At 48.4% G+C, this 144,179-nt stretch overlaps 4 protein-coding genes, 1 long non-coding RNA gene and 3 pseudogenes across 5 annotated transcripts; all 8 read left to right on the top strand.

Moving 5' to 3' along the window:
- The first annotated feature begins 932 nt into the window (after nt 1-932).
- LOC129385662 (uncharacterized) lies at nt 933-14,014 on the top strand. The gene is made up of 4 exons (XM_055072544.2): nt 933-1,434; nt 12,710-12,797; nt 12,890-12,958; nt 13,064-14,014. The coding sequence occupies exons 1-4, from the start codon at nt 1,345-1,347 to the stop codon at nt 13,165-13,167; spliced, it is 351 nt and encodes a 116-aa protein (XP_054928519.1). The 5' UTR covers nt 933-1,344; the 3' UTR covers nt 13,168-14,014.
- A 44,012-nt stretch (nt 14,015-58,026) lies between these two features.
- On the top strand, nt 58,027-67,907 carry LOC140219485 (uncharacterized). The gene is made up of 3 exons (XR_011895788.1): nt 58,027-58,186; nt 59,262-64,000; nt 64,385-67,907. It is a non-coding gene; the product is annotated as an uncharacterized lncRNA (long non-coding RNA).
- Nucleotides 67,908-84,925: 17,018 nt separating this feature from the next.
- Nucleotides 84,926-86,062, top strand: LOC126534717 (tigger transposable element-derived protein 6-like). Its single transcript, XM_050181966.1, has one exon. The coding sequence runs from the start codon at nt 84,926-84,928 to the stop codon at nt 86,060-86,062; it is 1,137 nt and encodes a 378-aa protein (XP_050037923.1).
- A 148-nt stretch (nt 86,063-86,210) lies between these two features.
- Nucleotides 86,211-86,978, top strand: LOC126534719 (tigger transposable element-derived protein 6-like). The gene has a single exon (XM_050181967.1). The coding sequence runs from the start codon at nt 86,211-86,213 to the stop codon at nt 86,976-86,978; it is 768 nt and encodes a 255-aa protein (XP_050037924.1).
- Nucleotides 86,979-89,888: 2,910 nt separating this feature from the next.
- On the top strand, nt 89,889-91,438 carry LOC126534655 (uncharacterized; annotated as a pseudogene).
- Nucleotides 91,439-92,886: 1,448 nt separating this feature from the next.
- LOC140219484 (piggyBac transposable element-derived protein 2-like) lies at nt 92,887-100,005 on the top strand (annotated as a pseudogene).
- LOC126534656 (tigger transposable element-derived protein 6-like) lies at nt 97,488-99,128 on the top strand. Its single transcript, XM_072289261.1, has 2 exons — nt 97,488-97,739; nt 98,047-99,128. Exons 1-2 carry the CDS (start codon nt 97,488-97,490, stop codon nt 99,001-99,003), a joined length of 1,209 nt encoding a protein of 402 aa, XP_072145362.1. The 3' UTR covers nt 99,004-99,128.
- Nucleotides 100,006-118,121: 18,116 nt separating the features above from the next.
- Nucleotides 118,122-121,929, top strand: LOC140219312 (piggyBac transposable element-derived protein 4-like; annotated as a pseudogene).
- Nucleotides 121,930-144,179: the final 22,250 nt, after the last annotated feature.

Genomic DNA, 144,179 nt, shown 5'->3' with positions numbered 1-144,179 from the left:
TGGGGGGTTGGGCATCATTCAGTTGCAGAGGGTTGCTCAGGCGGTTCAGTACAAGAGTCTCACATGGTTACTTAGACTAGGGGACACATTCATAGATAATCTTTTTGATAGTATCTTGGATAAGAATTTTCGATGAATCGCTGAATTATTCCAAATCCCTTCTGGAATCACTTCCTCGAAGGCTACTGAGTCGGCATTAAATAGAAGATCCCAGAAGTGGTGGTCCGATTTAAAGTCTAAATATACAACTGACAGCGTATTTGTAAAAGTGGCTTGTAAAAGGTACAAGCACTGTGGAAACGAAACTAATATAAACTCTGATTGCGACAACTTTGCAGATGCCGAAATGCAGTATGACGACTCCTGGCAGTGGGATTTAACTCTAAGCCACGACGAAGCAGCGACTATGCAGTGTCCAGCACCACCAAATGGTGAAACTGTATGGCTAGTTGGGCATGGTCTACCAAGGCAGTCCTGCCAGCTGCTGTGCCACCGGTGCCAACAGCCCACCATGAAAGGCGAAAGAATGCAAGCTGGCCATTTTGCCCAAGGGATGATGCCGTGAGAAGCGAAATGGACGCTTGGCTTGCTGCAATTACAAAAGATGCTCAACAAAAGAGGAAGGAGCACTTGCTTTGCATGAAGCTCACTCGTGAGGACCGTGAACTTTGCATGGAACTCGCTCGTGACGATCAGAATGATAGATCGCAGAAAAGGCAGGCAGAGTATGCACAACCAATGGAAAACTTGAAGGCAAAAAAGGTCCGTATTGAACTCAAAATGAAGATTCTCCACAAACAAAACAAATGAGGGCAGTAACAAAAACATGTTTTCATATATGATCGTATATGTCTGGTAATGAAATGTAATATGTATCGTTTGTATGTGTGTGTGTGTGTATGTATATATATATATATATATATATAATATACTGCTGATTTCATCCAGGTGGGTCAGTCCAGAGGTGCCATCTACATGAAGCTGAGGCCAAAGGAGTGTGTTGCCTTCGTCGAGGGGCCTTAAAAGTTCAAACACTCAGAATCAGCTCAAACCCCAGGAACCCCTTTTCTCTGAACACTGCTAAGTTGCGCACTGTTAGACACGGCAGGGTCTAACTCTTGTGTTCTTGCAAACTAATGACAATAAATATGAGACATGAACAAAGCTAGCATAGCATGCTCTTTGTTAAATAGTGAGCTACCAAATTTTCACTGTTTCCCAGCCAGGGCAGCTTAAGGCTGTTCGCAACCAATGTGCTATTATTTTACTATTCTCATTTAAGTAGTCATTTGTCCTACCTGCATTAGCTGAGCAGTGTTGTATGAATTTCAGAGGCTGCTATGAATGACCCAACGTGAGCTAATATGCTGTCACACTCAAAACAGTGGCAGACCGGCTGACAAAACTGCTTTCAGCGTCATCTGCAACTCAAAGGTAAATGTGATGCATTTTATAACCTAAATTACATAGAATCCTTACTGTGTTTTCTTGACATATATGAAAGTGAGCTACACTTGTACTTATTGGTGGAGAACCTTGTAGCTTTTTCATTTAGTAATAAATAATAGTCTGGACTATAGCTTGTCAAATTGCAATCTATAGATGCTGTCATTACGGAAAATGGCCTTTTCCTTTTGAATTTTACCATATCCAACGTGGATTGGACATCAAAAGAATAACGATGAGGTTGTTTGTCATTGTGCTAACAAGAGAGTACCTAGGTTCTTCTTTCTTTCTTTTTCTTTTAGGAGTCCACAAGACTACTCTACTGCTACCTCCCTCATGACTCCTTAAATCAACCCATCGCTCTCAGTCCCCAGTAGCTGTGGAGCATCTGACCAAAGTGGTTGTCAGACCTGCGAGAGAGCAGAGGGTGCTAAGAATCTCTGGACCCAGACAGGCCGCCACTGGAAACTGAACCTGGCAACCTTCAACACATGAACCCTCTCGAGTGACGTTAGCTTAGCAGGACTCTTTGAGGAACTATCAGGCGTTGTGTGGGATATTATTTGCCTTAGTGAGTTTATAAGAACTGGTAAGGCTTACACAGTGCTGACTCTAACAGCCACATCCACTGCTATAACCCTGCTATAACCTTGCAGTCATAGCTAAGCACAACGGTTAGATGACACACGAGATAATTCAAGTGGCACAATTCATCGCCTTGGGAAAAGTGCGTCAGTGTGGCTTCATCGGGACTGTGACAAAAAGAAATTAGTCATTCAACTGGGCCAGATTTTGCAGAAGCGGGGCGATAGATGTGTAGGCCAGCTACATGTCTGCCTTGGGTATCACAAGGAAAACACGGGGAGTGTGGTAGATGGAAATTCAAGACGATGAGCAAAACGAGAACAAGGTGAAAGCAGGAGCCAACGTTTCGACAAGTGGACTTGTCTTCTTCAAGGCGACGTATGCTTTTCTTGCCACAGGGAAAGGCATTTGTCCTGCAGTGGACATAAAATAGACTGATGATTATTATGATACAAGAAAATTTTTGAATTGCTTTTATACAATTAATGGAGCGCCGTCAACTCACTACAATTATGCTATGGAGCCCCAATACCTTGTTTAATAATACGCATTAATAATCAATACATTACTTTATACTGTGACAGCTCAAAACATGTGCCAAGTGTAGTGTGGCTTCCGAAAAAGTCTGTTGATGTCCCCAAAACTCGGTGTGGCAGTCTCATGGTACCAGACACAAATGATGCATACACACACTCCTACACTATGACCATGCTGCAAAAGCCAACAACATTCAACACTTGACAGGACAACAGGGGAGATAGGTAGTCACCTTGCAGTTAAAAAAAAAAGTGTGCAGTTGGAAGGGTCAGTTAGCCGGCTTTTAGTGACAAGGTCATTATGTCACCGTGAACTACTGGACTGAGCCAACTGTCTCATGCTTGAGTTGTTTCTAACACAACATGAGTGCCAACTAGGGTTTCGGTAATGTGAATAGTGTCCTGCTTCACGTCTAAAATATAGCTGCACTCGTAGCACATTTTGAGCTAGCTGCATAAAATGTGAGGCAACAATTACTTGTGGTGAAATAGGAATTGAGGTTCCAAGTCATCATGATTGTGGGGTCAGCAACTCCCCCCCCCCCCCCCCCCCCAAAAAAAAAGCGCAAAAGCGGGACAAAAAATTTTTGGGTTAGCATTCCCTTAGTGACCTTCTCCTAGGCACATTGCTTAATTTTAACACAGAGTAATAATTTTGATGCACAGTCTGTTTTAGACTGTCCATGTCTTAACTCCTGCAGAATATTAGAAACCATTGCGCCCGCCAATCCCCGACTAAGCAGCTGCATTTCCCCCTTAGGTGGCACGATGAACGATGCTCCATACTCGTGATCTTATCAACCAACTTTCTGCATAGCAGTCTCTGTTAACAGTAAAAGATTGCAACAAAGTATTCTAGGGTGAAAATAAAGCCTTTCAGGTTAGCAGGTATGGTGAGCAACCTAACCAAAACATGGCTCCAGGACCCACAGGAAGCTCTTTGTGGTAGGCCAACCACAGTTCAGTTGAAATTCCTAATGGAAACTTTGGAAGCACCACAAATAAGTTTTTTGTGTTTGTGTGTTGTGAAAATGGTATAGTTTTTGCAGCCATGATTTAGGCAAAATAATTCCTAAAATGCTGGTTACTGAAAATATTTAAGAGAGCATTGTGATTGCATGTTTGTGGCCTTTTGAGCTTAAAATTCCATCCAAGTCATAGCCTGTTCCTTCTTTACACTGTTTACTTCAAAAGCAGGTGTACAAGATTTAGTGATGCTGTCAAAAAAGTCACAGTTTCGCCCAAAAGGCAAAGCATAGATTGTGATAGCAATTTAGTAGACCACCATATGAGGTAAGGATGGTACTTTTATTGACTGTATCAGCTTGCAAACACTCGCTTGTTAAAATCTAGTACAACTTGAGTCTGCAGTGAAGCCTCGCTCACCCCCCCTCATAATCGCCAGCCACTGTTACTCTGCGAGGCTACAAATAGTTCATACTTCAAACTTTCCCTGTTACATAAATAAGGTGGTAACCACAAAATAAAATTATAAACTCGTAAATTTATGTTTTCACTCGTCTATTATAGTGAAATGGTGAAAGCCTAATTCTTTACTGAACTGAAATAAAACGCTTACAACGTAAAAACCCGGTGTGTGCCACACATTTTCAAAATAAACAAAAGCAAAAATTTCACAGTTTTCTAGAAGATTGCAAATATTGCAATGCTTTGCAATAGATGTTTATATGCAATAATTTCTGTTATCATTAACTGTGTTATAAAAAAAATTTTGTCTGCACAAATCTATTTGGGGCTTAAGACATACTTCAGTTTCCAACATTGATGGATCTCATGCGGAAGAATTTCTGGCTGAGCACAATTATGCATATGCCGTTCCTGCGTCATCAAGCTTGCCTTCATCCCCTATACCAGGCTACTCTGTGCACCGAGCCAGTTGTTCAGAAGAAACAGCAGTGCAAATGCCCTCCGCAGTAGTGCTCAGCAAATCTTGCTGAATATGTATATGAATCCACGAAAAGAGCAACCGAACGTAACAATCATGGAGATCTGCAAGAGGGTGAGCAAACTAACCAGTCTGAGCTTACACAAAGTTTTTGATGTCAGGTGCCCTGCCAAAAAGATGGACGAAGAATTATGGACACCTTCACGGAAGAAGCTAGAATTCAAGGCCGTAAGAGATGCATAGATATTTAAGACAGCTTCGTACTGACAGCACTAAGAAACTGCATTCATGGCTTTTTCTGCCGCAACAAGATCCCAACAGGGCAGAAGATCGCTGCGGAATTAGCATGTGCGAACAAAAGTCTGCTGACCTTTCAGCCGTGGACCATCCACCGCCTCATCCTGGACATCGGCTTCAAGATCGCTCCTTGCTAATCGAGCGCAAAGACTTGTTGTGGTGGGAGAGCAAGTATCTTTAAAAGATTGTGCCGTACAGGGAAGAAGTGCACAAGATATTCTATTGATGAAATGTGGGTCACTGCTGGCCATATAGTAAGATTTGGGTTGATAAGACAGTCATCTCGCGATGTGCGCTAGCGCAGCTTGACAAGGGGGCTCAAACAGCCGTCGTAAAATGGACAGCGGCTGATAGTGACTCATGTTGGTAGTGAGTATGATTTTGTTGACGGTTGCCTGGATCTCTTCCTGGGAAAGAAAACAGGTGATTGGATTGGAAAAACTTTAATAAAAGTCCTGCAGGACGCGCGTCTCCCACGCAGGGACCGACAGGGAGTACCTGGAGGCCGCTGCGCGAGCCTGTTGGATGGCCCATTGCTGGTCTTGTAGGAGCGGGCTTTGTATGGTCTTCTCCCACTTGTCGGAGGTAGAGTCGGGTGGAGCATTTCTGCACTCCCAGAGCACATGTGCGAGTGTCGCCATGACCCCGCACGAGGGGCACGCATCGTCTGGGTAGTTGTCCGGGTAGATGATGTGTAAGGTGGCGGGGGTTTGGATAGGTATCTGTCTGTAATAAGCGTAGCGTTAGTGCCTGCGGCCTGTTCAGTTTGGGGTGCGGGGATGGAAAGAGACGTCGGCCCAAGTAAAAGTGTTTGGTGATTTCATTGTAGGTTACTGGGGCGTCCTTGTTCGCCTCCAACTCATCGAGACGTGGTTGGCCGGGAGTGACGGCGCGGTCGGTAAGCGCACGCGCAGCGTCGTGGGCTGTCTCGTTGAGGTTGGGCGGGGCGCCCGGGATCCGACCCAGGTGGGCGGGAAACCAGATGACAGTGTGATGCTTGAGGGTGCTTGGATCAGCGGCGCGGAGGACGTGTAACGCCTTGTTGGAGACGACTCCTCAAACGCTTTGATGGCCAGCCTCAAGTCGATGAATATTGTCGTTCGCTTATCGTCGAGCATTGCCAGGGCTATGGCCACTTGCTCTGCCACCTCGGGGTCACGTGTGCGTACCGTGGTGGTGTTTATCAATCGGTGTTGGCGGTGTTTATCAATCGGTGTGTACCGTGGCGGTGTTTATCAATCAAAGTCCGTTGCGAGGACGAGACCGCTACCGCGACGAAGGCTCGGTTGCATTGGTAGGCGGCGGCATCCACGAAAGTGACGTTGTCCGCTTCCTTGTTTAATCGTTTGAGGAATGCGGTGGCCCGGGCTAGGCACCTGCCTTGATTGTGTTCCGGATGGACGTTTCGCGGAAGGGTGTGATCGTGAGCAGGTCGCGGAGCTCGCGGGGAACCGGTGTAAACTCCGGTGGATCCTGGGTGTTCGGTGGGAAGTAAACGAGCTCGCGCAAGGTGTGACGGCCGGTCTTCGTCATCGCCAGTCGTATCTTCTGTGCTCTCTCCTGAGCCTCAACTATCTCTTCGAGGGTATTGTGCATCCCGAGCTCGACGAGTCGATACGTCAGCGTCGTGATCGGGAGCCCAAGGGCCCGCTTCACTACTTTTCGGATGAGTGTATTGAGCTTGTTACGCTCCGATTGTTTCCACTTATGCATTGCTGTGACATAGGTGAAGTGACATAGGACGAATGCGTGTACAAGACCCAGCAGATTGTCTTCTTTGAGGCCGTGGTGACGGTTGGCCACCCTGCGTACAAGTCATATTGCGTTCTCCGTCTTTTTCGTCAGCTTGCGGACCGTTTGAATGTTTGATCTGCCCGCCTCGATAATCATTCCTAGTACTCGGATGGAGTCGACCTTGGGGATTGGGCAACCGTCTCTGGTGCGGACGGTGACATTACGCTCAGTCGGTGGTTTCCATCCCTTAGGCCTTTTGCCTTGTCGTTCTGGGCTGTACAACAACAGCTCCGATTTGGCGGAGGAGCACTTGAGGCCCGTATGGTCGAGGTAGGATTTGGCAGTTTCGACTGCCTCCTGCAGAGCGGATTCGATAAAGCTGTGCGACCCCGCGGAGCACCAGATGGTGATGTCGTCCGCGTATACTGTATGGCTGAGGCCTTGTATCTTCGAGAGGCGTTCGGAAAGCCCAATCATCACCAGGTTGAACAGCGTCGGCGAGAGGATGGAGCCCTGGGGGGTGCCACGCTGTCCGAGCTCGACTTCTTCCGACGTTAGGCCTCCGGCACGGAGCACGGTCTTGCGACGGGTTTGGAAGGAGCAGACGAACTCATAAAACCGGCGCCCGAGCCCTAAGTCCGCGATCGCCTTAAGTATTGCCGAGTGCTGGATGTTATCAAAAGCCTTCTCCAGGTCAAGGCCGAGTATGGCGCGGGTGCCCCAAGTAGCCCCGGCGTCTATGATCTGGTGTTTCAGGAGAAGCATCGTATCCTGCGTCAAGAGCCCGGGTCGGAAGCCAATCAAGTGGTGTGTGAAACAGTCCTGGTCTTCGAGATACCAGCCAACTCTGTTGAGTACGACATGCTCGGCCACCTTACCCAGGCACGACGTGAGCGAGATGGGGCGAAGGTTATCGACGCCAGGTGCCTTGCCTGGTTTCAGAATGAGGATCGTCTTGGCGAGTTTCCAGGCATCAGGTAACTCGCCCCGCCGCCACACGTCATTGATGGCGCCCGTGAGGTACACGACCGAGGGGTCGTCTAAGTTCCGCAGGAGCTTGTTGGTTATGCCATCGGGGCCCGGGGCGGAACGGCCGTTTAGTTCGTGGAGAGCCCGGCGTATCTCTTCGACAGAAAATTCGGCGTCGAGAAGGGTGTTGTCGGTACCTGTGTAATCCGGATGTAGGGTCAGCGAGCCTGTGGGTATCGGCAGGTACTTATGCACAAGCGTCTTGACGATGTCATCCGGCGAAGCAGTGCCTTTGGCCTGGTGAAGGACTTTGATGAGCGATGGCGCTGGTTCGTGCGGGTGTTGGTGTCGTCGAGCAGGTGTTGGAGGAGGTTCCAAGTCTTCCCGTTGCGGACTTGTCCGTCGACCGAGTAACACAACTCGTCCCATTGCTGTTTGGATAGGGCACTGCAGTGTTCCATTATGGTCTGGTTCAGTTCTGCAATGCGTTTGCGGAGCCTGCGGTTGAGATGCTGGCTCTTCCATCCTGTCAGTAGAGACTGTTTGGCTTCGAGCAAGTGGGCGAGGCAGCTGTCCATCTTCTCTGTTGGCATGTCCGTGCTGAATATTTTCGTGGCCTTACCGACATTGGCCTTGAGCTGAGCCGTCCACGTCTCGAGATTCGGGGCAGTGTCTGGAGGGAGTCGTGAGGTGCGAGTCTTGCAAAAGAGGTCCCAGTCGACCCACGTGTACAACTTAGGCTTCCCGATGATGCTGGGTAAGTGCACGGCCAGTATGAGATGGTCACTGCCACGATCCTCCGCAAGATGGGACCAGTGGGCATCGGCTGTGTTCTTCACAAAGCAGAGATCTGGAGTGGTGTCTCTGTGCGTGGACGTGCCAATGCGGGTAGGGAACGTCTTGTCTGTCACTAGGGTGAGATCGAGCTCGTTCACATGCTGCCACAGCGCGGTGCCCTTGGGGGTGTCATATACGTAACCCCAGGTGCGATGCGCAGGCGACCACCACAAGGAAATGGATGGCAACCATTTCGAGATGTGGTTCCGCTCGGTCGTCTATAGGCTACCATCGCGAAGTATAATTGTCATGGAAAATGTGTCTTACCTCTCCAGGCGTGTGGAGAAAAGCCCGTCGTCGTCACGGCGAAAGGTAGAGATCCAAGGCTGGGTGGCCTCAAATGTGATCCCGTGCCATGCCGCCAGTACCAAAAAGCAGCTGCTTGACACTGTGGCCACCGTCAAGACTAATATTATGATGTACTGGGTTGGCGCGGCTGAGTTTAATGACATATTGCTCATTCGGGTACAGATTAAGAATGGAGTGGCAGCGATGAACACCACATTCAAAAACGAAGGATGTGCACAACTTTCACCTTGCTGGATAAAGTCACACCAGAGAACTGGGCCAAGGCTGTGCGCGATATGCACCGGGCGTCGAAACACACTACTGGGAGATGCATGGGTTTAGTGACAAGATGGAGCCAATCATCCTCAACCTGGGAAGTGATAACAGCACCTCTGAATCATACCTGCTTAAAACAGCTTTTCCATACAAGGCTCAACGATCAACCTAGATAATTCTAGCAACCAATCAAAACTAACAAAAAGGATGAGATAACTATACCTGCCATGCTGCATGATGTTACGGTTGTTCATGATAGCCGCGCTAAAGCAAAATGCTTTAACCCTTTTTTCGGCTCAGTGTTTGTATGCGGTGATGTCCAAGATGGTACAGTGTCCCACTATGATAAATTACGCCCAGTACAAATGGATTACATATTTACCCAGCATGGAATTGAATTACTCTAAAAGACCTAGATGAGGCAAAGGCAGTGGGACCAGATGACTTGTTGTAGAAAGTACTTTCTTAGTATGCCCGCCCAGTTTCTAGGTATTTGTGCGTCATATTTCAAAAATCACTCGAAGGTGTATTGCGTAATAACTGGAAAATGGCAAACATGGTTCTTGTGCACAAGCAAGTTCCTCGTTGTTACATATTTGTATCTGATCACCAATGACACCTACATATATAACCTAACTTTTGATATTCTTGACAAGCCTGTGTGTTAGAGACACAGCAACGGCACCAGCAACGTGCGCACATGCACCCAGCTATGTAAACTTAAAGTTCTTTGTTGTATTCCCAAGACCTAACACTCGTAACAGCATTAAGAATTACAGACCCATTTCGCTCACTAGTGTGGCGAGTAAATCTTATGAAGATGTTCTGTTCACTAACATCATGGCCCACCTGAATGCACACTCACTACTTAACCTCCAACAGCATGGTTTTTGTAGCGGTCACTCTTGTGTCACACAGCTAACAGAACTAATACATGAACTATCAAGTGCAATAGATGAAGGGTTCGTAGTTGACGCAATCTCTATAGATTTGAGAAAAGTTTTTGACCTCATTCCCCACTCCTGATTAATTGAAACCTAGAATGGTATATAATAGAAACACATCAGTTATTGCTTGGGTTAGACGATACCTAACTGCGGGTTCTTATTAGGGGTTCATATTAACATATGCTCTCACAAGGTTGGAGTGACGTCAGGAGTTAAGCAAGGTTCTGTTTTGGGCCCTTTGTTGTTTTCATTTTTTTTAACCCTTTGTGGGACAGCGGGACTCATATGTCCCACCTTTTTCTTCGCCTTGTCCTAACATTTTAGATCAAAACCACTGAATCGATTGCTTTCAGATTTTTAGTGACACCTCGTGGATGTTCTAGAAAGCGGTATGGTAGTTGTTTTTAGAGTATTCGCAAGGTGGCAGCACATACCCATGTCTCAAACGAACCATTCCCTTTGCATGAGCTGCGTGCTGTTTCCAGCAGATATTGGCACGCCCTCCACCCAATTAAGCAAGAGCAGTAAGCTTGAAAAGTTTATTTCTTACTCACGAGTTCCTAAAACTGCCAGATTAAATTTCCTTCGCCAGCTTTATTACGGAAAACTAGGAATACAATTGCGCGACTATATTATTAAGGACACATCTCGAATTTCCTGCCACAAACACAGGCAGTATTTAAAACTAATCTTTGCACGAACAAACCTTTACAAAAACCCATTTTTTGCGAAAGCAATCAATGATTGGAATGCCCTACCTGGAAATTCCCACTGGTTAAAACCACCCACTTGATGTATCTTGTTAACTGTATCCCTTGTATATATTTCTGTTTGCTTTTTTTGTATTTGCTCATGTAGCCCCCTCCTGCTTGGACAGATGTTCGCAGTATTGTGAAAATAAATGTCCTATTACCGTGGCTTTTTCCTTTCCTACCCATACTGCTTTCTAAAAAATGTTTGCAATGCAACTTTTCACAAACTTTCAGTGATATATATCCGAAAGCCTAGCCAGTCTAACATTCTGTGGAGCTGATTGGAGCATCCAATTTTCATTCTCCTTCACGGAGGGAACTTTCTGTCCATGGAGGAAGCAGTTGAGCTGTTATTCAGCCTCCCAGATGACGCATGTGATAGTGAAATCAATGCGGACGTTGCGGAGAGTGATGAAAATGTCATTCTAGCGCAAGCACCGGTGAATGAGAGCAACCACGGTAATAAGCTTGACCAGCTGTCCACAAACCCAGTCATGAAAAGGCGCAAATCATACGTGAAGAAATAGCCGAAAAAACTGAGGAGGTGCGCGTTTCCCTCTTAGCCCGAAGACGACGAGGAGTGTGCAGATGGTGACCTTGAGGCAGCTACTCCCTGGACAACTACTCTACCAACTGTTGTGACACGCGAGGTGACCCCACAAGTTCTGGTGTGTTTAGAAAGGTTGGCTGTATGTATCAAGCCATTATGGTAGTTCAGTTTCTACTTCGATGATGTGCTAGATATGATAGTACTACAGACAAACCACTTTGAGTCACAAAAATCAAGGAAAAATTGGCTTGACCTAACAAAATAATTGAAAGTCTATATTGGCACCTTGCTCAACATGAGTGTAAATCCCATGCATCACATTTACCTCTACCAGAGCAGTGATAGATTCTTCAATGCCGTTGAGACCTCCAAAGTCATGACATAAGAAAGGTTCCAGGCAATTATGAACACTCTGCACTTTCAGGACAACGAGAAAATTAAGCACCGTGGGGAAGAAGGTTCTGATAGAGATGCCAAAGTCAGACCTCTTGTGAACGCCCTAAATGAATGGTTTCGTGCAGAATATAAGCCATCTAACCACCAGGCAATCAACGAGTCAATGGTTCGCTTTATAGGTCGAGCAGCTTGGAAGCAGTGTACACCCATGAATCTGATAAAGAGAGAGTACAAGGTGCGGTGCAGAGCTGATTCTACAACTGGCTACCTGTGTGAATTTCATATCTATGAAGGAAAATCTACTGAAAGAGAGGCCGATCTGACACTTGGAGAAGGACACTGAGCTCTATTTTGATATTTTTTATACTACAAAGCTAATGGAGGACCCTACACAGCAGGGCCGGGTTCAATCCCGGCGGGAACTAAGTATTTTTTTCTCATTGCCAGTGATAGTTGCTACAAACAATTACCAAAACGGCTATTGGAATGAGCCCATAACAGCTTACACTGTAAAACAAGTGAACGGGAGAGTAGTAATGAGCAAAATGTGCAGGTATCGGCCACAGTCAGGTACACGGGGAGGTACCCCGCCATCGTTGGCTTATGCTATGTACCTGACATAATGGCACACCTGATGAGAAAGAAAAGAGTACTGAAAATAGTGAATGGAAAGAAAGGAAAGGGTTTAATGCTTATGAAGTAAGGAAAGTGAAAGCAAAGATGCATAGAAACATAAGGAAAATCGTCACCATCTGATTTTTCTGGCTTCCTAAGGACCGCGAAGTTCGTCCCTGTAACCTGGCTGTAGATAGAGTTTGCTTTTGACCAGCAGCTAGCCTCATAGCTGACGGTTTAATTATTATGTAGGCTACTAATAAAGCTGATTGTCTTGATTGATAACTTCTGGAAAATCAGGCAGTGCAAAAAACAACTATTCAACACAAGTCTAGACACCACAGCCACATCAGCAATAGCTCTGAAGGCCTACCGGTACACTCAGTAGGCATGTCGGAGCTCATATTGCAACACTAGACGGAGTGTCCATGCATGTAAATTAGAGAACAAATGTGTTCCGTGACAGTGGCCTCTTTACACTCTTGGTATGCTTTATCGCCAGTACACTGTGCAAGCTGAATTCTGGGACACGTATGATGTGTGGTTGCTCACCGTGATTATTTGCTTGCATGCAGGATCACTTCACACCCGAGCAGTTTCTTGACGAAGGACGGAATGGGAAAAAACGATTAAAGGCAAATGCTGTCCCTAGCATATGTTCTCGTACGTACACAGCAGAGCATGCTAATGCTATCCTTGTTAAAAAGGGGCTGCCACATCTTAAACGAATATTCACTAATAAGTTTCAATTGCAGTGCCTGTAGACTCACCAGTACAAGTCACACGTGGAGAAGCACCTCATGGTGTCACCAAATCAAGATCAGGTGAGACTACAGACCCAAACCAGACATTCTCAGCACCAGCAACTAGTTATCTCTAGATACACTTGTGCTCTATCTTTTCCTGGTGTATGCTTCTTTATCGTACAGACTGCTCAGCACTAGAAATGGTGCAAGAGACCCCTGGCACCCCTGGCATCTTCAAGGCTGCTTCAGGGCCTTTAGGTGGGATAAAGCTCTTGGTCGACACCTAGCAGGCCAGGTGCTGGTCTTATTAGTTTCTGCAGCCTGTGCTCCAGTCCTCATGAGTGAACACAAATGTTTGCTAGTGTTAAATTGCGTACCGAATAATAAATGCACCTGGCATTGCAAGTACCACTGACTAGCTTTTCCTGATAAAGACGTTCCACAGCGTTTCCCGCGTTACCACTTCGCAATTAGACACTCTGACCGGTAAGCTTGCCATTGCATTAAAAGAAATCGGTGGCATGAAAATTGGTTGTCAGTCCCTCTTAGTACACATTTTGCAATTGTGGATGCAACATTCCATTAGTACCCAAGACTGCACCTCTAGTGCCGATTTTCTAAATGGCTAAAATTCACTGTTTTCTGCCTAAAATTCCAGTCTCTACAACTCATAACAGTTTTGCTAAATTGTCAAATTTTGTGTATGATTTCTTGGCCACGTAATGCCTGCCTTGGAGGGTAATCTAGCCCAAAATGTGCAGTGGTGGTATCTGCAATAAGTGATTTAAAAAATATATATATATTTGCTCGCATATTGGAACTGGTATGTTCTGAAACCGGTATGTTCTGTTTTGGAACTGGTATGTTCTGAAACCGGCATGTTCTGTTTTGGAAGTGGCATGTTCTGAAACTGGTATGTTCTGTTTTGGAACTGGTATGTATCTGGTATGTATCTGGTTCAACTTCTCTGTGTGGCCTGCTCCTGTATTCCATACTTCTGGAGTATCTTATTTATGAATTACCTGTGTCTGCAATAAAAATGAAATGCTTTGGTATTCTCATGCACTACATGGCCAGTGTGTTATTTGTGTAATAAACGAACTTTATAAATAAACTCTTTTTATCACATCTTCATTTCAAAGTGAATGGAAGCTCCCCTCACTTCTATTGTGAAAATAGTAAAAGGTGCTCACATAGGTGTTGATGCTTGCTGCAGTGCCTATGTGTACTTCACTCTTGTATTTTGCCGTTCTTATCCTGGATGCTTAACGTATCTGCATTGCGGGTGGTCGAGTGAATTCCTTGAAAACTGAAGAACTGTAGCTAGTTCGTAGCAACGTGCTTGGGTATAATAAAATATTTAAAACCTGCCTCGTGACAACTTACTGCAATAATTGTTGTTCTTCTTTAGTAAAACTATTGAAGGGTCTTCAGGTAAAGACACCTATTTCCAGTCAGCTGCCTATTATGTCAAGAACGGTTCAGATGAAATTTCTTGACTACCAGCTACGCACTTTTGTAGGATGTCCTAAAAAATTCACAGGTGAAATATAAAAGGCTACTGCAGGTCTGGACTTTTTTTTTTTTTTTTTGAAAATAATGGAAGCACATTGAGTTATACAAAGGTTTTAGTTGGAATTACCAGTTTTACGCATGGAATGCACTACACCGCTTTCACAGAACTGTCATTAAAAAAGCCAGCTCACATTTTCACGATAATGCACTGCTTGTGTTGTTTCTGAGCATAAAAGAGGTTACTCTAAGTAAAGATATTTCATCTACAACTGCTTATGTGGAGCAGGAGGCCAGAGGAATGAATGTCATCATTTACCATACGGTAAGGGCCTAACTGTGTTTTGCATTATTACCTATAATGTAGCTATGTCAATCCTTTGAGAGAAAAACTCAGTACACTCCCACAGAAAGTTACTTTTGGAATCCCTCCAGTGAAAAGGCACATAATGAAGTGGCACTTGTAGGTGTGGCTGATATCCAGTGTCTGCTGACGAGTGGGTACGTTTCTACAGCCAATCTAACGGGGTACCAGCGTCGAAATACTAATGGTTGGTCATTGATTCACAAGTAATACTTTAGCCTGCGTACACATTGACAGCTTTAGCACATAAGCAGGTATAGGCCTCATTATACTTAGTACAGTTCCCTTTGTAAAAGAGCAAAACTTGATAAAGCTCACTATATACTTGATATTTGCACGCATCCTGAAGCTTCCAAGCCGAGCTACATTGCAAAGATTTCTTGCAGTAACATCAGGTGAAGTGGGATTTGCATTGTTAGTCCAGCAGCAGCTTCAAACAGAAGTGGCAAACCTTACGTGCACACAGGCCAAAACTTGGTCTTTGGTAGTTGATGAAATGAGAGCCAACAGTGACTCCAATACCACAAACAGCGAAATGCACTTGTTGGATAGGTGGACAGCGGAAAGCTTCTGCCAAGGATAAGCACTACCGAACCACTGCTGGCCTGTTGTGCTTTGTGCTTTCTGGACTTTCAGTGCACATCCGAATACCCGTAGGGTATTTCTTAACCAAGAACTGCACTGGACGGCAGCTGTTTGTGCTAATACAGTATGCAATTAAGCAGGTCGAAGCAGCAGGCTTTGCCGTGGTGCGCATAGTTATGACAATCACAAGGTCAAAGTTCTTGCCATGGAACTCCTGTGCAACAGAAACCCGACGTATTACATTCAGCACCCCGAGAATCCAGCACGGAAGCTGTTTCTTGCATTTGACCTGTGTCATCCGATCAAAAACATTGGGTCACAATTTCTAGCCCGAGAACTTGGCCAGTGTGGTAACGTTTCGTCCGCTCATATGAAACAACTATACCACATGCAGCAAGGAAACATTGTGAAGCCTGTAAGGTTTCTCACAAGAAAGCATGTTTATCCATCGAATATTGAAAAAATGAACGTGTCTAAGGCTGTTCACGTCTTCTCGTCGCCGGTCACTGCGGCACTCAAGGTGCTGAAAGAGCAAGCAGGCCATACAGCTGACATAAGTTTTGCAGGTGTGGGTCCCACAATTCAGTTCATGGGTACTGTGCACCGCTGGTTCCTGTTGATGGATGTCAGTAACTGTGTCCAGCATATTCGCCAAAAGTTGCCAGACAGCAAACAGTACAAGACCGCTGACGACATCCGCCTGACCTGGCTCTTGACATCTCTTCTTGAATATCTAGAAGAGGCGAAGAACAAGTGCACACAAAAGCAGTTCCTGAGCAAGGAAACATACCACGCACTGGTAATGACCACCAAGTCGAATGTGGAATGTGTGAAGTACCTGCTGGAAGCTTCCAGATTCAAGTTTCTGCCGACACGCAAGCTTTCATTAGACCCAATAGAGTCCTTTTCTGGATGGCTACGAAGATCTGCTGGCAGCAATGACCAGACAGATGCCCAAGCTATTCTTTCTGGGATTTAAGAGGTGCTGAAGACTGGTAGTATTTCAGCTTCTAAAAGCAGCAATGTAGTTGACACCACAAGTCATGCCTCAGGGGCACTGCATAATGCTGGTGAATCAAGACACGATCATCAGGCCACTTTCCAGCAGAAGCAACAAGGCTGCTTGAAGATCAGATGAAAAAACAAGCCAGCTCCTTCCAACGGTAGACATGGCAACCATCTCAATGGTAGGAGGCTACCTGGCTCTTGTCGTTCAAGAACAGATTGCCTGCAGCAGCTGTATTTCACTTGTGTCCAAGCCACCTTCTGCTTCACCAAGCGACAGTCTGATCCGGCATCAGGACAGAGGAGAGCTCCTGTACCCTTCAAGTCAACTTTACATGTGCTGCGTGCCTTGAAAATGTACGTTGAGGTGATCCTGAAGAAAGAACCTTGCAAAGCCACTGCAAGAAGCCGTCGAGAATGCTGTATCCGTACTGGCTGACTCTGGAGTTTTGAAGTGTACTGACGCACTACCTGTAGCTCTTGAAGACTGTCTGCACGAAATATTTCAGGCCGATATTCATCAATTATGCATTGTCTAACAAACAAGAATGACATGGCAAAGACAGTTCTTGAGAAGCCATTCTCCCGGAAACAGCTAAAGCTTTAAGTGAATCCTGAAATATGAACTTGAACAAGCCTGATGTGGTAATAAAGTGTGATGTATGTCAGCATGTTTGCACTTCTTTCTTTTGGCACATTAAAACTGTGCTGTGCTCATAGGCAGTAACTGAGCTGGAATATAAGTGCATGTTGAGCACATATAAAATGACAGACCTGCATCAACAATTAAAGAGAGGCTGAGAAAGAATTGCACAGAAACCTTGAAATAGAGGGACGACGCGCAGTTCGGTTGTTCTTGCGAATTCCACTTCTAAAAGAATAAAGTGAGTCGGAAGTGATGCGATTAGCATGAATTGTGATCAGTAGGTTGGGCAATTAGTCTCAATTTTGCAGTGAGAAAAAGTGCCTGTGTTCACACAAAGGTTGCCGCGACGTTAGATACCTGGTAAGTGCAACGGCATACTGCTGCTCCACGAAAAGATATGAAAGCAAGTTTAAACTAATTAATATTGAAGAACAATCAATCACAGAACCAGGCACAGCAGAACTTTGTAAATGTAATGCACTTGTACCTCACACCTAAACATTACATTTTTTGCATTATAAAATGCATTGCAGCTAGTGCTTCAGCAGAATACGGTGCTATGCACAGCGGCCTTGACGACGTCTTCTCCATCCAGGGCTGCTAGTGCCGCCCATTGGCAGGTCCTTGAACTAGCCTTGACGTTGCCAAACAATGGCGCGCTGCATAATTGAGCAGGTACTGAAACTACAGAGGAAGCTATCGTGCGACAATCAGCTGGGACACGTAAATGGGAAAAAGGTCAAAGTACGGGGCTCATGCCAGGAAGACGACGCGTGGTTGCTCTGAAGCATGAAAAAAGATGATTGAGCGGGCCAAATTCAGTATTTTATTGTCTCGCGTGTACGGATCCGACACCAGCGCGAAACTGAAGTTGCCCACAATCATACGCTCCACAAGCAACTTGGCTGGGTGGCGGGTGCTGGCAAGATTCGCCTGTATGAATTTGATAGGCATTTCGCTAGCCATTTCTGATGACATGATACCCGGCCGTTAGAATTTCCCTGGCAGCCTGCAGGTGCATCTATAAGAGCAGCCAGAGGGACCAATACAGCGAAAACAACACCAGCATCAGAAGTAATGTAGAAAAAGTTAGCAGCGCAGACGGATCGTGAGGGATATCAGCCGGTAACCATTGGCAACCATCCCAATCGGCCCTGCCCCCGCAACTGTCCGGCGCATCATGTATTGGATTAATAGGTGAGGTGAAAGAAAAAAGGAAGTAGAAAAGTGCAGACAGGTACAAAGAGACACATAGAGAAGAAAGAAAAATGTGTACATGTTCAGAAAATGCCACAGAAAATGGGGCAACGGTCCACCGACTGCTAGGCATGGGAGAGTCAATACGAGGTCCTTAGGACGACGACTAGTGCGCGGCGGCCCCGCGCCCACCCGCGACACCGACGGTCGCATGCGCAGTGTGCACACATGTGTGCATGCCGCTCCAGTGATTGCGGCACGATCCGTGAGGCCCTCAACGACGTCGCCTAGTCATGCTGCTGTGCATGGGAGAGCGTTCCTCGCTTTTTCCGACGCTCTTGCTTGTGCACCCATGCATTATTTCCTGCTCTACATGCCTGACTTCGGTGAGTAGGGAATCTACGATAATCATGTGTGCAGCATTGTTTGTGTTTGGCTACTCATTCACTATCCCCATGTGCACTGGAGTTGTGTGAGTGACTTTCATCATGTGTATTCCACTTGTTCGTGTACGGCCAAGGGCATAACATTCGCCAGTGTTGTACTTGTGCGCGTACGTGTGTGTGGATTTTAATCACCTTGTGTGTTGTATCAGTGCGTACTATACACCACATGTGCCATGCTGGTACGTGTTAACATAGTGCGCTCCGCGTGTGTGCCATGTTTGTGCTGTGTGCCACGCTCCCACCCATCGCATGTGTTGCACATTTTGGTCATTTTCATGTGCTGCATTGCCGCTTTCTGGATATTGTGCTTCTATGGGACTGCACCACGTGTACCACATGCTTCGCGAGCGTGTTTGTGGCTCAGCAGTGAGCATCTGTGCAATTAGATGCCTCATTTTAATTTTTCTTTTGGGGAGCGTGTGAGAGTGAGGGCATCATGCATCATGGTCGAATTTGTGACAGCAGCCAAGCGTGCCCCTCGCAGTGGCCATTGCAGGTCCTCGAAAGCGGCTAGCATAGACGTGCCACTGTCTCTCTGCCTCGGTCTTTGGCAATGTGAAGCCACGGAGGCTCAGTCTGTGTAAATTGTAGCCAAATGGTTTGCGAAGCGCCCCGCCGCAGCTGAGGCAGCAGCCAAAAGCGGCTGTCGTGCCTTCCCAAGAAACGTCAACCACACCAAATGAAGCAGTGAGCCAACTGCAGCTTGCCACACCAGCCCTCTCGCAAGGCTCACTCCCGTTGCATCCTCCATTGATGTGTTAGGCTGCCAGTACCAAGCCCTATTTTGTGGAGCTCTCTGCTAGCTCCTATCAGAAAGACATGGACTTGATGACCTCACAGAAGTGCAGCCGCGATAGCAATTATGACAGGGAGCTGCCAGAGCGGTCATTGAATCTCAGTGCTGTCCCGGAGTGCAAGAAGACCGCACCTGTTCTTTCTAGCAGCACAGCAGGTGATAAGGCTGTGGATTCAACGGCGCCCATTACCAGTGTCACGGTGCTCGCACCTGCCACCGCCAATGCACAATGCACCTCAACTGCTGCTGCGGCAGCAGAGACAGCAGGCACACCAGATCGGAGCCCTACCTTGCACTCCCCTGGAGCAACAGCTACCTCACAGGCCGCTCTCGAGACACCACATGCCGCAAAGGTGACAGGTGGTAAGCCACAGAGTACAGTTGCCTTCTTGAAGGATCCACCAGCTCCTCCAACAAAATGCCTTGCCTTGGAAAAGAAAAGCAAGGGGAAGTGACGCACAGCACCAGGTATCCTGCAGCCTTCTGTTCCTGCAACTGCTGCCACCTCGGGCCCAGTGGATTCTCCGCAGTAGCAGGCGCCACCAAAGGACACTGCCACTAGCTCCCAGATCGCACTCTCTGCCCCACCTGAGAGCGATGAACTGGCACAGGACGGGTTCACCACGGTATTCTTTAGGAATACCCAGCGACGCACCAGGGTTCTGCAACAAGCTGCTACGAACCTGGCATACCCAGCGGTGGTCGGGACGGCCCTGTTCTGCCCTTCTGTTCCGGGAGGGGCTTTCCAGTGAACATACTGCCTGGCGCTTGCCTCTGCACTTTCTGCGCGGCCAGGCGTTGATGCAGCACGTGTTAACACAAAGAGAAACATCGTGGCTGTGGACGCGACCTCGCAGGCCTGCTTGGAGGAGCTGCTCGCCACCACCGAGCTCCGAGGTACGTTCCTGCCCGCCCACCAGCTACCTCGTGGCTACAGCACGGGATTTGTACACGGCATTGACAGTGATCCTACCAACTTGGAGGTGGTTGGGGCAACCGAGTCCAGCGTCCCTATTCTATCTGCATCCTGCTCCGGCAACATGATGACAGTCCGCTTTGGCAGCACGGTCCCTCCCAAGCATGTGACCATCTACAAGCTCCGATTCTGGGTGAGGCCTGGAAGGTCTCATCCACTGCAGTGCCAGCAGTGCAGCCGCTATGGGCACATGGCTGCCACCTGCAATAGACCCACCAGCTGCCTGCTCTGTGGGAGTTTCCGTGAGAAGGGAGAGAGCTGCTGGTGTTTACCTGGACCTCGGGAGGAATGACTTCAAGCTGCAGAGTGTTTGAGGTCTGCAAGGAGGACTCCACAGCTTTGGGGTCCACCAGCGCATGACATTGGTGCATACTAGAGAGAAGGACAGTTGCTAGGGTCTGGACAGACTTTTCTGCCGTCTTGCGCATGTGCGAAACCGTTCAGCCCACCTTTGTGTGTTGTGCAGGGATGGGTCCCTCTGCCTTAATCAGAGTGACAAGTTTTAACTGCTGGGTGCTCCCTGTGCTTTATGTAATAGAGTTTTGGTGACTGCCATGAGGAATTGCCATGACTGCCACGACTTCCAGCATCTGGAGCTTTGACAAGTACTCGCTTTAATGAGGACTTCAACATTACTTTTCTTGTTATAAAGACGATATGTGGTAGGCAAAACAATGTGCTTGTCACATCGTAAACTTAGCTCTGAACTCGTTTTTCCCCTGCTGATTATTCCAGTGGTATGAAAAATCCTCGAACAACATAACCTATGTTAAGTTGGCCTTGAGACGAGTGAGCCTAGACCTGTACCTATAGCCCAGCACCTGTTGATGCCTCACAATTCAGGTCACCTGGCTGACGAAAAAAATAAATAAATAAACATGCTCCACAGGTGTGTTGCACATCTCTTCTTCGCTTCAACTGACTTATCCTCTTGAGTCCTTGCAACGGGGAATTGTCCAATACTTTGGGCAACACGTCATCATCTGCTCCGAACGCAGTGCCCTCTATCAAGCATAGGCAAAATCAGTGCAGCAATGCGCCTGCAACGCAAGTCCAAAATGGCAGCATTCACCAGTGGCATGTTCTATGGCACCACCCGTCAAAGTAAATTATTTAAAATATACAGCGTGTACTTGTGCAGTGTTTGAACTTGTTTATTAATCTTAAGTACTCCACGCACGTTTTAACGAGTCTTTCGCTGAGGTACCTCCATTTATTTTAGCTTGGCAAGCGCATCTTTGTTACGTCCATTGTACTAGACAACAGGGCTGTGCTCACGTTTCCCTGACAAAAGTGGCACTTGGATGCTTGTGTGCGCTGCATTGAATAAATCGTTAAGTTGCTTATTTGTAGTGAATATTACACGATAGCCTTTATTTTCTCTATTCAGGAGACCGACCAACGATAAGCTATGTGACTGGAAACCATTCTTTGGAGAAAATTGCAGAAGAGGACATGTTAGAATTGTCTGACCTTTCGGACCGTGATGATGACACCAATAAGTATGTTCCTCCTATTTCCACCACGGATATCAGTTCAGAGGACGACAGCGATAACGATGTAGAGGAAGCCCATGTAGGGTCCACTAACGAAAGTCCTTAGATATATGTAGGGTCCACTAACGAAAGTCCTTAGATATAGAAGGTAGCTGAAAGGTGAGACTTGGCTTGCACTTACTGGTCAAACGAACCGATTATGATGACTGCCGCAGATGACATTTTTTTATTTTGCAGGATCCGTTAATAAGTGTTTTGTGTGTACAGGAAGGCGAAACAATTGTTTTTGTTTTATAATAACTGGTCAGTACTGTCCTGGGTGCCGCGATTCCAGGTCATGCCGGACAATGCTGATGAGCGAGCCTCGTGGAACCCAGCTAAACACTTTGAGACGTACATTGACAACGAAGTGTATGAAGACATGGCTCTGGCCATGAGCAGAAAACATGTAGCTGAGACAAGCAGGAGTCTCAACACATCAGCTGATGAACAGAAAATGTTTTTTGGTATGCTAATTGTTATGTCAGGCCTTGGGTACCCAGAGATCAGGATGTATTGGATGAAGAGCACACGAGTACTAAAGCCCCTTGTTATCCTTTGCCCATGTAGCCGTCCTTGGAGACAGTCAGTGCAGATACCTGAAGGAACACTTTCCACCAGGCCCACAAGCGCCATACATAAGATACCAGAGTGGGGCGCAAACATCAGATATTCTCACGCTAGTTTGTGATACGCCAGTTGACACCACACACTTCATTATCAATGTGGGCACAAACAACCTCAGTACACAAAGCGCCACAGAAACGATCGAGTCAATGAACATCGTAATACGAACTATACAAGCCGTTCGCCCAAACGCACATATAACCATAGCAACTGTCGCTCCCCGCCTACAAAACAAAGACCGCCCACTAATCCACCAAACTAATGCACTCATGAAGCACAATGAGGAGACTAACAAGCTCAACTCATTAACTTTCAACTTAGAACACTTCCACAAGAACATTGACACGATGCACCATGCAGAAATACACGAAGCACCAAACGAACACCTAGCTTGGGACGGTTTCCACTTAAACCGCAGAGGAATAAAGCTAGCTTCCCAACACATCAAAACCTTTATTAAGGACAAGTACTGAAAAACACTCTTGAAATCCACCTCAAATACCACCCTCACCAACTCTGCCGAACGTGCCACCGCAAACAACACAACTGCGACAGTCACCTCAAGAACACTCGAAACACAGACAGCGGAATGTGAAAAGAGCCACGAGACACACATTACCCCAAAAACGACATCAACCACAGTGCAAACAGACACAACTGCAACTGGCATGGCATGGCAAGAACTTTATTTTAGTCCAGAGAAACTAGGGTCCGAGGGCACAAGCCCCCAGGCTAAGTCGGTGGCTCCGCCCACGTAGGCACCGGTAGGCCAAAGGCTTTCCCGATGTCGTGAGCTCTCCGGACGGCCAGGAGTTGATCTTGGAGGACTTCGCTGGATATGCGCCGACTCCAGTCCTCCTCACTGTTGAGATCCGAAGCCCTTTGGTTGGGGCACAGCCAGAACATATGATCAAATAGACACGAAGTGTGTCCACAACTTTTACATTCCGCGGGAAAATCCCGGTCAATTTTGTTAAGCACAAAAGGTGTGGGATAAGATTTAGTTTGAAGCATTCTTAATGTGACTGCCTGAGCTCAGTTGAGCTTCTGATGGGGGGGAGGAAAAAACCTCCTGCCTTCCCTATAGTGTGAGGTGATCTCAACTGCAACTGACAACCGAAAATTTACTACTGAAGTTTTCACACAGACAGGGCAAGACCAGATACGAACGCGAAATCTTAGAAGCTTTTCACATTGGAAATGAGAAAGAAATTTGTGTCAGTGATACGTCTTTGTGTTTAACAAACAGGGAACATGCTTACTTATCAAGTAGGTAAAACTATGATCAATAAAAAACTGACATTCATGCACAGGTCTAGGGAGGAGTAGAAGTTGCGCATGCGTAGGCTGTTTTTCACATGGTAATGTATCTTCGAGGTGTTATCTGTGGACATGTCTTGGGAGGAGTTGAAGATGCACATGCGTTGGAGGTTATGTGCGGCAATGTAAATTTCAATAAAGTACAGTTGAAAGTCCAGCGTCCGTCCGTGTCTAACACAAGGTGGAAGAATAAACTAGGTGTCTGAACGGCGCCGCCTCTCCAGCGGGCGACGTTGACGACCGCCGGTTCGTGTATTCAAGGAGTGCCGTGAGATGGCACTAGCGGTTTAGAGGGTCACCAGGCAGCGCGTAGGAGTGAGGGTGGCACGGGCGACCGCAGTTGGCCATTGCTCTTGTTGTGCGCCACGTGTCTTTTCTTTTGCCCATTGCATTTTTTGTCGTACACTTGTATTAACTGTAGTGATGGGCAAAAGCTGTTTTGTTCCCCGCTGCTTTATGGGATACAAGTCCTGCCGTGAGAAGCTCTCACTCTTCTCAGCACCAAAGGATGAAGAGCGACTAAACGTGTGGCGACGCGTCATCCCAAGAAAGGACCGTCTTCTCCAGGCTACGGACTTCGTGTGTGAGCGGCATTTCGAGCCTCATCTGATTTCGAAAACTTGGACAGCAGAGCATAATGGACACGTCCTGGTAAGCACGCCTCGTCGCGCGTTATTGGCAAAAGACGCTGTGCCCACGAGGTTCCCTGATTGTCCTGCTTATCTGTGTAAAACGTTGAAAACTAGGAAGCGTCCAGCCGAGAGACAGCTTCTCGCCCCATTGAAAAAGAATAGCTCATCGTGTGTCAGCTCCAGTTGCGACAGTTTCGATGAGATCGAGGACCCTTGCATGCCATCAGCACCAGTGCGTGGGGATGAATGCGCGGACGAAATTGAAATGCAAGAGGAAGCCGGGCCTTCAACTTTTTATATGCTGTTCCCCGACCCGTCGCTCGTATGCCTGCCCTCCAAATCGTGGGGATATCATTGCATTGAAATGGGTGATAAAAAGAGCATCGTTTTCCTAGAGCTGACACGAACTAGAATCCCTGCGAACCACTCTTCCAAGTCAGCCCTTGCGGTTGCAGCGTCAAGCACAGCGAAAACGTGTCCTTCCGGGAATATTGGTGCCGGCGGCTTGTTGAGATCGACGAGAGAATGGAGGCCCGCACAGTGTTGATGTGCAAGTCTGTTCCTAAAGAAGAGCTGCAACATTCAAACAGTTTGTTAATAGTCGAGGACGTGAAGTCTTTTCTACGGCACGTGCACGATATCAAACTTTGCGCTGGTGGACCAAGCACTGCTGAATACCCTGAAGCAGAAATAAAGAGCGCCTTCATCGACATTAGCAGCAAGTGGCGTCACAAGAAATGTGAATTCTTCCTGAGTGCGGATGTGTCAGTTTGCCAAAAATGCATCGGCCTGTCGGACACTCTGCGGATCCACCAAACACGAGCACTGAAGAAGAAGAGCACCTTAAGGACAGCTAGCGTTCATGTTTCGCGTTCCCAACAAAGCAGTGAAAGACTTGCTGCTCTGCGACGTGCAAATTATGCCCTGAAGAGATCAAAAAATCACCTCCTTAATCGTTTTAAGGATCTTTCTTCGGTGCTAAAGGAAGCCCGTGAATGCTTGCAAAAAGTTTCTGAGGGAGAGCTCGAGACCAAACTTTGCAAGCTTGAACTTCCGAATATACAGCTAACTGCTATCAAGGAATGCTTAGCGGCAGCAAGGCTCGCCAACAAGAAAAATCGTCGCTACACTGAAGAATGGCTGCTTATGTGCCTCTTGTTGCATATAAGGAGCCCATCAGCGTACGCATTCTTACGAGAGAACAATGTGCTCCCTCTTCCATGTGTGACGACAGTGCGGAAATATCTGAGCATGATCAGGGTGAAATGTGGATTTGACAGCAGGTTTTTTGCTGCATTTAAAAGGAAGATGGCGACCAAAGACGAGTATCAGCGCCACGGCATCTTGGTTTTCGACGAAATGCGTGTCAGAAAAGAAATGTGTGTGCATTCGAAATCAATGACTTATGCAGGGTTCAGCGACTTTGGTGACGGTGCAGGGACCAGTGATGACCTTGCTGACCACGGACCTACTTTTCTTCAACTGTACAATATGCTGTCAGGGTACAGTTTAATTAAGCCACCAAAGTTTGGAAATTGCGAGGTAGAGCGAGCTCGAGAAGCACATGTGCTCACTTTGGCCGATTTGAAGCTTGCTTTTCAGGCAGGTGAAAAACAAGAGACTCGTCTTCAGGAGTTGAAAGCCAAAATGGATGGTCTGGTTGCCACTGAGATTGAGTGTGATGAGGCGTTTGTTGAGGTCTGCACAGAGCCAGAAGCAGTTGATTGCATTGTGTATTATCTTGCTGGGTTTATGTGCAGGAAATTGCTCAAGTACTCAACATGCTCAGTGTGCCGGCAGAGCCTCGTAGAAGAGACTGAGGTTCACGCTCAGCCTGTGAGCATACTTGTGGATTGTAAAACGAGAGGTGGGCTCCTGCACCCAAAGAGAAGCATTTTTTCTTTGCTGCAGGTGGCTGAAAAAGAGTTTCAGCAATATGCCACGCGCAGGAATGCATATGAGCTGACGGTAGAGGCTATGCTAGAAAAGCATACCTTCTCCTTCCCATGCAAGGACCACAAAGATGACATCATGGTGAATCTGCTGCACTATTATATAGCAATGAGGATGACGCAGGTTTGTAAACAAACAACGATAGACCACAAAACAAACATGCAACGTCTTAGGAAGCTTTCAAAGCTTGTCTAAGGTGGGAAACAACCTTCAGGGTTTGTAGAGCTACTTCCACGTTTGTTGCTGTGTTAATGAGGCGTGCACTGGTGTGAAGTAATAAAAGTCCCTTTTGTGTGTCCCCGGCTGTCTTGCGTGAAAATTGAAAAGCACTGCCCGCAGAGTTTACCTGGCGTGCGTGTGCGCTTGCAGTAAACATGCAGAATCTGCAACGCAGAGCATTTTGGAAAGATGCGGCTACCCGGAGTTCGTCAGGGGCCATAATTTTCACTTATATATGAAGTTGCAAAGCAAGATATCTACTTCTGACGAATAATGCAGAAGAAAAAAACTTGTACCAAGAAAAATCACCTTCAGTCAGCGGGATCTCGTTTATATGGCATGCGTGGCCAGAGACAGTCTAGACATCCAAATCTCTCAGTTAGGCACGGATTTGTAAGGGTTTTGCATCCGACAATAGCCATAATGTTTTACATTTGCACCGAAGTTGAGCACTAGTAAGCGCGCTGTCTCTGTACTTGACTATTATGAGCTCGAATCAAATTTAGGTCTGGATAGCGCTACTAAGCTCAGATATTTAAGAGGATATACCAATGCTTGCTTCCCAAAGGCTCGACAGACACTTAAATTGGTACACAGGCATTTACGGGGCAATGATCCGTGCCATCTGCCGAGCGATACGTAAACCACGAGCGAAAAGGTCGTCGGCGCGGCAGCCTCGTTCAGACACCTAGTTTATTCTTCCACCGTGGTCTAACACCTTTTCCTTGTGTGCGCATCCTTTGTGTTTCGCTGGTACCCCCTTTTGTCAAGTTCTTCACACAGACCCCCACATGCCTGCCTGAATACACACAAAGTAAACAGAAACCGAGCTCGAATTAAGCCAGGCATGCGGTAATAAACCTGCCAAACAGAAAAATACCCCATGCAAATCTACCTGCAAAAAGACAAATAAATGACAGACATCGCAAATCAATAACTCTTCTCTGCCACGAAGCACCGAATTCCTACAGGCTAGAAAACTTACAAAAACATGCGAGCTACCATCTGAAAACCTGCACAATCTGCACAGAGAAAAATATAATCGCTAAAGGTCTAACAGTGAAGGCTGTATCAGCTTTAGGAACACTCCCACCACACCATCGTGCAAACTGGCAAACAAAATTGCACTATGCCTCACTTTCACTTTTGAATATCCTCAAGGAACACTGCGAAGAACAAATCGAAAGTTTTAGCCACAGACTTTTGAACATAGCTCTGATACCAGATGAGAAGAAAGATTTAGAGCACTACGACGAAAAACAGTCGAAAAAATTGGTTCAATAACAAAGGAAAAAAGCAAACTTTAATAAAAAAAAAAACAGCCTTCCAGGCAAACAGCTACCACATGCCGAGAAGAGGGACTTCGAGTTTAGAAGTACCAGACGTGACGGAAATGTCCACAAAATTAAACCACTCCAATGTTGCAGACATTTCTTTGAGAAAATCACGTAGTACCTACCTTTCAAGTAAGCTCTTCAGTTCGCGCGGCTCGCTCTGTTTAGCGGTACTGAAAACAATGCAGTACGAACTTTCCGGCAAGCTGTTCAGCTCACTCTGCTTAAATAGCTACTGTTTCATTTGGTTTGCGCAGCACTGTTCAAAAACGTAGTATATACCTATCAAGTAAGCTGCAGTGCTTGATTTGCACACCTCGCTCTGATTAGTGCTGTTGAGAACAACGTACACATTTGAAGTACCATATTTACCCAAATCTAACGTGCACATTTGTTTCGCTAAAACGGGTCCAAAAAATGCATGCGCATTTGTAGCAAGCATGTGACGCCCCCTCATGACCCGGATGGATCGTGACAGCATTAGAATCGAATACGACTAAATCCGCGTTACCACATCACCATCGGCATTCAAAAAATGGCCACCTCGTACATGCTCCTAGCCTAGCTGCTGTAGCTTCCTCCATATGCATAGCTCCATGTTGTACGTGTAACCAGGCGCTGGTGTAACCTAGTCTACCACCTGTCTTCCCATTTTCTGTGTTTATTCAATCAGCATGGAAGTGCCGACTGCAAAGACACGCCGAGTCCATCATGATGCCGCATTTAAAAGGAAAGTTATCATGTGTGCGGAGACGGACAGAAATCAGGCCGCATCACGGGCGTTTGGAGTTCCCAAAACTTGCAAGCGGGACTGGCGCAAACCGAAGGAGAATATTTTTGCCAGCAAAGCAACAAGGAAGAGTTTCAGTGGACCGAAGCAGGGCCGCTTCACCGAAATAGAAGAGCTGCTCGCGGAATATGTGCAAGAGCAGTGAGAGGCAGAGCTGCCTGTGACGACCGATCAGATCAAAGTACGGGCGGGCAATGCAGTTAGCCCTACAGAAAGGGCTAATGCAGAGCGACTTCAAAGCGAGCAGGTGCTGGTTATCACATTTTATGAGAAGAAAAGGCTTTTCTCTTCGAAGGTGGACAGGGACATGGCAAAAATTACCCGAAAAATATGAAAAGAATTTGCAGTTTTCAGCGGTACGTTTTGAAGTTGTGCCATAGAAACGGCTACCACTTCGGACAGATTGGAAATGCGTATCAGACGCCACTCTACTTTGTGTCACTGATCTCGGGGCCGTGCGGATGTTGGGAGAGATGGAGTCGGGAGACGCAGGCGAGCACAGCAAACAGATTTTAATTTACCCAAACTCGAAATGGTAAAGTCAAAACTCGAAGAGGAAAAGTCAAAACTCAATTGGCAAAAAATAAGACTCCACACTTGCATAGCCAAAACAATGTCCTTACCCTCGCCTACGGCAACCCTGGCCTATGGCTGCATGCTAACAAAAAGAAACGCTCTTACAAAGTTCGGTTGTCGCACGTATCACCAAGTCCGATGTGTGTCAGCTCTTGGTCCCAGTCAGTGCTCCTGCCGACTTCGCAAGCTTTGTTGTCTTGGTATCAACCGGCCAGCTCCTTCGTCTCGGATGTTGGTGTCCCAAACTATGTCGGTGACGTGTCACTCCGACCTCCCTGGTTAGGCCTAACACCGGTCTCCGCCGCTACTTCCCCGAGTGCCGACGAGACGCCCTGGTGACTATCATCTGTGCTGGTCTGCCTCTGAGGGGGGATCCAATTCCTGGAGTGCCCGGCACCGTCGTGAGAGGCTGCAGCAGGTCCAAGGAGCCTCGCTCGAACGTCGCCGAGGTCGATGGCCACACCCTGGATCATCAGCGTCACGGACTTAGCCGAACCTCCATGACTCCCGTCGCCAGTACAATGCTGATGCTCCAACCTTCTTGGCCCAGAGCCACATCAATGATGCCAGCTCAGCGCCGCTTCTGTCCCGATCACAGCTCGGGTCACGCGCCTCAAGGGCTCGTGCCGTTCGGACCGATCGGCGCACATCGTCCTCTTTTCTTTTTGTGCGCCATGCCTCTTACATATGACACTTTGACATGCCTGCCACCACAACTGTAGAGAAGAAAGGGGGCGAAGCAAGTGCGCGTTTTAAGGCGAAAGCCTTTAATGGCTCATACTCGCAGCGCCCGACCATCCGTACGTGCCCTGGAATGGTGCCAGCTGTGGCCTCTCCTCCTTACACTCTCTCAGCAATCACGTGACGGCACAGCGGTGCATGCGGCAACGCTCCTTCGTCAGACGTCTCGTTGCAGCAGTCGAGTTAGTCGAATGGCTCCCAAGCGGCCCGGTGATGATTCCACGGCAAGCGGTTTGTATCTCATGAGAGCTTGTGACAACAGTGGCAGTGCAAAGAATGGTGGTAATGACAGGAGTGACACCTTGACCGTAAACTTCAAGTACGGGATCTCAGAGAACAGAAACAGATCCCTAATGGATGAGCTCAGAAGAGTTGGTGAGCATCATCTAGAGACCATCACTATGCGATGCAATGCTCTCATCGACGAGTCGCAGTTCCCAGTCGGCTGTATAAATGTGTGTTCGTTGCCGCGTCATGCTGCCGACGTCTCACATGATCATGTGCTAGCTAAATGCAAGCTCATATGCTTAACTGAGACTTGGACGAGTCCGCAAACGGCTCCACCAGTCGGCCGGAAAACCAAGCTGCTGGAATTGCAATTTACACTCAGCCAGACGTTGACCTTACGCCAGTCAACATGGACAACATTCACTTTGACCATGGAGAAGCGTGTGCAGTGAGGTTGTTCAGAAATTCAGAAAAAAAAGTGCGTCTATTACACGAGCAAATACAGTATTCAGTTCTTTAGCACGATTGTGAACAAGTTTGACAGGCTAAACATAATATTCCAGAGTGAGGATCCTGACCCTACAAAACTTATGTGGATTTGAGCACCTTTGTTAAGTGCTTTCTTCAACGGGTCATACTTCCTGACTATGCATCACCCGATGCCAACTGGGAAGATCATTTGCTGAACGTTTGAGCTTGCCAGATGGGAACCGCTTTCATGACTCACTGGAAAAGTTGTCTCTTAATGAGGATGAGAAAAGTGCTCTCCTCGAACAGTGCTGCGCATTTTTGGTTGCTTGCACAAGGAATGTCATGAAACGCTTGCCGTTAAATGGCCAGTTGCTAAGTGACCTGCACCTATTGCACTACAGCAGCATTAACAAGTTCACATTCCAGTTTATGCACAAGGCTTTTGTCCACTGCATCAAGCCGTCTGATGTAGCCGCAATAATGTGCGTGTATGGCTTTCTTCAATGTAGGCTGGGTGAGTTACGCCAAGACACTGTGACGGAGTTCTGGAAGGATGTTCACGGCGCAAAAAACAGGGATAGTATGCCCATGTTTCAGTTGTTTTCACAAATGGCTTTGTCTCTTCTCAAGCTGCCATTATCCAATGCCTCTGTAGGGCGAGTAGTCAGTCATGTTACGCTCATGAAAACAGACGTAAGAAATATAATGAATTTCGAAATGCTTGGAAACATCTTGTTCGTCCAATTTAGTCTGTGGAGCAAGACGCAGTGCTGCAACGAGTTTGTACTGTTGGAAATTTTTTTGGAACATTTTAATACCGCAGCGATGTACTCCAGTACAGCCACTGATTTTGTAACTTAGGGATGTGCAGTCATTAGGTTTGAGTGTTGTAGAAGTCAAATTTCATTTTTAATTATGTCGCCTTAGAAACATTTTCTAATCTTGCATACAAACAAACTTGCATTCATGAATAGATGATCGGGATGCCACTTGCTGACCACTTTCCTCAAAATAAGGTAACTGGAGGCCTTATAGTGCAAGTGGGCCAACAAAAAAGGCATCAATATGTAGCTTTGAGCGAGAAAGACACACCAGGTTTGCTTAGAGTTATGCACGGAGCGCTAATAATGCGTAATTACGAAAAGAAGTCGAAGTGAACCCCGATGCACTTTTTGAAACTGCGTGCGCTTGAATTTGAAACCGTAAGTGTAGCTTTACTCAATCAAAATATCAGCCGATCCCAGAGATAGTACAGTCTAAACAGCACATAAATCGCATGGTACACTTATGTGCTGCAGAAGACTGTCTTTTTCAATTTCAAGCGCTGTTGACTCGCATCTTTTTTATTTGCTATTCTGTCTTTTATCCTGTGTAAAACACAATGCTTGTTTGTTCTGTGTAAAGCAGAACAGAAAACGCAACAAATTTTTTTTGGGGGGGAGGTGATTCTGATATCCTTATTTATTGGCCGCACATAGGTTTCATTACGAAATTGCATGTTACCTCGCGTTAGTTGCCTTCGTTACATTATGGAAACATCCTGAGAATTTCCTAGTTCTGTACATAGGTGGCACAAACGACTTCCTTGCTGTGCTTGTTTTATTATTGCTTGATTTGTTGGAATATGCACCATTTTTCGATTTTATTCTTCATGTCTCTTTAAGCAGCGATCGTCTTTTTCTGCCGCTCGACAAGTCTGCACATGTAACCACATATTTAGGCGGTTTATTTTGCTTGCATTTATTTTATTTTTCTTGATTCCTTTATAATGCATTGCATATGCGTTCTTTCGAAATTCGAAATGGCCAAATCACTCGCGTGATTTCGCCATTTCCAAATTGGCGACGTGCTTTGCTGCTTTGAAACATGTGCTTTTGCGACATGTCTCGCTTGGTCTGACATGGCGTACTGTTGCCTGCCTTTATGCAAGTTAGATGAAGAAGACTCCGGGACTTTCATTTCATGAATTTCCATCAGGCTTGGCATTGAGGGGGAAGTGAATTTCTGCAGTTTGGCGCGATGGTTGGAAACCGAACAACAGGTCATGCTATACAAATGTATGAAGCTGGCACTTCAAGAAGGAAGATTTTATTGAAGGCAAAAGACGTCGACTGAAGAAAGGTAGTGTACCTTCTGTTTTTGATGACTTCCCTCGTCATTTGCAATCGAAGGCAACACGAGACAGGAGCACAGCAAGCATAGAGAAACGAGCCCAGTTTATGTGTTCGCTGTCGACAGACGCTTCGGCCGCCACCGCAACGACCTCTGCCTTGTTACCACCCATATCTTCGGCCGAACCACCTACTGAGGAAGATGCTCTAATGGACACAACACCTGTCAATGAACCCGCGGACCACTGTTATATCAAGAGTAATATGAGCAATCGAGGCGTCCAGGTTGACTGCAGAGCACCAACAAGTCTACTGAAAACAGAAAGAGCGAAGTGGAAAAGAAAAGAGGAAGACCTAATGAGCCAAATTTTGCGACTGACACAGACAGTTGATAAGTACAAGCTAAAGGAGTTCAAGGAGGATTCGCTCGCTGCAGATCTTTCTTACATACGGCAGAAAGCAATAAAAAATTATCCTTCTGCTTTAATTTTGCTTGACCAGGTGAGAAATTTTAAGAAGAAATGAGCAACATGGTCTGAAGAATAGACCCGTCAATGTGTTGTGCTGAGACACTTTTCCACAAGAGCGTATGAGCACATGCGGGGCCATGGAAGTTTCAAACTTCCTGGCAGAAAGACACTGTGTGTATACATTGGAATACAGAACAGTGAAACAGGCTTCACAGATATGGTTGAAGCTTGCCTCAAAGCAGAGCTTGAAAATCTCAAGGTGCCTCAGTCAGGAATGTGTTCTCTCATCAGTGATGAGATGCGTATTAAAGAGAAGCTCCAGTCCAATAAGCAACAAGACTGTTTTGTGGGACAGGCAGACATATGTCTGAGCTTGCTGAATGCTAGCAGTGACCTTGCGTTAGCGAACTCCCTTTTGTGTTTTGTGATTAGTGGACTTTCATCCTTGTACAGGATTCCGTACAGGATTAAACCTTTTTTTACAAAGGGTTTAATCGGTACCCAGCTTCATGTTGTGACGGTCTTTATAATGAAGAAAGTTGAGTCTTGCAGTTTCCATATTATCAGACTTTCCACTGACAACCACAAGGTAAATGTAAAAGCCATGAGACTCTAGGGAAACAATTGACCATCCATGTGACCTGGATAGGCCGCTGTTCATGAGCTTCGACCCCTGCCATGTGCTAAAATATGTGCGGTCTGAATTTTTGACACACGACATCAGACCCGAAGGAGAAATTTCAGCGTTGAAAGATGTGTATGAGCTCCAAAAGAACTTGATTGTGAAGCCATTGCGTTATCTCAGTCGTTAGCATGTTATATGAAAAGCCCGCGTCTTTACGAGCACATTCGTAAGCTCAAGATCATGGTTGTACTGAGCCCTTCGTGCCTGCGTACTTATGTCTGTAAATATAGAAGTGATTTTGGCTTTAATGAAGAAGTGCTCACGGCTATTGCAGAGAAAGCATGCACTACTGATCCAAATCACCGACACGGCGGCATACTGGTGGATGAAATGAAACTGTCCGAAAACTTGACTGTAAACAGCAAAGAGCAAGCTAACGGTTTCGTTGACCTCGGCAAGTACAGCTCACCAGGGCAAGAAGGTGCTCAATGTGACCATGGCCTTGTAATTTTGTTTCAGCCATTCACAGGCAAATGGCAACAAATTCTCGGTGCATTTGGTGCGCGAAGCAATGTAAAAGCAGATGTTTTGGCCAAAATCATTGTTGAGGCTGTGATTTGTACCGAGAAATCGGGGCTCTTCGTGGATTTTGTAACATGCGATGGGGTTGTGTGAAACCGCAGCATGTGGAAAATTTTCGGTGTAAGTGGGAAGCTTGAAAAGACAGTAGACAAAGTAAAGCACCCAGCGGACCCAAGCCGGTATTTGCATTTTTTGTCAGATTTTCCCCACCTGGTGAAATGTGTGCGTAACGCTGTAACCTGCAAAGGGCTCTTAACACCAGATGGTCTAGTTAGCAACGAATATGTAAAGGAGGCCTGCAAATGTGACACTTAAAGTTCAGTGACACTCAGGGCAATGCCGCACGTCACCACGGCTGTTTGCCAGCCTAATGGCTTCGAAAAAATGCGGGTCAACTTGGCGTTCACCTTCTTCAGTGATGAAGTTTTAAGGGGCCTGTATGTCTACAACAGCCAAGTGGAACACTGCTACGGCACTGGCTGTACCAAGGCTACTTCTGCACTTGTCTCTATGATGAGAGACCTCATCAATGCAATGACATCGAGATACTCAAAGCAAGGTTTAAGACCAGACAGTAAAGAAGTAGCAAGCATCAAACGCTTTCTGGAGTTCCTAGCAACCTGGGAAAAGGCTGTGCCTAAGCAAGGTGGTTTCCTAAGCGAATCAACCGCCGAAGGACTCTGTGTTACTCTTACCAGCACAATTTCCATCCTGCTCTATGTCACGAAAAACCTGGGGTTTAAGTACTTTATGACTTCTCGTTTGTGCAAAGACACGCTTGAAAACCTCTTCGGGATACTGAGGCAAATGTCTGGCTCCAATGATCCCCCTACATCTTCCCAATTTTTGACATCTCTAAATTACCTCATTTTTTACAGCTTAGCGCAGTCACCCCCCTCCAGTGGCAACATTCCTTCAGCAGTTCTGAGCAGCCTTCTAAGTCCGGGCACTCACACTAATCCCATTAAACTACAGAATAAGCTGGATGGGCTCCTAGATGTGGGGCGTGTCAATGAAGTTCATGAGATGATTGTGGCATGTGAAGCACTCCCTGACTACGCTGAAATCGTTGGACGCGAAAGTGACTCCTGGATCACAAATTACGTCAGTGGCTTTGTGGCCCGGAAGATGTTGAAAAAGATGAAGTGCAACGAATGTAGCAGGCTGTTGCTTCACACAGAGGACTCGAGCTTATTTCCGGCAGAGTCATGCCTCACACGTTACATAGATAGAGGTGGCCTCCTGTACCCGTCCAAGTCCCTAGCAGACCTGGTCAAAGCTATGGAGGATGATTTTACCTATTGCTTCAGTTTCAACAAGTTGAAAACTAATAGCATCATGGACCTCATCTCTTGCCTGTCTGTGAAGAGGTTAAATATGGTCGGCTGTGAGCAGCACAAAGTGGAAGTGACGAATCAAATCATTCGCTTCTTCACACTGACAAGGATGCATTTTCTTGAAGCTGGAGAAAATGCGTCCAACCAAAAAAAGAGAGAAAAGATGAAGTTCTTGAAGCTGAGATGTACTAAACTTTCATAACTTTAACACAACCAACAAGGTTTTCTTTTTTATGTTATTGTACATTACGCACATTGTGTCGTCTGTTGTGACTCTTTAGTAATGTCTCATTCACATTGTCACAAAGGTCCCATTACCAAATTTGATGTCACAATCTGGCTGTGTTTAACATAGGTAGAAATCAATTTTCGTAAACTGGTTTATGACTTCATCTGTGTTCGCCAATCAAATCTCAATGCCATGTGTGTATGCCCATTTTGGCATTGCACACTGACTGTTCTTTTTACTTGCCTTATTTACTTCCTTTAGCTGAGTTTTGTATAACTTGCAGTTCTCCCGTACATTGATGCATATTTTCTGCGTATTTTCTTTTGATGGTGTTTTTGACATTCAGTTGTAAGAGTGCGTCAAAATAAATGTCTTGCTCATTAGAGCTTGTATGAAATAGACCTTGCTTTTCGATGTGCAAGTCACCAAAATAAAACGTTCAAGAATGGTTGATGATGCTTCTACCTAAATTGAGGCGTCATGGAGAACACTGCGGCATCAAAGCGAAAACTGCACAGAAGTTGTTTTGGTGACAAGCTCACGACAAGTCGTTTGATTCCCCATCTTCCAACGCTTCGGGGTGCCAGCGGCGCACGCAGCTAATATACAGGGAAGCAAGTTCAAACATAGTTCTCAGTGCCAACACATGCTTTGCAGTGTGCCAACTAGCCTTTGTTGCAATCCACACGGTATTGTGAAATAGCTGCAACAAAAAGCGGCCGCCGAACGCAGGGGGTGGGGCACATTTCGGAGCTTACAGCAGCGCCGCCGCGTCTGGATGAATTCTCGCTCCCTCTCCGGCGCACCGATGCTGACACCTCTCCTTCTAGCCACCATAACGCCGGCATAGGGCGCTGCCATCTTGACGTGTTTGTTGCCAGCAGTCTTTTCTCACCAGCGCCAAATCCTTTGAGGTTCTGATAAAGAGGTTCTGATAAAGATAACTTTTTATTTTGATCTGACACGTTTTCTCTTTTAAATAATTGCTTCATTAATTTATCTTTTTTGAAATATTGTAGTCATTTACTATAATATTTCAATAGAAAACGATATGCTGAGGCTCAGTGAATGAGAATGACATTGACAGTGTCAAAGTTGAAAATGGCAGAAGCCTTGTTGGTCGGTAATGTTAGTAATGTAGACGACAGTGTGAAAAACCCAGTTTGAAGGTATTTCTGTAGACTTCCATCTAAAAACGAAGCACGGTGTGAGCAATGCAAAAAGTTACTGAAGACGCCAACAGGGACAACAACCACCCTTGCAAACTACCTGAAGAAGCATCTGAGCTTGTATGCGGCCTACGAAGAAGAATGCACCACTCATGAAAGACAAAAGAAGACCGCTGGGCAGTCTACGCCACAGCTGTCAGTTTCATCACATTTTCGGCCGACGTTGAAATCGACTGCACCGAAGGCAAAGCAGTTGACAGAAGATCACGACCTCCATCGTGGGCGGCTTGCACTCCTACAGCATGGTCGAGGAGAGTGGCTTTGTCGAAATGCCAAGGTGCGCTATTTCTGAGTACAGCGTGCCCTCAAGGACCACATTCTCAAGGTCGGTGATCACCGATTTGTACGCCGCAAAAAAGGCTGAAGTTATGAAAGCGCTCCGGTCAATAATTGCTGCTGGAGTCTGGTGCTACAGCTGGACCTCGCGCGCTTGTCAGAGCTATGCAAGTGTGACGTGCCACATAACGGACAGGAAGTTCATGCTGCACACCTACACTAACATACGGTCAAATGGCTGAAGACTGTACCGTGGAAAACATTTGCCAGTTTCTACAGAATGTGACTAGGGATTGGCAGCTTCCAGAAGACTTGTCAACATATATTGTCACTGATAATGGCAGAAACTTCGTCACTGCCGTGGATCATTCCCAGTGGCACAGGGTTCAGTGGTTTGCCCACACTCTGCAACTTTGCATCACTGACGCAAAAAAGCAAGCACAACCTTTCTTTCAGCTATGTGCAAAGGCACATGCTATTGTTGGTCACTACAAACGTAGCACTCGAGCACGCGCCCGAATGAAAGAAATGCAAAAAAATATGGGGATTGAACCCATCGAAGTCATGCAAAACGTACCTATGCGCTGGGATCATGCCATGATGTCCAGGCTCCTTGAGCTTCGTACTGCAATCTCTGCAGAGCTATCCCGAGTCGGACAATGTTGAAAACCTGTCATCCACAGAGTGGAAGCTAATGGCAGGGCTGGTCAGTGTACTTCAGCCCATTCAGCAAGCAACAACGGAACTGTCTGCGACCACATACCCAATACTCTCGCAGGTGATACCCTTGCTTGAGTGCACCGAGATTACACTGAAAGAGTACATTTCGGGAGCCAATGAGGCAGCCTCCTTTGATGGCAGCCTCCTGCGAAGTCTAAACCAGGTTTGTGGATGTGAAGCTGTGTCCACTGTTAGTGGCAATGTTGGTAGATCCCCGTTATAAGGCGATTTTTCATTCCACACCAAGCGCAAAGGTTTGGGTGAGTAGCCTACTGCTTGTAGAAGTTGAAAAACTGCACCCCACAGGGACCGAAGAAGCCAGAAAGAATGAAAGTGCCACAAGCACCAAAGAAGAGGCATCCTCTGTGTGGGCAGCGTTTTCAAAAGTGAAGATGGCTTCAGAGGAAAGACTTCAGTCGGATGGCATGTCCCAGTACAAGAAACAGGTGAATGAGTATCTCCAAACAGCACTGCTTGGCCGGTCAGAGGATTTCGATTCCAGCGAAGAGGAAGACGTCATCAGAATGCTGATGTGCTCTGCTGTGGTGTCGGTCCTGGCAGCGCGGAAGCCTCCGAAAAAAAAAGCGACGCTGGTGGGTGCGCCCGTGTTTCCGTTCGCGAGAAGTGGCCGGCCGTGCAAGCCGCCCCCTGCCCGAACTCCGAGCGCATGACGAGGAGTATCATCAAGAGTAAGTTGTAAAGTTCGCGGTGTCTGGGAATCGGGGCATAACTTGTGTGCTTTCTTTTCCTGCTGTTTAGCTTCCTGCAAATGCCGTCCAGCACATTCGACACGTTGCTGGAATTGCTGCGCCCTAGCATCACAAAGGAAGACACGAACTACAGGCCTGCAGTCTCGGCTCATGATCGCCTAGCCATGACCGTCAGGTAAAATGCATGTCATCTCAAGAATAGTATAAATCACGTGTGCGTATGCTGCGCATGTAACGAAGCCACAACATGAGCCATGAACATTGATGTGAGGTCAAAGCAAGTCCGACGCTTTTTTTTATACACAAACCGATTTAAGTACACTTTGTACGTTGGATTTCTTTTTTCATTAGGCTGGGGGAGATAATTATGGCACTCAAGGTTGTTGCTTGCATGACGGAGCATGCATTGATTTCACGAGAAATAGCAAAGTTCTGTATTGGCGATTGGCGAGGTACGTAATTAATAACCTCTGAATAGCCCCTTGCACAGTTGGATTTGGGCAGTAATGTGCTATTATTTTTAAGAAACATTACTTTGAACCACTTTGAAAATATGTCTCAACAAATAGTGCTAGAAAATACATTCGCAGTACAGTTATTCTAAGTTCCCAAAAGCTTTAATAGAATTAGGGCGGAAAAAAAGGTCACTGTATATTCCTATGTCGTAATAAAAAAGTATATTTCATCGGCTTGACAGGTTCTTGGCCACAGGAGAGACGCAGCGGGACATGTCGTTCAACTTCCTGGTGGCCAGATTGACTACATGCGGCATTGTGTCAGCAGTGTCCGACGCTCTGTGGACTGTGTTGAAGCCACTGTATCTTCAGCATCCGCAAGGAGCTGATGAATGGCTCAAGGTACGCAATACTTATTTCACTAGGTGTTTCATAAGAATGATTTGTAACGTATTGCTTGTTCGTACTACTTGTTCAGCATATTTATTAAAAGAAACCACATCAAACATTATTTGCCTTATATGAAACGGCCACGGAATAGCTCTTATGCTGCAGGTATCCGCAGAGTTTGAGGAGCGGTGGAATATGCCACACTGCGTCAGGGCCATTGATGGGAAGCACGTGAAGGTTGAGTGCCCCGCAAATTCTGGAACCCTTGACCATAACTACAAGGGTTCATTCAGCAAATCACTCCTTGCTGCCTGCGACGCACAATACAGGTGAGACTGGGTCCTTGCATCCCAATCTTTACTCAACGTTAGTGGAAGTGACATTTCAAGACGGTAAACATCCAGCTCCTTAAAGTGTAACGACAGGTTTGTATGTTTTGTATGTTCATAAAGTATCACGTAGCAGTAAAAAATATCCATCACAGATGGTGATATGCAGAAATACATGTGCATGAGCACACACCGAATGTGTTGTGCACGTTGCACGTTTTTATGGCTATGTGATGCACTTCAGACAGTGTTTGTCACAATTACCTCTGCATGTCACTTTCTATTTCATACTTATCACGTGTAACAGTTTTTTGCGATCGTGCCGTTTCTGTGCAGGTTCCTGTACGTGGAAATTGGCCACAGCGGCAGCGAGAGTGACGGCGGCATTTTTTCACGGTCCACTCTACAGAAAGATCGCCAGAGGGACATTAGGGCTGCCACCGTCAAGACCCGTTGGGAGTGAGGGGCTTCTCATTGATCACATACAAGGGCACATGAAATAAGATCTCACACTTTTGAATACTCGATCAGAAAAATGTCTCTTACAATGTTTTTGATGTGTAACACAGCTATACCAGCGGTCAATTGTTTCATGATGTCATATGAACAGCCACATTTACTGCTAAACAGGAGTTATTTGTCATTGCATACTCTTAACGTGGCAAGCACCTTCTGCTGAAGGGCAGTTTTGCCTTTACAACAGGTCTTGCTGCATTATGTTTATCAGAACTACTGACACACCAGCATGATGAAGTAAAATTTTTGGTAGAATTGCTTGTATGAAGTAGTGATTATTCTTCACATACTGCATGTAAATATTTCTTCCAGATGGTGATCTACAAGAGCTATGAAATGCATAAACGTGTGCCACGTTTCCAAGGGAGCATTCAAGATGCTTCATGGCTAAACACAAGCTGGTAATGTTGAAATAAATGTCGAGTTTCAATTCCAAGCTGCTTCAGCTGCGTAAAGTTCACTGAACCGGCCGGTCCTTGGTGACATGTGATGGCAATCACAAAGATGTATACGAGCTATGGCCAGCTTGAATGAAATTTGTACGCGAACGTTTAACTCTTGTTCCTGCTGGCCATGACACAATCGATAGCAGTTGGAATAGGAACAACTGGCACCTATTCCAACTGGGACAAGTTGCAATGGGGACCAACTGGGAACTGTTCCATAAACCAATTGAACTGGAACCAGTTACATTCCCAGTTGCAAATTTTAACCTGGGGCCAGCACTCTTTTCTCATCACTGCCCCGTCCAGACACTAAGCTTGAAAAACAAGTTTTGGATAAAAATAAACACCTTTAATATTTCTCATAACTTTTATAATTGCTCAGGAACTTTTATTTTTGAGAAAACTCATAAACACCATTTCAAAACATTCAAACTGTAATATTTCAAAAGAAAGCTATAAGATGGGAGAATGGCATCAACAATGTCAAAATGGTGGAAGCTTGGTTGGTTGGCAAGCTGGACTCGAATGACAGCTTAAAAAATCAAGTTTGCAAGTATTTCCCTAAACTTCCCTCTAAAAATGAAGCCGGTGAAACAATACAAAAGTCGCTGAACACGCCTATTGGAACAACAACAACCCTTTCGAACAACCTGAAAAAGCATCTGAGCTTGAATGCGGGAACTACAATGAAAGCTCGTTAATTTGCACCTTGTTAATTCTAATTTTTGGATAACTCAAACTAAGTGGCGCAGTCTGGCCATGTTCTATACAGCCCTATGTATTGAAAAGCTTATTAATTTGAATGTTAATCTGGTCCGCCACAGATAATCCGAACTGTGCGCCACCATGGACAGTTGGCAGTCGCTGTTGCTGTTAAGAGACAGATGGCGCAACGTACCTATCACTATCATTGTCATGCATTTTTAGCACTTGAGAATAGAAAGATTTAGCTCAGCGGGTTTACGGCCAGCGGAGCAGAGCGGATGAGTGGAGACGCGACTGCGCATGCGCACAACGCTGAGACGGCCAGAGGTTTTACGGAGCAGCCTTTACGCCTGCTGGAAAGCACTCCCCAGCGAAGGGTATACGCAGCGAGCGTGCATAAGTGCGCGCGGGCATGTATGGGAAATGCAAGATGGCAGCTGCGAACACAAACACCGGCAGTTCTGCATCGACGACGACTGCGGCGCTGACCCGTCTGCGAGCAAAAAAGGCCCGAAGGTGTTTTACGGCTCAACAAGACCTCACTCTGCTGCGTGAAGTTGCTGTGACAAGGCCATTTGGCCATGATGAATGGATTTCAGTTAGCGCGAACGTAAAGCAAGCGGTGGGCTGTGAGCTCACACTGCGTGGCATGAAAGATCGTGGGGATCTCCTAATAGGGTACTGGTGACAACAGGATGCCAAGAACCTTAAAAAGTGAATATTTTGCTTTCTGATACAACCAAAATGCTGTGCGTGCTGCTGCACTTGTTAATGTGATGTGCACGATTTTTTGCCTTTATTCAGGTCTGGCACCGAGGAACAATATGCTGAGAAAGAGCAGATCCTGCAAGATCTCTCTGACTATGCCCGGGCGATTAACTATGAACCGTGCATAATTCCACGAAGTGGAGGAACTGTAGTGAGCCGAAAGAGACGTGCAGCAGATGAAGGCATGTGTCAGTGAGCAGACCCGCACCAGATATACGCGCATGCGCTGCGAACTTGATGCAGGAAGCAGCCAGTTGCAGCAGTAGCCCGGCCGTGGTAGCCTCCCCAAGTTGCATGACTGGAGCAACGCATGGTAAGTCTTGCAATGTGTGCATCAAATCATATATGTTCTAGATTTTCAAAAATTTTCGCTGCTGAAATTTAAGAACACGTGCAAAATTAGGAATTAGTTTCGGGTATCCAATGAGCATTACGTGTTTGAGCAAATGAAGCCCTGCAATTCGAGGGCCCCGTCACTCTCCTATCGTCTTTTAGTTTCCCTTTCTGTTCGAAGTCTCTGGAACAGTAGAGTGTATACAGACTGTATACTCAAAAACATTTTTGAAAGAGTCAAGCGCCCTTAAGTGCGCGTCCGTTTAATGAGCTGCTGCCGCCCCACGGGAGCCACGCTGTGCAGCTGCTCCAAAGCTACATACCTCCTGCCTATCCTGAACTTGATAACACCACGCGTCCCGCCGCCTCACAGTGGCTTCATCCTCCTATGGCAAAATAGTGTTTGCTGAATCGAATTTGTTAGCACCACGCGTCCTGCCGCCTTGCCACCATCCTTGCATGGCAAGATGCTGTTTCCTGAACATCTGTCTGAGCTATGATCTTTGACACTGCTGGTCGAACGGTAAGTGGATGCTGTCAGATTCACGCTTTGGGTGTTGTTTCGCGAGCTCAGTAGACCGGTCTCCCTGTGTTGCCTGTTTTCTTTGCGCTAGGGAGCTCCCTCGACGAGGATACTCGGGCGTTTCCACTCACACGGCTGGCCGAAACAACTGCACTGTCGCCGGCGCGCAGCCCTTGGTCTCTCTTCGAACAAAGATGATGTTATAAGAGAAGGAGAGAGCGAGGGATTTGGTTTTGAAACAAATGCCTTAAAAAGTGGGCTTTGAGAACCACATTATGATAAGTTTCTTTAATAAACGGAAAATTATGTAACACTCATGAGGAACCTATTATATTTCACTGTACCGTAAGGCCAGAAAAAAATTATTGTTTATGCAGCAGGATTCCAAAGTAGAACTTGCGAAAAGGCAAAAAGAACATTCTCGATGCCTTGCGATATGCGATATTTTTCGGGAAATCTGCTGCGTTTGTTGCTAAATTCAGGTCCACTCCTTTTTGTCAATACAGCTACCTATCAGAAATAAAAATTTATTTCGAAAGAAAAAGTGGCCATAGGACCTTGATCATCTCTCTTATCTGAACACTATCATCATTTTGTCTGAGCATTTCTTTTATCTTTTTGTCGTACATTAGAACCAGAATCCCCGGCAAGTCAGCTCCTCCTCAACCTCTACGAGTCGGAACCTCCGTTGAGCCCACCTACTGCTGATGTGGATGGAGAGACCGCTGTCACTGATGAGCAACAGACGGACAGACAAGAACAACACCCTCCCTCAATAAGTCATATCCGGCAACATCAAAATATCCGCCACGGCCACTCTCACCAGCAGCTGTCAACCGCAGCGGATCGAATGCAGGGCCAGCCTACAACCAGGCGACAGGTTTTGCCTGTCACGACAAGAGGCAAGATTTTAAGGAATATTTTTTAATGCGAAAGGATTACTTCGTGTGCGTGCGCGTGTGCGAGTGCACGTGCGCACATGCGCGCATACACACACGCATACGCGTTGGCAGCAAGCGCTTGTCCTTGGTTTTTCCTGCATGCTGCACCACACTGTTTCATAACAGAGCAATGTTTCGGTGCCACACGAAGTCTCACAGCGGGGGCCTGTCCCTGGATGTTCCAGTACTCGCTACTTTGTTTTGAAATCGCCGTGCGCTTCGTCTCGGACATGAAGCTTGGATCACGCAAGAGTGCCACCCCTGAAAGCGGCGACGCAACTGTGCCTATCATCCGTCGCCGCCGATACAAGTGCCTCGAGTGCGGGCACAGCACAGACCGCATATTCAACTACAACCGCCACCTCAACGTTCATCAAAAGAAAACTAGTTCTCGTTCAAGCAGCGACAATGTTTCTACCGTACCCCATGAGCTGGAGGAATATGAAAGTTGTGCTTCCGAGGATGAACGCTTCAAGTGCAAAATGTGCCCCGAATTGTTTCATACCAGAACAAAGTTTCGGCATCATATGAAATCCTACAATGGGGCCTGTTTCGGTGCGACGGATGCCCTTTCGCGGCCTACAATTCAGGCAAGTTGCTCAGACATCAAGAATCTTCTTGGTGTCTAAGAAACGACGACCGCACCCGTGACAGAGTTCGAACCCCACTGCGGCAAAAGAGGAAACCGACAGCGCTTGTCGTCATCAAGCTAGTCAAGGTCAGTCGTGCCTCTTCCGCATCAATCCCGGAGACGTCGGCTTCAAGAAACACCAACTCTCTTAAAAGTGAGGCGTGTATTTCAACGGACACCTCAGAGGCGATGAGTGTAGAAGTCGTAGGGTTGTCCTACGGCCACGAAGATGAGGCAGTCATCAAAGGTGCAAAGCTTTTAATGTTCTTCAAGTACCGGCGCATGGTGTTAAAGCGTGTGAGCAATGGCTTTGTGATTAAAGGCATGACTTATATGTATAAGGATACACAGATCTTATGACTTATCTGCGAATAGACTTGTGCGAACAGACTTGTGCGTGTGTACGCGCACGTGTACGCATGTGTGTCCGCGTGTGTGTCCGTGTGTGTGTCCGCGTGTGTGTCCGCGTGTGTGTACGCGTGTGTGTACGCGTGTGTGTACGCGTGTGTGTACGCGTGCGTGTACGGCGTGTGTGTCCGCGTGTGTGTGCACGGCGTGTGTGTCCGTGTGCGTGTATGCGTGTGTGTATGCGTGTGTGTACGTGCACGTGTACGTGTGCGCGCATGTGTGTGTGTATACGTGTGTGTGTGTGGCGATATTTGATGGTACCAAAAAGATGGAGGACGAGCAGGCTGTCTGCATGGTCGAGGAGCTCCCCGCCTGCCAGGGGGGCTTCCTGCCTGCCTGCCCAAGAGGCTGTCTGTATGCCAGAAGATATCGGCGAGGTTGCATGATTTGCAGATGAGATGCGGCTCGTTACCGGTCGCCCTGGGGGGTGCAGCGCAAAACAGCACCGCGGCGGCTACGTAGATGTGTTGTCGTTTCCCTCAGTGAAAGTGGCCGATACCCACTGAGGAGGTATGAGTCAATAATAAAATAAAATTGAATTTAGAAATTATAACTTGTGGTCGTAAAGAGTAATGCTTTTGCATTCACACACGTAAGCAACCTTAGGTGTCCCCGTGAAACTATTTATTGCATGCACATTTATGAAAGATATCACTGGGCAGGTCAGATGGCACATAGTCTTGTTCTTAGAAACCGCTGAATTTCTCTACCACACATTACAAAACACGTGTTTTGACTTTCCCTTGTACAAGCGTGGCCATTTGACCTGATGTGTGTGCGTGTGCGTGCGTGAGGGTGCACCAATCGTCGTATGTCCATCGTATGTCGTACGTCGTATGTCCAATCGTCGTATGTCCTTCACATAGTTAACAGGCTTTTGTTTTCGACTCTATGTGGCAGAACGACACGTATAGAGTCAACATAATCACAGGAATTTAAATGTCTTCATAATGTTCTTGCAGTTAACAACACACAGGGTACATTACATCAAATACCGTTTACTGAATCATAATAAAAATGTCAGAAAATACAGAAACACAAGAATTGCAAGTTTTGTGCTGTTTTCTAAACATTTTTTTCCTAATAAATATATACATATTGTATACTAGCTCTGTACAAAGGAAGCTGAGCTTTTCCGCGGTTGTGACATGGCAACTAATTACATCTGGCTGAAAAGTGTAATTTTGACTATTTGGTCCAGTGGAGAGCTTAATTGAACTAAAGATTGGATTACAGCTGTCAGTCTGTCTTTACAGGAATTCGAGGATTACAAAACTTAGGCCTCCAGCTGCTAACAATGCGTGAGATGCACAAGTACGAGCTGCGCCAAAAAGAGCTGGAAAACGAAAAAAGAAAGTTGAGAATGAAGTAGGCGTCTCGCCCTAGGGGAGCGAAAGTTGGACCTTGAAGAAAGAAAATTTCAACTGGAAGCTTCTCGCCGTGATAGAGACCACGAGCGACTGCTTGAAAACTTGCAGAGGATGCTAAACGACCAAAGTCAAGCGATATTTGATTTCTTTAATGCAAACCGAGCGCGAGATGAATGCACTGAAAAGTGTTGATATTGTATTTGTTTCACCTTTGATAACAACGAGTCAAGAGTTCTCGAATAAAGGTTAATTCAAGAAGCTGTGTGTTCGAGAACTACAGAGGGGTGAGGTAAGCTTCAAGATCTAGTGGCTCGAGGCCAACGTAGTGGAATACCTGAGCACTATACAAGCAGGTACAGTCGAACCCCGCTACAATGAACGGCACTTCAACGAAATTTTTGGTACAACGAATAATTCTCGGTTCCACATCAGCTGCCCATAGGAGCCAATGCATAAATATCCTCACCACAACGAACACTTTTTCTTTTGCCGTTCTGCTTCACAAAATCTGACGAAGTAATTCCAGGCTCAAAATTTAATTTGCCGAGCAGGAGACGCAATTTCGAACATTTTGCATGTAAAAATGCGTCTACAAAATTATCATCGCGTGTTGGCACCACAAGAAACTGCCGCTGATGACCGAGCATGTGGGCCGCCATTGCTCGATGGCGACGGCGATGAGACTGGCCTACCTTTGGGATTGGCTTGAAACTTTTTAGCCGCAGACAATACAAAGTTGAAGCTCAGTTGTCTCGTCAGTCCATGCTGCATCTCGGCGCCGTCGGTGCGTAGTTAGTGCTAGTGCAATTGGCAGTTCGTGTTGTGCATGTGTAGCGGTGTTTGATTTGCTCAGAAAAGCCGTTCTGTTTTAGCGTACTCTTCAACATGGCGCCACTATGTCAAAAGCTTTTATCCTTGGAGGATAAAGCTCGGACCCTGGCCGAAGTCACAAGTGGGCAGAAGAAAGGCGACGTTGCGCGGGCTTGTGACGTTGCATGCGGGCTTCAAGCTCGGAGACTCAGATACCGACTCCGCTGAGGATCCTGCTGACTGCAATGGAGCAGTGCATCCGCCGGCAGACGTAACACAAAGGGAGAGAGGCACTACGCGCCCTCCCTTTCTCCGTCGCTCTCGTGACGCGTGTACCCCTCTCTCCCCACGCTGCTCACGGGAAAGGGAAACGTATCCGGCGGGCGAGGAGGACTTCCCTTCGCGAAAAGGTAAAAAGGCATAAAAGCACGCCACCGGAGGAGACTCTCTCTCTTGGGACGCCGGACACCTGGACTGCCTGGACGAAAGCACCTGCCGCAACCCGTGAGTGATCTTGTTTGCCTGACTCACCCAGGCAACAAGGCAAGCCTATTTATTACTATTACTGAGAGGACGTCCCTCTGCGAGTGTTCGTTATTGCTAATAGCAATAAATGTTATTACCATTGACGCAGCTGGTTGCCTTATTCGTTCGAACCCGATGTAGCCGCGATTTCTGCGCTACGGGTTGGGAGTTCCACAAAGCGACTGTGTGGGTCTAGATCCAGAGTTCGCCCTAAGCCCAAGCCGCACGTAGTGTGGAACCCCCACAAATTCTGCAACCAGCCCTCTACAATGCGTCACAAAATTTTCCGGCCACCACCTACTGCGCCTTTCGTCCACACGATGTCATGAAAATCGTGGTAATGCCCAGTCTGATATGACATGTTCGTGCTGATTATGCATGATTAGACCGAATGAACGGTAAAATAATAATCTCTCATTCGGAGCCTTTTTTGACATTAGCGAAAAAGGCGTCGTTTGATCAATTGCTATTGCTCAAACTTTTTCAGGCTGTGACCACTTTGCCTGTCTGTCAGGTGACGTCACAAAACCGTGAAAACTTAACGTCAAAGTGACATGTACGCGTTAAAGATGCATTAATATGCCGAACAAAACTGACAAATTTCCTTAATAGCCGGATGCACAAGGGGGAAAGGAATAGAAGATGGTGGCCCACCAATCACTGTGGCACTGGCTGCTCAGAGTTGCCGGGAGCAAGGATTTATTTGCGTAAATAAAGATTTTGCGTAGCAGTATAACGTTATTGAGACCTCCCTGCACGTATACTACATTGCTCTGCCAACTCTACTTTGCTAACGGTATGTTTTAGCTGCGTTCTGCACCTTCCGTTGCATTGCAAACCGCCTCGATTTTTGACCAGCCACTGCAAGCTAAGTGAGGGAAAGCAGACCAATCGCAGACACCGCCAGTGCCCTGCTCGTCCAGTTTTCTATTTTTACTGTGCTGGCTCGGCCCCACCGAAACTCTCTCCAATTTAGCATGCTCCTCCCCTCTTTTCAGCCACTTAGATAAAAAATCTGCTCAATGTAAGCAATGCTATTCCCTTTGAAAGCAAATGTGACATCCTATAAATGAGAAGCGCGTTTGATTGGGCTTTTCAAACAACGCTGCAGGTTACCACTTGATGCTTGCATCGGTGGTTACGTAAATTTATGTCAGAAGATTAGAATAAAAACAGACTGAAATAATTTTACATTATAGGGCCCCTGGAGTCTGGTGACAACAGAAGCAATGGCGAATTGTTTCTGTCACTGCGGTTTCGGTGCCCCTAACACGGACACTAGTGAAGTTGAACAGGACGGTCACATTCCTGTTCATGTACATGAAGTGCTCAGAGATGCTTGCTTCGGCGACTATGCGAATGTCCACAGCTGTGCAGCGGTTTGCGGGTTTGTGGTGCTGTGACAGATGATGAAATCGTCACCCAAGTTGTCAGAGAAAACAAAGAACCTGCTGCGGAGGATGACCACACAAATGAGGAAGATGGTGAAACACCGGTACGACCTTTGTTGTTGCAGACGATGGAAGAACTGAATCCCGTCTGGCCTTTCTTCAGTTTTGAAGAAGGGAAAAAGATGCTTTCTGGCTCATTCGAGCTTGGAAGATAAAGTACACTGACCGCTTTCAGATAGAAGCAGAGAGCAATAAATTTATTTTTTTGAAAATGAAAGTACTAGTACCCAGAGGTACTCCTACTTCTTTTTGTCATCAAATTCAGCCTTTTCTTAATCACTTTCGTTAGCTTGAATTTCAGTTAACTCGAGCTTGTCAAGTGTTCCCCTGAAATTAAAATTACCAACTTTTACTGTATTCGATATTCATTTCAAATTCACTTCAAGCTCAAAATTTTCTATTTGCACAACCCTAAAATTTGGTAAAGGAGGTCTTAATGAAGGTCACAATACCCATGTTCCCCCTAAGTGGGGACACTGCAATTGAAGTGGTCAAATTGGTAAAAATTTTCTATTGTTTAATTTTTGTTCGTGATCTTCGGACTTTCTTTTACCTCCCTCGTGGTAAAATATTTCATTACAAAACACGCAGTAGAAATAGAGAAAACAGCACATTCCAAGAGTGCTGTCATAAAAAATTTTGAAAAAGATCGTGCTTTTGAAGGCGCGCGCAATTACACAGTGCATCGCTCGGCTATCCATTGACACAGCGCCGCCATCTTGGTATCATGATAAAGAGATCGGAGCTCAATATAGCCGCTGCACCATATTTATCCTCTGAAAACAAAAAATTCAAAGTGTCTCTTATGTTATCCCTAAGATGACTTGAAGGCAAAAACTCGAGTGCCGATGCATTAAAGACGGACACATGATGTACACATACCCCTAAATTTGCTTAGTCTACTTCGCTTTGTCATCCCTCTTAATTCGATTACTCACCTCTGAATTTGCTTACTGATCTCCCTTAATTCACTTAGTGTACTTCACTTAGTCATCCCTCTCAATTCTAAAGGTCGAGGGCTCGACTTCCACTGAAGTTGTGCGTTTAATTAACTTTGACTTGATTACCACCAAAGGTGATACATTCGACTCCTACCAGAAGTCTAGGGTTCGACTCTGACCAGAGGTCTTACGTTTGACTCCCACCAAAGGTTGTGGGTTCGAGTGCCCTAATTAACTATATCTTAATTAACTTTGCCTTCATTAACACGGATGGCCGTGGGTATGACTCCCACAAATGCTCATGGTTCGACTCCCACTAAAGGTTCAGGGTTCGTAGCCTTCTTATACTTTTCGTGTCGTCTACATGTCTTCCTTCGAAGGCTTTCACCTTAATAAAACCAGCAAATGCGAGCAAAAAAAAAAAAAACACAAAAGCAGCATCGCGATTGGGCACAGTAGTCGCGTGGGGCACAGGGCGCACTCCTATTGGCTGTTGTATATTTTAATTGCTGACTAACCTCTCTAGCGCGCAGCAGTGAGCTGCGCATTCTGATCAATGTGCTTGAATATCATGGCCGCCTAAGTACGTGTTCTGCGATGAGCCCCAAAGAAAGCAAGTTCCAAATGACCCACGCATACAGAACACCACGAAAGGCAAAGAATGGAGAGGGAGAACTACTGGTAGAAGCAGATACCGCCGTCCTTGTCGACGAGGGACGACCGGCGCATGTGGGTGATCGGGAAAGCACGTACATGTGCCGTGTTGACGATGTAACCGTGTACTGTGGTGACGACATGACCGCGTGCGATGGTGGCGGTTCATCCGCGTGTGGTCATGACGGCAACGTGACATCCGCAAGAGCAGAAGTTTTCGTGTAAGCCAAACCTATAGGCTTATCCAGTTCTCTAAAAAGGGCTGTGTAAATCACGTTCAAAGAAGGATGGCGACCAACTTGCACACTTTGGTCACCAAGAGCAGTAGAGACCAACCACTTGGTGGCCAAAGGAGGCCTGACAAAAGACCTCATAAAAAGGCTGACAAGCTACTATGGAATGGCCTTGAGAGGAAGCGAGGATGTGAAGGACATGGAGAGCAGTCATGACAACATTTCATCACATCACCTCTACAGATGAGAAACCGCACCACGAGCTCTGTCCTGCAGGACCAACCAGTTGGTGTAGGCATCCAGCAGCAGAGGCAAAAGAGGAACCGCAGCCTGCTCACAAGTACAGGTTGAAAGCATATGTAGCTGACTGAGGCCATGTTGCCAGTTTTCCAGCTTCTTCTGAGCCTTAGTTGCCGGAGTGTTGCAAAGGAAAAAAAGAAAAACTCAACACGCAACAGAAAGCCTGCACTCCGTGATTTGGTCAATCATGCCAAAGGATAAGAATGTTTCCCTGATTGCTGTAGAGACAGCTGTAAGTGAGGCAGTGTATCGCTTCAATAGTGGCGCCCTTCGAGCTTACACAGAGCTTTGCACCTCGCTTGGCGTGAAACCTGCAGGACATGGATTCCGTCGAGCGGCCAAGATGCCTTGCGCAAGAAGAGGGCAAAAAAAGCACATGAAGGCAAGCAGAAAAGATCCAAGAAGCCAAGAGATCAACCGGACACCTGCAACGACAAGGCCGGTGGTTTCTAGTCTAATAAACATGGCCCAACACTTCAAACACCTTTTTCTCACAACTTTTTTCCTACCATCAAGGTCAACTTGCAAAGCCAATATCTCAGCCAGCGTTATGAATATTTTGACACCAGTTGTTTTGCTACACTCATTGTGCATCACTGCAAACACTACCATGTTTTGTTTTCAAAATAGTTGCTTCATTAATTTGTTCTTTTGTTTTCACGGCCGAGATTTTCGTGCAACTGGAGTAGCTGCCAAAGAATGACAATTAGGGATGGGCGAACACTCGATATTGTCAAAAATTCGATCGAATAGTTCTCTATTCGTAATTCACTTCGATTCAAATTAAGGTATCCGATATTTTCGAATTATTTGGTGGTCTCGAATAGGCAGCCAAAAGCCACAAGTGATCTGCACAAATACAAATTTCAGAGGCTATGCTTTATACGTCATGGCTGCCATACAGCAGCTGTAGATCTCGAAGGCTATACATTTTTGCATTAAAAAGCCGGATGTACGTCATCACTGTATAGCTCACTACGTGAGCAGCCCTGCATTGCTGTAGAAATCAATTTCCTCCCTTGCCTTTTTTTTTTTCTCCCCCTGCCAAACCTCGGCGTTGCCCTGACCATAAGGAAAAAATATAACAAGAGGGGACACACGGCGAAAACTGGCAACAGGAAATACGTCACGCTAGTATTAACGCCGACCGTTTACTGCCGCGAGCATCGAAAAAAAAAAGAGAATGTGAAATGAGGTTAACAAAAATTGTTTCATTTTTTAATTCTTTCCCGACAAAAGCAAAAATATCTGTGCATAACTTGAATTAATTTTTGGGGCTTACTTTGATTGCCTAGTGACAGGCGAATTGGCGAATGATGAGCCAGGTCGTCACCATCGAGAACTTAGCAAGGCCGGCGCGCTACCACCTCTCCCAGCCGCCTACATCACGACTATGGGATGGAGGGCAACGGCCGTGTGGTGTGGCGACTGCATTCCCGCATTCGCTCTGGGGGTGGCTGTGTTGGTGCAAACTTGTCATCGAATTCCTTCGTGTTGGTTGTCAATGGTGATGAAACGGTGTTCTTGGAAATAGGAGTCATGTGCAGGCACACATCAGAATGCCTGGCTCATGTTGTGTCCCGAATTGCAAGTCTAACTACGATGTGAAGTGCTCAAGTGTCCGCGCCTACAGGTTTCCGAGCGACCAGCAGCAGAGCGGCATGGACAAAGGCCGTTTCTCAGGAAAATTTCGCGCCAACAAAACATACTGTGGTAATCATCGCTTTTTAAAATAGGCGCTTTTCATTGTTTGTTGTGTTTATTGCGGCACACTAGCTCTTTCTCCTGGAGGTATTTGTGTAGTCTGTGTTCATGCTCGCTTCGACTGTTTCACGTATGCGTCCATACAACTATACAAGCCTTTTTTTTTTTTTTTTTCAGCTGTGCGAGAAACATTGTTCCGACATTCTTCGTCAGAACGGCAACGTACACGGATGCGCAGACCGGCAAGGTGATTGAAGTGCTGCTGGAGCACGTTTGCTTAAAGCGAACAGCAGTGCCCAGTGTGTTTGCCGACTGTCCGAAGTATATATCCCGCCCAACAGCGGCCGCCCGGGAGGCACCAGAAGAAAAGGAGGCTCGTTTAGAAGATGCATCGTTGCGAAAAGTGATTGAGCTTTCTGTCGCAGCACAAGCAGAAGAAAACCGAAAGAACAAAGTAGGCAGTTTCGAGGAGTTTTGCGATGCTCTTTAAAACTTCTCAATTTCCGACTTCTGGACTGTGATTGTCAAAGAGTCAAAGGTCACATTCTTGGACCTAGCGCGTCAACATGCTCCCGCTGTGTGTAGTTCGGTGATAGTGTCAGCAGAACTATGCGCTGAAGTGTTTATAGGAGAATCCCGCATCGAGAACCTTCCCAGTGTGAATGTGCCTTCACAGTTGCAAGACCTCGGCAGCTAAATGATTATTGCAGTCTGTTGAGCAGCTACAAAGTAGCTGCTCTGCAGATGGAAACCAAAAGGCTCACCATCTTCTGGAAACTGTGTTGGTGCTGCTTCATGATGTGTGCAATGAATACCAGCAATGAGAATTTCGGGCATGGCACTTGGAAGTACTCAAACTTGTAAGCAATCAGGTAGAGCTTGTTTTGAAAAATGCTTTACGTTATTCTTCAGATGTGCTTGTTCTTGCGGGACTGCTGTACACAATACTGCCGCATGCACATATTATTGCATTATGCATATATATATATATTGATTGCCAATTTAACAATCTTATTCATTACTGATACAGAAAAAGCTGTTTCAATGCACATAATGTACTCATGCAAAAAAAATTAAAAATTGCGTTCAGCTTGCTCTGTCAGTCGCTATTTCTGTTTTGATGTCCCGCACTGTTACAGCGGGAGTCGCCTGTTGGTTGACATGTTGTCATCCCGCAGCAAACGCGTTCCGACACGTTTGCACGGAAACCGCATTTTTTACATTTTGCAAGGCGGCCTTTGGGTTTGCGATTGGTTTTCTGTGTTGGTCCCGTTTCACCATAGGGCGCTATGCGAGTTTTACGGCTGCGTTTAAGCTTAAGGCTGTTTACTACGCACTGCAGCACGGCAACCGTGCTGCCCGCAGGCATTTCAGCACCGACGAAATCAGAATACGCTATTGGAAAAAACAATGTGCGCAGCTGATGGCTACTGATAGGACATGCCGGGCTTTCCGCGGACCCAAAACCGGCAAGTTCCCTCACGTTGAGGAGGCGGTCCTTAAATACGTGAAGGACCTGCGCAAAGATGGTTGCGCAGTATCATTGGAAATGATACAGATACAGGCGCATGCTGTTGCGAGGAAGCTGGGAATCGTCGCAAAGGATTTCGGCGCTAGCTCTGGTTGGACGACTCGCTTCATGCGATGAAATGGACTTTCACTGAGGCGGCGGACGTTGTTGTGCCAGCGGCCCCTATCCGCGTATGAAGAAAAGGTGGTAGACTTCCATCACTTCGTTACGAGGATCCGCGAGAAGAATAGCTTACTCTTGTCGCAAGTAGGGAACGCCAACCAAACTCTGTTGACCTTGACATGCCCTGAAACACGACAGTCAACGAGATGGGTGCTCGGAGTGTCCTCGTAAGGACATCTGGTGCTGAGAAACTGCGATTTACTGTAATGCTTGCAGTGACAGCAGACAGGCGGAGGCTTCCACCATACGTCATTTTCAAATGGAAGACTATTCCGAAGGGAAACTTTCCCCGTGGCATCCACAACCGCGCTCAAGTTAAAGGATGGATGACAGCGGAACTTATGGTCGACTGGATTAAGACTGTTTAGGGACGAAGACCAGGAGCGCTTGTTTCCTTTGCTTCTTACTTGGACAGCTTCTGAGGCCATCTTGTGGAGAGCGTTCGAGCTGAGCTTAAGGAGCTACGCACGGCAATTGCAGTGATCCCTGGAGGTCTCACGTCGCTGCTACAGCCTCTTGATAAGTCCCTGAACAAACCGTTCAAGGACAACGTTCGAAGACTATACGCAGAGTGGATGGCAGCAGGCGAACATGATTTCACGCCGAGCGGCAAAATCAGAAGACCGTTTGTGGAGGTGCTTTGCTCCTGGATTGTTGAAACGCGGAGTCGTATCTCCGATGAGGTAGTGGCGAAGAGCTTTAAGAAGACCGGCATATCTAACGCGCTGGACGGGACAGAAGACGACTTTCTGTGGGACTCCAAAGATGCCCCTAATGACGACACTGCCGGTTCCGACATTGAAGCTTACAGCAATAACTGAATATTCAGACTCGGAATAAAGTGAGACGCCCTTTATTCAATAAGAAAAATAAAAGGGCAATGTGCAATTCATGTAGTGTCTGTGTAATGTGTGCGTTTATCACAAAGGTAAGCCTTACTCAACTTTTATGTTTGGCTATGTTTACCATAGCCATCGTAAGAATTCTCACCCGAAACTTGCCCTTTTGCGTCTTCAGCTAAAAAAATATTTTTTTTTTTCGAAAATTTTAATTCATGTAATAAACGTACCCCCGAGCTTGCATCAATTTTTTTTACAAAAAAGTGCGATCATTATGCAAGTAAATACGGTAAACCTAAATCCCCAAGGAATGGCGAGCGCCTGCAGGATAAGATACAGTACCCAGTGAGTTCCACATCATGCCCTCAATTGCAATTTTTGAAGATACCCGAGTGGCTTGATTATTGGGCCAGCCTTAGACATGATGCAGGGCGTTTAACACCAGAAACACATATGGCTCTGGGACACACAAGCCATGCTCTGCATGAAGTTTCATTGTATTGTTTGCAGGAGCTAGGATTTAAATATGTCCTACTTTGAAAGTTCCAGACAGACTCTCCAGAAGAGAGGTTTGGAAAATATCACCAGCCGAGTGGTTCTCAGTACCATGTCTCGGTTCGGCAGATTTACGAGTCCGAGACCAAACTGTAGCTCCAAAAAGTCCTAAATATGCCAGACTTAGATGTCATAGCACAGCCAGTATCGAAGACATCTGCCAGTTGAATTCATGAGCAGTTTCGAGTGAAAGTTTCCACCAGAGACATGGAGAAACTTCAAAGATGCGAGCTGTGACCTACGTTGCTGGGTATTGCGCATCCATTGTGGTGAAGAAGCTCCTGTGTGCATCTTATAAAGAAATGTTTGTTTTAGAAAACACAGATTTGGACAAAGATGAAAACGTACTCATTGCAGGTATGACAAGGGGAGGATTAAACTTTCTTCAACCAGTGGTCGTTAATGCAGTGCTGTTCACTGAGATCGTCCTTGACAAGCTGAGAAGCCAACAGTATGCTTCAGTTGTCGCTAATCAAAAAGAGGTACTGGTGACACTTGTATCTTGTGCTCTTGATAGTTTTGAGGTGCCTGAATACTGCCACTCAGGGCATTCCCCACAGGAGCTCATGCATCACATCCTGAGTGCAGCAGCCAATACACTGCTCAACAATCTGTGCAAAAATGTAAATGACAAACTCACTATTTCGAAAGGAAAGCGAAAGCTGCAAACTGTGCAGAAATGAAGTGACTGCATGAGTTAATACCGCCATTATGCTTTTCTTTAGTTTGAAACCATCCAATTTTGTAAATGTATTTCTGTCATGCTGTTAATAACGTATAACTGTATTGTTTCATAATGCTGCGATTATGTTGCATTACATTTCTTTTCCTGAATTTTGTGTTGTTTACTGTAATAAACCACTCGTTTCTCGAAAAACTGTCGCCATTCATTCCTAGCCGATATTTCCTTCTGCGCTGTCACACACCTGTGTACTTACATTGCTTTAAATACCGTGTATGGCTTCTTTGGCGACTGAATTCATGTTCTGTGATAAATTATCTGACCAGATTTTCATGCGGACACCACGGCGAAATTTACTTGCGTAAATAATATCCCAACATTCAGCGCAAGGCATAATCATATATGCATGCACTAAAGAAAGCCACAAAACTAGAACTATCCCTGTCTCTTTCGGGAAAGTATTTTGTAATAGTAGCTCTTATTAATACTGGTCCCACGACCGAAACGGTAGTACCGACCACCTCGGGATGAGGAGTGCGCTGAAGATCTGTCGAGGAATACCACGCAAGGTGAAACAGACATCCAGGCCCATGTGATGACCCATCCCGCGCGCATGACGTCACGGCGGCGTGCGGAGGCCTTGAGTTAATCTCGGCGGTGACGGCCAAAGGTATGCGTCATTTGCCAGACACACCGCCAAAGCGAGCGAGACCGGCCGTGCATTTGCGCGTTGGCCTGTTTGGTCACCCGTCTGCCTGTTTTTCTATTTTTGGATTTAGCCTGGTTTGGTGGGCTCCCAGCGAATTCTTGCGTTCCTTCTGAACTTCGACATGGCACTACTGCACTATTGGACTACGGCAAGGTGAGAACTTTTGTTCGACAGTCTGCGATGCATTTCAAGCAATTAGGCTTACGGTACGGCACCTATGCTAGGCTTGTGACGCAGTTAACAAAAACAGTGCGGCCGTTGTGGCCCAGTTAATTTGAACTAATGAATCATACTGGGAGACGTCTGCGACGTTTTCTATGAGCCCCAAAATTATTTAACTTATTTCGGTAGTTTTTGGGCATGCTAGTCGCACAGGGTGCTGTGATGCAGTTTCGCGTGTACTGAATCTTTCTGTGACGAGTTTTGGTGCTTTCTCTTACTGCCAACATTATTGTAACTAATTTCGTTACTTTTTGGGGTACTTTTCAAGCGCAGTGGGCACACCTGGCGCTGTGACGCAGTTAGCGAAAAGCAGCTCGGCCGTGGTGCACAGTTGAGTTTCGCGATTTAATGCACTGACAAGACAAGTCATGGCGCTTTCTCTGACGTCCAACATTGTTGAAAATTATTTTCGGTACTTTCTTTTGTTACTCATGAGGCATGCTTCTGCGCCTGATGTGACGCAGCAAAAAGCAGCTCGGCCGTGGTGACAGTTTGGCGCGTAGTGAATCTTACTGCGACAAGATTGTGACAATTTTTATGGCCCCACAACAATTTAAGCCTTCTTTCGGTATTAACGCTTGTCGATTGAAAACGCGACGAACAATTGTCAAGAGTGATAACTCGGGAGTGTATTGCTTGCACCGGCAAAATGCGCAAAAGATAACGCCAAGGAGCTCAAACGCCAGGAACTAGTAACTCGAAAATTCTGTCTTCTGAACAGCAACCACGCATTTGTCTTCAGTGCAACTAGAAGGAACTGTGCGAGCGACCAGCATGGTCTGGTTGAGAGCCTAAGTTGAGGCCACCTCCGTGTATTCGTAGCGTGCTATCGCGTCGGTTGTAGCGAAGTTCTGGAAACGCGCATTAGCCCGTGTATTCGTGCTATTAAAGTGCAGGAATAGTGCTTTTATTTGTTATGCTGCTAATTCACCACTTTTGCATGCTTTGCCTCTACACGCATTATTCTTACATGTTAATACCAAAATGACACTTGTAATTTTTTCAGCTGATGGCATCTGATGGAGCTTCCTACAGGAACTACTGCTGCTAACCTGGTGCCACAACGTTCGAAGAATTTTTCTATGTATTGCACATTTGCCATTGTAAAACAGTGGTATGAGATCGTACAGCTGCAGGATGGTGACGCAAGTGGTTCAGAAGTTTCTAATCACACGCGGTCATAAACACAACCTGTGCACCAGCTGGATTCTATGCCGTCAACTGAAGTTGGATCAATGCCAGAGTTGCACTTTCGACGCTACAGGTGGTGCGGCCGTCACCGGGAAACTGCTGCTATAGGTGAAGATGGCGTCGACTGCACCTATGTCTGCGCCGCGCGTGCATGTGAACCCGATATGGAACTTTTTCCTGAAAGTGCCTGCTGGAGGTGGAGTGCGAGACCTGTGGAGTTGTTTTGAAGAGACCTACTAGCACTACAACGACGCTTGTCACCCACTTGAAGAAACATCTAGGCAAGTACAAAGAATACTCAGAAATGCACCAACTTTATGGTTTGCTGGAAAAAAAAAGCGAGCCAAAAGGGCTATCATTGCAGCTATCCGTGGCTAGTTTGTTTAAGCCTAAACTTCAGTCATCGATAAAAGCACAAGAAATGACTAAGATAGCAGCATTCATTGCACGCAGCCTGCAGCCATACAGCATGGTTGAAGAAGAAAGCTTCATCGAGATGATGCGCTGCGCAATTCCGGAGTATGTCGTTCCGTCGCGGAACACCTTTTCACAAACCGTCATTCTGAACTTGTACACGATGCAGAAAAATGACCCGAAGAAGCGCATTAGAAACCTATTTGACAATGGTGGTGCCGAGTGCTTCACTTTGACAACGGAATTACACCCTTTGGGTCGTATCTTGCCACACAATCGTCATTTGTCTTGCCCGCGTTTCCTTTCTTTAATGCTGCGAGCATGGTACTTCCAAGTCACAAACGGCATGCGAGTTATCAGCATGACAGAGCATTCGTGACAGGAAAGTAGCGTGCGCAGCATTTTCAAGAAAGGAAACGCAAGCAAGACAGACGACAATTATAGTTGTGTGGTAAATATACAACCCGAAGGGTGTAAACTTTTTTTAGAGTATAGGCAATGCTTCCTTTGGCTTATGTTAATGCACCGTTCGTCTTTCCTTTTTCTGTGTTTGCTCCATCAGCATGGAAGTGCTGACCGCAAACACATGCCGAATTCATCACAATACTGCAATTAAAAGGAAAATGATGACGTGTGTAGAGATGGACGGAAATTGGGCCACATCACAGGAGTTCGCAGTTCCTAGCGGCTTGGCGTGGCCATGGCTTGGCCAGGTTGGCTAGTTTGACAACGTCAACGACACGTGCGTCTCGGTGCTGCTGTGTGCTACGCCAGTCAATGTTAGTGTGTGTGTGTCTTAGGCCTGTCGTGGTTGGTGTGATGGCTGCAAACACGAAGAAGCGGACGTCCCTGACATTTGCTGCGAAATTGGAAGTGATACAGCGCGTTGAAAATGGAGAAAAGAAGTCGAGCATCGCCGAAGCTTTCAACATCCCAAGGAGTACTTTGAGCACGCTGCTGAAAAACAAGAGTGACATAAAGGCCAAGGCAGAACAGAACCAGCACACAGGTGCGTGGTGGGTGCGCAAAGCTGCCTTTGAAGACGTCGAGAAGGCGCTGTACAAATGGTTTATCGACGTAAGGGCCCAGAATACTCTTTTATCGGGACCAATGCTACAGCAGAAGGCCAAGAACTTTGTCTTCATTCTCGGTGCCAAGAACTTTACCGCCAGCAGCCGTTGGCTGCAATGTTTTAAGGCCCGCTTTAACATTGTTGGGAAGACAGTCGCGGGGGAAAGTGAGGACGCCAATGAAGACGAGATCAAGAAGTGGCTTGAACAAGAGTGGCCTCAGATTCTTGCCAAGCATGAGCCCAATCAGATATTTAATGCTGACGAAACGGGCCTGTTCTGGCAAGTGCTTCCACTACAAACGCTGAGGCTGTAGCTGCTTTGGCCGTTGTACGCCGCTACTGCGGCGCAATAGAAGGCACTGGACTGTCTCTTGTGGACCGTTTGGACTATGTTGAGGACGCCGTGGTCAAGCACGCGGTTGCCAATATGAAGCAGGCTACGCTGCTTCAGTACTTTCAGCGAACGAAATAAATACTTTGTTTGAAGCTTCATGTGAGTATCTATTGCGCCACGATTACTCTCTCTCTTACTCTCTCAACTGCGTAAGGTGCTCTTCTTTGCATCAATTCCAGACGTCAAAAAGGACGTCAGGCCTCTATGAAGTCAACGTGAGGATTGTGTATGCCTTGCGATGCATAGGAAAAGGTGCAGCTGCTGGGAGAACTTTGTGTGCGATGCTAAACCTCCCGAAACCCCCCGCAAAATTTTCTTGGTACAATGCGGAACTGCTCACGCATGTCACTGTCGCCGCAGAAGAATCAATGAAACGTGCAGCAAAAGAAGCAGTTGAGCTCAACGACAAGGATAAAGATATTGCTGTTACTCTAGACAAAAGCTGGCAGAAGCGCGGGCGCACCTCATAGTGTCTGCCACCAGTGTTGACTCCGGATAGGTTCTCGACATGGAAGTGATGACAAAGCAGTGTTCTGTGTGCGTGTCCAAAGGCACCTCTTCTGATGTGGACCATAAGCATAAATTCCAGCGGAACTATGAAGGTGCTAGTGGTGGCATGGAGACCACAGGAGCATTGTGTATATTCCGAAGAAGTCAGGAGCTAGATGGTGTTCGGTACGTCAGGTACCTAAGTGATGGTGATAGCAAAGCCTTTCTCACAGTGCAAGCAGCGAAGCCGTATGGGGATCGCGTCGAAATTTGCAAACTGGAATGTATTGGCCATGTTCAAAAGAGAATGGGCACCCGTTTGCGAAAGCTGAAAAAAGAAATGAAGGGGAACACCCTGTCCGATGGCAAATCAATCTCTGGTCAGGGGCGCTTGACGGATGCATTGATCGACAAAATTCAGACCTAGTATGGCTTGGCCATCAGAAGACACGTTGGTTGTTTGGATGACATGCAAAAGGCCGTGTGGGCCACATATTTCCACATGACATCCACTGATGTACATCCATCTCACGGTCTCTGTCCAAAGGGACCCGACACTTGGTGCCAGTTCAATAAGAGTGAGATGAATGGCGAGCCCTACTTCCACAAGGAATACCTCCCACCAGCAGTCCTTGAGGCTGTGAAGCTAATTTTCCAGCAGCTTTCAAAACCTGAGCTTCTGAAAAAATGCCTCCATGGGAAGACTCAGAACACGAATGAGTCTGAACAATGTCGTCTGGGAGTGTGCCCCAAAGAATGTGTTCGTTGGTCTCGAGGTACTGAAAATAGTCACCATGGATGCTGTCCTAATGTTCAACGATGGTAACATTGCCAGAACCGACATTTTTAGAGCGTTTGATGTTTCCCCAGGATGCTTCACAGTACAATGGCTGCGGGACGCTGACCGGCGACGACTGTACTTTGCATACAGGGCTGCACAGCTGGTTAGAAAAGAAGCTCGAAAAGCAAGGCAGCAAATGAAGAAGAGAAAGATTGACTCTGGAGGTGACTACGAGGCTGGCAGCTATTGATCCGATACATCCACATGCATTTATAGAGTGCAGGTTTGGAATAAAGTGGTTTTATTCACTTCAAAGCTACTTATCTCGAAATGTCAATTTTCGCTACGTTTGCCCCTTTTTCTCTGGAACCGCAACAGCTGGAAACATTTTTTACAAACGTTATTGCAATGTAAGGGGAATCTACTAAACCAGAATTATAAAACGTAGTTCAAAGAATTTTGTTTCACAAGCTATTCATAGGCCATTTTGGTCTGAAATATGAGTAGGTTAACTAAAAACAAGAACGAAAAAAACCTCTTCTTATTACATAATACTTCTGGTTCAGTAAAGAGAACTTGGAGAGCTAATTTCAACAATACTAATATGATTGTTCTAACCTTAACAGAACCTGAGAAAATGGGTCACAAACATAGGCTAAAATACATGGGAAGTATAGGGCCTACCCTGTCCCCCTCAAGCGTTCAAACAGAAATGTGCACAGCTGGATGTTTTGCTTTTGCACGAAGCTATGTCGGAGTTGGGCAGGAGCTAAAGCTTCCTCTTAATATTGACCCCGTCTTTGACCGCGGCAAAACAAGGCATGGTACGAGGCTGTTTCTGACAAAAAGGCATTCTTTCGCCTGTAAGGCGAAGTTGTCATTGTGATAGCACATGCCCAGATAGGTAAAGCAATTTATTAAGCAGTGCTGTGACAATTTATATTATGCTAAGCAGTGATAAACTGACCTGGTTGGTGTGGCACGCACAGGCAATTAAAGATATATTAAGCAATGTTGTGGCAACTTATATTGCGCTAACCAGTCGCCTACTGATAAACTGACAAGGTTCGTGTAGCACGCACAGGTGGATGGAAGATATGGTGTGTTGAGAAAAAATACTCGCTGTCATAGTTAATATTATATAGAGGCACATTTTTGCTACAGTTTTCCCATATTTTCACGTGTGATGATCAGCAAGCATGCCTAGCTGTTCACAATGTGCCGATCTTTCCTCAGTGCATTGAACATGCACTAATATATATGTTTTATTTCTTTAGGAAAATCAGGCGAAAGGGCATATCAACTGAATCATAAGGCATTGAGTGAGATCATTACTGGAGCCTACACAAGTTCTTGGGTGCCCTGGCGATTAATGACAACCTGTTGGTCGAAGAAAGTTTCCAGGTATCATGCGTTTACAAAGTTAGAATATCTTTACCACCCTTTTACCACTCTGAATAAACATTGTTAGCAATCTCAGCACGCAATGCAACACTATTCTTGCTGTATTACTAATTTTGGGTGATATCCAGCTCAGGCACCATACAAAATGGTACACCGAACATTTAGGGCGTCGCATTGCAAAACGTTGCTCATAGTGGTAATAACATAATGGCGAGCATGTGACCAGATTGAGTGTAATCATGCCGCTAAAGTTGCAGCCAGCCATTTTTATTGCAAGGCATTGTTAAGTTGCCCATATTCGCTTTGTTGAAAAGTGTACACGCTTGCATGTGTAAGAGCAATTATGATTGTGTTACACGCTAATGAAATCTTATGAATGTGCAGGCTGATGTAGTGCAAGATCTACCTGAAGGGTCAGAGCTGCTGGCCGCATGGGATTACACCATCTATACTCAAGCTAGTTTGGACAATGAAAATGCCAAGTCAGAACAGCAGTTCCAGCAACTTTGTCCCTCAACATGGCAGCAGCGCCAGCAGCAGCAGGGAGGCAGACACGTGGGGTCGTGTCGCAGAGGATCAGAGAGCCACAAGCAGTGGGAGAAGGAAACGGCCTGCCACCTCTGTTTTGCAGCAGCTGCTCGACTTACACAAGGAAGAGGCAGCCACTGCTGCGAAAGCAGCCAGAAAATCCAGGAAACTCATGAAGCAAGGGCTAAAGCTCCAAAAAGAATCGAATGCCGTGCAAAGCACATTTTGCAGCAAGAGATAATAAACAGCATAAATTGCTTTGCAGTATATTCTATTTATTAGCCACATAGATTCAGATAGTTGTAGTCACAACCGCAAATTTATGCAAATGCCAAGCTAATAATTTTTGTTGCATCATAAAGTAGCTTACAGAATTTCAAGCTTTCTACAGAGGAACAAATACAATGTTACATTAATATTAGTAATGTAGATACACGCCCTATACATGACATACGATTTCATGGCACATACATTTCTTTCATGCTAAGTACACTGATACTGCAAATAGTTCACCCATTCGGAAAAACGCATGCACATCTGAAAATACAAAAAATCACGGCACAAATATCATTGCTGTCGAAACATTCATACAGTTGAGCACACAAAAGTGGCCTAGGAGACAAAATTCACGTGATCCTTTGGGCCAGAAATGCTGCTAGAGCATTTTGAACCTCTTCGGCACTTGGTGAAGACCGACTGGTTGTGTGCTGTGGCTGAGGCCTGCTCTCATCGACGGGTCGAAAACGCTCAATCCAGTTTGTATTACATCTGTCCCTCAGCTCTTCGTAAATGTTGTGCAGCACACAGCATGCACGGATGATGCGCCTCACATTGGGAATGTCGTTTTCCATGCCTTTGTGCAAAATTCTGAATCGTGCTTTCATGCGGCCAAAGGCATTTTCCACTACTCGCCTAGCACTGGATAGGTGATTAAATGTATGTGTCGGAGAGCATACATCCCCTGCTTGTGCAAATGGCTTCACAATTTCTTTCTGAAGCAGAAATGCCTGATCTGCGAGCAGGGCAGGCCCAATCGACACACCGTAGAACGTCTTTTTCCAGCCGGAACAAGGCACTTGATAAAATCTTTGGGAGGTACGACCTGTGGAATACATCAGCATCATGACTCCTTCCTAGTGTCCCCACATTTGTTAACATGAATTTATAGCTGTGGTCTACCACAGCCATAAGTATCATACTGTACCAAGTTTGTTCTTTGGGTGGACATACCTCTATGTGACAGCCATCTACAGCTCCCACACCTTGAAGAAATTCAGTAACTGCTACAAACTGCCTCATGTGCTCTGCTAGCTCGTGTTGTTTTGGGAAGCGCACAAATCGAGGCTCCAGGCAATGAACAACCATTTCGCAAAACTCCCGGAAGATAATGTTCACGGCACACGGCTTACGCCGAATACATTAGCTACCGTTCTGTCTTCCACAGATGTGGCTAAGCAGTAAATCCCGACAGCTATCCTTTTCTCCAAATGGATGGCTTTGCATTTGTTTGTGTCGACACTCCTTATTGACCTAATACATATCGGAATGTGGTCCAACTCATTCTAAAATTTTCTCTGAAGGCTTCGTCTGAGAGATGAGGCTGTGTTGTTTCCCACGAAGATGAACCCCGTGGGTACGACCACAGGTGTCTTTCACACGTACGCAGTCGCACACACACCAACATAAGACGTTTGCATCGTCTTTCTGCTTTTCGTTGCTCAGAATTCAGCATTTCCACTTCTATGAAAATGTTTCACTTCCGGATGCGCTGCTGTTGCAGCAGCGTCTGTTGAGCAGCGAAAGACACCCAGAAAGATGCCTTCTCTCTGTCATTGGGTGCAGCATCAAATGCAGACTTGCTCAAAGCCATCGCCGCTCATACATCACCAATAACAATAAATTCGATGGAAACAACCAAGCAACCGCTCATACGTACAAGCGATGAGATTGTTGTATCACACTTGGCACCACTCGCCAGCAAAACAAGAGCAATGTTGTAAGACTGCTTTTGCGTGCCACCCAAAGTGTGGCTGTACTTAATTATGTCGTGGAACAAACTAATCCAAGTTTTAGTTTATGGCCCGATTGGTGCATACAGGGTGACCGAAAAATACTGTAACGTGCCTTGAATTTCATGTTATTTGTTATTGTTTGCATTTTTAAGCATCAACACAGATTTTTTCATGTCACTTGTGTTTTCTAAAATAGAACTATTTTTACTGCAATCGGTGCAATATTTTCTAGGAAAAATGGTCTCTGAAGAATTGCGGTACTCCATTGTTGAACACCACAGGCGGGGGATACCTATTCCGAAAATTGCAAGGATGCTTAAATTGCAACAAGTCCAAATGCATCGTGTCGTCAAACGATTCCAGGAGACAGGAGGTGTCAAGGACCGGCCACGAAGTGGAAGGCCTCGAACTGTGAGAACCAGGGAACTGAAATTGGCTGTCAGCAAGAAAGTCAAGCGAAATCCCCTGAGGAGCATGCGAAAACTCGCCCGCAAGCATGGAGTTGGCAACTCCACCATGCAATTACTTGTAAGTAAAGATCTGGGACTCCAGGTGCGCAAACCAGCTAAAGGCCAGCTGCTTACGGACAGCATGAAGGCCTCCAGATTAGAAAAGTGCTGCAGAATGAGGCAGCTGAGCTGTGGCGAAGCCCTCAAACGGGTTCCCTTCATAGATGAGAAGATTTTCACTGTTGAACCGGCCTGGAATTCACAAAACCATTGAGAATTGCTGCCAGTCGGGTCTCCAAAATGTTAGAGTTGAGAAAACCCATTTCCCCAAGAGCATCATGGTTTGGGGTGGGATTTCAGGTCTTGGGAAAACCAAGCTTGTTTTTGACGCAAACAGAGCCAAAATCAATGCCAAGACCTACCGTGAGCTCATCCTGGAGGGTGCCGTCATACCCTGGGCTAAAGAAAATGCAAAAAAACATTGACTCGCGGCTGCAACAATCCAGTGGTGTGAGGCGAATCTCCCAGGCTTCTGGGGGAAGGATGTTTGGCCGTCCAATTCCGCTGATCTCAATCCTTTGGACTTTACTGTTTGGGGTATCCTGGAGCAAAAAGTGTGTTCTTCCAAGCACAAATCCATCGAATCCCTGAAACGTGCTTTCCAAAAGTCATCGAGGCTATTTTGAAAAATTTCCGAAAGCATCTGGAGTCCTGTATAAAAGCAGAAGGTGGACGTTTTGAGAATCAAATGTGAACTGTTTTGCAGAATTCAATGCGCTTACGAATAATAAATGCGTGTCTCAATTAGGTTGTTTGTTGAGAAGTTATAGTTGTCTTTTCGCGTTACAGTATTTTTTGGTCACCCTGTATTTTTACATAAAAACATGTTTTACATATACTGTGTTTCCCATAGCTAACATAATTGGACACACAACTTCACTCCAGTAATTACGGTGTTAGTTCGTTTATTTCACAGAAGATGGCGATTGTTGCCCTAACCGAGGGAGCTGGTGCGCCGTGTAACATTGGCGAACCACGATTCACAATAACCGCAGTTAAATGTGGTTAACTGCGGTTGCTTGTAACAGCAGTTATATCGGCTGTGTAACAAGGGTATCAGTGGCCCATTTGAGTCCTAGTGGTCCTCTCAAAGGAATGAAGGTGCAAGGGTGTTTGATGTGAACATTCTTTCAATGCAAGCTGTTAAAGCAATAGGGAAAGGGCAGACAGCTCTGAATGATTTCTGGGCCACAATGAATGTGTCCCATTGTGGTTTACACCCTAAAACATTCCAGGGCCACTTGAAGAGGCTGTTCAAGCCTGCTGCAGAGGAGACTGCCACCATCTTTATCGATGCCGTAGCTGCTGTGAAGGTGTACAGCGAGATGGAGGTTGGCTTCACTAGATATGTGACTGTTGTTTATGATGGCTCCTGGCTCACACGCGATCATAGTTCCCACATTGGGGTTGGATGCACAACGAAATTCCACACAGGCCTTGTGCTGGACAATGTTATTCTGTCAAACCTTCCTCGGGTGCAGCCTGGAGCCACCAGAGTGACCCCACATACCTTCAGTGGGGGCAGCAGCATCAGTGTCAAAAAACATGTAAGCTGGGTTTTGGCAGAAGGGAAGTGGAGGCTGCACTGCAGCCCTTTGGCTGTTCATTGGCCAAGAATGGCCTGCGATATACAGCAGTTGTCTCTGATGGAGACAGCTGTGTTTTCCAGGCGTTGCAAGATGAGCAGCCATATGGGTTTATAGCAGTCATAAAAGAAGACTGCATAAACCATGTAAAAAAAAAAAAAGAATGGACACTGGCCTTTGCTCCATTGTGAGCAAGGCCAAGAAAGGGGAACCACTGGGTGGCAAAAGTGTGTGCACACAACAGCCGATAAAAACGCTCAACATGGCCTAGCTATCAGCAAGAACATGCAACGACGTTGCCGCAATGCAGAAAGCTGTCATGGCCACATATTGTCATGTGACGTCTACCGACAGTGACCCCCAACATGAGCTGTGTCCCCCTGGCCCTCTCAGCTGGTGCGAGATGAGAGCAGCAGAAGCGAAAAAAGAAGCACAGCCTGCCCATAAATACAAGCCTATGAGCAGAGTTGCCCAAGCCATACTGCCTGTGTATCAGGACATCCACTTGCTGGAGCACTGCAAGGGTGGAAGGACCCAGAATGAAGCTGAGAGCTTGCACTCGGTTATTTGGTCAGCACTGTCAAAGGACGAGCACGCCTCGCTTTTTGCAGCACAGACAGCAGTAAACGAGGCAGTCACGCAATACAATTCAGGAAGCCAAAGAGCCTACTCAGAAATGTGTGCCCCCTTGGGTGTACATGCTGGTGCCCTTGCCGACCAGAGGGTTCAAGAAAAGGATCAAGAATGCCTGAAAAAAGTATCCAAAGCCCACCAAACAAAGAAGCAAAGGTGTAAGAAGATGAACGACAGCAATGATGCAAAATATTACAGCCGTGGTGCTTTCTAATAAATCTGCAGTGCTTTTAAAACTTTGCAGCCTGTTTTCTCAATTGCATTCTTTTTGTCAATCACCTCGCTCATGGAAAACAGCACAACAATGGCTGGACCAATTTTGATCCATTCTTTGTTGTTTTTTTTTTTTGCTGTGATCCACAAGCTGTGCTGTACATGAAGAGAGTCTTGAAATGTTTCTGTATCTTTCCATTATTTAATTATTTCACAATGACTACATGGCTCTATGCAGTGAAGCACAGTCACGTGCATGTCATGTGGAGCAAAAAATTATTAGCACACAAAAAAAATCGAACACTGTCTTGGGGTAGATTAGACATTTCAGCAAACATGCAAAGTATTCCTGGCTCCCTACCTCATTTAGTGACTATGTCAGGCTTTCCACAAGCAAGGAACTTATAAATTCTCATAGAACAAAAACTAATAAAGGTATCTTTATGAAATTTTAGATTTGTCTCTTTATTGCAATATGCAACGTATGTGCCGAATTTCAGCGATTTCTGTCAAAAAATAAAAAAATTAATTCTGATCCCCTCCTCCTCCTCTAACCCTTTCAGGGTCAATGATGTAAATATATGGTGCTGCAACAAGTCCAAAATGGTCGATGCCATATATTTACAGCGCCATCTGTACGTTTAAAAAGCACGTCAATTCCCAAATTTTTTCTTTTCTGGCATGTGCTGCCACTATGTGGGAATACAGTGATCTTTTTTCTCGTGCCTCCCTTACTCAGTTTTCATTGCATGGTTCGTTTTAAAGCTAGTTTGCTCCAGTGCATCTATATACTACCGCTCGCGCATTGGCACGCACGCAGGCGGGCGGTGGTTTGGGTTTTGTTCTGCGAGGGTTTTGTTTCGGCTCCTTGAGCTCGCAAAACTGATGGCTATCTCGTTACTAATCGCTCAAAGGGCGACCACCTGTTTCTCGCTCGTTTAGTGCTCACAGGGGTGCACATAGGAAGGATGCCGCCATGCATGAGTTTCCTTTTTTTTTTTTTTGGAGACTCGCGGAAACTAATCGCCCCTGGTTGGGTTGAAGATTAGCGGAAGTTTATTACACATTTAGATTTTTGATGGGCACACAACCACACATTTTTCTTGAGTTCACTCGCTTACGCAGTTCGATGATGTTACGGCCGTAAATATTAGTGTAAGAGCAGGAACATTTGTGACTTGCGAAATATTCTCGTGTGCACATTTTCTAAGCCTTGAACGATGTGTACAACGATGCATCAAATTTTTATTTCTTGTAAGTGTATTTCCTTTTTATTGTTATTCATGAACAAACAGGACATATATAATAACCTAAAATATTTTTCTCATTTTACAGTCACCCTAGAAAAATTACAACAGAAACGAAGAGAATAACATCCCAGGCTCAGCGATCATCATCAAGAGCAGGAGGCACGAGATCGGCACTCGAACACCACCATCTTGTTCTCCCTGCTTACTGTTCCAAGCTACCGCCTGTTTGTTGGACTCACCCAATAAACCTTTACATTTGGTGGAGGTGCTGGGTACGTACATCGCCAGCACCCTGGTACTCCGATCCCGCACGTTGCACTCGACCATGCAAGCCGACGCCGCCCAACTGCCGCCACCTCTCCCGGCTGCCATTTGCCCCGCCCCGGTTCGCCAGCGAGACCCCCCAGTATTTTCGGGGATGGAAGACCAGGATGTCAAGGACTGGCTGTCGTCCTACAAAAAAGTTAGTGGACCCAACAAGTGGGATCACGGTGCTAAGTTGAGTACTGTGAACTTTTAGCTGGCTGGCATGGCGAAGCTGTGGTATACGAACCACGAATCTGAATTTGAGAACTGGTCCACTTTCAAGGAGGCAATATCTGCCATTTTTGGTCGCCCTGCCGTGTGGAAGTTACACACCAAACAACGGCTGCGCACACGGGCACAGGAACCAAATGAAACTTTAACTGCCTATATTGAGGACATAATAGATCTCTGCAGGTGCGCTGATGCCTCAATGAGCGAAAGTGCCAAAATACAGCATATTATGAAGGGTGTCGATGACGTCTGCTTCTTGCGAAGTTTCCTGGCACTGTGTCTGAAGTGGTAACCCTGTACCACAGCTATGACGAATTGAGAAGGCAGCAGGTTCTCACCGGATGTTCACCTCAGACGTACAACCAACCCCTAGCTGCATTGGACACCATGCCTGACCAGTCATACCTTCTTGCACAAATGAAAGACACTGTGCGTGAGGAGGTGGCCTGTCAGTTGTCTCTCTTGCCGTTTGATCAGCGTCAAGAGCTCCCACAGCAGCAACTGCAGCAAACCTATGCCGTTAGCTCCCGTGCTTCGACACGCCATTCAAGAACAGATTCTGAGGCCATGCCGGTGCCCATTGAGCAGCACCCTGTCACCACACGTCCTAGTTAAGCTGAGGCAGTAAAGTGGCAGCAGCTTCAACAGCCCTCGCCGTCCCATGGTATGTCGTATGCTGCAGCCCCGACTCAGCCGTCCGTGACATGGGCTGCTCCCATCACTGCTAATCCCTTGTGAACACGCGACAACCGGCCAATCTGTTTTGCATGCGGCAGCCCTGGTCATATCGCCCGGCACTCCCGTCGTCGCGCGCCAGGATACACAGATGCCCGTTCACCGAACTACATGGATCGACCCCGCTCTCGTGATGAAAGTCCAGGTCCCCAAACGAGCACGTCTTCACGTGACTATCCAAAACCCACATCTCGTTGCTCATCTTCACCCCGTCGCCACTCCTTGTTGTCCATGCATCGTTGACCAGCCCCTGAAAATGAGGGAAGCTAGCCTCCACAGTTCATGAGGCAAGAACTGCGCTGTCGAAATGCTCAAGTCCTCGAACTTTGCCGTCAAATATTGTTGAAGTTTTTGTAGAATGCACCTGTGCATATGCTCTTGTCGATACCGGTGCTGTCGTTTCTGTTAAAGACGCCACACTTTGCCGCAAGTTTCGGAAAGTGACCACGCTTCTTGAGATGATGCCCTTACATACAGCAAATGGAGACCCTGTTCGGCCTATAGCTGCCTGCAGTGCTCGACTTATTATCGCTAAAGAGCACTACATTGTTGAGTTTATCGTCCTTTCATCCTGCTCGCACGACATCATACTTGGCTGGGACTTTCTATCGTATAATCATGCCATTATTGATTGTGCCAGATCTAAACTTGAGCTCTTCCCGTTGTGTGACATGCCCTACAAACCCGCTCATCAAGCTGCACACAAACTAGTTATAACAGAAGACAGAAATTCCGCCGACAGCAGCCATTTTGCACCCCGTGTTCTGCAACAGCATATGTGATGAAGCTGCATTCTTTGAACCATCATGCCTCCTGAAGCCACTTCTGCCTTATTCGACCCTCTCTATTTCGAATGGAACAAGCACTCTTTGCTTCACAAATCCTCTTCCGTATCCCATCAAACTGCTTAAAGGTGAATCCCTTGGATGCGTGCAACCCATTGATATCGGGCAAATTTTTTCCGTGCAGCAAGATTCAGCTTGACGCGACCTCGACGTCGTCAGTGCTATTAATCTTTCTGATGTACCAGCTGCCGACCTATTCAATTCGTCGATCGCAGACGAACTGTTGCCATTTGAACGCTCTGCTCTTCTCCAGCTGCTCTACCAGTTCCGCGACTCTTTCGAAATTGCCCAACGTGCCCTTGGCCTAACTTCTACTATTGTTCACTACATCGACACTGGCTCCAACTCGCCAGTGTGACAACGCCCATACCGTGTCTCCACCGCGAAACGTCAAGTTATCACCGACCAGGTTGACGATATGCTTAAATGCGACGTTATTAGCCCTTCACAAAGTCAGTGGGCATCCCCTGTGGTTCTAGTTAAAAAAAAAAGGATGGTTCTATTCGCTTCTGCGTGGATTACCGGCACCTAAACAAGGTCACTCGAAAAGACGTGTACCCTTTACCCAGAATTGACGATGCCCTTGATTGCCAACAAGGTGCAAAGTTTTTTCGTTGTTAGATTTGCGTTCCGGGTACTGGCAGGTCCCTTTAGCAGAGGCCGACCGTTCAAAGACAGCCTTCGTCACGCCTGATGGTCTATATGAATTCAATGTCATGCCCTTCGGCCTCTGCAATGCGCCTGCGCATGATGGACTCGGTTCTGCGGGGGTTGAAGTGGCACATATGTCTCTGCTACTGCGACGACATTGTTGTCTTTGCGCCAGATGTCACAACCTATCTCGAACGCCTCAACCATGTCCTGACGTGTCTGAAGACCGCTCAGCTCCAACTCAATCTCAGGAAGTGCCGCTTTGCTGTGTGAAAACTTACAATTCTCAGTCATGTCGTATCAAAAAACAGTGTGCTTCCAGACCCGGCTAAACTACGTGCCGTGACTGACTTTCCCAAACCAACGACTCTAAAGCAGTTACGAAGCTTCATTGAGTTATGCTACTTTCACCGGTTTGTGTGCAACTTCGCCTCTATAATTGCGCCTTCGACCCAACTTTCAAGCAGCGCCTCCAATCTCTCGTCATGGTCTTCTGAGTGTGATCAAGCCTTCTCCACCCTTCGCCGTCTCCTGACGTCACCACCTACACTGCGCCACTACTATCCTACAGCCGCAACTGAGGTTCACAGAGATGCCGGAGGTTCACACAGACGCCGACACCACTGGCACCTGCTCTTCCCACGGCGAAAGCACAGGATGTCGCCTCTTTCATCCTCAAGCATTTTGTGCTTCGACACGGTCCTCCTCGCAAGCTCTTCAGTGACCGTGGCTGCGCATTTCTCTCCGACGTAATTCAAGTACTTCTCCACCAGTGCAATATTGTACATCAGAAGCGTACTGCCTACCACCCTCACACGAACAGTCTGACTGAGCGGTTTAGCCGGACACTGGGTGACATGCTTGCGACACATGTTGCATCTGATCAATCGAACTGGGACCTGGTTCTTCCTTTTGCGACATACCCATATAACACTGCTACACAAGTCACAACCAGGTTTTCTCCATTCTTCCTTCTGTACGGTCGCCAGCCGACGCACACTATCGACATGTTGCTGCCATACGCACCAGATGCCTCAGAATGCACGCCCGTGTCGGAAGCCTCCTGTTACGCTGAAGATTGCCGATAATTAGCCAAGCGCTTTACTATGGCTGACCAACAACAGCAGAAAAACGCCCACGATGATGACCACTTTCCTGCTGCAACATTCGCTCCTGGAGCACTTGTGTGGCTGCATGTACCACCCTGCGCTCCCAACTTGTCATCCAAACTGCTCTCAAATTATCATGGTCCCTACCGTGTCATTGAGCGTACCTCCCCCATAAACTGCGTCATTGAACCTCTTACGCCGCACAGCGACTGTTGTCGATGTGAACATGATGTTGTTCACGTAGACCGCCACAAGCTGCACTTCGACCCTCTTGTCCCCACCTGTTACATCGCCAGGATGGCTCCACCTTTCTCGACAGGGGTAATTATAATGAAGAAATGAAGAGAATGACATCGCGGGCTTAGCAATCATCATCAAGAGCAGACGGCACGAGATCGGCGCTCGAATACCACCATCTTGTTCTCCCTGTGTACTGTTCCGACCTACCGCCTGTTTGTTGCACTTGCCCAATAAATTTTACACAATAAATTTTTTTCGAAATAGCTCCCTCAGAAGAATTGGAATCTGCAATAAAAAAAAAAATCGACCCTGGGCGGTCGCATATGACGAAAAAAATCGACCCTGAAAGGGTTAATGCTAAGTTCGATTGGTAAATAGGAAAAAAATGTCTTTCAAAACGCCATGAAAGCCACAAGATGACCTGAGAAAAGCATAATTTGTTCAAACTTCCTGTGGGCACTGTGGGCGCTCAAGCTTCCTGTGGGCGCTGCTCAAGCTGAATGAGTGCTCTCGCTGCTTTTCCGAAGGGTAGTTTCGGGCCTCTGATTGGGAGGAGCGCGCAAGGCGAGCCCCCCATCTCATGCCTCCTATTAGCTGGTGTGACCGAGGCGGCCATTTTGCTTTAGATTTATGTTTCGCGTGTGCCGTCTCAGTCCTCTGTTGCTCTCGGTTTTCAGTGATCGTCTGCTTTCATTTGCTTTCACGCGGCTCACGAACAGTCTTTTCATCTTGTGGTGACATATCAGGAAACGCTTGCCTAAAGAAGACGTGTCAAGCTTACGGAAAGAAACAAAAGCGTCCATGGAACGCATGGCTGAAGATCGCGGATGATGCCACGCTGCCTGACCCACCTGTTGCGCCCGCATCACTTTCTACGAATGCCGTTGATTCCACTGGGCCTAGCTGCAGCACATCTGGTACCATCGGATTGACCGCCAGCGTGTCCAGTGGCATCCAAGGCTGTGTGGATAGAGTGTACTATTCAGTGGGCGAGTCGGCTGAACGCGCAAGTGTGGCGATCTTGAAAGAGTGTCTGTCATCCCAGTGTGCAACGCACCAGAAATTCAAGCTGCTAGATGTTGAACTGGTGAGTGACAAGGAAAATGGAACCGAATTTGACATTGTGGACTTAGCCATGATAAACACATTGTTTGGGATTGCACTTTGCCCTGAGTGCGGCACAAAAAGCATGACCTTGGCAAAGGCAGACAGTAATGACTTTGGGCTGTGTTCGAAGCTTGTGCTCTCTTGCCGCAGTTGCGACTTGCACGAAGAGCAGTTCCTGTCTCCGAGAGTAGCCGGCGAAGCTGGTACCAAATGAAAGCCTTTCGATGTAAACTTGCGTGCAATGAAAGCCATCAACAGCATCGGCAAGAGAAAAATGTCTCGGACTTTTTCACTGCTACAAACGTTTCGCATCGTGGCTTGCACCACAAGACTTACCAGGGACACATGAAGGTTATGGCAATGCGACTGCTACTGAGTGCGAGGCCGCTAGCGTTGCTTGCGAAAAAAAAAAAAAAAAAAATTGCATGTGGAGTTCGCTAACCCACAAGGAAACGGCGACATTATCTACAACTGCAGCTGGCTGACTCGCGGACATAGCTCCCACATCTGTGTGGGATCTATAATCGAAATGTACAGTGGTCTTGCGATAGACCATGTTTTGTCAAACTTTTGCCTAGGCTGCACCAGCAGGCAAAAAGAAAATGAGGAAGGACATGCTGCCTGGCTCATTCAGCATGCTCCACTGTGCCAGAAAAACACCGATTGTAAGGCTGGCCAGATGGAAGTAGAAGCTGCCCTGTGCTTGTTATAGTGGTCATTAGAGAAGAATAAACTTCGCTACACGACTATGCTCTCAGACGGTGATAGCTGACCATTTCATGCCCTGACAGAAGATGCAGTCTATGACTACATGCCGTATATACACGACTGTAGGCCGACGCATCTTTTTGTTCTAATTTGACAATCCTATGACGAGGGGTCGACTTTGAATCAAAACCGAACCATGAACCGCTAGTAACGGCAAGATAAACGAGAAATCAGAGAGGCTAAGGCATGGTTACAACTTTGCACCTATGTTTCTATGGTTACGGTATATGCATAGCACATTAATTTACCATATTGCATAAATTATGATGTCAATACAGGCGATGCCAACTTCTAAAGTTTGCGCTCCCAATCTGTGTCCATTGGCCACCATACCTAGCGACAAATCCCCCATCATCGAGTTCGGAAATGTATTGAACAATGTGATACAATCGTGGCTATGCTAGCGCCGTAAATTGAATCAAGGAATTCGCTAATACTCATTTTGTTTATTAGAGACCAACAAAACACTCCTTAAATGTGAGTAACATACTCACGAGGTAAAGGTCATGTGCGGCCGCTTTCATCAGCAGCTTGTAGTTTGTTTTGGTATCCCGCAGTGCGGCAGTGGTCGCTTCCAGTTGCTTGGATAGTAGTCATTTTAAAGCGAACGTGTTCTTCTTGCAAATAAAGTTCACGCTCAACCCACAGCGTATGGTTATTCCACGAGCTTGTACAGAAGTTTCTTTTTTTTTTTTTAAAACATTTACGGCGCGCACCGCGAGTGCAAGGCTATTGTTGGAGCTTCGATCATTGATGGAAAAGTCGCCGTTTAGGGGGTATTGACCGTTGACGAAAGAGCTTCTCTTTGAGACAAAATTTTTTAGATGGCCACGTGAGTGTCACTTCTGTGCATCTGTTGTGCCGGTTCTGCTGAATCGTCGTGCCTGTCATGAGTGCCCCAAAGAACTGTCGGCGCTCGTTCACAGCAGCATTCAAACGGGCTGCTCTCCTCCATGCTGAGGAAACTAACAACTGCGCTGCAGGATGCAAGTTTGGAGTAAGTGAACCAAGCATCAAGGTTTTCGCGGGCCTAAGTCAAGATGCTTTCCGAAGCTGGAGACGAAGCTTGCGGTGCATGTGATTGATCTACGCAATCGATCACTGTTGGTCACGTGCAAAATGATCACGCAACAAGCCTGTGTCTTCGCTTCGGAAGCAGGGATACTGAGGACTCAATTCAAAGCTAGCAGGGCCTGGGCCTCTAAATTTATGAAGAGGGCTGGCTTCTCCCTACGTAGACACACCAGCGTGCGCCAGAAGTTGCCGGCCACACACGAGGAGAAGGTCCTCACCTTCCATAGGCACTTCCTGAAATTTTGCGACTCCCGACGGTATTTGCTCGGCCAGATCGGCAATGCCGACCAGACTCCCGTATACTTTGATACCAGCAATACGACAGTGAGTGTTAAGGTAGCATGCGATGTAAACCTACTAACAATGGGCAATGAAAAGCTGTGTTTTACTGTCATGTTGCCATGCATGGCGAATGACACTAAACTTCGCCCGCACATCGTGTTTAAAAGGAAGACGATGCCTAAAGAAGTACTTTATAAAGGCGTTGTGGTACGGGCAAATGAAAAGGGCTTTATGACGGATGATATGGTAGTGGTGTGGCTCCTGGGGCTGGGGGCATCCCTTAAGAGAGACATCCCCAACTTGCTAGTGTTGAACTCTTTCTGGAGCCACCGACAAGGTGAAAGTGGTGCTTCACAAGGAGCGCACCGACATGCTTGTAATCCCCAGTGGCTTGACGGAGCAGCTCCAGCCTCTCGACGTGGGGGTCAACAAGCCTTTTAAGGACCTGCTGCACAGCGAATACAACGAGTGGATATCCAGAGAAAACCGCGAACTTAACCCAAGTGGGCGTGTGAGGAGGGCCTCCTTGGCTACTGTGTGCGGGTGGGTCCTCTCTGCGTGGGCGGCAGTACCCTGCTATGTTGTGGTGCGGTTGTTCGCCAAATGTGGACTCGCACTTGATGACGACGTGCTGTGTGACCACAGCAGCTATGATGGCAGCAGCAGCTACGATGGCAGCAGCACCAGTGAGGACGACTCTAGTGACGATGACTAGTCATCAACTGCGTCAATAAAGTTCTCTTGTGTGAAATGCGCTCGCACTTTTTTTTTAGGCATTCGATTTTGAGGGGGTCGACCCACATTCGAGTGAAGTTACAGTTGTGTAAATACGGTACGTTGTAGTACATTAACAAGGCGAATCGCATTGTTTCATTTCTGAGTCAGGCCGTTAAGCAAATAATCCAAGAAAACCTGGAGGGTGAACTGACTTACGAAGAAGCTTTGTGAAAATTGGGAGTGCGGATGATGAATGCAACTGAAATGTCTGCTCAAGAAGCTGTGTGGATGCTGCTGAAATTCGATGTGTGTACTTCAAGCCGAGAAGTTGTCTACGCGAACACTCTGTGGCCAGAAGAACGCCACAAGACACATAAGACTAGAGAACAAATGGATGCAGAACAGATATCTCTCGCAAGTTTGGACATAAGGCATAAGTCTCCTGTTGGGCAGTACAAAGAACGACTACCGGAGATGGAAGATCTCACGTACACAGAGTACATGACTGACTACAACCGGACCAAGACCCGCCTGATACGAATTCCGGTGTGATATGAATTCGGAAAATTCCCCCGCCGAAATGCATTGTCTACAATGGGCCAAAATTCGGATGTTCCGAACACTTTTCCGCGTTGCGCCGGGTGATACGAACTTGGGTACCGCGACCGTCGAAACTGCCCCCAGCGCAGCGTGCGCCAGTGTTGGTTTGGGATTCCGGGGCAGCAGGGAGGCTGACAAGGCAAGCGAAGCTTTCTCTCTCTCTAGTTTTTGAGGGCAGCTTCTTTGCCTTTTTCTTTTTACTTTGTTGTTACCCGAGGCTAGCGCTGCTGCTTATTGGTCCGTTCGCCCTGCGAACCAGCCAACCCAACCAGTCGGGCGCGATTTGTCCTCTCCACATTTCTCGCGGCCCTGCACGCCCGTTCCGCCGGTCTTTCCGCTACAGCCAGTGCGCAGATCGTCACACCAGCAGCAGCTCCCGCTTCTTTATTCCCTCGCGCGCGACGACTACGGAAGTGCAGCGTGTTGTTTGCATGTGTCATTTTACGAGCATTGATCGTGTCAACCCGAAAGGTACTGCAATCATTACAATGTCACGAAAGCGGAAGGTGCTGTCCTTGAAGGACGACTTGATGACGCTGGCGATGTTCTTAACATTGACGAGGCAGGGCTGTTTTACAATCTTCAGCCCGAAAAGTGTCTCTGCTTCAAGGGCGAAGCCTGCCAGGGAGGACAAAAAAGTAAGCAGCGTGTGACGGTTTTGTTTTGCTGCAATGCTGATGGGTCAGAAAATATTTAACTCACCGTCATTGGAAAATACGAAAAGCCCCGATGCTTCAAGGCAGCCGGTCATTTGCCCTGCACATACAGTGGAATCTCGATAATACGATTACGGTTGATCCGAATTTCGCGATGATACGAATTTCAAAAGTGGTTTGGATGGTCTACGTTATATAGAATACGCTATGATTTGGGATTACACGAACAGTTTCTCAGGCCTTTGCGGATGATACGAACGCGCCAATGACCGGCGCACGTGAGCGGGGCGACACGGCTGGCCTCGGAAGGGGAGAGTCGCCACCGTGGCTAATGCACGGCTGCTGGCACTTTTCACGCCCGCTTCCCTTCACCTCCAGTCCCTGCCGGCCGAGCGGTAGCGGCCACAGGCCCTCCTCTCCACAAGCCTCCCTTTGCCGCCGTAACGTGTGCATAGTGCGCTCGGCACATGGCTCCGCACGAAACCTGCCAAGCCAGGGCGGGTCACGTGACTGACAACTCTGCGTCGCCCATTTTCTGGCAGCTCATCGACGTACGCTAGCGTTATTTTTTTTTTCGCTGTACCGCGCATTCGCGCAGGGCGACCCGATCTGAAAGGAAAAGCCGAATCGCCATCGCCATCACAGGAAGCTGCGCGCTGCTGCTACAGTGAACTAGAATATTTTCCAGTGAAGCGAGCGGAGGGGGCAGCGCCTTACTACGCGCGTCACCGAGAGTGTCTCCTGAAGTGGCGGTGCTGTTATCGACCACACTTGAAGGCGGCCGGCGGCGGCAGGTCAGAGCACGCCCGACGGCGCTTCAGTTGTGCGCTGGCTTTTCGTTCAGTGTGGTTGCATTGCACGAGTGTTTTGATGTGAGTGTACTAACTTCTTGCAAGAATGAGTGCAAAGCAACGGCTCAACCACTGCTATGCCTCAGGGTGCAGCACAGGATACGCAAGAACAAAAAATGCGCGAAAGTTGCCGCTATTCAAGATGCCTGCTGATTCTGAGCGCAGATCCACGTGGGAGAGGAACCTACATCGAGGCAATAAGCTGCTAATCGCAGACTGCGCGGTATGTGAGCTATGTTTTGAGCCAAGCTTCATTGTTAGGGATTATGTGCACCGCATAAATGGCGAGGAAGTTTGAATTCCACGCGGGACGCCTATGCTTACCGCAGATGCAGTCCCCACAATTTTACCCAATCTGCCAGCTTACTTGAGCAAGCTCCCCACTCCCAAGAGGAATGAGAGAAAAAGGAGCAGTGATGACGATGTCACACCGCGAAAAAAGGCACAAAGGCAGGTTACAGAGGTGATCGAAGATGAACCTGTTGAACCTGTGGCCAGCAACGAAGTATGCGTGGCCGCGACTGTCGCTGCGGTGAGGAGAATGGAAGTCCCAGGGAAGTGATGGACGCAGCATGAACTTCAAGACGCAGATGGAGTATGTTTTACATAATGTGCTCTCGACTTGCTGTCAGGTGAGGTGACCGTGGAAAAGGCCGTGTTCTTCATTGCAGACAGTGCCGGTGCCTTGCATGCAAAGACGTTCCTGGTGGGCAAGCAGGTAGCTGGAGCACCAGTGGCAACAATGCAAGATTCTGTAACCACAATACAAGAAGCGCATGATTTTAATATCTGCAAAGGTGCAGCGTCAAGGGATGAAAACTCTCTGATGACCAGCCTAACAGCAAGCTTGCAAAGTCGAATTGAGTACAAATCAAGAATAGCATATAGTACTCGCTGCCAAGGCAACCAAACATGGTACTTCATGTGTCAGTTGCAAGTACTTAAGGAAAGCGCTTTTTAAGCGGCAGTCACACCTGAAAAGGCGTCAGGGAACGAACAGCCAAAATACTGGTTCGCGGTGCCACGGTCCCGTTGCCAAGAAGCTTCAAGCGTGTTCCCGAAAAAACAAACAGCTTTTATCAAAGCTAGACAAGCTCGCAGTGGATCTTCAGGAAATGAAAACTAAGTCCGCTGCAACCCAGCTGAGGAAATACTTTCTCGAAAGATAAGCTCCATATCACCAAAGTAGCAGCTGGCTATAAGGCAGTGCTTCGAAGCATCCAAGAGGAAAAGCCCACAGGGCATGAAGTACGATAAGGAATGGATGCTTGAATGAATATTGCTTAAAATGAGGAGCCCTAAACTGTACCGGTATATGAGGAGGCAGAACATCTTGACACTCCCAAGTGAAACAACGCTGCATAAATACACTGCCCAGTACAGGAGCGGCTTCGAATTTAATGAAAAAATGCTTAATGTGTTGAAAAAGAACGTTGCCCACCTCGATGTGTTCCACCGACACGGTGGAATAATAATAAATGAAATCAAGCTAGCAGAACACTTATCAGTGACAACAGATGCGAAGATAGAAGGCTTTGTTGACCTTGGCCCATAAACGCCCGAAAAAGAAAAAACATTGCCATGCAATCATGGTTTTGTTGTGATGTTTGTGCCACTCGTTGGCAGCTGGACTCAAGTTCTCGGTGTTTTCAGGAGTAACAAGAACATGAAAGGTGACCTGCTGGCCAAAATTGTAATCGAGTCCACAGTTCTTGCAGAAAGAGCTGGCCTCTTAGTGGACTACGTCACATGTGATGCAGCAGCCTGGAACAGGAAAATGTGGCGCATGTTTAATATTCGAGCTTCCTTGAAAGAAGTGGTCTGCAAGAAACCACATCCTGTTGACAGCAGCCGTTTCTTATATCTTTTTTCAGATTTCCCACATCTTGTCAAAAATATTCGAAACAGGCTTCTTGTCACAACTTTTGACACCCCCGATGGAACGGTTTCAATGCAATTTGCTCGAAAAGCTTTCGAACTAGACAGAAATGCTGTACCAATGAAAGCAATGCCTGGCATAACTACCATGCACATCAGCCCCAACAATTTCGAAAAAATGCAGGCAAGTTATGCCTTCCCATTGTTCGGGCATGGACCTTTGCGAGCCTTTTTTCTTTACCGCACTCAGCTAGAGCAGAGCTGCGGTAAACTTGAAGCTATAGAAAAGTTTTTCATAAGAATGAAGTCCTTGATTGCTGTGATGACTGGCATGTGTACAGCTGAAGCCCTCAGGCCTGCTTCTGATGGTGTGAAGTTAATAAAGGATACCCTAGGTTTCCTCGACACCTGGGAGCACCACACTGATAAAAAAATATTTCTGAGCGAATCTACCGCAGAAGGCCTAAGAGTCACGCTAACAAGTACTCTTGAGCTCCTTCAGTACTTGCACGACCAAGTTGGCTACAACTACCAGTTGACATCACGACTGAGAAAGGACAAAGTGGAGAACTTTGGATTGGTAAGGCTTTCATCTGGCTGCAACTCCCATCCAAAACCACAACAGTTTATCACTGTTCACTGCCTCTGTTATTACAACTTGGCTCACAGCGTTGCAGGTGGAAATGTAGAGAGCGACATATTAAGTTCTCTTCTTGACGCGCGGGACAAAGAGGAAACTTCAAAGCAGCAACTGATGGAGAAAGTGAAGGTTTGCTCTGAAAAAGAGGGACCGTCGGCTTCATGTGGGGGCAGTGCAGCTATGCAACATGACTTTAACATCCAAAGAAGTGACTCAAGGTTGATCTATCACCTCTCTGGTTACGTGGCGAAAAAGTGCGTGCTACCGACCAAATGTCCTGCATGTATCGATTGCCTCTTATTGCCAGCAGAGCGAGGGCGCCGCATGCATGCTGCAGAATTTGTTAAGCATATTGACGAAGGAGGCTTACTCTACCCCTCGGTTAAACTGTTCCGTTTCATCACCAGGCTGGAGGACATTTTTACTAATTGCTTTAGTGCGCGCAAAGTTCATTCTGAAAGTGTCATGGACATCTTACACATGATCCATTGTGCTGCTCCTTTAAATGTGGGATGCAATGCATATGATGAGAGTATCACTCCTCGCATAGTGAGTTTTTATGTTACTACGCGGCTTCATTTTTTTATCAAAGGACTGAACAAGTCAAACATGCCGTCGAAGCGAAAGGCAGCGCAGCACCTCAAGCTAAGCAGATTGAATTAGCTATATTTGTACACTGTTTGCTTCGCGCATTGGAGCTTTCAAGTTGATTTCAGTGAAAATTACAAACACCTGCATTAAAACCGTATAAAGCAGTTCTTCAACTGTTTTTTGCGTCAATCGCTTTTATGGTGTCTACCATATGTGTTGACAGAAGTGCATTCTCATATCAGCATGGAATCATTAGTTTCACACACCTAATATTCTGTGAATTTGTGTCTTGGTTGATAATGAAAACGGTATATATATATACTATATATTTTAATCGTGTATATCCCGTGAGAAATCGTCCCAAGAATATCTGTTACCTTGCGAAATTTAGTGTCTCGAAATATGTCGGAACTGCGGCCGTTTGTAATACTTAGCTCCAAAAAAAAAAAAAAAAACGTTTACAGTGTGCTCAATAGCCTTCGTCTGTTATTGCTTGCTATGCTGGGATCGACATTGTACACTCAATTCAGTAAACATGCCAAATATCTTCAAATATTAAAGATAAATAGCAAGCACGAAACAAAACTACGTTAAACACGCAGCTACATAATGAAGCACGCTTTCCAGTCTCGTGTGCTGGCATCGCACGCTGCGGAGTCGAGCCGAGCGTTCAAGAGTGGTCGATCGCAGCGCCGCCGCTGCAGGGGACACGGCGTGCGTCAGGCTGAGAGGTGCAGTCGTGCCACTCGAAAATATTCTAGTTCACTATACTGCTGCTGCATGCGTCTGTTCAGTGTTCGCTGCTGCTGCTGCCCTGTGCGTTTCGGGTAACTGTAACAGCGGTGCAACGTGGACTACCTGAACGTGACGGACTGAAGTTAGTGCGGAAAGGCCGAAGCCTTCGCTGTTCGACATGTCGCGAAAATGGAAGGCTCTTTCGTTTAAGGAGAAAATTGAAATACTCAAGAAGGTCGACGACAACCCGAAAAAGAAACGTGTCAAGTTGGCAAAGGAGCTAGGCATAGCACGGTCGACACTGTGCACCACTGTTGGCCAGCGAGACGTTGTGATGAAGAATGCCCAGCACTTTGGCATGAACGTGAAACAGGTGAAGACAGCTACACACGTGAAGCTGGAAGAGGTCCTGCTGACATGGTTTGGCGAAGTTACAGCGGCCGGCGTCAACGTGGACGGCAAGGTGCTATGCGAGAAGACGGACAACATTGCGCTTTCCCTGGGAATTGAAAATTTCCAAGCTTCCGGGGGATGGCTGCATCGTTTTAAAGAGAGACATGGACTTCCCTACAGAGTCGTTTGCGGTGAAGGAAAAAAAGCGGACCAGTCAGCTGTCAGCGACTGCCTGAACACGCTGCCGGCACTGATTTCTGACTATGCACTGCGCGACGTAGTTAATGCTGACGAGGCGGGCCTCTTTTTCAATTTTCAACCAGAGAGGAGCTTGTGTGTGAAGGGTCAGGCTTGCCAGGGCGGCCCAAAAAGTAAGGAGAGAATCACCGTGCTTTTTTGCGTGAATGCCGACGGCTCGGAGAAAATGCAGCTTACCGTCATAGGCAAGTCCAAACAGCCAAGGTCTTGGGATAATGTGACCTCGGACACCATCGTGAACTGTTTTCGCAAATGTATATTTAAGACGGGATGGGACGCGGCTCCGACGGGAGAAAATGAAGAGCCCGATGAGGACTTTGGAATTGAAGGCTGGGGGAGTCTGCAAACTGAAGCTTCTGCTCACGACTTCGTCACCGCAGATGACAACGTCGCGACCTATGGGTTAAGATCCATTGAAGAATTGGTCGACGAAGTTAATGAAGTCGAGACCAAGAGTGATGGTGAAGACGCCGACGTGTGCGATCAGCTGCCAGCGACGTTAGAAAGCCTTAACGCTCTCAATGTTATATGCCACACCGTAAGTGCCAGCAACGTGAGCGACAAAACCACTGCACGATTTTATGACTTTCAGGCGTGTCTCGTCAACGACCTCGAGGGCAAAGAAGTGCAAGCGAGCATAACGGACTTTTTCGGCCGGAAGTAACTGTGGCCAATAAAGCTTGTGCTCATTACCATGTCGAGACTGGCTTGTTTTTGCTCATACGAATTTGGGATGATACGAATATTTCGCGTGCTCCCGAGGAATTCGTATCATCGAGATTCTACTGTATAGAGCCAATAAAAAGGCCTGGATGAAGTTGGCTTTGTTCATGGAGTTCGTCACATACTTGGACCATAGGATGTCATGCAAGAACAGAAAGATTGTTTTGCTGCTGGACCAGTGTGCAGCCCATCCAAAGCACATGACGCTACAGAGCATCAAAGTGGTATTCCTGCCCCTGAACGCTACTAGTCGTTTGCAGCCACTGGATGCTGGCATTATCAGAAACATAAAGCACCACTTCAAAGGTTTGTTGGTGCGCCGCCTCCTTGCGAAGATTGACCGTAAGGATGCAAATATGAAGATTAGTCTTTTGGACGCTATGCATTTTATTGCAGTGGCCTGGGAGTGCGTCTCCCCTGCAACCATTGCGGATTGTTTCGCAAAGTGTGGGATTTTTAAATCCACAGTGGCCACCACCTCACAAGTGCCAGATCCAATTCAGGCTGATGTCTGGAACCAGCTTGGGGTTGACTGCAGTGTCGATGATTTCTTCATCGCGGACAACGATCTCGTCACCTGTGGTCAGCGCACAGTGGAAGACATCGTGGAGGATGTATCGTCGCAGCCTGGAATTTCGACCAGTGACGATGAAGAAGACGAGTGCCAAAACGGTGATGACCAACCACCATCGGCAGCTGCAACAATGGATGCTCTCGATATTCTGCGGCATGCTGTGACATCCCAGACTGTGGGTGAGGACACTACAGCCCAGTTCAGCTTCGAAAATTCTCTGCTGGCCGACCTTGCGAAGACGAAGACTCAGAAGGACATACGTGACTTCTGTCCACGTAAATAAATGTTTTTTTTTTTGTGTGTGTCTGATGGTTTCGGGACGAATTTCACTCGTTTTTGGGTGATATGAATATTCTCACTTCCCTTGAGATTCGTATCACCGAGATTATACTGTAGTCTGCCATACTTCGATGCCGGGACTACGGTCTCTATGATCCGGTTAACTACAAGCATGAACACGTCATGCCGTGCATACCGTTTGGAAAGGAAATTGACATCCTGGAGGGAAACGCATTTGAACAACTATTCAACAATAACAACGAGAGGATAATGGAGATTAAACAGCACTATAGCAGTGTGTGACCGTGTCCGACTTGCTGGCATGCTGCGAAACAATACAAACGGAGCAGCAACTGGTGCCGAATGACACGTCTGAGACTAATCCCGTCAACGAAGAGTCCATAGTGACAGTACAGACGCTCGTCGATCAAAATGACAACTGCAACCTTCTACCAGTTGTAGAAGTGAAACCACCTGTCATTAAAGCAACATGCCCGGCAGTTAGGCATAAAAAGGACGAAATGACTTTGGAGGATTACTACAAGCGAATGAGATTGGTCAACCATCACCAAAGTGTGATTGTGGAGGAAGTGATACACCGCATCATCGATGCGGACAGCAAACATCTACAGATCTTCCTCAGTGGTCCAGCCATTTGCAGCAAGATGTTCACCTTACGTCTCGTAATGGACGTCTACAACAGATACTGCACGAGTAGAAAGATCAACAATGGAGATGGTGAAACGTCTTACATAAATGCTTATGTAGCATGTGCCACAACTGGGAAGGCAGCCGTGGCTCTCAATAGAGTGACAGTGTGCTCTGCCTTCAAGATAATCATTACCAACAACTAAGACAAAAAGGGACTCTTGCGCAGTGACAAACACTTTCCGCATACTCTTTCGAGATGTGCAATTTGTGATAATCGACGAGGTTAGCATGCTGTCGGTCGATATGCTAAGGCAAGTGGATCGCCGCTTGAGAGAGATTCGACCTGACCACATGAGAGAGCCCTTTGGTGGTTCCGATGTCATACTGTGTGGTGACATGCGGCAGTTGCCACCAGTGAGAGCCAGTCAGGTTAACAAACGGTCTAAATCTGCTGCGACAGTCAGTCACTCCGATACTGGCCTGGCATCATCTGTCTTACTTTACCCTAATACAAGTTGTCTGCCAAAGCAACACTGTTCTGATCACTACTGACTAAGATTGGGGATGGCCATGCTTTAACAGATGAAGAAGCGAACAACCTAAACTCTCGGTTCGTCATTCAGGAAGAGGCCGCTGCCAAATGTTTAGATGCAGTGAGACTATACTTCAGCAACAAAGATGTGGATGCGTATACTACCGGAATGGCCTAGGGTAGTCGCAACAAAGTTGTACATGTGGCGTGAGACGTTGTGTTCAGCCACTGTACAGCTGGTGAGAAGAGAAACGCCCTTCAGCGGATGCAAGAGCTCAGTAGAGTTGAAAGTGCAAAGCAGCATATTACAACTTGCAGCAACCAAAAGAAAATGTCATTTCATAGGCGGACCGCAGCATATCCAGAACTGGAAGACAAGGTTGCGGAGTTTGTTCAGGAGCTGCGTGTAAGATCGCTGCCTGTGACTGCTGAATGCATCCGTTTGAAAGCGGTAGAGATCGCACACGCCTCTGGACTGTCGAGGGTGCAATTCGACGGTTCGCCATCCTGGGTGCAACAATTCATGAAAAGGAAGGGCTTTACACTACGGCGTTGTACTTCTGTGTGCCAGAAACTGCCCGAAGAATTCGGAGACAAGCTCATAGAGTTTCAGCGATGTGTAATTGAGCTTCAGCAGCAACGCGACTGCATGATGGGACAGATTGGAAGCACACGGTGAAACGCCAGTGTGGTTCGATATGCCCTCAAGCCGGACTGTTTCTGAGAAAGGAGCTTAGCAAATCAAGCTTCTAACAACGGGCAATGAGAACTCACGGTTCACTATGATGCTTGTGTGCACAACTGATGGGAAGACCCTGCCCCCTTTCATCATTTTTAAAATGAAAAAATTGCCGAAAGAGGAATTACCACACGACATTATCGTCCGGGTTAATGAAAAGGGTTTCATAAATGAATCGTTAATGCTGGAGTGCGTTCGGCTTGTCTGGAAGCGGCGACCTGGTGCTCTCTTTGAGCGAGCAAACATGCTCGTTCTTGACTCGTTTCGAGGCCACCTCACAGCCAACGTAAAGCAGGCCCTGTGCGATGGCAAGACGGACATCGTGGTCATCCCTGATGGACCGACATCTGTGCTGCAGCCACTAGACGCGCTAAATGAGCAATTAAGGGGGGGGGGGGGGGGGGGGGGGCACGCGTCTTTGGCACCAAAAAATTGCTGAAAAATCAAATTTTGGAACATGCTACATTCAAAATCTACGTTCATTATTCTATTACTCTGCAAATTTTCATATCTGAAACATCTATTTCAACCACAATATAATTTTTTGCATTAAAGGTGGCTCAATTTGTGTAGATGTAAACCGAAAACGGTGCAATTTCAACAATGCGCAGCTTCCGCACTATAGCTCCACTCGCCGCCATGTTAGTATCATTTGAAACAGCAGCTTTTCGTCTTGAATTTTCGCGCACCAGCACTTCTCTCCAGTCACCGGTAACAGTAGAGAAATGCCGCGAAAAAATGATGAAATGCCATTCGCTAGAGGCTGCTCAGGGCATGTGATGAAAAGTGGCTACGCAACTGGCTGAGAGCATCGTCTGCAGTGCGTATTGGTTGGTTACACGGACGCCATTTGTCTGATATCAATGAGAAAGTTTGTGTGCCGACATAGGGGAGATGCAGGTAGAAAAATGCGGCGTTTTTAGAAAATCATTGATTTTTTTGTTTTCACTTGTTCTTAAGTTCAATAGCTCTACTTTTATTAAAATAAAAATTAAGGCTGAATTTAAACTGAAAATGGGTTAAAATTACGTTTAAGAGCACAAAGAGGTTTTAAACGTCCGAAAGTACGCCGTCTTCAAGCGTCTCGTGGCCGAAAACGTGTGGCCGCTCGCCATCCCAGATCACATGAGATCGGCCAGGTCGCATTCTCCCAGTAACCATGGTTTCCTGGGCTGCTACGGCGCTAGAAATAATAAAAAAAAAAAATGCCTGCGTTTACTGTGTTTTCTGTCACTTCGCTGTCAATGTGAAAGCTGCTGTGGCCGCGTGCTCTGTAGGAATAGGCTATGAGCAGTTGGTCGGATTTTCTGCAGTTGTTGGCTTGCGAAAGCCGATGCATCACAAATCTTTTGCTGCCGTCAGCCATGCAGATTTTTGGCAATGAGTGCTATCGCCGAAAATCTTGCACGAGCCAGGCAATTCACAGGGAGTGACGCAGGCGGGGACAAAATTGCTGTCATGTATGACAGTACATGGCACAAATGAGGCCATAAGTGCCACAGTGGTATTGGAATTGTTGTGTCCCTTGACACTGGACTTTGTTTGGACTTTGAAGTCCTGTCCAACTTTTGCCAAGGCTGCAGTCGGCATAAGGCCCTGCCAGATGAAGAAGAGGAAATCTGGCAAGCATTTCATGGCCCAGTGTGTGAGCAAAATGCTCATTGTTCATCTTGTGCAATGGAAGCGGAAGCCGCCGTACGGATATGGCAAAAGAGCCAGACCTATGACACACCATTGTGCTTCAAGAAATTCCCGAGTTGTAGAGGCAGATGTCTATGGTGGTGCTGTAGATATTGAAAAGGAAGACTGCACCAATCTCGTGCCGAAGCGCCTGGCAACTGCTCTTTGCAAGCTAAAAGAGCCACTGCCAAGAGAGGAGAAGCTCAACGATCCAGTGATCCAGAAGCTGCAAACCTATTACCAGGTTGCCATCCCAAGCAACAGGGGCAGTGTAAAAGGAATGCACCAGGTGATTTCGGCCTCGTATTTTCATTCCTGCTCCTCGGATGGTGCGAGCAGCCACAAGTACTGCCCAGATGGAGCAGCATCCTGGTGCAAGCACAGGCGTGCTGAAGCCTTGGGTGAACCTGCACTGACCCACACACCCTTGCTCACGAAGGCCCAAGGGAAGGCAATACTCCCTATTTATAAAAGGCTAAACAATGAAAAGCTGCTGACCCATTGTGTTCAGGGCAAAACCCTGAATGCGGCAGAGTTGCCAAAAAGCAAAATATGGCTTTTCTGTCTGAAAACTTGATTTGCCTCGAGGTTTGTCGTGGAGATGGCCACTGCCTTGGCAGTTCTATGGTTCAATCGAGGGCACTCCAGCTTTGAACGTGTACGGGTAGAGCTGGGTGTGCTTCCACCTGAAGATGTCATTGTGCTTGGCACATCACGTGACAGCACACACCAAACAAAAATGTCTGCCAAGCAGACTGCTGAATTAAGAGCACATCGGCAGATGCTGACAAAGAAGGCCCATGTCGAGGACTCTGCTCGGAAGCGCCATGAGGGATAAACTCACGGTGCGGGTTCATTTTAGTGGCAGTGGCTGCTTAGAAGACAGTTTACCTCTTTTGTGTGCGAGTTTGATTTCATTTCAAGCTTTTCTTGTAAATAAACTTTCAAGTTGAACTTTAAAATTTGTTTTTCTCAAAATGCAATTTTTGGCAACTTTTTTACTGTGCCCATCGTGCTTTAGGCACTTCTGGTGCTCGGATCTGGATGAAATCTTGCCCACATTTTCTTCAAGGTGTGGGGAGTGCCATTATCTCAGTTAAACTTCAATATTGTTTTAGCCTCCTCATTCCATGGGTACCCAAATGGGTACCTCTTTTTTTAATTTGACAATGATTTGCAGAATGGAATACTGACTTTGAGACCCGTATTACCCGTTTGGGTATACTGTATTTTGCGCTTTGTGCAAGAGATGGCGCTCTAAGTCTTGTTGCGGCTGCTGCATCTCCAGTCAAACATGGACTCCTCCAGCCTGCACGCACATTTTCGTCCCCGCAGTAAGTAAACTTTTCCTACGCTGCCTTGCGGCACTCCTCCTAAATTTTGTAGCTGTGATAACGATGAAGACACTACAGACCTTCCTGGTACATGTTTAGTACGAGTATTGCACGAAATATTGATGCTAGGTGTGCGTGAAGTTTCAGGTACCCAATAGGGTACTTGGGGATTCAGTTGTTCTATGGTTATATATAGGAAAGTACCTCACGGACGAAGAAATCCAGGCTCTTTTGGAGCAGAGTGATGCAGATTTGTCAGACTGATGAACCAGAGTGCATCTACAACTCCACACAAAGTTTGGACGAACCCGACCGAGAAAGCAGCTCCGACTATAGTGATGATCAACCGAACTGCATGTGGAAAACTAAAACGTAAGTGTACTTATTTTGAAATTTTTACATTTTAGCACTTGCATAATAAATTCAAAACAGATATCTCCCTTAGTTACAATAAACAAGAAAATTCTTAGCAATATTTTTTTTCATGTTCACAAGTGTGAACATCGCTGAAGTTGCAGCTGATATCAGTGGGCGAGAGCCAAGTTCTCCTTACAAGTACTTTTCGGCGTACTTCCCTGAAGACTTTTGGAATGAATGTGTGTTACAGACTAATCTGTACTCTGTTCAAGAGAGAGGAGGTAGATCCATGAAGACAAATGCAGAAGAGCTGTGGACCTTAGCAGGCATCCATATCTTAATGGGCGTCCTGAAGATACCCCGAGTAGGCATGTACTGGTCGCGCAAGCTTAGTGTAGAGGCAATCACGAATGCAATGCAGCGAGACAGGTTCTTTGAACTTCGAAGCCACCTACATTTTGTTGACAGGCTGTCTGTAACTGATCAAGAAAAATCAGAAAACAAGCTTTTTCTCGTAAAACCAGTTATCGAGTTTTTCAGAAAAGCATGCCTAGAGCTTCCCCATTCAGGAGAGCTCTGCATGGACGAACAAATGATCCCACTCACCGGAAGGCGCCCAATGCGACAGTGTGTCCCAAGCAAACCAAACCCTGTCGGGCTGAAGAATTTTGTGTTGGCAGCATCGGACAGCTTGGTTTTGGACTTTTGCCATTTACGTCAGAAAAGGAACTGTTCCTGATGAAAACTTGAAGGAACTGGGCCTTGGGGGAGCCGTTGTAAGGAAACTTGCCAATACAGTCAATCGAGACGATGCAACTTTTCTCTTCAGGGATAGATATTTCACGGAAATGAAGCTTGCTGACTTCTTGCTCAGGAAGAACATATATCTTACTGGGACCATCATGGCAAACCGCACCGGTGGCCAGGCAGCACAAATGCCGAATAACAAGAACATGAAACGTGGAGAATCTCACTGCGGAGTACGCAGTGACAAGCTGTACATTTTAAAATGGAAAGACAACAAGTCAGTCATTTTGTTGTCGTCTGCCTTTGGGACTGAGCCAGAAGGCAAGTGCCGAAGATGGTCGAAAGAAGAAAAGAAAAGAGTCGATGTCACTCAACACAACATTGTAGAGAAATATAATGAGCAAATGGGTGGTGTAGACCTGATCGACAGGTATGTAGCTTATTATAGGGTCACCTTGTCACCTAGCACCTTGTCCCCCGAGGAGAACCATGATGATGAAATGCCCCCCCCCGGTAGACTCATTGGATGTTGCGGACATCACTCAGATCCTCTTAGACTACAACATTAATTTTCCAGGATTGGCAGAAAACATATGCAATACTCCAATAACAATGCCAGATCTAGCTATTATATATAAACATTTTGGAGTTAAACCACGCAAATCGAAGCAGGCGAAGCACGCCAAAATCCGCCTCACTCGCAACAAAAATGAAAAGGCTCGAGAATTCAAACGGCGACAGTATAAAGAACATCAGCACTTATACAACTTTGGTCCAAAAGTTCTTTTAGAAGAATTAGTATGTCAGCAGGGGGAGTTGGGGATAATTGAAATGAGTGACACCCACGACGTCTTTGACGACATCCTGGGAGCTGAGTCAATTTCTGTAGATAGAGTTGGTATAGAAGAGCATTCCTTGCCTCATGAGGCCAACCTCTTTTCCGAGGACGAAATTCAGATAGTACTGAAGAACATGGCCGTAGGCTCGGCACCAGGTCCGGATGGCCTAACCGTCCGGGAAATGAAGGAAATTCCGAGCGCCATATGGACAATCATTTTTAATAATTTTCTGTGCTTCCGGTGTCTGCCTGATGATTTTCGTCAATCCAGAACAATCTTTATTCCTAAAAATTGCGATGCGGCCTCTGTGGCTGAGCTTCGTCCAATAACCATTTCTTCGGTGATTGTTCGGACCTTCTCCAGACTGATTCTTTTAAGATTACAAGATTCCTATAACTTCAATAAATTGCAAAGTGGTTTTGCAAAGTGGATTGCACAGGGCTGCACAATCAAATCTCCTCCTCTTACAGGGTGTCATGAAGCACGCGAAGAAATTTCACAGGCCGCTCTTTGCAGCCTCTCTTGATCTGTGGAAGGCATTCAATTCCATCAGTCATTACGCACTCTTTGCGGCTCTGGAGGAAGGTGGCTGCCATACTGCTTATTTGGACAGCATCAGGGATATGTACACCTCCCAGGCTACCACATTCACCTACAGAGGAAGAAGTGACAATGTCAGGGTGTACGTCCAGAGGGGGATTAAACAGGGGGACCCTTTGTCTCCGTTTCTCTTTAATCTCGCTCTGGACCCTCTATTAAACCACCTAAACTCCTCGGCATTTGGCTATGCCATCAATGGTCAGACGATCGCTGTAATGGCCTATGCGGATGATCTGTTATTTGTCGCCTCATCATATGAAGAACTGAAGAGAAACCTGGAGGTTGGAGAAAGTCACTTCAAAAAAAATCGGATTGGCCTTAAATCCACTAAAAACCCAATATTTTGGTTGGCGGTTTGACTCCCACAGGCTAAAATGGTTCAACTATGGCATTCCTGACCTAACAGTTGGGGATGCTGTAATCGTCCCAAAGGTTTGTAATGAACCCATTCAATACTTGGGAGTTGACCTTTTCGTAAACAAACACCCGACGGCTTCAATTGACACTATTCGACGCGATCTCAATCTGATTAATTCGGCCCAGTTCAAGCCATTTCAAAAACTTAACTGCATCTCAACCTTATTGGTTCCGAAATTGATGTGTGCAGCCTCCAGCTCTCTCACAGTTCTACCGTTAACCAGAAGATTAGACCGCGACATACGCCAGGAGATTAAAAGCATCCTACATCTTCCGGCATCCTTTCCAGACATCATCATACGTACTCCTCATCGAGCAGGGGGCCTTGGCGTGCTGGAGCTTTCGCGAGTGGCGGCTGAATGCCAGGTAAAAGCATTCGCTCGGCTCCAACGTCTAGGGTCTCCAATCGTGGATGCGGTGTTAGAAGGATCACTAAGTGGAGACCGAGAGGCACTCGAGGAAAAGATGGGCATAGCAACCGGACTCGTAGAGCCAAAATCACTGCAAAAAGCTCTACAGCAGGCACGTAAAACACACTTGGAGGACTGGAAGAAAAATTATACAAACAAGAGCCTATTTGCTTTTGAGAGCGATCCAGTTGGAAATGGGTGGCTTCGGCCAGATACCAGGTACATGGGAGATGGTGATCGCATCCGCTCCCTGCACCTGCGTACTAACCTATTTCCAACAAGGACGCTCTCCAATCGGCACTCAACTAACGATTCGGCCAAGCTTTGTAGAAGGTGCCATCAGGCACAGGAAACCACATACCACATCCTCCAGGTGTGTCCATCCGTCCACGAGCCACGTTGCTCACGGCATAACTTCATTTCTCAGGCCATAATTACTAAACTGCGGGAAAAGCACAAGGATGCCGAGATTTCGAGCTAGCGCCTCCTCGTGACAGAGGACAACACAAGGCTTAGGCCCGACATTGTCCTCGAGCTCAAGGAAAAAGCATTCATTTTGGATGTGGCGGTCACTTGGGATGCCAGAACAGAAACATTGGAAGGCATGTGTGCTGCTAAGCGCCAAAAGTACCAGGCCTTGGTGCCGGTACTTCAGGCCAAATGCCCTGGAAAGGAGGTGAAGGTCTTAGGGCTGGCGTTTGGCGCACGCGGTCTCCTTTGTCCCAGCACCAAGAGGGCTGCCAAAGAAATTGGCTTAAAGGAGTGGGCACTGGCCTGGCTTGCGGCACGCACAATGGTTGGCAGTCTTATCTGCCTCAACCGTTTTTCTAAAAAAGTAATCGCTTGATCTGGGGAAACGGCAGCCCTGTTGAGGCCATCCTTGTATCTCAGCCCGCATATCACTGTTTTTTTTTTTTTTTTGTAGATCACCTAATGCTTAACTTTTTTTTTTCCCCCCTCGCATCCCACCATAACTTACTAAAATCATTGAACTCCTGTACGTTATCCTAAAGATAAACGTAAGGATAAAAGTAACTGAAAAGTATAACGTAATAGGTATTAGATATTATGTATTAGGTAACGTAATAGGCGAAATGTACATCCACAATAAAATAGTTTATAGGGTACCTATGATACAACCCTTGGGTTCTTATATCCGCAACTTAGAAATAGCGAGGTTTTTTTTTTTCCCAGCAATCTACATAACCTCTGGGTCCTCCCTTCCAGTCTTTTTAGGGGTACTCGGTTAAATATGCCTAATAAACATGTACACTTCATGTCACTTTCGTATTCCTACCTTTTTCCCAGTTGCTGCATTGTTTTCATGGTTAAATACCATATATATGTTCTGGCCACTTAGCTGGCCCCATCGGGAAATGTCCGTGCATAATTGCCTCTCCGGTGCTCTGCTAACTATGCGAAAGCATCGCCCCGATGCATAGTCTCTTCGGCATGTCCTTTTAACTCTTTTCTAGCATGCTTCACTTTTTGTGTCTTTTGTCCTTACTTCTATCTGTTTTTTATAGTAATCCGAGGAAGACTTTTTTTAAAGCCTGTTGGAGCCAACAGTGGACCAAAGCTACAACGTATACAGTGAAATCTCGTTGATACGATTCGGCTAAATACGTTTTTCGGCATAATACGTTTTTTTTTCATTCCCGGCCGATGCCCTATAGAGGTAAATGCATTTTTGTACGGCTAATACGATCGTATTTCCACGTCGGTTTGGATAATACGATCCCGGAAACGTCTTCTGTATGATGATAACATCAGAGCCAGTCCTTTGAAGCGGGTGGGCAGAGCTACTGAAATTAACATCGAGCGAAACGACAGGCACGGCGGACTAAAGACGCGGCGACGCGCACTTTGTATGCTCGAGGCTTGGCCTGGCTCGGCTCGGCTAGAGTCCGGCCGTGCTTCTGCACAGCGCCTGCAGCAGTGTGGCGGCCTCTGGGAGCAATTTTCGCAAGCTCGCACACCAAATGCACCGAAGGTTTTTAGCGCCATCTATCCTAAGACATAGTACTCACGGTAAAATCACGTGACCAAGAAGCAGTGATTGGCGCATGCATTGACAATGCTGTAGGCTTTGTTGGCTTTGTGCTTGCCATTTCTCGTTGCCATTTTGGTGTTTCGAGCGTTCAGCTTGCACTTCGCCCTTATCGTTTCTTCTGTTTTGGTGCCGCGTTTCACCCGTGCGCTTCACCATGTCTAGAAAGCGTAAAGCGTTATCGCTGAAAGAAAAACTCTACGTCCTAGCAAAAGTCGACGAAAATCCGCAGAAGAAACGTGTCGACCTGGCACGCGAACTTTGTTTGCCTGTCTCCACGCTGAACACGATCGTCGGCAAGCGAGAAGAAATTCAGAAGAACATTCAAGTCTTCGGCGCCGGCGTGAAGCAAACAAGGGGCGCCCAGCATGGCAAGATGGAAGAGGTTCTTCTGGCATGGTTCAGGGAAGTAAGGGCGGCGGGCGTGAACGTGGACGGGACAGTTGTTCGCGAGAGAGCTGATGAGATAGCACTCTCATTGGGCATCGAAGATTTTAAAGCTTCGGGCGGGTGGCTCCATCGTTTTAAAACACGGCATGGCCTGTCGTATAAAACCGTTTCCGGCGAAGGGAAGTCTGCCGACCAAGATCAGGTCTCCAACTGGCTTTCGACTCTGCCGGCGGTGATTGCTCAGTACCAGCCAAGGGACGTGTTCAACGCAGATGAAGCTGGGTTGTTCATCAATCTTCAGCCCGAGAAAAGTCTCAGCATAAAAGGTGAGACGTGTCAAGACGGAAAAAAAAAGCAAAGAAAGAGTCACCGTATTGTTGTGCTGCAACGCTGATGGAACCGAGAAGCTCAAGCCTACTGTCATTGGCAAATACTGGAAGCCACGCTGCTTTTCGCGTAACCCACGCCTTCCTGTCATTTATAAAGCGAATAAGAAGGCATGGATGACCGGAGCCCTTTTCACAGAGTTGCTCACATTTCTGGATGCCCGGATGCGTGCCGCGAACCGTAGAATTCTTCTGGTTCTCGACAATTGTGCCGCGCACCCTGTCGATACTTCGTGGCTGCAAAACGTAAAAGTAATTTTCCTGCCGCCCAACTGCACCAGCCACTTGCAGCCCCTAGATGCAGGAATCATTAGAAACATGAAATTTCACTTTAGGAGCTTGTTGATCAGACGCTTTTTGGCCAAGATAGACCGGAAAGATGCCAGCTTGAAGGTGGATCTTCTTGATGCCATCCATTTTCTGGCGATGTCATGGGATCGCGTCAAACCTGAAACCATCGCCAACTGCTTCAAGAAGTGTGGCTTTTTTTGTGCACCTGGCGATACTGAGGAAAATGGAGATGACGGCGCAGAGATTGACATCCCGGACTGGGGTGACCTCAATGTCGACGCGTCTCCGGAAGAGTTTGTATCGGCGGACGACCAACTGGCGACATGTGAATTGCGCACCGTCCAAGACATCATTGCAGATGTTACCGCTGAAGAGGAGAGCGACGACGATGACAACCAAGACGCCGGAGATTGCAGCAGCGATCGTCGGCCATTAAATACTGACGGTGCTCTCGAAGCTTTGGACGGGCTTCGTGGCTTTGTCGCGTCTGCGGAGCTCAGCGAGGAAACTGCTACTCGTTTTTACGAGTTCCAGAAAAGCTTGCTGCAGGACCTCGAAAAGCAAAAAGTGCAGCGCAAAGTGACGGATTATTTTAAAGTGCTTTAATAAAAGCAAGTTCTGTGCCAAGTATGTATTATTCGCGATCTTTTGGAGTCCGTTTTGGATAATACGATTTTTGGATAATACGTTTTTATTTTCGGTGCCCGTGAGAATCGTATTAACGAGATTCCACTGTACCTGCTACAAAGGTGAACTGGAATTCCACGAAGCCTTCTAAAAACCGACCAACTTCGGCCTACCTTACGGTTCCTGGTTCCAGCACGGCTACCCCTGCCCACCAAAGGGGAAGGAAATAAAGAGTTTCTAGCTTATTATAGGGTCATGGTGCACAGTAAGAAGTGGACTGTGCATGTTTTCACCCATATTTTGGACATGGCCTGCTGTAACAGTTGGGCGCAGTACATGAGGGACTGCGAAAAGGCCATGCTTCCAAAGAGGGATTGGCTAGATTTGCTGAGCTTCAAAACAAACATTGCTCATGTGCTAGTAAATGCAGACCTTCGCAATTCACAGCAGCCTAATTTCGGCGCAGAAGGCGATCAAGAGTCTGCACCTCCCAAGAGAGCCAAGGTGATTCCTCTACCGCCAGACGAGGTGCGCTACAACAGGACTGGACACTTTCCAGAACATGAAAAGCTAAGTTCCAGATGATGTGTCGGAACCAGCAGTGCAAAGGGAAGTCGCGAGTAAAGTGTCAGAAATGTAACGTGTTTCTTTGCCTGCAAAGTAGGAACTGTTTCCTGGAGTTTCATACGGCCGAAGTCCCAGAGTACCTACTAGGGTACCAACAAACAAACTACCTTTCATTTAGATTTTTCACCACCAACATTTTTTATCAGTTGTTATGCTGTATTTTGCGTTCAATAAACAAGTTTTATCAAAATTGTTCAAGAACTGACGTCTCAGGACTGAAGAGGATATATATTATGCCAATTTCATGTAAACACTCACTGGTATCTGGGTAATATAGACTTCCTGAGTTCCAATTTTTCTTGTGTATTCAGATCTTTTATATGCACTTCCTGCTAAGTTTTCCGCATTCTACAATCCAAGTGGTGGAAAATGAACTATCAGTGGTCCATAATTATAGAAGCTTAATTATGGAAAAAAGGGGGGGGGGGCAAAAAGGCCTATATTTTACACTTTGCCATGGTACAGAACAAGAACTATACAACTTGCTATAAAACTAATTACATACCTGAAATCAGCAATAAAAACTCTATAGACATGCCGAGTTTCATTGCTCTAGGATGTATATTACAGAAAAAGTGTCTTCGAGTAGCCTCTCCCCATAAGTTCGGCAAGAAAAGAAGGTCATCGCTGATTCAAAACATCAGAAGAGTGGCTGAAAGATCGAAAGGCCTTGAGGGCGAACTGCAAATCGAAAATGAGCGACTGCAGGCATCGAACGACGAAGCCACCGAGCTGTGCACTACAGCAGGATTAGGCTTAGTGGCCCCGTCAACAAGTGACCCTGACGTCGGCCGCGTTCGTCGTGATACAGTGATCCGGACGCCTTCAGATATAGATGAAGGTAGGAAAAGAGCAGATGCCAAAGTTCAAGACTTTGCATCAACTGCAGCAACGCAAAGAAAACTGGACTTGTTGGCCGCGAGCAATTCCAGTGGCTGCCCGCCTGCCGAGACCAGTTTCACCGTGGTGTGTTTGGAATTGGTGAACACGCTGCTTGAACACCTACAGTGTAAGATATGCGACAGAAACACAAAAATATGCCGAGGAGCGAGAATACGGCCTTGCCGTGAAGCTGTTACTTGTTTGCTCCAACTGCGGTGACAAAGCTACTGTTTGGAGTTCGCCGCGCGTGAACAGTGATAAAAAGTGAACCTGTTTACAATAAACATTCTGGCTGCGCATGCCATGCAAGCTACTGGCAACAGGCAAACAGCCCTCAACGATATGTTTGCCATCATGAATATTTCTCACCGCAGACTGCCCACGAAAACATGGCAAGCCTACCAGAAGACGAAGTTGACGCACACCACGGCTCGTGCAGCCGAGAAACAAGAAAAAGAGAATGCAGAAGCTGTACGGAAATTGTACAGCGAGCTCAGGCTGGACAACCCTGGGAACATCGCGGTGTCCTACGACGGGTCTTGGATGACCCGCGGGCATTCGTCCCACATCGGAGTCTGCGCGGTTATTGAACTCTTTTCGGGGCTCGTCTTAGACCACGTTGTACTAAGTAACTTTTGTGCTGGTTGCAAACGCGGACCACATGCTCGTGACCCTCTCTATGAAGACTTGAAGGCCAGTCACGTATGCCAAAAAAATACGGACAAGAAATCTGGCAAAATGGAGGTTGAGGCTGGCCTTATTCTATTCAGGAGGTCTAGGGAGAAGCACCAGCTCAGATATACGACAGTTTTGTCAGATGGCGACAGCAGGACGTTCCTCGCCCTAAAGGAGGCTGAAGTCTATGGGTACATAGATATCCAAAAAAAGGAATGTGTCAACCATGTGCAGAAGCGCATGGGGACAACTCTCTGCAATCTGTTGACAAAACACAAAGGCTCGAAACCACTAGGTGGAAAAGGCAGGTTGACTGGTGACCTTGTAAACAAGCTCAGCTCATACTACGGCTGGGAAATCAAGTCACACAGTGACGACATTGAGGCTATGCAAAAGGCTGTGATGGTGACATATCACCACGTAACATCAAATGAGTCTGTCCAATCACAGCCTTTGTCCTACTGGTCCCAATTCTTGGTGCGGGCGAAATGTTCCGAAAACTAAAGAAGAGCCAGCACCAAAACATCGTTATAACCTTCCTGATCATGTGGCCAAAGCTCTGCTGCCTATCTACGAATGGCTATCTGATAAGAAGCTTCTTGAGCGGTGTGTGCATGGCAAAACTCATAATAGTAATGACAGCCTGAACTGACCAATTTAGGCACTCGCCTCAAAAGAGAGGCATGCATCTTTATTCACCACTGAAGCAACTGTGGCAGAAGCTGTAATGAACTTCAATGCAGGCCGTGAAAGAACCTCAGCTGGAATCCTACGTGAGCTAAGCATGAATCCTGGCCAGCGGAGCACCAAACACATGAGAGAAAAGGATCAGCACTGATCAGTCTCATCTGCACACAAATGTGCATCTGCAGGCACTGTGCAGCAAACGCTGAAGAAGTGCCATAAAGGTGGCAGTGATCAAAGTTATGCCCCGGGAGCATATTAGTGCTTCGCGAAGGCAAATGTGTTCACATTTCTCAATTTTCTTATCTAAATGAAGCTTTTGTTCGTTTTTCTCACTTCACTAAAAATGGAAATTTTGGCCTCTCAATGCATCCATAAATGCGATATCTCAACTCTAGTTGCAGACATCCTCTTCAGACCCGATGTCCCTGTACGGGGACATTGGTTCTCAGGTTCTGACTTAAGAGTGAGCTTTTATAAAAAAGAGAGCCGGTGTCCCTGCCGGAGGACAAGCATTGTGGCGCCATCTGTGAAGAGCGGGGAGAGTTTGTTCTCTTCGTCGAGAAGACAACATGGCTGCAATCAGCACGAGCACGTTTTACTTACGACGACGAGGTAAGAGTATTTTAATCATTGATAACGAATTTTATGGAAGCCTTATGCTATGTCTTTAGAATTGTTATGGTCGAGAGAACATTTCAGTGGTGTTCTTCGCGAAAATACATTGTTTTCTGTCCCGCGCTGCGCACTCAATGGCATGTCCCTGTACAGGGACGCTGGGTCCCAGTGCCGACAGTTCTTGATTGGTTTCGTGTACTAAGATCTTTTGAGTACACGTCCGGAAGCTAAAAAATAAATAAGTATTGTCACAATCCACCCCGTGTCGTGAACAAGGGAGGGCTTCTCAGCGTGGTGGTGCTCAGGGATTACTGACCGGCGAGCTGCCGTGCTCGTCGGTGTTTATTGTGGCTCGGGTGACCACTGTTGCCTGCCGAGCTTTAGCAGGCCACCGAGCTTGGCGGGCTAACCAAGATTAAGTCCGAGGGGCCGTCACCTACTTGCTACAACCCCTCACCCCCAGTTTGTTTGTTAAATAAAAAAACAAACGTCCAAGTTCACACTATGAGGCTCTGCCTCCACCCTAGCTGGGTCGACAGTGCCTGCTACCCAGGCGAGTAACGGTCTGGTGGCCTCCGCCGTCGAGTACTCCGCCTGGGCACCGGTGTTGACGGGTCGGGTGTGGCAACACCGGGTGCTGCCTGAGCCAGCCTTGCTCCATCCGGGGGGTCCGTAGTGGTCGGCCTTGCGAGTGGTGCCGAGCTAGACACCGGTCCAACGGGTGCCGCACCACTGGCTACGGTTGCCGCCTCCGAGGTAGGTGGTACTCCACTGGAAGCGACTGGTGCTGCCGCTAGTCCTCCTGCGGGCTGGAACTCAGTGGCAGTCGAGGGTGCTGGCCAGGTCCCGAGGCGAGGTCTGACATGGTGGGCGTGTCTGTGCCACATGGCCCCATCTGGCATGCGGACGAGCAGCGATGAGGCGCTGGCAGGAGACACCACCTGTCCGGCAGACCAGGGTGGGCCAGGACGGAAGTTCCTGGCGACAACTGGAGCTCCCGACTCTGGCAAAGGCCCGGGACGGCACCCTTGGTCAGCAGCCAGCTTCTGCTTCTCTGATTGAGCCTTGCGCAGCTTGCGCTTGCTGCGGGAGACCTCGCTCTTGAGCTGCCTGTTGCGGCTCTGCAGGCTCGTTGCAATGTGCCGCATCTCCCGGTTGATTGGCTGAGCCTGCTCGCTGGACACCGACGACGCCTCAAACTCAGTGCGTAGATTCTCGTACACTCGACGAATCTGCGCGATGTTGTCCTCGAGGCGGATGACCTCCGAGCGAAGCTTCTTCTGGACAGCGAGCTCCTCGCTTTCCATCTGCTCAATGTGGCGAAGGTGTGAGTTTTTGGCTGTCGACAGCAAGGAGCGACACTCGTCCAGCTGAGTCTTGAGTTGCATGCTCTCGTTGTACAGCACGGAGAACTGGCTCTGCAGGCCCTTGTACTCTGCCGTGCTCACCACCAGGCTCTTGGGCAGCGACCGCAGCTCTATCCGCAGCCGCTCCACCGTCTTCAGGGCCTCCTTGTGGTCAAGCTGGAGCTGCTCTAGCTCCAACAGCCGTGCCGATGCCAGCTCCCGCTGTTCCTCGAGCTGGCTCTGCAGGTCCTCCAAGCGCAGGGAGGCTGCTCCGCCACCACCGCCACAGCCCCCAAAATCCACATGTAGGCGGGACCAGGGTCTCTGTGGGAACGGCCAGGGGGTGCTTTCCACATTACGCGAGGCTCGCTGATGCTCCTGGCAGATTTGGCAGCTCTGCATCACATGCAAGCTGGCTTCCGGGTACTCTGGCAGACGAATGCCCAGTACATGAATCCAGTTTCGGCCCAGCAGCGTCGGCGACGACCCCTTCGTTAAGTAAAGGGGAAGGGTTGCCTCCCTGTCGCCAAAACGAACGCTGACCTGTGCCTGACCCTGGACCTGGGAGAGTTGCCCGGAGGAGCTGCGCAGCATCACGCCCGAAGCCTCGACGGACACGCCGGGGAAAGTCCGCTTGAAGAGCTTCCCGGCCATTACAGACACGCTGGCCCCCGTGTCCAGCTCCATGGAAATGGGGTGCCCGCAGATTTCGACGGTCAGCATGTATGGCGGCACAGACGACGGTACAAAGCCTGTGTGCCACATGTCGAAAATCGGCGGGTCCTCGGCCACGACGTGGAGCCTGGCCGCGGAAGAGCTTGAGCTTGCTGCCGCATGCCTCCGCCGCGTACCCTTGCGACGGCTACCCTGGCCGCGGGCTTGTGTTGTACCTGGGCTTGAATCCGGCTGCTGCTTGCTGTTCGTCCTCCCACTTCGGCATACACGTGCCAGGTGCCCAGTTTTCCCGCACGTAAAGCATTGTGCTTGAGAGAACTGGCACTGTGAAGGGGAGTGGGCACCACCACAGCGACCGCAGGTACTGCCCTTTGTCGCGAACTTGTTGACCGCCGCTTCCGCCGACGGTGAGCCAGTCGCACGGGAAATCTCGCCGGCGTCCTTGGCGGCAGCTTCCATTGCCAGCGCTGTCTTCACGGCGTCGTCCAGCGACGGGTCGGGAAGCTCCAGGAGTCGCGTCTGCATGGCGGGGTTGTTGATTCCGCAGACGAAACGGTCCCGGAGCAGCGAGTCCAGTTGGTCCCCGAAGGCGCAGGCACTCGCTAACCCTCGTAGCGCAGCAACGAATTGCCCGAGGGTCTCTCCTTCCCGGCGGCTCCGGTTGTTGAAGCGGAAACGCTCCATGAGTGTGGACGGTGCTGGGTTAAAATGCGAGCGCAGTATGGCAAGCAGCTCACCCAGCGTCTTAACGTGCGGCGTGGCTGGCTTCAGAAGGTCGAGCAAGAGGCTGAAGACGCGGGTCCCGCAGCTGGCCAGGAAAATGTCCCGCTGTTTGGCCTCGGGTGTGTCGTTTGCCCGGAAGAAAACGTGGACTTGCTCCTCGTAAATTTGCCAGGCGGACCCATCTCCCTCGAACGGCTCGAGCCTTCCGTACAGCGGCATGGCGACAGCAACGGGGGGCGGTGTTTCGCCGCTCGCGGCGGCGTGGGACGCTCCGTAGGTACTCGTCGCCAGCTTCTTCGCCAGAGTCACGAGGATCCCATCCTCGTCGCCAGTGTCACAATCCACCCCGTGTCGTGAACAAGGGAGGGCTTCTCAGCGTGGTGGTGCTCAGGGATTACTGACCGGCGAGCTGCCGTGCTCGTCGGTGTTTATTGTGGCTCGGGTGACCACTGTTGCCTGCCGAGCTTTAGCAGGCCACCGAGCTTGGCGGGCTAACCAAGATTAAGTCCGAGGGGCCGTCACCTACTTGCTACAAGTATTCTTGTTTATTTCAGGCCTACCCGTTAGCAAGGCCGAGGAAATACTGACTTCAATAAGTGATCGCGATAACTCCGACATATCAGACTCTGAAAGTGAAGGAGAAGATGATGCATACAACTGTGACACGGAGAAGTACAGTGATGCCTCATCGTATAGTGACAGTGAAGAGTCAACTGCTCAAACTTCACAGCGACGTGTCTTGTGGAGAGCAGCGAGTACAGCTACAGAGAATACTATGCCTGATCCAGAGACTGGCTGTGTTGTTTCAGAAGACAGATGTGATTTCTCCCCACTAGACTATTAGTACAAGCAGTACGTGAAAGACGATATGCTTGAAGAAATGGCTAAAAAAACAAATCACAGATCCACAAGGACAGGGGAATTGTTGCAAAAATCAGTGGCCAGGAAGTTAAGCTATTTTTGGGCTGTTCGATGCTCATGGGAGTAATGGGCTACCCAAGGATTCAGTTTTTCTGGAAGAAAGGAATGGCTGTGAGCGCAAGAGCGGACACAATGCCAAGAGACCGCTTCTTCCAGATTAGGTCCAAGCTATGCTGCTGAACTGAGAGTGACGTCACTGACAATGACAAAAAGTCAGATAGGCTATGGAAAGTATCACCTTTCGTTGAGATGGTGTGGAAAGGTTGCTTGTCCATAGAAAGACCGAATTGCTTTTGCGTCGATGAGCAAATCATCCCATTTTCTGGCTGTTGCCCTGTCAAGCAGTACGTTCCAAACAAACCACATCCCGTGGGGCTGACAAATTTTGTTCTGGCCAGCAAGGACGGGGTCATTTATGATTTCATAATCTACAAGGGCAAAGAAACCTTTCCTGACTTCAACCTTAATGTGTCTGGCAACTCAGTTCTGACACTAGTGGAAACTGTTCCGCAGTGTTCAACGCTGTACATTGACTGCTGGTCTTCATCCAGCTCTTTGATGGATGAACTGATCAAGAAAGACATATTTGCTACTGGCACACTTATGAAGAACCTAAAGCCCCTCCATACACGTTTCTGCCGACCAGATTAGGTACCACCAACTTGCCCTCCTCCTCCACGCTCCTCTCCCACTCACCCCCTTAACTTCCGGCGCCAAGCGGAACTTGCGTAGCTGCAGCTTCCTGTTCCGAGTGGAAGTGACGTTTGGTTTTTTAGCGTTGTTGACTTTCCCGTCGCTGGAGAGGCTTTAATTGCACCAGCTGCGGTTAAAACTGTGAATGCGATTCCATCCAAGAACCACCGCCTATTGTAACCAGCAATCTGCTCGTGTTCGCTGCTTCGAGTCAACCTGCGACCGGTTGTGGCACGAGCGACAACGTACAGTGGAATGTAGTGCCTGGGCGCATGGAGACCACTGCCGTTTTTCGTGCATTTGGAAAACAGTGACCGCGAACTACTACTTCAGTGGAATACAACAGCTTGTCCCCTTTGCATTCTTCTTATGGTGACTGCCACAGCTCTGCTAAGCACACGGGGGCGTCTCACCATCGTCTAACAGCAGTCAAAGCGGAAATTCCCGCAGTGCAACTCCAGGAAGCGGAAACGCCGGAACCAGAAATTTTTAAAACGGAAATGCCAGAACTGGAAATACCGGAACCGGATTTGGTGTGAGGAGAAAAGGCGGCGCACAACAAAGGCTGTCGCTACTTAAGAAAGCGGTGGTGGCGCATGGATGCAGGAGCTTTAGAAGAACCGGCTTCCAAAGGAAATTCATTTGATGAATGGCAAAGACATTGTGAAGCAGTCACGGGGGGCTTCTGAAGAAGCAATGACATGCGATAAGAAGGTGGTCTGCACCAAATAGCTAGATAAAAAGCCAATTGTCATAATTTATACTGCCTTTGGAGTCGATCCGGAGCACACCTGTAAAAGGTGGTGCAAAAAAGAAAAGAAGTACTTGGATGTGCCTCGGCCTGCTGTAATAAAAAATTACAATGACAAAATGGGAGGAGTAGACCTAGCTGACAGAATGACGTTCGGCTTCTCTGTACGTGCAGAGAAGCCGAACGAATCGGTGGATGCTTCGTACAATCTTGCACATGTCAGACCTTGCTTGCGTCAATGGGTGGCTTCAGTACAGAGCGGACAAAAACACCATGGGGCTGCCGAGGAAGAATATCTTGGACTACCTTGATTTAAAGATGCGTTTGCGGAGGAACTGATTTGTGGAAACATGGACCCAGTAGATTTGGGTGCAGATGAAGTGGACATCCAACCGAGAAAGCGACCTAATACTCTTCCCTTGCAAACATTCCAAAAACAAGGGGCTCTTCACCTATCACTCAAAGATGATCTCGCCAGCGGACAAAGATGCCGCAACGCAGGTTGCGGGATGAAAACGCGCCACCGATGCACGCAGTGCAACATCTACCTCTGCATTGAGGTTGGAAGAAATCGCTTCTACAATTTTCATGCCTGACTTCACAGTTGCATTTTACTGCTCATTTGTAAATACCAATAAAATTTTGCAGTTTCTTCCTGCTCTTAGTGGTGTCAAAATGCACAGCCAATATAGATAGGAACATGTCCCTGTAGGGGGACATGTATTATCACACAGCTCGAGATCGCTACAATTGAAATTGCTTTTAATTGGTGTTCTGGGGGCTACAACTGAAAACATCATAGACAGTCGAGCCCACTTATAACTGCCCCACTTAAGACGAACGCTCGCTTATCACGAACAAGTCCGGTGTGACCGTCAAAATATACATTAGGGCTATGGCACTCGGTCTCAGCTACAATGAACGCCCGTGAGCCTAGCCGATCAGCTACGGCGAACGCTTTGGTGTCGCGGACCACTTTCCACGTGGTGAGAGCCGCTGACCCTGTGCTGTGCACGCTCCGAGAATCGGCTTTCCCACGGCGTCTCGCCGGAGGCACGGAGGAGCGGCGATGCGACGAGGAGATCACCACGAAAACGAAAAAAAAAGGAAAAAAATGCTGGCCCAGCACGCATGAGCCACGTGAACACGCAAGTCGAAGGCAAGCCCGAAAGTGACAGCTCATTCACCACGGGATCCCACTTGCCATCATCGACGTCCGGGCAGCAGCGAAGTTTTTCACCAACTGACAACGCAGCATGCGATCACGTGCTTTCGTAGCGTTGTTTCCTACTGGTGTGCTTCCGTGCCTATCCGAGATGGCAGATTCGCCAGCGTCTATTTCAACAGTGAAGCGAAAAGCTTTGGACATGGCCATGAAACTTGATTTCGCAAGACCTTTCCCAAGGCGCAAAAACCACGAACTGGTGAAAAAGTATGTTTTGTTGAAATCGACTAATCCACGATACTGATAGAGAAGGACAAAATCTACAAGAGTGCCGCCACGGGCTCCGCAATGGAAGCGCCTACGGAAAGCAACGTATGCAGACGTTGAAGACGCGCTTCTAAAGTGGTTCCTTGATGCTCGAGCACGCAATGTTCCTATCAGCGGGCCGCTGATGTTGTCCAAAGCAAAGGACTTGGCGTTCCTCCTGGACTTCCCAGTTTTTTCCCCTTGCAATGGCTGGCTCCATCGCTTCAAGCTCCGCCACGGAATTATTTTCAAGTCCATCAACGGCAAATCGGCATCGGTAAGCGACGAAGACAACACGTGGATGTCTAAAAACTTGGCCCATGTATCAAGTTGTGCTGAAAAGGGTGTTTATAACACTGATGAAACAGCCCTATTCTATCAAATGTTCCCTGGCAAGAGAGAGAGAATAAACATTTTTATTGGGTGAATGCAGCTTTGGAGAGGCGTCCTCAGTCCAGAATGCCTTGAGCTCGGGCTGCGTCCTGGGCCCTCGCAATAAGCCGTTGGTGATCCTCGAGGTCGGAGCTCGCCAAAGCTCTCTCCCAAAGCTCGTTAGTGGGGTAAGGGTTCGGAGGATTTAATGGTGCCGCTCTGCAACCCTCTACTATGTGCCTGAGGGACCCGGGCTCTGCGCAGATGCAGCATTGCGGAGAGAGAGAGAGAAGGGAAGACGGAAAGGTAGGGAGGTTAACCAGACTGAGTCCAGTTTGCTACCCTACACGTGGGGAAGGGAATGGGGGAATTGTGTAGGGGCTATGAGGTGATTTCTGGTTGGGTGGGGGAATGTATTAACCTGTAGAGCTCAGAGGAATCGCTCCTGCTCTCTAGGTAGTGACTTGTGTGGGGGTGCATATGTTCTGCGGGTTAGCTTGTAGTGTTGTGTGATGTCTTGGTACAAGATTAAAGGGTGCATGCTGTCAGGATTGGGGGCTCAATCCCATCGCTCGTAATCAGTTGTCAAAATTGGAGTCCGGCATGAATTAGAAGGTAGCTGGCCCATACCATCATCCAACTTATCCACGCTGAGGACGTTGATGAAGGGAAGGACTGCTTCTCATCGAGAGCGAGGAATATGGGTTTATTTACAGTATCTACATGCAGTTCATCAGTCTAGCATGACTGCTTGAGAGAGTGTGCTGAGCATCCGCACAAAAGCGGTGTTTAAACACTCGGTCCCCCTCCCCCTCGTTTCCAAGGTGATGGAAACGTTCGTCCAGTCATCGTAAACAGGCCGCCTCTCCGCGGGATGACTTACACACACACACGCACACACACACACACACACCGGTTCATGGTCCGGAACCTGAAGTCACTCGGACTTCGTAGAACTCAGGGCTTACTGCAAGAATGGTGTGTGGGAAGGGGTTTACGTCGATGTTCCCGCGGCGCTTCCCCGCTTGCGGCAGACCAGGGCGGCGGTGGCGAGTGCAGGCACAAAGCCTGCTTCGTCGAACTTGGCTCCAGCGATGGAGAGTGGAGGACGCGCATATTGTTCTCGACACACAGTCAACTTAGTCACGCCATGGCTAGAGGTTTGCGGCGACGCTCCAGGAAAAGATGACGCCCACGGGCGCAACTGATTGGCAAAACTTGCGCGTCAGCGGGCCGTTCTTAACAATGCAAAATGCACGCTATGAAGGGTGACACATGTGCTGGCAGCAAAGTTCGCATAACTGCTTTTGTGCACCAACATGGATGGAAGCGATCGATGCTTGCCATTTGTCATCGGCAAATCAAGAGGCCACGTTGCTTCCACACATATAACTAGAAGTCATGGATGACACGCGAGTTGTTCGCGAAGTGGCTAATTGATTTTGACAGCAGCGTGTCGAAGAAAATGCCCAAAGTTCCTCTGATTCTCGACAACTTTACCGCCCACCATGTCCAAGCTGTCTTCACGGCAGTTGAGGTGCTTTTTCTGCCGTCAAATGTAACGTCAAAAGTGCGACCACTGGACATGGGCGTAATACGGTCGTTAAAGCGGCCTACAGGTGCCGTGTTGTGCAGCAGATGCTGATTGCAGTTGATCACCCCGCTGCAAATGTGCCTCTGCAGGTCTCGCTGTAATCGGTGGTCGAAATGATCAAAGCGGCGTGGATGGAAATGACACCCGAATGCATCCGCAATTGTTTTTGCAAGGCCGGCTTCGCCGACACACCTGAAGCAGGCATTGAAGACACTCAACAAAGCCAGCCTGATGATGACTTGAGGCGACGCGTTGTTGACGCTAACCTGGCCGGCTGCGATCTTGATTAGCAAGATTTTGTTGATGTAGACGACGCTGCTGAAGTTGCGGAGTTGTTTTGCGACAAGACCGATATCCGGGATGTGTGGGCATCAAGCGACGCCGAAGCATCGGACGACGACAGCGATCCATCGGAGCCAGCACCCGTAAGCGCGAACACAGCAGTGTTGAGGCACTTAGAAATCTTGTCATATCAGAAGAAGCCAACAAACATTGACACCAAGGACAACATAGGGGAAATTACTTGTGCTTAATAATTGAAATAAAGAAACGATAAATTAGTGGAAATTAAAGTGGATGAAAAAACAACTTGCCGCAGGTGGGAACCGAACCCACGCGAAATGCGAAGGTTGTGAATGCGAAAGTTCGATGCAGAGTCGCAAGATATGCCTTTGCACAGTTGCACAGTTGTCCTGATAGGACAACTTTGCTGCCCACCACACCACTGCTGCACTAACAAACATCAAACTTCGTTTCTTGCCTCCGAACTGCACAGCAGTGATACAGCCCCTTGATCAAGGCGTGATAATGTCATTTAAGGCTGGATACCGGAAGTGGGTGATAGACCGACTTGTGTTAAACACGCAGTTGAACCACGACACGAAGGTCGATTTGTGTATGGCAATAGAGATGCTTAATGCGGCATGGATGGATGTCACAACCAGCACCATCGCCAAATGCTTTCGACGTGCATCATTTGCTGCCAACGAAAGCAACCCTGACACCGACGACTCAATGGACTGAATAGCCTTACCCAGTGGTGCTGCTGTATCAGATGAAGCTTTAACGTCATGGAGGGTGCTCCACGATGCCAGTGTCGTGTGTGAAGGTGAAACTTTCTGTGACTACGTGAGCGTGGATGCCGACGTTCTGGCAACGGAGGAGCTGACAGACGATGACTTTGTGCTTGCTGCCCGGGAGTACAAAGGAAGTGACGATGAAGGTGCCGCAGGGGACAACGACACTCCGTGCTGTGCTTACGATGTACCGACATGGTCCCAGGCTCTGGACGCGGTGGACCTGCTGCGCCGCTACTTCAGCGGCCACGAAGACGGTGCAGATGGGCTCGAGATAGCTGCTGCAGCCGACAAGGCCGTCCTTCGGTTAAGGGGGGATGCGGCTATCGCATCGCGAAAAATGGCCGAGAAGCTGATTTTTCGAAAATCACATTTTCAGTTTCTATAATCCTTTCTCTACCCGACTCCAAAATATCTTCCCTGAAAACCACTTAGAACTGCTTTAAAAAAAATTGTATCAGCCATGGTGACGAGAAGTTTTGCGGAAATCATGAAAAGACGGTGTTTTTCAAGCCATATCTCCGTAACGGCGCAACCGAGCGCCGCCATCTTGGTTTCAACAGAACGAGCATTTCTCCAACTTCAAATGTGCCGCCTTCCCAGCCTCCTCCAAGCGAAAACAAATGCAGAAAAAGCGAAAGTTTCGAGGTCTCGCGGAGGTTCCCGATTGGTGGCATGCACCACGTGACAGCGGCGCACTGCCCCGTTGGTCTCCGGAGCGGTTGTCCCTAGCAACGGTGGGCGAAGTGTCGCGTGTCGTCTGCTCTTTCTGCAGGTAAGTTCTCCATTGCCGTATCACAAGCCTCTCCATAGTTTCGGTAGCGGCTCTGAAGCTCCGTGGCGTAGTTTTGCTTTGGATCTCGGCTGTGATCATGGATCTGCCACTGTACAAGAAGAAATGCAAAACTGCGCATCAATTTGGCAGCTGTAAGGGCAAGTCTCCGATGCCTAAAAGTAAAGCGTCATCAACAGCTTCCAGTGCCGATTCTGCTGATGTTCAGTGCGGCGCGGACATCGTGGACACGCAGCAGCAGTTCCCTCAGTGTGTGGAAGTCTCGGACCCGCGACGATGCACCTCGCCCACCGACGTCTCGGACCCGCGACGACGCACCTCGCCCGCCGACGTTATGTTGGCTAGAAAGGGGAGGTGTGATGACCGCGGCACCCTTCCCATAGAGAGGGGTGATCCCATTGTGCGTGACTGCCGCTAGGGCAATACAAAGTGCTGCCGCCTGGGGCGCCGTCAGAATTTCTGCGGAGACGGCGGAGAGAAGGCAACGAGTACGGCTAGACAGCACTTGGGTGCCGGATTTTCACGGTTTGTTTTGCTGCAGATTGTTGCGTGTGCTGCTTATTTATCACTGCTGTGGGCTGACGAAGATGCCTTCAACTTCAAGGAAAAAAACTCAGAGCTGTTGCTTCGTGCCAGGTTGCGATTCCGGTTACAAATCTTGTTCAGAAAAAGTGTCCCTTTTCCGTGTGCCTACTTGCCAAGACTGTTCTTAAAGAGGGCGTGTGCCATTCCAAGGGCCGACAAACTGCTGCAGGAAAATTCAGTTGCTTGCGCAAGGCACTTTGATGCAAGGTAAGTAGTTCTAGCATGTTAACGTATGTATAGCCGGCCAAATCTTTAGCTAGCTCATCTAAATGCTGTCTTTTTTTTTTCTCCTTTCCAGCGCGCTACGACAGAATGAACTTGCGAAACAATCGATGGTAACTCATGCCCACAAAGCTCGTGAAGATAGTATAGTCATTTGTTAGGTGCTGGCGCACAGCAAGTTACCGCTCACGCACGCTAGTTAAAGATTTGGGCGGCTACACCTTACTGCTTTTAAAACATGTGGTACAAACACAAACAATGCTCTACAGCTGAAGTACGAGTAAGAGGCACTCCTGGAAAATGAGAAGCAGGATGATGTATTCCCCATGGAGGCTGTTGAAGTGGCCGTGGATCATGCGGACTATGTTGAAAAACAAAGCGATGCTCGCTTGGTGTACTACATTGCAGGCGACGTGGCCAGGAAGCGTGTTCTCTCAACTAGCTGTGCAGCATGCAGGGATGCCTGCCTGTTGCCGAGAGACTGTGTCCCAAAAGAACTCCCAGCTGATGCCTCCAAAGAGTGGGACTTGTGTGGGCTTCTCTACCCGTCGGAGTCACTGTATCGTCTGATTCAAACTCTTAAAATCAGGCTAACGTATGAATTTAGCAGAACGCGTCTGTATTCTAAAGCTGCCTTCAGCATACTCGAGAAAGTGAGCACAAATGTGCCACAAATTGGTTGTGGGGAACATTGCCTGGAACTTACAAAATCAGTGGTCAGGTTTTTCTGCCTTACCAGAATTCACTTTCTTTTGAAGAGCCTTAACCAGGAAATGAATGAGAAAAAAGGCAAAAGAACAAAGCCTTGCGTGATGTGAAACAAGCAGCAGAATTGGTGAAGTACAATCTGCTTAATGCAATAAAGTTTGCTTGTCCAGAAACATGTTGCTTTTGTTTATCTGGTTTTTGAATTGCAGTGAGAATGAAATGACTCCAGGACGTTGCACTACAAGGTATGTCATGATGTAATGCTGATTTGGCAGGTGTAAACCAACTTAAACGCTTTCGTACGTAATAATGCCCACAACTAAGAAAAAAAAAAACTTGTGGCAAGAATAAACATCCCGGGTGATCCTAGCAGTTATCGCGTTAACCTCGGAGAAAAAAAATATGATTGCACATAACTCGTGCAAAGAGCATTATACGATAGATAAGCTCCCTGCTGATTTAGTGGCTTTAATATGGAATTTCAAAAATGCCTGCTCGCTTTCTGCCAGCAGAAAACTCGGTCGTGTTACCCCGTATTCGAAAACAGCATGATAACCGTAGCGCAATACAATCTTTACGATGTCTAAAGGACTGCAGTACCAGCTAAAATTTCTAAAAATCAGTCAAATGCGTTTCCACTACAGCATTCTCTCTGCACACGCAGAGGACGGCCGCGCACGCTGACGGTGCCCCTGACGACAGTGCCTCCCTGCGGCATTCACGCGAACGGGAGCCAGTTTTTCCTGGCCTGTTATCCCACCTCCCTTTTCTAGACACCATACCGACGTCTCGGACTCGCGACGACGACCCGCGACGACGACCCGCGACGACGACCCGCGACGACGCCCCGCGACGACGCCCCGCGACGACGCCCCGCGACGACGCCCCGCGACGACGCCCCGCGACGACGCCCCGCGACGACGCCCCGCGACGACGCCCCGCGACGACGCCCCGCGACGACGCCCCGCGACGACGCCTCGGACCCGCGACCAGGCACCTCGCGCGTGGATGAAACGCAGTCGAGATTCAGCAGTACAATTCAGGCTCACTTGGAACCGCACTACATATCGATAGAAGCTTCTCGTGGGCGGGCCGAGACCGTGCAAGCATCACTCAGTTCTGTTTCGGCGACTGAGAGGAAAATGAAGCTCACAGGTGAGAGTGGAAGATGTGCCGATGTGGTGCTGGTGAATGAGTTTTTCGTTGTGCAGGCCACAGCATTGAACGCTTTGTACAAGAATGTCTTGTGCCAAGAATGCTCTCAGCCGGGACTGACTGTTCATTTGGGAACAAGGCATGGATTGGCTGCACGAATGCTACTGACCTGCAATGCTTGCGGCATTGTTGCAAGCGAGTGGTCATCGGTGTGAGTAGAGGGTGGTAAGGCTTTTGACATGAATATGCGTGCAATGCAAGCAACTAAAACCACCGGCAGAGGGGCAACTGCACTGACTGACTTTTGGTCAGTAATGAACGTTTCACACAGAGGCTTGCACTATAAGACATTCCAAACACATCTGAAGTCAAAATTCAGGCCTGCTGGTGAGATGGCTGCAGCAAGTCTCTTTTCTGATGCTGTGGCAGCTGTGCGGAAAGTTTACAGCGAAATGGACCTGGCATTCACAAAAAATGTGACCGTAGTCTATGATGGGACATGGATGACACGTGGTCATGCATCTCATATTGGTGTGGGCACAATAACTGAACTTTACACTGGTCTGCTTGACTGCGTTGTGCTCTCGAACAGATGCCATGGATGCACACTTGGGCCGGAAGAAAACGATGAAGGCTACAGTGAATGGAGAGAGAATCACATGTGCCAAAAGAACACCGATGCAAACTCAAGCCAAATGGAGGTCGGGGCAACGTTGATCTTGTTCAGAAGGTCACTGGAAAGGAATGACCTCCGCACAGATCTATTGTTTGTGATGGGGATAGCCATACTTTCCAGGCCCTTTGTGAAGACAAGGCTTATGGCTTCATTACATTCAACAAAGAGGACTGTATCAATCACGTGAAAAAGAGGATGGGTACAGCCCGGCAAACACTTGTCTCAAAAAGCAGAAGTAAACCAATTGGAGGGAAGGGCGGCCTGACCCAAGACCTAATCAAAAAGCTCATCAATTATTATGGCATGGCCATGCGTAACAATAGTGCAGCAGATGATATGCAAAGGGCCATAATGGCAACCTTCTATCATATCACTTCAACAGATAAAGACTCTCATCATGAGCTCTGCCCTCCAGGACCCCTGAGCTGGTGCAGACACCAGGCTGTAGAACCTGAAGGTAAAGCTCCGCCAGAACAAAAGTACAAATTGGCAACACATGTTTCATCTGCGTTACTGCCTGTGTATCAACGCCTCTCGGATCCTCAGCTACTCAGCTGTTGCCAAGGCAAGAAGACTCAGAATGCAGCCGAGAGTCTCCATTCTGTCATTTGGTCAATTCTACCAAAAGAGCAAAATGCTTCATTGATCGCAGTGGAGACAGCTGTCAATGAGGCAGTCTGCAAGTACAACGCCGGAATGCTTCCTGCATACAGACAGATTTGCGCCTCACTTGGCTTGAAGCCAGGAAAGCATTCCCTTCAAAGAGCTGCAGAAAAGGATGCCTTACGAAAGAAAAGGCATTGAAAAAATATCAGATGAAAGGCCACATGCCCAAGAAGCCCCGCTGTGCTAAGGACACCAAGGAATAGAATCCTAGCGCATTTTAGAAGAGTGGAGGCAAGGCAAAACTGTCTTTTTGCCTTTCTGCTCAGTTTCTGGAGTTGATTTCTTTGTTACCGTTTGGCCTATTCTGACACTGTTTTGAAAAATTCTGCTGAATCAAATTCAATAAAATGTTCTCAAGCTATCACTGAAACTTTTATGGAAGCATCAGGGAGACATTCTAAACGTGTGTGCAAATTTTCATCAAGATCCATGAAAAAAATAAGGAAGTTGATTATCAAAGCCACGTACCCCCTTAACTCTTTCCTTACCGCGCCATAGAGCATCGATCACTATGGATCAATGGTTTTGAATGCCCCGCTAAAAATAAAACTCCGCGCTTACAGACGTGTGGCGCCATCTGGCCAGTAATAAAAGAACTACTGCACACTTTCTATATGTTTTCTTTAGCGGTTTAGCGCGAAGGCTCCTGCGAGAAAAAAAAAAAGCAGTGGAGAAGGTAGCGCGGAGTTTTCGCAACATGCCGCCGAAAACGCCTTGCGCGCCGCTGAAATAGAAGTCTTCTCAAAGTGATTCCGCTGCTTCTGATGCTAATATTATCGATATGAGCAGTAGTGAGGAGTCCGTAGAGGACATTGGATCATCGGATTTCGACTCCGACAGTGATGATTCGTCTACGCAGCCCGGACCTTCAACTAGCGTGGCAAGGTAAGCATAGTTTTGGATGTCAGTGTTGTTGTTATATGATGCGCGTGCTTCGTAAATGACGACACCTGTTTACGTTTTTCTTTTAGGGTGTCAACTACATACGGAGGCGATATTTTGCCAAACACGCTGTGCTGAGTCAGGTTTTCACCGAATCGCGCACCTGGCGTACACCTGGCGTACACGTGGACGTGACGGGCCGGAGTGAGACGCGGAGGTTTCTTGGTGCACTGGACATGTTCATGATGTTTTTTGCTGACATGATTTCCACTTTCTGTGCACACACAAACAAGTATGCATGGATGAAAATTTTTGAGAAGCCCAGCTATGCTCAGCCAGATGGCTCCTGGCTAGAGGTCATGCCCCCCGAGATGTTGCGCTTCATTGCGCTGTTGATTTACATGGGCATCGTGCAACTTCCTAGACTCCACTTGTATTGGAACACCGGAACAATCTACGGCGGTCTACTCCCAGGGAAGATCATGAGCAGGAAGTGTTTCTTCTCCCTGCTTGCTTTTTTGCATGTCTCGGACCCTGAGGATGACAGTGCTGCTTCAGCTGGCAAACTGCGGAAGGTACTCCCACTACTTCGAGAGATCAACGAGGCGTCGGCATGATTTTTTCAGCCACGGGAAGCCATTTCAGTCAATGAAAGGATGGTGAAATCTAAAGCACGCTCGGGAATCAGGCAATATATTCGGGACAAGGTGACGAAGTGGGGCTACAAATTGTGGGTTTTAGCCGAGTCAGAAAATGGATACACCTTACAGTTCTTCGTTTACACGGGCAAGCGGGAGACACCAGGACCGCATGGATTGGCTTTTGATGTAGTGGGTAAACTTTGTGATAAATATTTAGGACAGGGATACAAAATTTACATGTACAATTTTTATACTTCGAAGCACCTTTTCGAACACCTCCTTCAGTGCAAAACGCTGGCATGTGGAACAACGAGAAAAGATCGTCGAGGCTTCCTTGGCGATCTGAAAGATTCAAAATGGGAAAAGAAAGCTGAACTGGAGACATTCGTTGGATCAGGGAAGGAAACGTCTAGTTTCTTCAGTGGAAGGACCGTAAGGCTGTAAGTCTTATGAGCACCATTCATACAGCCAAATAACATGTGCCTGCAAAGAGACGTACAAAAGTGGGCAACAAGTGGAGCGAGAGGACCATAAGAAAGCCCTTGTTGGTACATGAGTACAATGCAGGTATGCTGGGCGTTGACAAATCTGACCAGATCATTGGAACGTACAACGTGCTTCGTAAATGTGTGCGCTGGTGGAAAACACTATTTTTCCACTGCATAGATATTGCTTGTGCAAATAGTTTTATTCTATTTCAAGAGCATCGGAAAGGGCACCCCAATATTGCTGAGCTACGTCTGAGTGCCCGCTTTGACCAGCTTTCTTTCCGAGATGCTCATCAAGCAAATTTTGAACCTTGATGATGATCAACTGGCCAGCATCTCTTATCTGCCACCCGACTGGGTTCGCCACAAGCCTGAGAAAGTTGACAACCGAAGGAACTGTAAGCAGTGCTATGAGAAAACCTAGAAAGAAGTGAAGACAAATGTTTTTTGCAGCACCTGTGAAGCGCACCTTTGTTTTACGACTACGCGTAACTGTTTCGCCGATTGGCACATGCGTCATGGGTGCTGAGTTCAAAGGTCGCTTGAAAATATACTTTTTTACCTAGAGTGCTCAGATTTTCAGGAAGTGTACCTGAGTTCACGGACAATCATTTGCATATCCCAGTTTTTTTTTCTTCTATATGTGGTGGCGTGTAGTGTCAATTTTGTGTTTTCGCATGTATGTTTTCCTTACTTTTCTTCAGCTTTCAGAGATAAAATATAAAAAAATGTCGCAGTGATTACTTTGTATTTTATTACATTGGAAAGGCAAAACAATCAGCTACATTTTCACATATAACAATCCATTGTACAACAAAATTCTCCCAAGAAAAAAATAATATGTAGACACATAGCAAAAACGGCCGTTTTCTGCGGTAAGGAAAGAGTTAAGGAAGATACAGCAGCGAAGCATAACCGATTATTTTGTGCCGTCACCATGAAAGGTTTGCGCTATCGACATGGAAGGCCATAAAATCATTTATGTGTTTGATTCCAGTTTCTCCATGTGCGACATCGGTAAGGACGATTAGCACTTGCCGCGGACGCAGCCACTCGGCCGCAATGGGAGCTGATACCTCGGCGATGGCTTACCTGTAGTAAGTGCACGCTCGTGTGCAATAAATTACAGTAGACTCCCATTAAGATGAACTCGCTTAAGATCAACCCTTGGTTAAAATGAACAGTGGAAGTCATTGTTTGGTTTCCCATAGAGTCAATGCAAAAAAATATCCGCTAACATGACCACTGCTCACGCGCTAATCGGTTAAGGGGGGATGAGGGGAACGGGGATGAAGGGATTTTTTAACTTAGAGTGATGAAATTTGGCAGACAGGTTTAAAATAGCACCAAACAGACAACTACAACGTTTCACAATAATATCTTCAGTAGTTTTTATTTTATCATTATTTATATATTGCTCACATGTTGCTTGCTCGTGGAAAGCCTAGCGTGACAGCAAAATGGGTTATGGGTCTGTAAATGTTTTTCATAGTTACTAAGAAGTATAGTCTAAGTCAAGATTCTCTTAATTTCTTTTAAATTTCTCTGCTCTTCTTCTAAACGACATAGTATGCACCTTCTCTTTATGTTTAGAATGTATCATGCTCGAATTATTGTGTAATAAAAAATGGTGAGCCTAAATGGTAAATCTGAGACTGTCTTGACATAAGGCACACTTCAGCAATTGCAACAAAACAAACAGGATTAAAATCCGTGCTCCCATTGCCATGTTATGCTTTCCACGAGCGAGGTGATAAGCCCAAAACAAACTTTTGAGAAAACAAGCCTCAAAGTTCCATACTGGCACACACTGTCTAGAATGCTCCTGCATTGTAAAATTTGGTCTCCTTGGCAGCAGGTGACTTCTTAGCCCTCTGTCCTTTCAGGAGATGGTCTTTGTGTGCCTTCTTCATTCGCTGGGAATCTTTCTCGACAGCCCACTGAAGAGAGCGGGCACCAGGGCGCAGGCCCAATGTTGTGCACAGGTCTGAATAAGCTTTCAGACTGCCCGAGTTGTACCTTGAAATTGCCTCGTGCACTGTTGTTTCCACGGCAAAAAGTGAGGCATGCTGGTCTTTTGATATCAATGACCATATCACTGAATGGAGACTCTCAGTGGCGTGTTGAGTTTTGCCTCCTCTGCACCGGGCCAGCAACTGAGGGTCTGAGAGGCGCTGGTACACAGGCAGAAGTGCTTCAGCAACTTTAGCTGAAAGCTTGTACTTGTGAGCTGGTGCTGGCTGCCCTTCTGCCTCAGCTGATCGGTGGTTGCACCAGCTAAGGTAAGGGGGCCAGGGGGACACAGCTCATGATGGGTCTCACCATCTGTTGATGTGATGTGGTAGTACGTTGCCATTACTGCCCTTTGCATTTCCTCGACTACTGAGAGGTTCCGCAGAGCAAGGCCATAGTAGTTCGTCAGTTTTTTGATGAGCTGCTGTGTCAGGCCCCCCTTTCCACCTAGTGGCTCTCCTTTCTTTGCCTTGGCTACCAAAGAGCAAAGTGCAGCCCCCATTCGTTTTTTCAAGTGATTTATGCAGTCTTCTTTAGATAGCTGCAAAAAACCATAAACTTCTTCATCACATAGAGTGCGAAACATGCGGCTGTCCCCATCACAAACTATGTTTGTGTAACGTAAATCATTTCTGCTCAAGGAGCGCCTGAAGAGCTGTAGTGCAGCCTCAACCTCCGTTCTTCCAGAATTCACATCAGTGTTTTTCTGGCACTGGTGTTGCTGCTTCCATTCAGCATAGTTGGGGTATCTTTCTGCTGGCTGTCGGCTGCACCCAAGGCAGAAGTTGGACAGAACTACGCAGTCCAACACAAGCCCTGTATGGAATTCAATTATACAGCCTACGCCAGTATGGGAGCTGTGGCCACGTGTCAACCATGTGCCATCATACACTACTGTGATGTTCTTTGAAAATGTAGTCTCCATTTCAGTGTACACCTTTTTCGCTGCCTCTACAGCATCTGTGAAGATGTTGAGTGCAGCTGCCGCTGCGGCAGGCTTGAAAGTCTTTTTGAGGTGCTCATCATATGTTTTGTGGTGTAACCCACGATGTGAGACATTCATGGTGGCCCAGAAGTCATTAAGAGCAGTTGGTCCTTTCCCAATGTTCTTATTGCATGCATAGCTCTGATGTTGACTTCAAAAGCTCTAGAGCCGCTCTTCCTTTGTGAGGACCACTCAGACTGTAGGGTACCACAGGAAATGCATGAAAGTACCATCTTCACAGCTAGCCCCAGTGCAGTCTCGCGGTGCACTGCTAGGCCGGGCTGCTGACAAGTTGGGCAAAGCGTGGAACCAATCAGCGAGTTCAAAGCAGCAACTTGAACAAGCATAAACTCCTCTTCTGGAGGTGCGGGAATGGCATTTTCCTGTGAGCCAGTCAGCCCGAACTTGCGCTCCGTTGCTGAAACCGCGCGAAGCGATTCGCGAACTCTCGACGCTTGCAGTTCTGCAGTTTCCGCGGACACAAATCGTACTTTCAGGTGAGCTTGAATAGTGCGACGTTCACTGGGCGGCAGTGAGCGTGAGCCTGCGTTGCAGCTCCGTCGAAGCGCCGGAACTCGTTGATCGCATGGGACTGCCTTCACTGGCAGTTGTTGACTGCTGAGACATCTCGGCGTTGAACGACTCACCGCGGAAGCGCGTCTCCGATGCTCTGCAGTCGGGCGGCGATGACCGCTGCAAGCCCACTCAGTGATCTGTGCTGGACGAACTTGCGACGGGATGCTTGTGTACGGCGAGACTCACTGGCGTGTCGATCGTCACCGATGAAGTAACACTGCGCCCGCGCTTCGACGGCGAAAGATCATGGTTCGTCTCACTATCGCTGGCTGGTGCTCGACTCGGCGCAAGATCCCGCAGAACGTTGGGCGAGAGATCGCAACAGCACGTTGGGCGCGTACTCCGCCAATTCTGAACGGACGCTCGGCTCGGCCGAACCACCTGCTGACAATCGCCGCTTCTTCCTTGCTGTGACGGGCTTGCGTTTCCGCTTCCCATAGGCATGCTTAGTCCAGTACTTCTTTTCAAACGTGTGCGGATCCATTGCACGTGGTCGAAGTCCTCGAAACACAAGAGAAGGAAAGGCCAGAAAGGCTTCCCAGCAGCGGACAGAAGCAGACGCTCCTTGCCTCAGCCGCCATTATGCCGCGGCGTCGGCCAATGAGGAGGCGCCTTACAATGCGCCGCGGCGCAGAGCCAATCGGGGCGCGGCAGCCATTGGCTGCTCCGTTCTGCCACCCTCCGGTTTTTCTTTTTTTGTGTGCTTGCTGGCTGGCAGGGGAGGTAGGGAAGGGCTGGGACAAAGAGTCAAAGAGTAGGGCTTTCCAACGATACCAAAATGGCGGAGCTTCGTGGCGGGAAAGCCGAGCAGTCGCGCCTTGAACTTCACGGCTTTTTCGCGATTTCGGGCGGATGTGTGGACGCCGGCACCGACAATTATATTTATTTTTAGTGCTTAGAGTTTGTTCTTCAGTGAAATATTTCAGTACAAGATATAAATGATGCTGTAGATTCCGAAAAGCGGACTTTTCAAAAATCTATTTTTTTCGTGAAAATCGCGATCTGATCCCCGCTTCCCCCCTTAAACAGTAGTTCCATTTTAAAAGTAGTAAAGTCAAATCCCCGACTCAGTGGCCATGGAACATAATTTGTTTTGTATCCGCATAAACCGTACCAGCTTATTGCGTACGCATTGGTTAAAACATAGCGTTTCCACTTTTCGTCGCGCAAACACGGCAGTGCGTCGTCTCCATCGGGCGGCCCGGCAGAACAACAAGCCTCAGAGATCGGAACAACGGCTTCCAAGCACCCTGTGCGTTCGCGTACGAAGCCACATCAACGTCATTTCGGCGCCCGTGCCAAAGAGCGTTCTTTATTCTACGAGAGAGCCAAGTTGGTTCTTTATTCTACGAGAGAGTGTTGTGGCATCGTGCAAGCAAGGACTCGCGTCATACCGAAGCTTGGATAAAAATAAAAAAGACGCTGGGTGGTCAGCATAGAAGAAAAATTAGACATTGTTAGTGCTATCGAACGTGACACGTAGAAGTCGGCGCTGGCATGCGACAGGGATCTGCTGTTGACTACGGTGTGTGGCATTTGGAATGCGAAGAAGTTCCTCGGCAGCGCTGCTGCGACCGCGAAGAGATATCGGCTACGAGGTTCAACTTTTCGCCATCGTTGCCTCTGTTGTTGCCAAAGTGTGGACTAGTGACAGTGATGAGGACGACACGGAAAGCGACAGCACGGGTGATTCAGGCCCGACAGTGGCAGAAGCTGCGCGTTACGTCAGCCTTATGAATGCAATCTTCGCAGCAAGAACAGCACCCAGCAATGAAAAAGGCGCCCGGGATTTCTGCAGCAATACCGTGCGCATGCACGGAGAATACATAACGCCAACGAGGAATCTGCCATGCGAGTGTTTGCCGCGAAAATGGGGCTGGCTTACAAGCTGGCACGCAGCTTCAGTAAGTTTGAGGCTGCTGTCGTCGTGCTAGGCCGCGGCGGCATCCAACGAAAATAACAGTTTTGTCGCGTGAAGTGAATAAATACTGCATCTTTTTCCCCCCTTTCATCCCACTCTCTCCGTGTTCCATTTTCGACAGGTAAGTGAGGTTCCAGTCGAGCTACCATCGTGTGCGGACGTGAGGTTTGGAGCTCCTGCGTCAGCAGCAGACGCTACAGCGTCTCACGCGCTCTTCCTCGCCCTATTCCAACACGACAACGGACGTTTCCTGCGACCTTCGAGATACACGTGTGACGCGCCTTCGCTGCACTTGGCCTTTTTCCCGCTCGTGAGAAAAGGCCATCGCAGCCTATGATGGAGTTTCGCTCGCCAAGCGAGCGCCCGCCGCCCGTGCGCCACCGATGCCATGCTAGCATGAGCCGGGTGACGCTCGGCCCCGCATCCCTTGACGAGCTACGCACCAGGGAGGATCTACATGTGAGGGCCTCACGTATGCTGGGCGAATGGCTTTGTCAACGGGCCACCACCACCACTGCTTCACCCGTGGTTCCCTCACAGACTGAGGATGCCCCAGGAGACACCACAAAGCCATCAGCCCCCGAGGTAGCCTCGGAGCCTCCCGCGGAGGGTTTCTCAGCAAGCGAGGAGCCCCATGCTTCAGTCCCGCTCCCTTCCTCTGACGACGAGGACATGGACCTGTCGAGCTCCGGAAAACGAGCTCGTGAAACGGAGAGCGACGACGATGAGGCAACTGCGCGTCGCAAGCAGCCGCCGAATGCTCCCCCCAGCGCAGAGCAGCATGTTGAAGCCAGCGGCCACGTGGAGCAGGCAGGCCAGGGCAGCGCCATCTTGCCACCCTCCCGAGAAGCAGCCGCCACCCTCTCCTCTCCGGCCGCCCAAGCAGGAACCCCTCCGGAAACGGCGGGCGCCACTTATCGGCGTCCTGCTGAGGCATCAGTCACCTGTTTCGCGCCTCCTCCGAACGCGATGGAGCTGGCGGACGAACCTCCCCCCCACTCGTCCAAGCAGGGCCCCGAGCACCCCGCAGCGCGGTTCCTGAAGGACCTGCCACGCCAGCCTGCCACGCCAGCCTGCCCCGCTGCCGAAGCGAAAGGGGAAGAAGCACCAGAAGCACAACAAAGCTCCTGCCGTTGGCTCGTCTTCGTTTCCCGTCGCTTCAAACGGCTCGCGGCGCCCGGCCGCCAGCCCTATCACCCCCAGCGTGCCTGCAGCGGCTGTACTGAGGCGGTCACCACCCGCCAGCGAGCCAACCTCAGATGGCTTCACCCTCGTGCAGTCGAGGCGGGACAGGCAGCGTGCGAGGGCCCTGGAGACTGCAGCACTCCCGGTGGACCCTGCAGTCATCGGTACGGTGCTCTTCCGACCCTCGGCGCTCGGCGGAGCCTTCAGGGGAGCACCGCGCCTTGCACTCGCGGCGGCCCTCTCATCGCGGGCCGGTGTTGCTGCGGTGCGCGTCAACCACAGGCGCAACATCGTGGCCGCCGACACCACCACCCGGGAGTGCCAGGAGGAGCTGCTGGCAATAACCCAGCTGCACGGCATCTCAGTGACTGCCCGACTGCCGGCCGTGCGCGGCCAGAGCACCGGCTACCTGCACGGGGTGAACGGATTACATGCAGATGCTGACCTGCTAGGAGCCATGGAGTCGAGCGTTCCAGTGCTGTCGGTGACGCGGGATGGGAGCACCGTCACTATCCGGTTCGCGGGACCGGTCCCCCCTGAACACGTGAGCCTTTTCAAGCTCGGCTTCAGGGTGAGGCCGGCCAGGCCGCGTCCAGTGCAGTGTCGCCGCTTCGGGCACGTGCTGGAATCCTGCAGTTGGCCGTCCGACTGCATCTCCTGCGGCAAAAGCCATGCGGAGGGCGAACCCTGCCGGACGGTTCGCTGCAGGAACTGCGGGGGCCCCCACAGGGCCGACACCCCCGCCTGCCCCAAATGGCAAGAAGAACGCCAGGTGGCAACCATCATGGCTTCTTCCACCGCAGCACTGTCGAGGCGTGCTGTCAGGGCAACAGTCAGGGAGGAGCAGCAGCAGCAGTCCTCAACCTTGGCGCGGTCATATGCGAGTGCGCTGAAAGGCCCCAGCCCCGCACCCAAGCGTCCGGTACCAGCCCCTCGAGCCTCCCGCCGTCAGGAAACACGGGACAATGCTGCCCCCCCTGGCCAGACTACAGTGGATCAGCTGGTAGCAAACCTGCTGGTTACCATGCAAGCAGTCGGCGCTATGCTGTCAGCTGACCACCCACTACGACCCATCTGTCTGCAGGCAGTGGCTTTACAACAGCCACCGAACCATCATGGCCAGTCCCACTGCTGAATGTCGGCCGCGCATCCTGCAGTGGAACTGCAACTCCCTGTGGCGAAGGCACGCCGAGTTGGCCGAGCAGCTGCCTCTGCACGACTACGACGTCCTCGCCTTCCAGGAAACGTATGCGCGTGCAGAGGAGGTCTCGCTGCCCGGCTACATCAGATACAGCAGCCCCACAGAGTGCCGAAGTGACGACTGCGATGCTGCGCCCTGCACCGACGCGGTGCACCCGCCTGGCTCCCCTCGCTCTGCGGTGTATGTGCGTGCCTCTCTCCCGCACGCCCTCATCGCCACGGAACATCTGTGCTGTGCAGTGGTTGAGTGCGTGGCCGTTACCGTCCGTGTGCGCGGCACCAATACGTCGGTCGCGAGTGTGTACGTGCGACCCGCTCTGCAATGCGACATGACATCCCTGTCGCGCCTCGCCGCATTGCTCTGCGAAGACCAACATCCGGGGGAAGAACTTGATGGGCGCGGCCGGTGCGGCGGGCCTTGCCGTCATCAACAGTGGCCAGCCTACCTTCGCCCGTCGCAGCGGGACCGCCACACGATCTCGCGCTTGTTTCGGAGCGCTGCTCATACGACTGGCAGCGCGCCCCGGACACCGCGGGATCCGACCACTTCCCCATCTCCCTCTCCCCCGTGCGGCCGAATCGCGGCGCCACGCGTGTGTACACGGTCATGCGCTGGCCCATGTTCCGCGATTTCTGTGCCCAAACACCGCCCGGCGACGATTTCTTCGCGCACATCGCAGAGTGCACATCGCAGAGTGCGACGGGGGAGATGCGCTACCGGCTTCAGGCGGCGCTGGACGGCGTCGCGAATTTCCTGCGCGCCATCGGCTTGCGGCTGTCGTCGACGAAATCCGAGGCTATCCTGATCCGCACCTGCAGTGTTCGCCGCCGCACCGGCTGCGTGCTCGTCGAAGGAGTGCCCCTGCCCTGGCGCCTGACAGTGCGGTACCTGGGGCTCACGATAGACAACCGCCTCACGTGGTTCGCTGCTGTGCGCCGGCTGCGCGCTGAGATGCGCCGAGTGGAGAGTGCGGTGCGCGGCCTTCTCGCCCGTGGCGACGGCTGCCCTGCCTCGTTCGCGGCGGCGCTCTACTGTGCAGTGGCACTGCCGAAAGTGTTGTACGCGCTACCACTGTGTCGTGTCAGTGCCCGGCTGTGGAAGCTCATCGACAACGACCACCGCCGAGTGCTTCGCATGTGCCACGGCCTCCCTCGCTCATCGCGGGTTGCGGAGACGCTCGCGGAAACTGGCGCGTGGCCCGTTTCTTTGACGGCTGACCTGCGTGCCCTCGGCCACCTCGAGCGCCTCTCCTGTGCCCCGGACACAGTACCCATCCTGTCCCTCATCCGTTGCCTGCCCCAGTCATGAGTGGGAACAGTGTGCGAACTGTATGACAGCCTGGTGGTCGACCCTCCGCCCGTACCGCCGACCTGGCCACCGCCACACCAGCGCACGCCACTTCACGTGTGTCTCGACCTCCCGGGAGTCCACTCCAAACATCGCACGCCTCTCTGCGCTGTACAGCAGGAGGCTGCTGCCAGGATTGAGGACGACCTGGGAGGAAGGACGCACTTGTATGCCGATGGCTCCGTCCTCAGCGACGGCTCGGCGGCTGCCGCCTGTGTTGCGCCCGAACTTGGCATCACGAAGCAGTGCCGGCTCTACTACCGGGCTTCCTCTACCACGGCGGAGCTAGCTGGACTTCACCTCGCTGCGGACATCCTCGAGGAGTCACCGCACATCGCTGCGTGGAGCCCCCTCTCCCCTTTGCGGCGACTGCGGCGCGATCGAGACACTCCAGCATCTGCTGTGTGAGTGCCCCAACTGTTCGCTCGCGCGCGCGTCTCTTGCCCGTGTTTACCCTGGGCACGGCCTGCCGTGCGACACCGTGACTGAAGTCCTGCACCCCTCGGGCTGCCCTTCACGACACAGGACGCTACTACGTGCGCTCCTGACATTCGCCGACAGGCGGTCGGCCTCGCCGACCGCCTTTAGCTCCATCGCATTTCCGCGGCGTGCTGCTGTTTCTGGTGCACTTTCTCTCCCTCTACTTTCATTCCCTACCCCCTGTGCAGCGCGGTTGAGGTGTCCTCTGCTGAGAGACAGCTACTGCGCTGCACTTTACCCCAACCTTTCCTTCCCATCAACAAAAATCTCCTCTCTCTCGACAGGTAAGTGGGCGATCTGATGCTATTTCGGTTAAACAGTACTACCGTTTAGTAGGTACTTTTTTCCGAGCTCCGGCCAACTACGGTTTAACGAGGTTTCACTGTATCTGCATAAACCATACCAGCTTATTGTGTGCGGATCAGTTAAAATGTAGCGTTTCCACTTTTCGTCGCGTAAACACGGTGGTGCGTCGTCTCCATTGGGCGGCCCGGCAGAACAACAAGCCTCGGACATCGGAACGGCCTCCAAGCACCCTGAGCGTTTGCGCACAAATCCACATCAACATTAAGGGGGGACACGGGTCTTCAGACCCAAATTTCATAAAAAGACGAATTTTGGAAAATAGCATTTCTCTAATCTACATCCATTATTCTCCCTATGCCAAGTTTCCAATCTCGTACGGTCATACTTTAGCCACACAAACAATTTAAAAACAGATAGGGCACCTGATTTTTCGCATTTGTCGACACTAAAACGACTCACATTCAATGACGCCGCGCTTGTGTACAAGTGGCTTGAGGGCGGCCATCTTGGTCTCATTTGAAAAAATGCGGTTTTGGCGTCAAATATCGCACGCTGCCGATTCGTTAGGCTTGCTGTCTCAATACAAAAACCGGCGGCAAAAATAGATGAAACACGCGTTCTCATTTGCTGTCCCATGCACGTGACGAGATAACGCCAAGTGATTGGCTGGGAGCACTCCCGAGCTGTCTGCTAGCCGCAGCAGAGGTGCAGGCGAGACGCCAGTTCGATACGATCATTCTGTGAGTACGCGCGACGATGCCTCCTCCGCTCCGAAAGTTTGACTCTAAGCACAAGTATGGAAAGAAAAGGAAGATGTCCATGCTCAACAACTTCAAAAAACGCCCCACCGCTTCGCAAGTCGTTGAGGACGAGTCACCAACGGCGTCAAGTGATGGAACTGATGGAGCCGACTGAGTGCTAGGCCTAGGTGGTGCGACGAGTAGGTGCGAAGAAAACGCCAGCCACGTCCGTCGTGACACCGTTATGCTGACGCCTTCAGATTTGGAGCTAAGCAACACGCGATCCGACGAGAAACTACAAGAGCTCGCGTCCACCGCAGCAGTGGCCGTAAGTCAGAGATCTTGTCCGCTGGCGATGTCGCGGCCGGCCCGCTTGACGATACTGTTTTCACCGTGGTGTGCCTGGAATCGGTGAACGCACTGCTGGAGCATATGAATTGTAATACATGCGGCGGTAGCGCAAGAATCAGCCGGAAGGAGCGCGAATATGGCCTTGCAGTAAGTCTGGTGCTCATATGCTCGAAATGTGGCGACAAAGCGTCAGCATGGAGCTCGCCGCGTGTGAATGGGACTCAGAAAGTGAATCTGTTTACCATTAATATTCTAGCTGCGCGCACGATGCAAAGCACCGGCAATCGGCAAACTGTATTCAATTATATTTTCGCAACAATGAACATATTGCACTGCGGGCTGCATACGAAAACGTGGCAGGGGTATGTCAAAATGAAGTTGACACCTGCCGCGACCCGGGCAGCTGAGACGCTTACAACAGAATGTGCGAAGTCGGTCCGGCAGCTTTACAGCCAATTAAACTTCGGCAACGTTGCTGTATCGTACGACAGGTCTTGGATGACTCACGAGCACAGTTCGCACGTCGGTGTCGGCGCCGTCATTGAACTTTTTACGGGACTTATCCTGGACTACGTTGTGCTGAGCAACTTTTGTGCCGGTTGTCAGCGTGGACCAAAAGTTGGTGACCCTTCATACGAAGAATGGAAAGCCAGTCATGAGTGTAAGAAAAATACGGATAAGAAGGCTAAGAAAATGCAACGCCGCCCTTCTTGGAGCGGCGCGATTATTCATTGCTATGGCTGCCGTAGCCTCTGCGATCAGCTCCAGCGGCGAAGCGGCTGCCGCGTGTCGCCAGAGCTGATCGCGGAGGCCACGCGGATGCCATAGGTGCAGGCAGCGCTGCATACTGGCAGTGGCGAGATTGTGCGAGATTAGGCTTGCAGCGTGCGGCGCGCGCAGCGTATGTCGAGGCGTGTGCTGTGGCGTGTGTTGGTTGAGGGTCTTTGTACGTGTAGCTCGTTGGCTAGGTTGTTCCGCGGGTGATCCTACGCTTCGGAATTGACCGTACATAGTCGCACAGTTGATAGCCATGGCAAACCGTGGCTCTTATCGCACGCTCGACCTGGCAACGAAAGTTGAGGTTTTGAAGGAAGTTGAGAAGGGAGGTGCCGCTAAACAAGACATAGCGCGGAAGTACGAGATCAAGCCGAACACGCTCTCAAACTACATCAAGAACAAGCGCACAATAATGGATGCGTATGAGAACGACAAGTTCAAGACGTCTCGGAAGCGAATGCGCACCGGCGCTTACCCAGAGTTGGAGAAGGCTCTGCTGGTTTGGATTAGGGAGGCCCGGAGCAACAAACTTCCTCTCAGCAGAGACATCGCTGCGATGAAAGCCCGAACGCTTGCAACAATGTTGGGGATCGACGACTTCGTTTCGTCAGATGGATGGCTGACGCGCTTTAAAGATCACCATGACCTGGTCTTTAAAAGCGTGTGTGGTGAAAAAGCGTCCATTAAGCTCTTATTATGGATGGACTCTGAAGTCCCATACTGGTGACATTGAAGCCATGGAGAAGGCCGTGATGGCAAGCTACTATCACGTAACATCGAATGATGTCATCTCAAATCATAGCCTTTGTCCAGAAGGTCCCGATTTCTGGTGCCGGCAAAATGCTGCAAAGGCCAACCTGTGCAGAAGCACCGCTACAATTTACCTACTCATGTAAGCAAGACGTTACAGTAAAAGCTCGATAATTAGAAATCGCTTAATTCGAACCGCCGGTTAATTCGAACTGATGCCCGGGTCCCTGCAAAGCCCTATGTATATCAATGGGCCGGAACGCCCGATAATTCGAATGTACCGGTACTCACGTCGGTTAATTCGAACTAGGAGCCGGCAGCCGACATTGCTTCTCGTAAATAGAAGTCGCCTCGTAACGAGTACAATGCATTGAAATTTTTTTTTTTTAATATGCACAGCGACGAGAATAAATAAGCCAGCGCGCATTTTTGCACGCACGAGGCGAGCCGCCAATTTCCTTGCTGGAGCCTCCGGCGTTGTTGTTGTTGCGACTGAGGGAAGGATGAAAAGGAAAGTGCACGGGCCTGCCGATTGGCTCAGGCCGAGCCATCACAGCTGCCGCGTGCAGATAGAGGAGAGTTCAAAGATAAGAGGAAAGAAAGAAAAGAAAAGACGCGCGTCGCAACAACCGCGTACGCCGCAGCGGACGCTGGCAGAAAAAACAGATAAGCGGCCGAAGCCGCGCTCGCTCATCGCTCGCTGCACACCACTCTCCGGCGCATGCCGTAGCAGGTTTTCTCTGACGCGCGGGCGCCGCCGCCGCCGATGCTCCGGAGCAAGCCGTTTCAGGTTTTCGTTGCGCTGCGGCGGCTGCGATCGGTGGAATGCACGAGTATGTAGTCTTTTCTTGTCGCATTTTGCATGAGCTTGCTCGTTTGTGTGGTACTCGCCGCTGACGTCTCATCGACTGTGCCGATCATGGCGAGCCGTGGAAAGTACTCGGCAAAGGATTTAAAGACTAAAGTTGAAATATTGCAGGCGGTTGAACGTGGTCTCTTAACGAAGACAGCGATTGCGGAGAAGTATGGCATCAAAAAAAGCACGTTGTCTACCTACATCAAGAACAAGGACTCTATCATCGATGCTTACCAAAAGGAGATTGAGCCCTCGCGGAAAAGACTACGGACGTCGGCTCACCCCGAGATGGAGACTGCTGTCATTACGTGGATAAAGGATGTTCGCAGCAGGAATATTCCATTAAGTGGACCCATAATTGCTGCGAAGGCAGCGGACTTCGCCAACCAAATGGGCATCAGCGACTTCAATGCATGACTCTGTACAGGCGCCACCTCCTAGAACGGATTCTTGTATGCATGGAAAGCGGGAAGCCGTATGATGTCAACCTGCTCGGAGCTTGCCACATGCTGGCAACATCGTGGAACGCCGTCAAGGCAGACACTATCGCTAACTGTTTCCGCAAGTGTGGCTTCAGTGAAACCACAGAAGCCTGCTGCACAGCCGACTTTGATGTTCAAGTGGATCAAGATGATGGCTCCATCGTGCTGGACCCTGCCTACGCTGTTTTATCGGAGGGTGTGGACTTCGAGAGCTTTGTCGACGTAGACAACGGCGTGGAGACAACGGGGCCTTTAACTGACGCCGAGATTATCGAGGCTGCGTCCAGTCAGCAGCACGACTCACGCGCGGCGAGCACGCCTGACAGCGACGACGAGTCCGACAAAGAGGACGATCCGTTGCCTCCTCCGAGCGCATGTGAAGCAGCATCGGGACTCGATCTGGCTGCGCGCTATTTCTCCACCGATGAGAATTCGGATGCTGCGCTGGAGATGTTGGGCAAAATGCAGACAATGCTTCTCGAGTCGCGGCGAAGAAAGCGCAAACAAATGCAAATCACCAATTATTTTTCATGTTGATATGCTTCGATCATTATTCTTTTGTTAATAAACATGTTTTTGAAGCATAAATAGTGTCATATTTCATCATTAAGCCTGACGCTCACGTGGGTACATTTATCATTAGTTCCAGGCGCATAAATTGATTGGATATCTTTATTTCCTTTGGTGTTTGGACTCGCATGATTTTAATACCCGCAATCGCCGACCTCAAAGAGTAGTAGTGCGTATTCCTCGATGACGATCCCAGATATGGCTATTTTGGCTTCGGCCCTAGCAGCCAAATGCAATGGCCATCTTTTTTTTTTTTTTTTGCCGCCCGCTCGTTAATTCAAACTCCACTTAATTCGAACAATTTTTCAGTCCCCCACGAGTTCGAATTAACGAGCTTTTACTGTACTGCCAATCTACCAACGGCTCTCTGACAAGATGCTGCTTGAACGTTGCCAGCGAGGCAAAACACAGAACAACAAGGAAAGCCTGCACTCGCTAATATGGGCACTCACACCAAAGGAGCAGCACGCATCACTCTGCAGTGTTGAGGCTGCAGTGACGGAAGCAGTGATGAAATTCAATGCTGGCTGCAGGAGAACCTCGGCAAGCATTTTGCAAGAACTCTCGATGAACCCTGGCCTAAAGTGTATGCAGCGCATGGAGGAAAAATACCGGCACTGATCAGCCGCATCTGAACACAAACGAGCATCGGCAGAAAATGTGCAGTGCCTATTCAAAAAGCGCCACAGAAGTACTAATGCCCAAATTGACTATGCCCCAGGAGCCTACTAATGTTTTGGAAATGTGTATGTGCATGAATTTGTGACTCTTCACAATTAAATGTGACATTTATTTGTTTTCTTGATTTTCTCAAAATACTAATTTTGCACACCCAGCAAGACATTTACTGTGATATATCAGTAGCTATCATAGATATAATATTAATTTTTTTTTGTAGTGTGAAGCTAGATGTTTGGAGCACCAAACGTAGGAAGCAGTTTTTCAAGTTTCATTGTTTAAAGTTTTTAAATTTGTCTTTTGTGTGACTAATGCATGGCCATGTTCAAAACAATGGAGTTCTGTGCACCATAAAGTAGGAAATATATTGATCCAATCATAAAAGTTCTTCCTATGTTGGGAAGCATGTGCTTTCTGCTATTGGACCATATGTCATTTGTCAATTTTTGTGCAGCAGTTATTTGTCTATTGTAGGAAAAACAAAAGACATTGTAAAAGACATTGTTTTCTTAATTATGTAACGAAATAACGAGCCTACAGAAAAAATAACTGCGTTTTTAGAATAAGGAGAAGAAACTAAATAAGCATGCCAATTTTTATAAAGTTTGGTTCATAAATAAGTAATGATAACTTTTAATCACTATGTCCCCCCTTAACATCATTTCGGCGCCGTGCCAAAGAGCGTTCTTTATTCTACGAGAGAGCCAAGTTGGTTCTTTATTCTATGAGAGAGCGTTGTGGCATCGTGCAAGCGAGGACTTGCGCCATGCCGAAGCTCGGATAAAAAGGACCCCAGGTGCTCAGCATAGAAGAAAAATTAGACATCGTCCGTGCTATCGAACGTGACACGAAGAAGTCGGCGCTGGCACGCGACAGGGATCTGCTGTTGACTACGGTGTGGCATTTGGAATGCGAAGAAGTTGCTCGGCAGCGCTGCTGCGACCGCGAAGAGATATTGGCTACGAGGTTTGACTTTGCCGTGTCCCGTGCTGTGTCCCGGTGCGGCAAGAAAACACTGATGCTTTCGAAGGATCCCGCCAAGGGGTACGGGCTCTGTGCCAAGCTTGTGCTGGGGTGCTCCACGTGTGGCATGCACGAAGAGCAATTTTCTTCCCCAAGTGTGGCCAGTGACACAACAATAATGCCGTTCGAAGTAAACGTCTAAGCTACGAAGGCCATGCAGAGCATTGGTAAGGGAGCAACAGCACTCTCCGACTTCTTTGTCACGATGAACATTTCTTATCGTGGCTTACACCACAAGACCTATCAGGGCCATATGAACAGGATGGTTCAAGCGTGCAGCACTGCTGCAACAGATGTGAGGCTGCAAATGTGGCCCAAATCAAGGAACTTTACAAGGACTTGGGAAACCCATCAGGGAACATAGATCTCATTTATGATGGAACCTGGCTGACACATGGCCGCAGTTTGCACGTCGCTGTTGGGTGCATTGTTGACAACGGGCTTGTCATTGACCACGTCGTGCTGTCGAACTTTTGCATGGGCTGCCCACATGGTCCAAAACCCATTGAGCAAGGGTATGTGGCTTGGCACGCAAAACATCTTCCAGAGTGCCAGAGAAACATTCACTGTAATGCCAGACAAATGTAGGTGCAAGCTGCACTGCTCACGTTTCAGAGATCCCTTGACAAGTACAAGCTGTGTTACACGACAATGCTCTCTGATCGTAACAGCAGGACATTCCACGCCTCGACCGAGCAAGCTGTTTATGGCTTCATCAAGACAGACAAGAAAGACTGCATCAATCACGTGCACAAGCGCATGGGAGCGGCCTTGTGTGGGCTGGTTGACAAAAAGAAGGCCCAAGGTGAGCCACTTGGAGGAAAGACATGGCTCACCCAGGACAGGATCAAGAAGATTACAAATTATTATGGCTGGGCCCTGAGGGGTCACAAGAATGACGTGCCAGGCACGAAAAGGGCAGCTGAGGCTACCCTGCGCCATATGTCAACTGATCCCAAGCATGATCTTTGCGCCGAAGGGTTAGAATCCTGGTGCAGCTACAACTAAGCTGTGGCAAAGGGCGAGCAACCTCCAGCACACACAAACAGCCTGCCCGACTTCGTGTGCGAAGCTCTGGAGCCAATTTTCAAGTGGCTGGCTGAGGAAGCCCTCTTGGAGCAGTGCAGTGAAGGCGTGACTCAGAATGCCAGTGAAAGAAAGCGCACGGCTATAGATTCGGAAACTAAGTGCTGTTAGATACGGGACCGTTTCCTGAGCCTACTTCGAGTTCCCCAGACCACATCGAATCGCACCACCGCTAATTAAGGAGCGCAGAAGCACGGATACCACATTCCTGAGGCACGGCACGTGCAAACAAGTTGGCGGACCCCACTTCGTGTGCCGCCGGTGCAGCTATTCACTGCTTGACTCTTCCCGAAAGTGAAGCGAGAGCCTGACACTGTGGAATTGACTGTAGGTAAAGTGGGTCCCGAAGCAAGACGGCTGTAATGCGCCGTGAAAACCTGGCGGCGTCGCCCCCATCCATCTTTTGTGACGGCGCATTGCAAGTCAGCAAGGCAAGACCGCAGGGAGAAGCCCTCGGACAAACACCAAGCAGCGACTCTCTTCCCCAGGTGTGACTCCATCACACGGGCGCCTACCATTAGCCGAAAATGACGACACCCAAGCGGGCTCGCCGATTGGCTGAAAATGGCGTCACCTGAGCGGGCTCTCCCACTGGCCGAACGTGACGTGTCTTGATTCCTTGATTCATCTCTTTCGAACTTCTTGCGACGGGCCGCAGCGTCCGAGTTGCTGCCGGCCCGTAATGACTCAGACTGTTAATTGACTCTCACTGTAAGTAATGTAAATAAACCTCCCAAGTTTTTCATCTCGACGTCCTCCTCAACTCTTACAGTGCTTCTAACTGATGAGACGATCATCGCGAATCTGCTTGCATCGGATAGCGACGGCGACGACAGCAGCGATGATGCGGTGGGGCAGGCTGCCTCAACATTGTCCTCGCAAGAGGCCTGGCATAATTCGGTCCCTCCGGAGCTTCGTTCTCGCGAGCAACCTTCCGCTGCACTACGTGGAGCACTTGGATGCCTTGGCGAAGTATGTTGGCAAGCTTCGCGTAAAGCATGCATGGCTGATGAACACAGGCTTTTCTCATGCAAGCCAGTGAGAAGCATGTGGCGAGATACCGTATTTATTCGCGTGTAACCCGCACCAAAATGTTAAAAAACGCGCTTAAAAAGTGGGGGTGCGGGTTATCTGCGAATTTTTTCCTTGGGAGGGGGGGGGGGGGGGGGGGGGTCGGCTTCACCGCAATGTGCGGCGGCCTCCCCATGTAGTCCGCCATCCCCATCGTCATCGACGCTTGTCAAGCCGATGAAGGGCCAACGAAAGGCCAGCATTGTTGAGCCTCGCGTTAGGCGCTGTTTAGTGTACTTACCCCAGTTTGCACTGTTTGCCTGCTTTGTTTTGGCATCATGAGTGCGACTCGACGGCAGTGTTTCACAGCGAAAGAGAAGCTAAAGATTATAGCCGCTGCCGAAGAAATCGGCAACAGAGCTGCTGCAAGACAGCATGCCGTCGACGAGTCGTGCATTCGCGACTGGAGGAAGAAAAAAGAGTCTCGAAGCAACGAACCGGGACAGGCGAGCGTTTCGGGGTCCGAAGACTGGCGCGTACCTCCACCTCGAGACGCAGCTTGCGAAGTTCATTGAGGAGCAGAGAAGTCGTGGCCACGCTGTTTCGACTGAGATGGCGCAAATGGAAGCCCTGAAGTTGGCCCGGGAATTGAACATTCCACGTGAGTTTCGTGCAAGCCGTGGATGGCTTCAGCGCTTCATGCGAAGACATGGATTTTCTATGCGGCCGCGAACAACCATGTGCCAGCGGCTTCCTTAAGCCTACGAGGAAAAGTTGTTGAACTTTCAACGATATGTGATCGCACTTCGGAAGGAGCACAGCTATTTGCTGTCTCAGGTGGGAAATGCTGATCAAACACCTGTGTACTTTGAGATGCCGATGGACACGACCATGGAAAAAAAGGGCTCCAAATCAGTCAGCGTGCTGACCGGCGGAAATGCCAAGCTGCGCTGCACAGTCATGCTATGCGCCTTGGCTGACGGCACGAAACTGCGCCCGTATGTCATTTTCAAACGCAAGACGCTACCTAGCATTCCACTGCCCCCAGGAATCGTTGTGCGTGCGGAAGAAAATTCGTGGATGAACAGTGGCCTAGTCGGTGACTGGCTTCGAGTAATCTGGGAGCTAAGACCAGGTGCCTTGCTGGCACGCCGGTCGATGCTCGTACTAGATTCCTTCAGAGGCCACTGCACTGATGCGATGAAGGCTCGCCTTGCCGAGACCAGCACCGACCTCGTCATAATACCTGGCGGCATGACGTCCATGCTACAGCCACTCGACGTGTGCCTGAACAAGCCGTTCAAGGCACACGTGAAGCGGCTGTATGCCCAGTGGATGGCCGACGGCATTTACGCCCTCACACCGACGGGACGCGTGCGAAGGCCTGATATTCCATTGCTGTGCCAGTGGATCGTGGATGCGTGGAAAGCGATACCGGCCGATTTGGTGCGCAAAAGCTTTAAAAAATGTGCGATCAGTAATAGTTTGGATGGTTCCGAGGACGACTACGTCTTTGAGAGTGGCGATGAAGCCTCGGATGGCAGTAGTGAGAGCGGCGACGATTAAGAATCGGATAACCAGTGACGTGGTGGCGGTCGTTTGAATAAATGTTCTGAAAACGAAATGATCACTGAGTGTGAGTTGCATCTTTCTAGCGCTCATTTTTTTTTTTCAGGTAAACGTGCGGGTTATACGAGAGTTTTTTTTCCGCCGAGTTCAAAGTTAGGGGTGCGGGTTATACGCAGGGGCGGGTTATACGCGAGTTTTTTTTCCACCGAGTTCAAAGTTAGGGGTGCGAGTTATACGCAGGGGCGGGTTATACGCGGGTAAATACGGTACTTGTGGCGATCTCTCCTCAGCGTTTCTTCTGGACTTCTCAAGCTGACAGGCTGCCACGGCAGCCTTCTCGCAATATAGTGGAATCTCGATAAATGGAAATCACTTAAACGGAACTGCCTCTTAAGCGGAACACCACCTTCATGGTTGGTTGGATTTGTATTCATGGAATTTTATTCAGCTTTGTCTTTTAGTAAATGGAACTCCTGGTAAACGGAACCAATTTCCCTGGTCCCTTGAGGTTCTGTTTAAAGAGAGTCCACTGTACAGTAAAAGCTCGTTAATTCGAACTTCAGTAATTCGAATTTCGGGATAATTCGAACCGTACTACTTGGTCTGGCCTAGCTCCATAGAAGTCCATGTATAAAAAAGCCCGTTAATTCGAACGTGAGTTGGTTCTGCCACGGTTAATTCGAACTACGCGCCGCCGCGCCTGGGCGGCGTGCCGCCTGGCACATGGCCAGAGCAGGCCTTGTCGCGAGGCTGCAGCGGCTGAGTTGCCTCCAAAATGGGGAGAGAAGGAAAAAGCGGGTAAAACCGGTGCCAGCACCCGGTGCAGAGGCTGGAGGGCAAGGGGTGACAGCTGTGGCAACAGCTACGCCCTCTCTCTACCTCCGAGAACTGCGGTTTCCGGTTTTGAGCCGCCGATCTCAGAGGCCTAAGAATCTTGTCGTATAGCTGCAGTTGTTAACCGATCGATGGCGCAACCAGCACAAAAAATACAGCGAATCCAGTACATCGCAGCGCCGCTAGCGCTCGAGAATTGAACGAATAGGAGGAGCCTTCGTCAACGTCTTTGTCCTGAACTCGCGGTGGTCTCGGCCGCTTTCGGCAGCCTCGAGTTTTCTGGTTTTCGGCGCGCTTACGACCTTTGTTGTGCGGATCGCTTGAAAAGTTAGGCCTCGGTGGTGTGCTTCGCCGTGCTGACGTGCGGTTTTAGAATGGCGTGCGCCCGCGGTAAACACTACTGCGCCAAAACACTGAAGGATAAATGCGACATCTTACGGGAAGTGGACGCCGGAGTCTTGTCGAAACAAGAAATCGCCAAGAAGCATGGGATACCGAAGAGCACGCTGTCCACTTATATAAAAAATAAGAGGGCGATTGAAGACGCCTTAGAGGCAGAAGTTGCCAGGGAAAGGAAGAGGATGCGGCTGGCAAAGTACCCCGACCTCGAAAAAGCGCTTCTCCTCTGGATTAAGGAGATGTGTGCTCAGGACATACCGCTGAGTGGCCCCGTCATATTGGCGAAGGCAGCGGACTTCGCCCTGCGGCTGGGCTAGGACGACTTCGCAGCTTCAGATGGGTGGCTGCACCGCTTCCGTGAAAGGTACGACCTTGTGTTTCGTGCGGTGTCAGGGGAGATGAAGGCTGTTAAGGGGGGAAGCGGGGATCAGATCGCGATTTTCGCGAAAAAAATCGATTTTTGAAAAGTACGCTTTTCAGAATCTACAGCATCATTTCTATCTTGTACTGAAATATTTCACCGAAAAACAAACTCTAAGCACTTAAAATAAATATATTTGTCGGTGCCGGCGTCCACAAATCCGCCCGAAATCGCGAAAAAGCCGCGAAGTTCAACGCGCGACTGCTCGGCTTTCCCGCCACGGAGCGCCGCCATTTTGGTATCGTTGGAAAGCCCGACTCTTTGACTCTTTGTCCCAGCCCTTCCCTTCCTTCCCTGCCAGCCAGCAAGCGCACAAAAAAAGAAAAACAGGAGAGTGGCAGCACGGAGCAGCCAATGGCTGCCGCGCCCCGATTGGCTCTGCGCCGCGGCTCGTTGTAAGGCGCCTCCTCATTGGTCGACGCCGCGCCATAATGGCGGCCGAGGCAAGGAGCGCAAGGAGCGTCTGCTTTTGTCCGCTGCTGGGAAGCCTTTCTGGACTTTCCTTCTCTTGTGTTTCGAGGACGTCGGCCACGTGCAATGGATCCGCGCACGTTCGAAAAGAAGTACCGGACGAAGCATGCCTACGGGAAGCGGAAACGCAAGCCCGTCACAGCAAGGAAGAAGCGGCGATTGTCAGCAGGTGGTTCGGCCGAGCCGAGCGTCCGTTCAGAATCGGCGGAGTACGCGCCCAACGTGCTGTGCGATCTCTCGCCCAACGTGCTGCGGGATCTTGCGCCGAGTCGAGCACCAGCCAGCGATAGTGAGACGAACCATGATCTTTTGCCGTCGAAGCGCGGGCGCAGTGTTACTTCACCGGTGACGATCGACATGCCAGTGAGTCTCGCCGTACGCGAGCGTCCCGTCGCAAGTTCGTCCAGCACAGATTACGGAGTGAGCTTGCAGCGGTCATCGCCGCCCGACTGCAGAGCATCGGAGACGCGCTTCCGCGGTGTGTCGTTCAACGCCGAGATGTCTCCGCAGCCAACAACCGCCAGTGAAGGCAGTCCCATGCCATCGACGAGTTCCGGCGCTTCGACGGAGCTGCAACGCGGGCGCACGCTCGCTGCCGCGGATGCGCCGGCGGCCGACCTTGCCGCTCATCGCAGTGTTGACTGTTCGCCCAGTGAACGTCGCACTATTCAAGCTCACCTGGAAACACGATTTGTGTTCGCGGAAACTGCAGAACTGCAAGCGTCGAGAGTTCGCGAATCGCTTCGCGCGGTTTCAGCAACGGAGCGCAAGTTCGGGCTGACTGGCTCACAGGAAAATGCCATTCCCGCACCTCCAGAAGAGGAGTTTATGCTTGTTCAAGTTGCTGCTTTGAACTCGCTGATTGGTTCCCCGCTTTGCCCAACTTGTCAGCAGCCCGGCCTAGCAGTGCACCGCGAGACTGAACTGGGACTAGCTGTGAAGATGGTACTTTCATGCATTTCCTGTGGTAGTACCCTACAGTCTGAGTGGTCCTCACAAAGGAAGAGCGGCTCTAGAGCTTTCGAGGTCAACATCAGAGCTATGCAAGCAATAAAGAGCATTGGGAAAGGACCAACTGCTCTTAATGACTTCTGGGCCACCATGAATGTCTCGCATCGTGGGTTACACCACAAAACATATGATGGGCACCTCAAAAAGACTTTCAAGCCTGCCGCAGCGGCAGCTGCACACAACATCTTCACAGATGCTGTAGAGGCAGTGAAAAAGGTGTACACTGAAATGGAGACAACATTTTCAAAGAACATTACAGTAGTGTATGATGGCACATGGTTGACACGCGGCCACAGCTCCCATACCGGCGTAGGCTGTATAATTGATTTCCATACAGGGCTTGTGTTGGACTGCATAGTTCTGTCCAACTTCTGCCTTGGGTGCAGCCGACAGCCAGCAGAAAGTGACCCCAACTATGCTGAATGGAAGCAGCAACACCAGTGCCAGAAAAACACTGATGTGAATTCTGGAAGAATGGAGGTTGAGGCTGCACTACAGCTCTTCAGGCGCTCCTTGAGCAGAAATGACCTACGTTACACAAACATAGTTTGTGACGGGGACAGCCGCATGTTTCGCACTCTATGTGATGAAGAAGTTTATGGTTTTGTGCAGCTATCTAAAGAGGACTGCATAAATCATGTTAAAAAACGAATGGGGGCTGCACTTCGCTCTTTGGTGGCCAAGGCAAAGAAAGGAGAGCCACTAGGTGGAAAGGGGGGCCTGACACAGCAGCTCATCAAAAAACTGACAAACTACTATGGCCTTGCTCTGCGGAACCACTCGGAAGTCGAGGAAATGCAAAGGGCAGTAATGGCAACGTACTACCACATCACATCAACAGATGATGAGCCCCATCATGAGCTGTGTCCCCCTGGCCCCCTTAGCTGGTGCAACCACCGGTCAGCTGAGGCAGAAGGGCAGCCAGCACCAGCTCACAAGTACAAGCTTTCAGCTAAAGTTGCTGAAGCACTCCTGCCTGTGTACCAGCGCCTCTCAGACCCTCAGTTGCTGGCCCGGTGCAGAGGAGGCAAAACTCAAAACGCGGCTGAGAGTCTCCATTCAGTGATATGGTCACTAGTATCATAAGACCAGCATGCCTCACTGTTTGCTGTGGAAACAGCAGTGCACGAGGCAATTTCAAAGTACAACTCGGGCAGTCTGAAAGCTTATTCAGACCTGTGCACAACATTGGGCCTGCGCCCTGGTGCCCTCTCTCTTCAGCGGGCTGTCGAGAAAGACTCCCAGCGAATGAAGAAGGCACACAAAGTCCATCTCCTGAAAGGACAGAGGGCTAAGAAGTCACCTGCTGCCAAGGACACCAAATTCTACAATGCAGGAGCATTCTAGACAGTGTGTGCCAGTATGGAACTTTGAGGCTTGTTTTCTCAAAAGTTTGTTTTGAGCTTATCACCTCGCTCGTGGAAAGCATAGCACGGCAATGGGAGCACGGATTTTAATCCTGTTTGTTTTGCTGCAATTGGTGAAGTGTGCCTTATGTCAAGACAGTCTCAGATTTACCATTTAGGCTCACCATTTTTTTATTACACAATAATTGGAGCATGATACATTCTAAACATAAAGAGAAGGTGCATACTATATCGTTTAGAAGAAGAGCAGAGAAATTTAAAAAGAAATTAAGAGAATCTTGACTTAGACTATACTTCTTAGTAACTATTAAAAACATTTACAGACCCATAACCCATTTTGCTGTCACGCTAGGCTTTCCACGAGCAAGCAACATGTGAGCAATATATAAATAATGATAAAATAAAAACTACTGAAGATATGATTGTGAAACTTTGCAGCTGTCTGTTTGATGCTATTTCGAACCTGTATGCCAAATTTCATCACTCTAAGATAAAAAATGAAAAAGTTAGTTCCGATCCCCTCATCCCCCCTTAACTTGGAAACATGTGAAAGTTGGCGCTCCGAGGTCCTACAAGGCTACCTACGGAAGTACTCTCCGCAGGACATTTTTAATGCTGATGAGACAGGCTTATTTTTCAAATTACTGCCCGCCAAAACGATCACGTACAAAGATGACAAGTGTACGGGGGGTAAACGAAGCAAAGAGCGAGTAACGGTGATGGTTGCGGCAAATATGACCGGAAGTGAAAAGCTACCGCTGTTCGTGGTAGGAAAGTCGAGCAATCCTCGCTGCTTCAAGAACATCAGGTCCCTCCCAACA

The sequence above is a fragment of the Dermacentor andersoni genome, chromosome 7 (assembly GCF_023375885.2).
Source record: "Dermacentor andersoni chromosome 7, qqDerAnde1_hic_scaffold, whole genome shotgun sequence".
NCBI classification, from domain to species: domain Eukaryota; kingdom Metazoa; phylum Arthropoda; class Arachnida; order Ixodida; family Ixodidae; genus Dermacentor; species Dermacentor andersoni.
This window is presented reverse-complemented; position numbering and strand designations above follow the sequence as displayed.

Excerpts from the sequence above, each read along its gene's own strand:
- LOC129385662 (XM_055072544.2), top strand. The coding sequence starts at position 1,345 with ATGACCCAACGTGAGCTAATATGCTGTCACACTCAAAACAGTGGCAGA. Across the intron at positions 1,435-12,709 it reads GCGTCATCTGCAACTCAAAG|GATCACTTCACACCCGAGCA; the intron begins GTAAATGTGATG and ends GCTTGCATGCAG. Across the intron at positions 12,959-13,063 it reads TGTCACCAAATCAAGATCAG|ACTGCTCAGCACTAGAAATG; the intron begins GTGAGACTACAG and ends TTTATCGTACAG.
- LOC126534717 (XM_050181966.1), top strand. The coding sequence starts at position 84,926 with ATGTCGCGAAAATGGAAGGCTCTTTCGTTTAAGGAGAAAATTGAAATA.
- LOC126534719 (XM_050181967.1), top strand. The coding sequence starts at position 86,211 with ATGAAGTTGGCTTTGTTCATGGAGTTCGTCACATACTTGGACCATAGG.
- LOC126534656 (XM_072289261.1), top strand. The coding sequence starts at position 97,488 with ATGTCTAGAAAGCGTAAAGCGTTATCGCTGAAAGAAAAACTCTACGTC. Across the intron at positions 97,740-98,046 it reads TTCTGGCATGGTTCAGGGAA|GTGAGACGTGTCAAGACGGA; the intron begins GTAAGGGCGGCG and ends TCAGCATAAAAG.